General features: G+C 44.7%; 1 protein-coding gene across 1 annotated transcript; it reads left to right on the top strand.

Annotated features, from left to right (window-relative positions):
• The first annotated feature begins 34,589 nt into the window (after nt 1–34,589).
• Nucleotides 34,590–107,886, top strand: LOC147722706 (uncharacterized). Its single transcript, XM_086967361.1, has 3 exons — nt 34,590–34,761; nt 104,860–104,919; nt 107,171–107,886. The coding sequence occupies exons 1-3, from the start codon at nt 34,590–34,592 to the stop codon at nt 107,884–107,886; spliced, it is 948 nt and encodes a 315-aa protein (XP_086823487.1).
• Nucleotides 107,887–144,179: the final 36,293 nt, after the last annotated feature.

Raw genomic sequence — 144,179 nt, 5'->3', positions numbered from 1 at the left:
ATAATTCAAGTTTTCGTGCCAGGTACTTGGGCGTATTGTAGTTGAGGGCTTTGTGCATCAGGATTGCAATCTTTAGCTGGATTCGTGCTTTAAAGGGTAGCCAGTTGAGAGATTTAAGGACTGGGGATATGTGTTCATTTCGTTTGGAGCCTGAAATCAATCTTGCTGCAGAATTTAACGAGGCTCTGAGTGGAGCCAGGGCAAATTTAGGAAGGCCATAGAGAGTTGCACTGCCATAGTCTAACCTTGGTAAGACAAGAGCTTGTACAACCTGCTTGAAATCCTTTTGTGGCAAGAAGGGTTTGACCATCTGAGAGTCCTCGTCAAATTGTTCGCTCCCTTACAAACGTTGCAGATATGAATATTCATATTCAGGTGTTTGTTAACTGTGACTTCGAGCGATTTGGCTGAGTCTATGATAATCGGAGTGCAGTTGAGAGCCGTGAGGTGAGGCATCCTAGATCAGTCTTGGGGGTGTGGTTCGGCGGAGAAATGAGCAAGAATTCCATTTTAGAAGCGTTGAGCAGGAGATAGTTCTCCGTTAATCAATTTTGAGTCGACATGAGAATAGAATTCAGCGCAATGATGACGCAATGATGACGCAGGGATGACATTTCCAAATGGAGTTGTGTATCATCAGCATACATGTGGAAGTGAATATTCATTGAGTTAAGTAATTAGTGAGATGTTCCAGGAAAAGGTTGAAGAGGATAGGTGAAAGGGCGGATCCTTGGGGGACCCCCATAAGTAATGGGGAGGGCTGAGAGAGAGAGTGGTTTGTCTAGAATCTTTGAGATCTGTGGAGAAGGAAGGATGAGAACCAGAGAAGCACCTGATCCGAGAAACCCATTCTGTTTTGTAAGATGGATAGGAGGATGTCATATTGACAGTATCGAATGCAGAGGAAAGGTCAAGGAAGATCAGGAGGCAGGATTCGTTTTTGTCAAGCACTTTCAGAATGTCATAAAAAATGTGTACAAGGGTTAATTCAGTGCTATGAACCCTCCGGAAACCTGACTGATGATGGTCTAAGAATTGGCATTTCTCAATGTGAGCCCAGAGCTGGGATTGGACACATTTTTCAAGAAGTTTCGCAAGGGTGGAGATGTTGGAGATAGGTCGGAATTTATTGAGATCCGATTTGTCAGCGTTGTTTTTTTTAGAATAGGTGAGACCTGGGCTGCTTTTAGGCAGTCGGGGATCAAGCCTTGGGATAAGGAGGTGTTTACAATCCTAGTCCAGGTGGAGATGAGAGCGCTCTTGATTTCCTTGAAGATGGCCGGAGGCAGCGGGTCCCCGAAGTGGTTAGACGGGTTGATAGATTAGAAAATTATTTCATTGTCTTTTTCACAAGAGGCATTATTCTTAGTATCGACGATGGTCGGGATACGCTATTCAAGGAAGTCGGAGGGCGAGAAAGCTAATGAAGGGGGCAATAGGGCCTTCTTAGAGGCAAGGTCAATTGAGATAAGTCGCGATTTCTCCAAGAAGAAAGCGTCAAATTCATCACAAGAGGGTAGGTTGCCATTCGAATCAGAAAGGCTTAGAGCAGTAACAGATTGCTGTTTGACTAGTTCAAAGAGTTTCTTGGGGCGATTTGCCTCTTGGTCTAGTTGTAATCTGAAGTAGTCAACCTTAGCTTTTTTGATCTGTTTGTTATAAAGGCCTCTGACATCTCTCAGATGTCTTAATTGATCAGAGGAAGGATTAGAACACCAGGATTTATCAGCTGCTCTAAGGTTGTGACGTTCAGAGTTTACGTTTACGTTGTACCAAAGTTTGGAAATTTTTGATGAGGTATTTTTAAGCCTGAGTGGGGCAATGTCGTCCATGATCTTGGCGATGCTCGAATTGTTGTGGTCTGTAACAGATTGAACCTCAACCAGATGAGCTTGGGTGGAAAGGACGGATTTGCAATGAGTAGCTAGTTTGTCGTGGTTAACTGATCTGAACTCTCGTTTCAGAATCTTTGATCTATCAGGGAGAGCCTTCCTCAATAACAACTCCCTGTTAATATAGAAAAGGATGCTGTGATGGTCAGACCATTCACAAGGAGTTATGGAATTGGAGTTCTGGACTTTTTGGTTCCGTCCAGAGGTGTCAGGGATAACACCCGAAGACCCCGTAGTTCTACTTGTCTCGGTGCACAAATAAACAGAAACACGGGCTTCTCGATGGTGGCGTCAAAGACCAAAGGTTTATTACTGCAGGGACACAGAAGTCACAGAAACTACACACGGGCAGTAACCAGGAGCCTGTTCGATTTGTACAAGAAGGGTTGCTCCTTATATACTAAATATTGGCCTTCAGGCAAATTCTTTACATGCTGGTACATTCCCAAACCTTTGTGTCCTAAACAATAAATATTTGGCGTTGCACAGGAATCGTCGATAATATCTGGTGTCAAACATTACGAAGAGGGGTTCCCACTATTCCATCACAATCCTGTGTCAACATTTCATTCAAGAGCCGGACCGCCTCATCGTAAATTTCGTTACCTCCCCCTAATAAAGGTCCAGAAAGAAAGAAACAGGGCCAGGTGTAGGAGATAGAAAAGCAGGATAAGAGATGTTTGTGGGTTGTAAATGGGCAAGGCTACCAGCTTCGGCCGCCTAATCATGATCAGGCCAACGAACACGAGAACCAGTATAGCAGGACTGGCCTTAGGCAGAGGAGGCAGCCTTTGTCGAGTCACGTAGCCACAGCGTGTTCTGATCTAAGGTGCACGTGTCACTAGAGAGGTGAATCTCCGGCTAAGCTTACGTGTCTTTAATCGAAATGAAGAAATCAGAGGACATTGCGTGTCCATTGTCTATGTGAGGGCAAGAAACACAAAATGGCTGCCATGATCTAAGATGGATGCCATGGGTAGATCAGAAATGTGTTTGTAACGGGAGTACTCTTGCTCGTAGCACAGCGAAAACACCAGGATATTCTAAATGGACCATTTGCGGTTCACTGATACCAAAATTATGTATTTACGACAATGTTGAAAACACGGGTTCAAATCGTCACGGAACCTCAGACCCTCCTTTTGCCCTTACATAGGCAATTACTCAGTCTATGTCAGAATCTAGTTCTATGCTCATCAGGTCAGTGACATGCTGTTGTATCATCATCCTTTCTCGCGCCTTTTCTCCAAACGCAGGTGGTTTTCTAAAGCAGGTTGCAGCACAAAGACTACACAGAGCGGGACCACACTGATAATCAGGCAACATGAGAACAGGAATACTAGGATGACACCAATGACCATCAGAACCTTCCATCCCCACGCTGATATCAGAGTCCAAAACCACTCCATGAAGGACCAGTTTCCCTTGTCTACATGAATAGAGTCGGAAATCTTGTGTAGCTTAGAGATCGCCTCATAAACGGTTGGACATTATTGGGAATAAAGACACAGCAGCTCGATTGGATCATTCTGCATACCCCACCTCGATCTGCAAGTATTACATCAAGAACCATACGGTTCTGCAACGTCATGAGTCGATCCGCCTGAAGCTCAGCTGTCAAGTTGCTAAGGGCACCAGCAGTTTCGGTAATAGTAGATTCAACTACCCGTGTTAGTTGACGTATGTTTCTACTATTGGCCATAGGCCCCCAGAACGGAAGGAAACCTTTGAAGAAGTCTCCAGCTTCCTGACCAGCGGTATCTTCCTTGCTGAAAACACCTCTTGCTACTCTGATCTTGTGATAATCAGACGAAGCAGTGTATGTTGGAGGCAACAATCGAGCAATGTAACATGAGCCTGAAAAGTCAGCAGGCAACCACGTATATGCTCTGTCTTGACAGATGAAGTAGGTACCCCTAGCAGTAAGGAAGGCAGGGGAAGAGTTAGACGGAAACACATAGGTCTCAATGCATTCACTCCTCCCCAGCTGAGCTCTCGGATTCCTCCCATTTCCTTGCAAACAGACCTGACCTCGGTGAGGCACGACCCAGATTGGAGTTGAGCTTTTACGCTTGCTTTCTCCCAAACTAAGGCGATACTCTGAAGAGTTCCAACTCAAATATACCCGTAATTCATCTCTAGGGTAAGATGGAGTATTATTGACGTCTCTAATCATGTCAATAATTCCCTGAACTAAAGCTTTGTTGACAGAGTTATATTTAGTGGAACGTGGTGGACGTGGAGGATAGGTTTCGAGGGCATAAGCAAAAATGGTCTGAAGGGCCTGGAACGATCCATTATAGCTAAAAGGCAAAACCAGGTAGGGAATGCCTTTATCCATAGTGTGGGGTATCAAGCCACACACCCAGCAGTCTGTAGTGTTAACTACCAGTTGGTGTTGGTGCAAGAGCTGTACAAAAGTGTTATTAATGAATTCTGAACGTCAAGCTTGTTCGTGTTCAGGAAACGAGTGAAAAGAGTGCATAGAAGAAACAGTAGAAGTAGCAGGATCAAGGGGAGGTACTGTAGCTACTGGCATAAAAATCAAATTTACACCAAAGACGATTCCACCCACCAATGTTATCAGAACAATTAAAAATGTAATAGCACATTGCATTAAAAAGCATTTGCTGTGGAGAATTCTGTACAGTCTGTTTCTGCGAACATAAATCACATTTTCTCGTTGCAGCTCAGGAAGCTCCATCTTCTACAATCCGCTCGCGACCACTGATGATGTGTACGTAGATGAAAATGCCTCTATCAGCCCTGGGAGTTCCCAGAACTAACAGAAAGATCGACCTTGTGTCTGACCCCCGCAAATTCAACTAGGCACACAGCCACGACCCTACGGCTACCCAGACGGCAAGGCAATTTTAAACAATAGAAACAATAGCAAACTTCCTGGCTGAGGGCAAAAGTGTCAAAATTCAAATATTACAATAGGCAGTTTCCTGTTTTATTTGTCCATATTGCGAGACCGTAAATTGTATCTCAGTTTTGCAGGAGCTGTTTGATCTGGAAACAATGTCTCATCAGCAGAGGTTACAATGTTCAAGTTCGCAGAAGGCAAAGTTTCTGCTGATGTAGAGGGCAGGTGTTCAGAAGTCAAAGAAGTAGTTTCAGGAGGAGAGCTTGATGTGTCAGTTATCAATTCGGCATCGCTGAAAGGGGTAAACCTGGGCGTTCGTTCACACTCAGAGGCACCAATTCCCTTCTTCACCCAGTTGTCATAAGGAAGCGGCAAGGGCACACGTTTGACGTGTGTCGTGTGGATCCAGTTCTTGCGTCCAGCCACTCGGATAGCAGTTCTTGTTGCTAGTAGTACTTGATAGGGGCCAACAAATCTGGGTTGAAGGTTCTTCGTCCTTGCAAAGTTCCGTACCACGACGTGGTCGCCAGGTTTCAGCTGATGGCCTGGACTCTCCGGTGGCTTTGGCAATGCGTCGAAAACCTGTTGGTGAATAAGACTCAATTTAGCAGTCAAGTCATAAAGGTAATCAATCAACATTGGATATTCCAGAGAACAGAATTCTTTCGGCCTTGGCACTCCCCAAATATTCGCGGGACGACCAAAGACTATTTCGTAGGGACTAAGCCCTACTCTAGAATGTACAGTCGCTCTTGTTGATAACAAAGCCAAGGGTAGCGCGTCTGGCCAGGACAAACCCGTGGATGCCTGTATTTTAGCAAGTTTCAGCTTGAGGGTGCCATTGTAACCCTCAACTAAACCAGCAGACTGGGGATGGTTTGCACTGTGGAATTTTTGCTTGATCCCTAAACCGGCACACACACTCTGCATAACTTTCCCTACAAACTCACTTCCGTTATCTGACCATACAATCCGTGGCATTCCATACCTAGGGAAGTATTCCTTAAGAAGGATTTTGGCAGTTGATAGGGCAGTGTTGTCCTTTAGTGGATATGCTTCGATCCATCTGGAGAAAGCACAAACTACCACCAGGACGTATTTTAGGTTGTTGCAACGATCCATGTGAATGAAATCTAACTGAATCACTTCAAAGGGACAAGAGGGAGGAGCGAAGTGACCAGTAGGAGTTGGGACTCCCTTGCCAGGATTATGCATCAGGCATACCATACAATTTTTCACCACTCTCTCTGCACACTTACTAATCCCATCATTCTTCCAAACTGGAGCCAACATCTTGCAAATTCCTTTAAAACTAATGTGTGCTACTCCATGTGCCATTGTTACCACTGCAAGCACGTACGCATCAGGCAACATCCAACGCTGTTGCTCCGACAAATCAATCCAACATCCACTCGAGTCTAGTTTATGCGTACTCTCTTTCCATGCACGCTTTTCCTCCTTGGTTGCCTCTTTTTGAATCTCTTTCACACTTTCCACTGTATCCTCGCACATTCCAGACTCGGAAATCCATCTTGCAGACGTTGCAACATACATCCTACTCATCATATTTCTAGCTGTCTGTTTAGCGGTTTCATCAGCAAAAGCATTCCCACGACCAACATCATCCGTGATTGCTTTATGAGCACTGCATTTCACAATCGCAACTTCAGTCGGCAAGGTTAGAGATTCCAACAAGTCGTTAACTAGCTGACCATGTTGAATCTTAGTCCCATGGGACGTAATGAAACCTCTTTCTCTCCAGAAACGGCCGAACGCGTACTGACTATCTGTGAACACATTCACTCTCTTTCCCTTAGCTAAAACACATGCTCTCGTTAGAGCAATTAATTCTGCAGCTTGGGCAGAATTCTGACTCACTCTTGCAGTCTCCACAATCGTACTCAAAGTCGTTACTGCATAGGCAGCAGTCACATCACCATTCTCCAATTTAAAGCACGATCCATCAACATACAACGTGCCATCTGGATCTGACAATGGAGTGTCTTTCAAATCAATTCGTCCTTTAGTCTCTTCCTCGGTTCTGAAACAACAATCATGGGGTTCAGAATCACTCGACTCTTGATTAGTCGGCAACAATGTTGCTGGATTCAATACATTGCATCTTTTGATTAGAATATGACTCGCTAATAATGTCAGCTCATAACCTGATAATCTAGCACTAGTAAGGTGTTGCGTCTTGGTTCGGTTCATGAGTGTGTCCACAGCATGAGGAACCATGACCACTAGCATGTTGTTCATCACCAAACCAGCAGATTGTCGAATGGAAGCTGCAGCTGCCGCTGGCAATGCTCTAGCTACCGGATCTAATGTTGATGAAAAATACGCACAAGGGCGTTGTTTATCACCAAATTTCTGTGTCAGAACACTCAACGCACAACCTTCTCTCTCGTGAACATAGAGCGTGAATGGTTTACTGTAATCTGGTGTACCCAACACAGGAGCTGAACACAGTGCATTTAGTAACTCAGAAAAACTCTCCTGACATTCAGCAGACCATGGCACCAGACTCGGAACACCTTTCCCTGTCAAAGCTACCAATGGTTTTGCTAAAAGAGAAAAATTTGGGATCCACTGCCTACAGTATGAGGTAATACCTAAAAAGGCACGTACTTCTCTCTGTGTGCGGGGAACACTCATCTGCGTAATTGCTTTTATTCTCTCTGGGGTCAACTTCCTTCCCTCTTTTGACAAGAGATGACCTAGGTAGGTCACTTCTTGGCAGCAGTATTGCATTTTTGAAGGTGACACCTTATGATTCAAATTAGACAAATGATGCAATAACGGAATTGTAGCTGCTTTGCAAGTTTCCTTGTCATCGGCAGCCACTAGAAGATCATCTACATACTGCACTAAGGCAGAACCAGGAGGAAGTACAAAGGAATCTAACTGACTTTTTAATGCCTGACTGTAAATGGACGGACTCTCACAATAGCCTTGTGGAGCACGTTTAAACCTGAAGCTTCGACCTCCTAGAGAGAAGCCGAAAATATCCCTGCTTTCCTCGGCTATTGGAATGCTGAAAAAGGCATTCTTCAAGTCGATAACTGAAAACCATGTGGCTGTAGCAGGAATCAACGTTAACAATGCAGTGATGTCTGGAACCACAGGAAACTGCGGAACCACAATCCTATTAACCTCTCTTAGATCGATAACAAACCTATACACTGGAGGCTTTGAGGGATCAGTACGTTTCAGAATAGGTAATACAGGACTGTTACAGACATTGCCTCTAGTTTCTTCAACTACACCTTTCTTAATCAAGTCTTGCACAATCAATAAAAGCGCACGTTCACCTTCACTAGAGATCTTGTATTGTGGAATTCGTGGAAATTTAACATTAGCTTTCAAAGTGACTACATATGGTGGTATTTCCAAAAGGCCTACATCGTTAGGACCAGTCGCCCAAAGAGTATCAGGGAGTGAACGCAGCTCTGGCGGGAGTGCATCCATTGACAAGTACATCGGGGAGGTGATTCTTTTACCCAATGTAAGCTGTACTCCTGACGGAGAACAGTACAATGTCGCATATAGGCGTTTTAACAAGTCTAAACCAAGCAGATTTTCATTACAACCTGTCGTCAAAATCAAGGGTGCTTTCAATTGACACGGTCCGACAGAGATAGGCAAAGGACCAGATACTGGATTGTATACAGGGGCGCCTGAAAAACCTACAGAAACATTTGTTAAGCCGGACAAAGGTGCGCCAGGGAGTTTCGCATGAATGATAGAACTTTTTGCAGCACCAGTATCCAACAGAAACGGTTCGACTACACCTGATGTTGCTACTGCGACATAAGGCCCACTCTGATCCACTGGAACTGATACTACTCCCTCTCTCTGTCCATGGCTGTCCTAGTACTCAGTTTGCTGAAATCCCTCATCTACTTCACAATAGTCCTCAACATGATACTGTTGGGATCTATTTTGCTGGGCAGACTGTCCATTTCCTTGATCAAAGTGATTAGAAGGGCGATCATTCGTTTGTGGAGGCATAGCACCTCTTCCTCGACCTCTAGAATTTTGCATAGAACCACCACGACCTCTCTGAGCTGCTGCAGCATTATTTTGCGCTAAGATCGGACACTCATTTTTATAATGACCCTCTTTCTTACAGTAGGCACACTGGTTCCAATGATATTGTGGTCTTGGAGAACTATAATCTGTCCTTTTATACGACCCTTGCTGTGTATTGGTTTGATTCATGCGAGGCGGATATGCCTGTTGCAAAAGAACTTTAGTTTTTAAATCTTTCGTTTTCTTATCTGATTTCTCCTTCTCCTCTTTATCCCTATTTTCATAATACTGGGCAGTTGCAAGTATTTGCGCAGTTGTGGAGACAGCCCACGCACTCTCGGAATCTTTCAATTTATTGCAAAGCTCTGGTAGCAGATTGTGTACAAATTTATCGACAAACAATCTCTGTCCTCCCTCCGTGCTCATATCCTGACCACTTTGATCCACAAAAGTCTCTTCGAACCTCGTGAAAAAGTCGGAGACACTTTCGTCTTTCTTCTGCCTGCATGCGGACAACTGGTCCCAGTTAACACGCAATGCTGGCATCAGAGTCTTCATTAAGTCAATTATCCTACCTGGAAGATTAGCAATTAGAGTTTCGGGTTTGGAACCACCTATTTGCTGACCATCCGCTGCTATGATAGCTGCCCAATCACCACCTAGGGCAACTGGATGATTCTCTTTACGAATTTTGGCCCAAATTGGTTGCGGAACTACATTCCCAAATAACATGTCAATGTCCGCTAGATTCATCACACAAGCCTCAACTGTCTGTGCTAATTCTTCATAGTATCCAGCAGGATTCTTACGCGGATCCGGCAATGCCTCTTTCACCGCTAACACTTCAGCTCGCTTCCATGGAATATGTATCCACACTCTCTGGAATTGCGCCGGAGCGGCAGCAATACCATTCACTGCATCAGCTTGCACAGCTTCACGCCAAATTGGTGGAACCTCCCTCATTGGATATTGGCGATTCTGCTTCGTACTATGTTTTTCTAAATCTCTCGGTGAACGAAGAGACGGATCATTCCTATAGCTTAAAATCAGTTCCATCGCTTCCTTTATATTTTGACCAATTATTGTACCTGCAGCAAACTCTTTCTGAACATTAATTAATTCTTCTAAGTTCGATTCAGAATCATCTTCTTCTAACTCATCACGCAACAGGGAGCACATCTCGTCGAAAACATATCGTTGCGTTGGTTCATTCCACTGCATAAAGGTATCTAATACATCTCTCGTACTATATCTCCTACTCTTCGAAATCCATCTGAGAGCCGTGGAATCTAAAATTCCTCGTTCCTCAGTGCTTGGAAGCTGACTACGTCTCTGTACAGACTCAGAGGCAGGAGTCTTAATTAAAGTTTTATAGAAAGGAGACAGAATATTAGAGACAGAATCAGTGATTCTCAGACGAACAGAAAGCAGAGTCATAATACTAGCAGATGTAGAAAACACAGTCGCAGTTGGAACAGATAGAATAGGAACAGTAGGAGTAGCTTGTGAAACAGTAGGTATAAGCGATACAGGTATAGGCAAAGAAGCCGGCACCCCAGGAAGAGGGGGTGCCGAAGGAACATTCACATTGACCACAGGTGATACAGGAACTTGGTTCAGGGGACCAGGAGCAAGAATACCAGGTTGTCCAGCAACCGGCAATTGAGCATTCGGTAAAGGAGGAACCATAGCACCCTGTGCATACGGTGGGGGTGACTGTAACAAATAAGACAGCAAAGGATCATTCTCGGAGTCCTCTACCGCCTTAGTTGTACTCGATGGCAAGGCAGGGTAGCACTTGTCGATCGCTAAATTACGCTCTCTAGTAGCCACCTCCATTGCCTTCTCAGACTCGTTGATTTGTAGCTGCTTAGCAGCCTGTTCTAAAGTCAACTCCTGCTCTTTCTGTTCTTTCTTCAATCTTCTAATTTCTCTCTGTTTAGATTCCTTTCGCCAGTAACGAAAAGAATCAAACATTGCCGGCCGGGCTTTTTTCTTAAACAATTTCACTTCTAAATTATCAAGGACTTCAGGTTCAAAACTACCATGCAGTGGCCAACTAAGGACACCGTCTTTTTCTGTATAACGAACCCACACCTCATTATAAGATATAGGACCCACACCATGTTTACAATAAAGATCATATAAAGGAGTTCCGATCGGAGGAACCAGACTTGAGTCCTCCAACCGGGAATCACTGTTGCAACCAAAACACGACAACATACAACTTTTCCGACTTACCATTTTGTAATCCGAAACACAAAATGAACAAAAACACAAAACAGAAACGTGCACTCGAACCAAGAACTTAGGCCTACCAAAAACGAACTAATGTATCGATACCCAAACTAAACCAATAGATTACCTTAACCAGTACAACTAGTGATAATCTTTACGAAACCAAACCAAACCAAGAACTAAAAGGATTTTAACAACCCTTACGAAGCAACCAACTAGCAACCACTAAATATTTAACTGAGGCACTGAAGACGTCACCAAGGAGAAACCCGTCTTGTCTCGCCGTACTAAGGACTGCACCTCGGGTCCAAGACAGGGCGACGGTCAAGGCAACAGACCACTGCAGCCGTCCTGAACGGGAACCCTCGTGGAAGAGAACGTCGGGCCACTTTTGCGATATGCCGGGATCGATGAAGTGAGGCGCCTCCCTCGGGAATCTTCACACGAAGCTTCTCGAACTCTTCAGGCTTTTGGACCGGTACCGAATGACGTCGCCCCACGTTGGGCGCCAATTGGAGTTCTGGACTTTTTGGTTCCGTCCAGAGGTGTCAGGGATAACACCCGAAGACCCCGGAGTTCTACCTGTCTCGGTGCACAAATAAACAGAAACACGGGCTTCTCGATGGTGGCGTCAAAGACCAAAGGTTTATTACTGCAGGGACACAGAAGTCACAGAAACTACACACGGGCAGTAACCAGGAGCCTGTTCGATTTGTACAAGAAGGGTTGCTCCTTATATACTAAATATTGGCCTTCAGGCAAATTCTTTACATGCTGGTACATTCCCAAACCTTTGTGTCCTAAACAATAAATATTTGGCGTTGCACAGGAATCGTCGATAATATCTGGTGTCAAACATTACGAAGAGGGGTTCCCACTATTCCATCACAATCCCGTGTCAACATTTCATTCAAGAGCCAGACCGCCTCATCGTAAATTTCGTTACCTCCCCCTAATAAAGGTCCAGAAAGAAAGAAACAGGGCCAGGTGTAGGAGATAGAAAAGCAGGATAAGAGATGTTTGTGGGTTGTAAATGGGTAAGGCTACCAGCTTCGGCCGCCTAATCATGATCAGGCCAACGAACACGAGAACCAGTATAGCAGGACTGGCCTTAGGCAGAGGAGGCAGCCTTTGTCGAGTCACGTAGCCACAGCATGTTCTGATCTAAGGTGCATGTGTCACTAGAGAGGTGAATCTCCGGCTAAGCTTACGTGTCTTTAATCGAAATGAAGAAATCAGAGGACATTGCGTGTCCATTGTCTATGTGAGGGCAAGAAACACAAAATGGCTGCCATGATCTAAGATGGATGCCATGGGTAGATCAGAAATGTGTTTGTAACGGGAGTACTCTTGCTCGTAGCACAGCGAAAACACCAGGATATGCTAAATGGACCATTTGCGGTTCACTGATACCAAAATTATGTATTTACGACAATGTTGAAAACACGGGTTCAAATCGTCACGGAACCTTAGAATCTAAGGAGATGGTCTGATCATTGGAGATGATAAGGTCAAGGATTTCCCCTTTCGTGTGGGTTGGTTGGCCACAATGCTGTGATAAATCGTTATCATGTAGAAATGATTTGAGGCAGGATACCGCTGGGTCATTGTGATGGGAGCAGTGCAGGTTGAAGTCCCCTAGGAAGATTTGTGATACTGCAGAGTCGACATTTCTAGAGATGATATCCATTAAGTGCTCAATGAAAGGGAGATTATCTCCAGGTGGGTGGTAAAAGGTGCGCTCTATAAATGTCCTTGATTGATTGATTGATAAAAGGTGTGAAGTTTACAGATTGGTAGGTTCTTACTTGAGATGTTGAGACAGAGATAATTGCAGGAGGAGGGGGAAGAGGACTCCACCTGAGCGATCGAGAGAGTATTCCAATAAATGCAGGCTAGAACACCACCCAGTTTCAGAATTCTGTCAAGCCTGACTATATCATGAGTGGGAGGTACTAGGAGGTCTAAAATAGGAGTAGAAGCGGGATTTATCCATGTGTACCATCAATTGATCCAATTACATTCAGCATCTTCACCAGCCTATAAAAAGCATCATTTAAGCCAGTGAGTTCACCAGGGCTAGGAAACCTGATGTACGAGTCAAGGAAATGCAACATCCCCTCCAAGACATCACGAAGCACATGGCTGAACATAGTTTGTGACATCCCATCAGCAGTAGCCACAGTGTATGGGAAGGTACCGGTGGCAAAGAAGTGCAGGGCAGCTATCACCTTCACCTTTAGGGTCAGAGCTGTAGTGTATGTCCGGCCAGGTAGCAGATGTGGCGCCAACTGCTCCGCCAACTCCTCAATCAGTGGCTTTGTGAAGCAGTATCATCGGATAAAATCGCGTTCCACCATGCTTTCAAGGTCTGGGATCGGTTTTAGGCATGGGCGGAAAATCCGTTCCGCTCGCGGATTTTGCGGATTTTCGGGAAATCCGCAATCCGCGAGATTTGCGAATTTCCTGCAAAATCCGCAAATCCGCGAGCAGCGGATTTTGCTCGCACTGCTCGCACTGTTCGCGTGAGTTCGCGCCCCGCGAATAAGTGCGAAATTGCAGAAATACGATCTAAGCAAAACTGAAAGTAACTACTTACCAGGTTCAAAAGTTCAGGCACATCATTAGTAGCCATTTCCTGTAGTGCTTCCTGAGGGGCCCCTCCAGAGTTCAGTTGCCAGTTGAAACTATTATGTGACCCTGCTCTGAACCTCAGAATAGTTACACATATGCCACAAAGGTCATGAATTACAGCTAAGGGAGACAAGCAGGAGCCAGGCTGGAAGTTAAAATCCATTAATCAGCCCCTAATTCATTATTGTCAGTTGGGGCAGGGCAGGTGTTGTAACTAATTTTGCAACAATGAAAGCACTTAGCAAGTGCAAAAGATCACTAATCAGGGCGCACTAAGGAAGCAGGTGCCAGCGAAAAAAATATTCTGTGACACATTAATCAGCCCCAAATTAATTCAGGTCACTTGAGGCAGGGAAGGTGTGCTTTGCTTTGCCGAAAATAATGTACACTGGACAACCAGAGGGTGTGGTGATGAAACAGAGGGTGGCATGGGTGGGCCAGAGGGTGGCATGAGTAGTCAGAGAGTGGCAGTGGTGACAGAGAGTGGCAGTGATGAAGAAGAGTGTCCCAAACAGGTTGGACACGTAGAAACAACAAGTTCGCAAAACTTGCGACCCGACAGGTAAGTTCGCAAATTGCGAAATTGTAAAAACCCTCGCGAACTGGCAGAAACACGGGCGAACACAAAAAAAAAAAAAATCCGCAAATTCGCGGGAATTCGCGGATTTTGCGGATTGCGAGTTCGCAAATCCGCAAATTCGCGGATTGCCAATCCGCAAAATCCGCTCATGCCTTTTATGGACAGTTGGTGCCTTGCAGTACAGAGATGGACAAAGTAAGATTATACATTCCTCCACCCATGTGGCACTGTCCTTGCAAAATATCACATGATACATCATAGCAATACACTATGAACTGAGGTGTGTGCTGTTGGGTATAGACACATATGTCTCCTTCATGCCCATCATCTAACATATCAATGAGACATGTGTACAGAATTTCCACATGGGCACTGAAAATACATGAGTATCATGTACACCCCATAACAAATCAATTAGACATGTGTACAGAATTTCCATGGAGTGCAATGGTAAATCTTTGGGCTGTGGCACAGTACCTATGTACTGCTGTCACGTACAAAACACAAAACACAGTGACAAGTGAGGACTGATGTTTCACAGGCATTACAACTCTATGACAGGAAGATTTCCATGGTCCCTGTGTTGCCACATGGGCACTGAAATTACATGACAAATCATGTACACCCCACAACAAATCATGAGTCCCACAGGAAGTGGCCCCTGTGGTCTCTGCAGGCCAGACATGGACGTCTCTGGGACAAACACACACACACCATCAGTGTTGAGGCACAAAGAGCATGGTGGAGACTGACTCCCATTGGGCAAATGAAACCAGATTTCCATGGTCCCTGTGTTGCCACATGGGCACTGAAATACATGACAAATCATGTACACCCCACAACAAATCATGAGTCCCACAGGAAGTGGCCCCTGTGGTCTCTGCAGGCCAGACATGGACGTCTCTGGGACAAACACACACACCATCAGTGTTGAGGCACAAAGAGCATGGTGGAGACTGACTCCCATTGGGCAAATGAAACCAGAGACATCTAAGACACAACATGCACACAGACTGTGGGTGTACATCATAATTGTGGCTATAGGTCTGTAACGGGGACGGGCCGCCTCCCCCTCGACATCAGAACTCTACAAGCCCCCGTGTGGGTGATTCATCATATAACCCCCCCCCCTCTTGTCTTCGCAGCCTCAGTCCTGGACTTGTGCCGAAGAACAGTATGACTATCGGGAAGAAGAGGACGAAGACTGCTGGCCCTTTAAGAGGCCGCTTGTGAGTGAATGGGAGGAGCCAAGACCAAGAACAAGTACGACCGGTGAGAGCACTCAGGTGTGCTTGTTCACCAGAGGATCAGAAGGCGAGTGCAGAGGAGAGGAGTCGAGCGAGGAGAAAGAAGCAGGAGAAGAGAGGAGAGGAGCCGGTGTTGTATCTACGGAGATGGAGGGGGAGAGAAGAGACTCGTCAGCGGCGCGGGAGCCAGGAGGCCAACGGCAACACGAGCCGCCCAGCCGCACGCCTGGAGGTGTGTGGCTATCAGAGGTACGAAATCGTATAGCGGGTTGGGTTGGGAAGAGGGGCGGGTCAGTGCCGTGACCGCATACCCTCATATTGTTCCCCGGTTTACGCTTCCAGCACTCCCCCGTCCTCACACTTCGCTGAAGATATTCACCGCTGGTGTTCCCTCACTCCCTTTTCCTGCTTACAAGTGTTCTATTTGACCTTGGGACTGATACCGTCCTCTATTGTCTTTCTCCCTAATTGGGGCGTTACCATCACCACGGAGACGGAAGACGCCGATCCCCGGAGGAGCCTCAGCCGCAACCGGAGGGAGGAAAAAGGCGCAAGGAGAAAAAGACGCAAGGAGAGAAGCAGATCACCCAGGAGGACCCATTTAAGAAAGACCTGTACCGACTATCTGTTTCAACAAATAAAACTAGCCCGAACTAAAACTCGTCTCTTCCCCATTACTCCCAAACCCGCCACATTGGTGGAGAATGCGGGCAGCCCTTCCATCAGTCTAACAAGGATCGATGCCGTGGTACAACAGCTCGTGAAGGGGCAAGAACGTTTGGAATGGGTGATGGAACAACAGATCAGGTCCGCCGAAGCGGACAGCGAGATAATGAAGGCCGCCATGACCGCCAGAGCAAGTGAACCTCCCCCGAAAAGCTGGACGGGAACAGGCGGTGGCGAAGAAAGTATCAACCCGGGGAGGACCCGGACTCCTTCATGTTAAATTTCGAAAGAGCAGCCAGGGCATGTGGATGGCCAGTGGCGAAATGGCCCTTCTTCCTCACGCCCCTGTTAGTAGGCGAGGCACAAGCAGCCTACCAGGTTGCTAACCCAACGGGGGACACCCCATGTGCTGAAGTGAAAAAGATAATTCTGGATCATCTAGGCCTGGATCCCGAGGCCTATCGGTTACGGTTCAGGAAGAAGAGAGGAGCCCAGGGGGAAAACCCTAAGACACTGTTTGTGCGACTAAAGATGGCGGTCGACAAATGGCTCACCCCGAACGTGAGCAGTAAGGAAGAAATAATGGACCGAGTGTATTTAGAACAGTTCCTAGAGGCCCTGCCCTTCGCCACCCAGCGATGGCTTTGCCAACATCACAACCAGACCACGGCTCAGGCAGTAGAAATGGCGACCACTTTCTCCCGGGCTCAACCGCAACCCACTACATGGGAGACGGAGAAAACCACTAGATTGACCACCAGGATGGAAAAGAAACCACAGAAAATCCCTGAACCCCCACGGCCGAAACCCTGGAGACCTGAACCTCCAACGCCAGGCGGTCCCCAGTGTTTCGAGTGCGGAAACTGGGGACATATAGCCCGTCTTTGTCCCCGAAGGAAGAACATAGAAGAACCTATGGAGGTGGGATACCTCCCAAAGACAGTCCTGTACTCTGCAGAGATGGGAAACACGTTTCGAGTGAGTGTAGGGGTAAACGGGTCTCACATAAAAGCTCTACTAGACTCTGGCTGTAGACAGTCTGTAGTACAAACTCAACATATCAGGCCTAACCAATATGTCCCTCATGAAAGGGTTAACATACGATGTGTCCACGGGGACGTAAAGCCGTATCCTGTAGCCAACATAACCATAGCACCACAACAGGGGAACCCATACACAATAAGAGTAGGGGTGCTGTCCTCCCTCCCCGAGGATCTCATAATAGGGACCGACAACCCTGCTTTTTTATGCATGTTCCAAAACAGGCTCATCCAGGTCCTGGGGAAAACGACAAAGATAGAAGACAATACCCAACCCCTTCCGGCCTTCGTTACCCCAGAACCCTGGGTACTAGACAGAAGCTTCCGGTTCGCCCAAATAAATGATGCCACCCTGTATAATGACTGGGAGAGTTCACACCAAAACCAAGGACAGGTCCCACCTAGATTCCCCCGTTTTTTTAAATCAAAAACAAACTCTTATACAGGCAAGGACAGAGGGACGACCCTGAACAGCTCTTGGTTCCCCTGTCATTCAGGAAACAAGTGTTGTTCTTTTTTCATGCACATCTGGTTGCGGGACACACCGGAGCCGAGAAAACTACTCAAAACATACTCCGGCACTTCTACTGGCCTGGTATCTACAAAGACACCATGGCCTTTTGCCAGGAGTGTGAAGTCTACCAGCGTAAGAATATGACAAAACCCCCGGCCGTTCCTCTACAGCCCCTTCCGATCATAGGGACCCAATTCGAGAGGGTGGGTATGAACCTCATTGGGCCCCTACCAAAAACCAGTAGAGGACATCAACACATATTAGTGATTGTCGACTACTCAACAAGATTTCCAGAAGCTTTTCCCCTAACTACTACTACCACCAAACAAGTCGCTGACAAGATGCTGGAGCTGTTCTCACGTGTGGGGTTCCTGAAAGAAATCCTGATGGATCAAGGGACCCCATTTGTATCCCGGTTAATGAAAGAAGTGTGCCAGTTGTTAAACATCCAGCAAATCAGAACTGCGGTATATCACCCACAAACGGACAGGCTTGTGGAGCGATACAACAGAACATTGAAAACCACCCTCCGGAAGATGTTAGAAGTAAATGGCACCGAATGGAACCAGATACTGCCTTTGGCATTGTACGTAATCAGAAGCCAAAGACAGAGCAGCCTTGGGTTCTCCTCCTTTGAACTCCTATATGGGAGACAACCCCACTCCCTACTATACATGACAAAAGAAGCATGGGAACAAGAGATACCTGAAGAGACCATGAAGACCTTGGAGTATGCAAAGAACCTGAGATCTAAGTTAGGAAAATTACGCGACCTCGCCTAAACTAACCTGGAAAGAAGCCAAACAAAGCAAAAATCCAACTATGACAAAGGGAAGAAGTGGAGAGGACTGGAGAAAGATGATTGGGCGTTAGTACTCCTGCCTTCCTCCACCCAGAAGTTTAAGGCCGAGTGGGGGGCCCCTATCAAGTAGTGTCTACCATTGGCAATACAAGCTACAAGTTAAGAATGGGTCCCCGGAAAACCCAGATTTATCACATTAACATGCTGAAGAAGGGGCTAGGACCCCCTCCTAAAGGAGTACCCCTTACAACGCTGGAGACGTCAGAGTCATTGTCTACAAGAGACCAATTGGTCATCAATGAGGACCTACGGGAAGAACAGAGACAAGAACTACAGGCCACCCTCCAAAACCAGACGGCTGGAATGCCAGAAACCGGTCCTCTGAAGCTTGTTTCCGGTCCAGGGAAGGCATGGCTTGGCAGTTCGGGCTGGACTGTTCCCATGAGGCACAGGGTCAAACTGATTTGCATATGGCCATGTCTGAACTGGGGTGGTGTGGAGTGCAAAAACACAATGGATTTAGGACCAGATCTCTGTACTGGGGTGAATGTATGACAGTGTTCTGCATTCTGTCCATCAACTGTGGTTTTTGCATTTGTCACTCCGAGTCGGATGGGTATGCTCAGACGTGAGTCCCATGCTCTCCATACCACTGGATTCAAGCAAGCCGGGCTGAAGATAGCTGGAATGCCAGAAACCGGTACTCAGAAGCTTGTTTACGGTCCAGGGAAGGCATGGCTTGGGAGTTCAGGCTGGACTGTTCCCATAAGGCATAGGGTCAGACTGATTTGCATGTGACCATGTCTGAACTGGGGTGGTGTGGAGTGCAACAAAACAATGGATTAGGCCCAGATCTCTGTACTGGGGTGAATGTATGACATTGTTCTGCATTCTGTCCATCAGCTGTGGTTTTTGCATTTGTCACCCTCCAAAACCATTCATCTGTATTTTCTGACCAGCCGGGAAAAACTTCCCTGGCGGAGCATCACATAGAGACGCCTCCGGGGAAGATAATTAAGATAAGGCCCTACCGTATACCAGAGTCCCGTCGACGAGACATCAGAAAGGAGGTACAAGACAAACAACAACTCGGTGCGAACCAGCCTTCCAAGAGCAATTGGTCGAGTCCCATCGTGATGATCACCAAGCCGGATGGATCACGAAGATTCTGTATGGACTTTCATGCCCTGAATGAGATCTCGTCCTTCGACGCCTACCCAATTCCCCGAATAGACGAACTAATCGAAAAATTCGGGGAGGCCAAGTATATTTCCACGCTCGACCTAACCGAGGGGTACTGGCAAGTACCCCTAAGAGAAGAAGACCGCCAGAAGAATGCCTTTTCCACAGCCAAAGGACATTATGAGTTCACTGTTCTACCGTTCGGACTTCACGGAGTCTCGGCCACATTTCAAAGACTGAGGAACACCGTACTGAAGGACATAACCCCCTTTACTTCTGCTTATTTGGATGACATTGTGGTCTTTAGTCCCAATTGAGAAAACCCTTTTAAGACTTCTAGACCATGTATTTCAAACCCTGGAAGAAGCAGGCTTGAGGGTAAACGCCAAGAAGTCCCGATTGGCATATCAAAAGGTGAAGTACTTAGGGTACGTCCTGGTGCACGGTCTCATCGAACCCCAGATAGAAAAGGTGAGGGCCATAGCGGACACCCCACTCCCCAGTACTAAGCGAGAGATGTGTGCTTTTTTGGGCCTCATCGGATACTACAGACGGTTTATACCTCAGTTTGCCCAGCTGGCTGCCCCTCTCACAGATACCCTGAAACAGCAGGTCAAGCAGGCAGTATTAGCAGCCCCCACAATAGAAAAGCAGGATGCCTTCCATACCTTGAAACGCCTGATCTCAACAACCCCTGTCCTGTCTTCACCAGACTTCACCCATCCCTTCTCCCTACATACGGATGCATCAGATTATGGGATGGGGCAGTATTGTCACAAATGGGGGAGGACGGGCTGGACCATCCCATCCTATACATTAGCCGGAAACTGTTTCCATGAGAGCTCAAGTACCCCACAGTCGAAAAAGAATGTCTGGCTATAAAGTGGGCAGTGGAAAAACTGGCATACTACTTAGAGGGCCACCGGTTTACCCTTTACACTGATCACGCCCCTCTGCTATGGAAGGCCAGGAACAAAACCAACAATGCACGTGTAATGCGGTGGTTCTTGTCGCTACAGCCGTATGCCTTCTCAGTATGTCATACGACGGGTGTTGACAATACAGGGGCGGACTACCTGTCGAGGCATCCCCTTCCCGAATGGAAGAGTCCAGGGGGGATGGTGTGTAACGGGGATGGGCCACCTCCCCCTCGACATCAGAACTCTATACCCCTGTGTGGGGATTCATCATATGACCCCCCCTCTTGTCTTCGCAGCCTCAGCCCTGGACTTGTGCCGAAGAACAGTATGACTATCGGGAAGAAGAGGACCAAGACTGCGGGCCCTTTAAGTGGCCGCTTCTGAGTGAATGGGAGGAGCCAAGACCAAGAACAAGTACGACCGGTGAGAGCACTCAGGTGTGCTTGTTCACCCGGAGGAGCAGAAGGCGAGTGCAGAGGAGAGGAGTCGAGCGAGGAGAAAGAAGCAGGAGAAGAGAGGAGAGGAGCCGGCGTTACATCTACGGAGACGGAGGGGGAGAGAAGAGACCCGTCAGCGGCGCAGGAGCCAGGAGGCCAACGGCAACACGATCCGCCCAGCCGCACGCCTGGAGGTGTGTGGCTATCAGAGGTACGAAATCATATAGCGGGTTGGGTTGGGAAGAGGGGCGGGTCAGTGCTGTGACCGCATACCCTCATATTGTTCCCCGGTTTACCGTTCCAGCACTCCCCCGTCCTCACACTTCACTGTAGATATTAACAGCTGGTGTTCCCTCACTCCCTTTTCCTGATTACAAGTGTTCTGTTTGAACTTGGGACTGATACCATCCTCTCTTGTCTTTCTCCCTATTTGGGGCGATACCATCACAACGGAGATGGAGACGCCGATCCCCGGAGGAGCCGCAGCGCAACCGGAGGGAGGAAGAAGGCGCAAGGAGAAAAAGACGCGAGGAGAGAAGCTGATCACCCAGGAGGACCCATTTATGAAAGACCTGTACCGACTATCTGTTTCAACAAATAAAAGCAGCCCGAACTAAAACTCCTCTCTTGCCCATTACTCCTAAACCTGCTACAGGGTCGTTCTGTGACGTGCATACCATTCCACCATGGACTCAGGGTGTATGTGACAGGTCATACACATATCCAAACTGCTACTGTGTCCATGAATCATGCCCATAACTGAACAGTTGCACATTACATTGGTGAGGAAAACAACACAAAAAGGATTCTGTCCCCATGAACCCGTGCACAGCCTGGGAGTGGCTGCACCAAAGTGCCACACAAGAAATCAAATGTTGCCCCCCCATACACACACAGGTAATGCAGCCTTTCATGCCATGGGATGAAGTGTGGCATATGCTGTGGTATTGTATGTGTGCCCTGGCAAGTAATTCTGTGTGGAAAAGTGGGGAAGTGTGGCTCACTGGTTAGAGCGGCAGACTCTGAAGCAGAGATCAGGCCTGGGACTGAGGTAATATAAATTTTATGGTCATGTTGTGTTCCCTAGCGAGTACCCCACCGACTCCATGTACGAGTTAAAAGTGCATGTAACTTCCCTCCTGTGCCAGCTATGAAGACGCAAATACATTTGCGTCCAACGTTAACTTGTCCTCTTTCAGACCCACCCTGAATGGGTTTGAGGGTCCGTTCCTAAGTATGCTATGCCAACGTCTTTTTGAAGTATATTCCTACGTTTTTCAGCCTGGATGAAAGTAGGCCCTGAATCTCTGTGCCACCGAGCCTCTTTTCTGGCTTCTGACCGCGAGGGCCCCTGCCCAAGCAGCCCCCGTACCCGTGAACTCTGACTTACTTCTAGCGCGGCCCTCCGTGCTCAGCTCAGCCTGCTGCCTGCCAAGATTGACTATAACCTTCGAGTTATCTGTTTTCCTCCCCGAAGATACATTCCAGCCTGCTAGTTTCAGTAAACATCCTTCCTCAGCTACAGGGCTAAAGGGCCGACCTGTCTTTATGCAAGTAATTCATAGCCTCTGTTGCCATGCTTCCATGGAAGGCCCCATGCCCCCACGCTTCTCATACAGACACTCAGGCGCTTATACACGCACTCACAGCAAGTATAGAATAGCTTCTGCTCTAGAGACCTTTCTGCCCAGATAGCTTAGTTCCTAAACATCAGATATCAGATATGATAGAAGCACAAGTTGATCTGACATGCCAGACTTCTGTCTCTTTCCGTCAGTGTAAATGTCAAGTCCCCTGCACCCCGTCTATCACACGTCATGCAGCTGCGCGCGCATCCAAGCTTCCGATTTCTGCTGACATTGCAACATTCTGTTAGCACCACCCCTTGGTGCCACCCATTTGCGTCACCTATCAGTGACGTTTCTAGCACACACTCATAGTTTACGCCTAGTTTACGCCTCTTGATGATGTACTAGTACCACGTGTATACTGTTATCTTGTTTTCTCTCAGCTGTTACGCCTCTTACATTGAACATTATGATGTAAATCAAGTATATAAGCTATGTATTGTCAATAAACGGCAGCGCGCTCATCTATCCCTTCTGACACCCTGTGTGGTGGTCAGAACATGATATCCTGATTCCTTTATGAGGAATAAAACCCTTAGAAACTCTTACACCACGGACTCTGTTTTCCTTCATTCTGATTGAGTTATTATTAATTAAGTACTTACCTGCATAGAAATTAAGAGAGTAAATTAATTATTTACATCATTTTGGCGCCCGAATAGGGACCCCTCCCCCACCTCACGCGCCGGAAGGTGCGTTGCAATCCGTGTCCCCTGCCATCAGTTAGACGGACTACACGTGTACTGGCAGGACTTCCTGCATCCCCCTCTGACACACGGAGGTGACGAAGACTGCAATCAGTGCCCAGACGAGGCGGTGAGGAGTGCGGAGGATCCCGACCAGAGCCCAGCCGAAAGAAGCAAGGTCCGAGGTGTGAAGAGGCCCACCAGGTTTCCGAAGTTTTCCGAAGTTTTCCGAAGTTTTCCGAAGTTTTCCGAAGTTCTCCGAAGTTTTCCGAAGTTCCGAGCCGAGTCCAGTCGAGTTTTCCGAGGCCTTCTGTTTTCCGTGCTTCCCGGTGAGTACCATTGCGGGGTCGTATCTAGACGGGTTTGGGTACGCAAGTCCGGTCTGCACTGTTTTTAGGCAGTGTATCTGTACTGTTTAGCAGTATATAAAGTATTCCGAATTTCTGCACTGTTACAGCAGTGTATCTGTATCGTTGAGCGGTACATTCAGAGTAGGGGGAAGTTAGTTATGTCTTTACGTTTTCATGTAATTAATGTCGTGGTATGAATGTGATTGTTTTTGTGCATTATTGTGTTTTCTTGTATAAATAGTTACAGTCGACATTAAGTACCAAGGATCAAGCATTACAGTATCAAGTAGGCACAATGCCGTTTTTCAACAAGTTAAGGCAGATAGGGACTAGGAAAGGGATATTAGAGGAAGAGATTCCAATCCCCCCTAGGGACACTCCAGGTAATTTTATGTACAATAAACATGGCATAGACGCCATCCTGTATCTAGAGTTATGGACCGATTATACCAAGCACCTAGAGGAAAGATACCGATGGCCAGTTAACGGAACATGGGATGCCGAGTGCATCATAAAGGTAGAAGAAATATTACGGAAAAAGAAAGCCAGACAATCTCAGAAAGACGCCATAGAATTTTGGCGTAAGGAATCACGTAAGCGTGCTGAAAGAGCACTCCGTAGAGAAGACAGACTTCAAGAATCAGAAAAGGCCCAAGAAAACGTATTAGTTACTGAGGGAATTCGAGTAAAATTAGAACAAATAGATCGCACCCAAACGAGCCAAGTAAATAACATGTATCTTTTGGCCGAAGGTACCCCTGACGCCATCTCAGAAATACCGAAAAATTTGCCGTCACCATTGGTTCCAACTAAAGTAATGCACAAGACTACTAAAGACATATTCCTAAATTCCTATCTAGATGATGTAGCACCAGCCTACACCAATCTGCCTGTTCGCGCCCTGCCTGCAGACAGGGACGGGGGTGGTACTCCACCCCCAGGTCACGTTCCGCCGGTACCACAACAGACTTCTCCTGTTCCGCCAGCCCCGCCACTTCCCCTACTCAAAACTGACCTACCGAAACCACGTTTGCCTGATCCACCTAAACAACAAGTTCACGTTCAGATACAGACTCCGCGGAGAGATAATGCCCAAGCATCCGCCTCAGGAGGTACGACAGCGGGTCTACAGACCCCGCCACCGACACACAGATTGCATTTAAAGGACACACAGAATCCTTTCCAGTCTCCCCACAGTCTCCTCCAGGTGCTTTCCAGTCTCCCCACTACACATCCCGGCTTGAGGCATTGAAAGATAGGATGTCATTCTGCAGATATGATCCAGTACCCGGAACAGACGATCTAATGGTATTAGCATCACTGCGCTTAAGATCAGCCACCGACAGCTTGTTATGCTGTGTGGGAATGCAGGAAGCCCTCGACAGACTATACAAATTCATACAGACAGGGAAAGACCCCGACAGTGTCCAAGCTGCCATGTATAAACAGAAAGTAGACATTCAAAAACAGATATTACGATTCTTCATTAATTGTGTAATAAGAGAACGAGACAGGCCTGGAACAGATCAGAGTGAATTAGACGTATTGAACAAGTGGGGCCAAAATATAGCCGAAGCAAAACATGACAAGGGGACTTGCATAGCCGCCATGTCCCTGAAAATTAGAAAGGCAGTATTAACTGCGCATCAAGAAGCAACTGATAAAACTTCCTCCGAGGAAGAAAATGAAGATGAGACATCAGGAAAGTCTACAGACATTATAGCGTATGTAGGTAGGGGAAACTACCTTAGGAAAGGTGTCCGTCCGGAGAGCAAGAGAGTTTTCTTCTCTGCCTTGACGAATCCGAATTCTGCTGAGCATCAGTTCCAGGAGACTGATAAAAGGCTTCGAGATCGAGTTGGGTACCATGTACTCAATTCCATGGATGAACAAGAACTAGCCCGATCAGCTGTATCGTGGGCCGAGAATGCCGACATATATAATGATGATACCATAGCACAGACATTTTTTAACCTCTCCCCCGACGAACAGAAAATAGCAGGTGTATACATGATTCAGCACCTTCTCATAAAATACAGAAAACATTATTCCGATCCAGGTCCCTTACACGAGACACTGGAGGCACTACTGATGGATAGATGGAGAGGCTTAAGTACCAAATTAGTTCAAATAATTCTAGAACAACGGCGCAGATATGATACCTTTGTAAGCTCTGAATATGTTCCCGCCCCACCTCCAGAGAGGAAAATGTACCATATGCAGTGCGGGGGTGGTATTGAAAGTCAGAACCCCTTACGAGAAGTACACCCTGTTATGGGTGAGGACAAGGTTTTGAGGCGCGTGTACGTACACACGCCTCTGACTAAATTAGAACTGTTAGAAATGAAGAAATTAGTACCGTGCCATGATAAAGACCCTGCAGGTTTTCATAGAGAGCTCAAAGATATGTTACTGATGGGAGATTACACGTATGATGATATCATGAAAATGTTAAAAGTATTACTGCCTACGGGGATATTCGAGAAACTGAAAGAAAAGGAATGGGAGGTGGGAGACACAAAGATTGCCTGAGCAGAAATAGAAGACGAAGAGAAAAAACGGATTCCAGGGTTAGGCCTTGGGGACAAAACTAAAGCATTACCAGGTTTGATAGTACAGGTCCTGCCCAGATTATTGACAACTAGAAAAGAAGATTGGGACGCAATCTCGTCCTGTAAACAGAAACAAGATGAAGATACTAGCGACTTTTATTCAAGATTCGAGAAATGTTTTATTATCAATAGTGGCCTCCAGCCAAGTAGCGAGTCGTACCCGCATCTTTTTGTATCAAAGTTAGTCGAGAATTCCCTACCGTTAGTTAAAAATAGAGTGTATAAGGTCGAGAGTACATGGCAAGCAAATACGCCATCCCAGATGTTACAAATGTTACAATATCACCAGAACAGAATTAGGGAAGAACAAGATCAGGAACAGAAACGTATGAAAGACACGAAAATGAAAATGTTAGTAGCTCAGACGGTCCCATCCGACAGTCACAGAAAAGGTACGACCCAGACAAGTCACACTGCAGCTCCTGTTAAAGGGACATGCAATTATTGCAAACAGCCAGGTCACTACGTACACGAATGTGCAGTTCTGAAACATAACATAGCGACAGGTAAAACTAAAGAAAGACCGCATCCGCCTAGACAAGACCATAACCAGCATCAGTCTACACAGAATACACAGCCGATGCATGCATCTGCACAGACAGCACAGACCGTAGCAGTACCACAGCCACAGCCCATTGCTGCAACTCAGCAAGTCTCACAACAGATGTACCAGTATGCCCAGTCTGCTTACCCCGAATATTCCCGATATACATGAAACAGCCTAGAGAGGGAAGGTGGCTTGCCTCTTATCGAGATTCCTGTAGATCAAGAAGGTCCTTATGTACACAGTCAAGTATTGGGGAAAGACAGAAAGTTTTTAATTGACACAGGGGCAAGTCGCACTACAATAAGTCATGACGAAGTTCCAGGGGCACCCCTCTCAGGCTCACAAAATGTTTCCCTCGGTTTTTCAGGACAGCCTATTGTAAATGAAGTATCAGAACCAGTTCCCCTGGCTGTGGGTCCATTATCACGCGTTACAGACCTGTTACTAACAAAATCATGTCCGGAAAATCTGTTAGGAATTAAAACACTGAAGGCTCTAGGAGCTATAATATGCTGCTCCCCGGAGGGGGTTAGACTCTTTCTGCGGGATTTCAAGGGTCATTACGTTCTTCGTGAGTTTGACGTCAGATTGAAAAATGTACCTGATTACTTGTGGGCAAAAGGCCCAACTGATGTAGGATGTATGCACATTACACCATACCGCGTTACACTCAAGGCAGGTGTTGTATTACCCAGAATCAGACAATACAAGTTACCACCCGATGCTGTAGTGGCTTTACTGAAAATAATTGAAGAGCTCATTGCCCAAGGAGTGGTCGTCGAAACCGACTCCAATACCTGTAATTCACCCATCATTCCGATTCTTAAACGTACTGATCCCAATGCACCGCCAGTATATCGGCTGGTGATTGATCTTCGAGAATTGAATAAATGCATTATCCCACAGTATCCTGTGGTTCCCGATATATCATCTCTCTTGACTGCTATTGATTCAGAAGCAACGTTCTTCACTGTAATTGATCTCAAGAACGCCTTCTTCAGCGTGCCTATTGATCCAGAGAGCCAATATCTCTTCGGATTCTGTTTAAATGGACGCAGTTTCAAATTTTCGCGCGCACCTCAAGGATTCACAGAAAGCCCCAGCATCTATAGTCAAGCACTGAAGAGACAACTAGATTGTATTCAAATGCCAGTTAACACCGCTTTACTACAATACGTCGATGATCTGCTGATCACCGCACGAAGTGAGCCCGAATGTGAAAAAGCATCACTGACAGTTTTACATTTCCTGGCCGACAAGGGACACAAGGTGTCTCCTTCGAAGCTACAATTCTGTGTTCAGCAAGTTGTGTACTTGGGTCACTTGCTGTCCAAAGTGGGGAGACAGCTCACTCCCGATCGCATTCAGTTAATTGTGAACATGCCGCAACCCAAGACACAAAAGGAAGTGCGGGCCTTCATAGGCCTCACCTCGTACTGCAGACAATGGATTCCCCAGTACGCATTTCTAGCTAAACCACTCATCCAGTTAACGACACAGGAGGCAGCGACTTCGACTGTCCTCCCTTGGACTCAGGAACATACACAAGCTTTTGAAGAATTAAAGAAAGTTTTATGTCAAGCACCAGTTTTAGCGACACCATGTTACAGCAAACCGTTTACACTTTTTGTTACAGAACGTGATGGCACAGCGCTGTCTGTCCTCACTCAAGACCAAGCAGGTTCACATAAGCCTTGTGCTTATTTTTCTAGTACATTGGATTCAGTAGCTCAAGCACTCCCTGCGTGCTTAAAGTCAGTAGCAGCAACAGCGTTAGCAATAAGACAAAGTGATTCAATTGTTTTAGGTCATCAGTTAACAGTTCAAGTACCACATTCTGTAGAGGTTTTGTTAAACAGAACCCAGACTCAACACTTAACTATAGCACGACTGACAGGTTATGAATTAACACTATTCCAGCCACACATAGAAATCAGACGTTGCAGCATCCTGAACCCAGCAACACTGTTACCTACAGTTATGACAGATCCAGCTCCGCATGATTGTATAGAAATAATTAATGCAGTAACTAAGCCTAGACGAGACTTAACAGATGTCCCATTGACAAATCCAGACCTGACACTTTATGTGGATGGTTCATGCATGAGAACAAGTACAGGAGAATTAGTGGCCGCGTATGCCGTGACCACTGAAACTGAAATTAAAGAAACATATCGTATTGACACACTGTCTGCTCAAGCAGCAGAGCTCATCGCTCTGACCCGAGCCTGTATTCTAGCCAAAAACAGAAATGTTAACATATACACAGATTCCCGCTATGCCTTCGGAGTTGTACACGACTTCGGAGTCCTCTGGCAAGAACGAGGTTTTCTGACTTCCCATGGGACCAAGATACAGCATGGCCCCCTCATTCAAGCACTGTTAGAAGCAATACATTTGCCCTCGGGCATATCAGTCATGAAGTGTAAGGCACATACTAAAGTCACAGATTCTGTTTCCCAGGGTAACGACCTGGCAGACCAGACAGCAAAACATACAGCATTGACTCACACCCAGACTACTGATGTGACAAAGACAATAGTACAGACACAGTGTATGGCAGTTAGAGATCCCGCCCTAGACGTAATTGACATCCAGACACATGCTACTCCAGAGGAGATAAAGAAATGGACTGAACTAGGAGGGATTCAGACAGATCAAGGTTGGGTGACGAAGGGAAAATCTATATGGTTTCTCCCCGACTCAATGGTTCAGGTCATGATAAATACAGCACATAGCCCGGCCCATCTTGGAGAAAAAGCCATGTTAGACAGTTTACAGAATCTCTGGTACAACAAACACTTACGAGCAGCAGCAAAACAGAAAGTGCGTACTTGCATGATCTGTTGTCAGTTCAATCCAGGTAAAAGCGTCCCTGTTGAGCAAGGTGGATTCCATCCTCCCGATCACCCTTTTGAAGTCCTCCAGATGGATTATATCCAGATGAATAGCTGTAGAGGATTTAAGTATGTCCTTGTAATTGTTTGTGCTCTGTCCCGTTGGACCGAAGCATACCCAGTCCCAGACTACACTGCTCCGACCACAGCCAGACAGTTGGTTCGTGAATTCTTCCCACGATACGGTTTGCCCCGTGTCGTATATTCAGATAACGGACAGCCGTTCTCGTCCGAGTTGATGAGACAAGTTTCCCTCTTGCTAGGATATCAGTGGAGGTTCCACTGTGTCCGACATCCCGAAGCAGCTGGCCTTGTAGAAAGGCATAATCAGACACTAAAAATCCGTCTTGCCAAGATCTGTCAGGAAAAAGGGGTCGACTGGATAGTCGCCCTGCCCGTGGCACTATTCTACATGAGAATGGTCGCCCATTCAAGATCAGGGCTATCCCCGTACGAAGTGGTCTTTGGCAGACCACCGAATATGTGGGGGACGCCCATTCCGAAAAAGATCACTGATGTTGATTGTAACATGTTGACAGATTACCTTGCCTCCTTGATGTCTGCACTCCAATCATGTTGTTCACAGGTTGCCGCAGCGTTCCCTGACAATACCGATGTGAAGGCGCATGAGGTCCGTCCAGGGGACCTGGTACTCGTCCGGAATTTCGACCGGAAAAGTCCGCTGGAGCCCCGCTGGAAGTCTCCAAAGACCGTTCTGCTTACCACCAGGACCGCTGTGAAAATCGAGGGGAGAAAGGGGTGGGTCCACACGAGTCACATCAAACTATGCAATGAACTAAAAAACGGACTGAAACAGGACTCTGACTCGTCCACCCCCACCAAAGACTGTGTTGAAGCACAAGACGTTACCGTTCCTAAAAGAGAAAAGACTCCCCAAGAACTCTACCGAATGAAACTCCGATCTAGCAAGTCAGACAGTTTAATTGTTTAAGTCCTCCCCTAGGTGAATCGGTTAAATAAGTTTCTGACATGTATCCCCTAGATCGAGATAGAGAGAGAGAGAGAAAAGAAAAGAAACATACATACTGTAAATCACTGCGTAGTCACTGTATAGTGACGTTGTTAATAATGTTTTTTCTAAGTATTCTAATTATTATTGCCAGCATTCTGCTACCTATATACTGGCCTATTTTCAGGCGTGAACAATCTGCTTACAATGTCTCTGCTGAACACACTTTTAGTGAACTTCCTGCACATGAACTCTCTTACAGACTTGCGCTGCGCAACAATACATTCATTAGTATGTTACACCATTCCCATCAGACAAGTAATGCCACAGACTGCTGGATATGTGGCCGACTCCCTCCCTACCAGAATTACAAGGGAGCTCTGCCCCTCTTTCCGTACCCATTCACTCACAATGGCTCCTGTGGAGCATGGTTTAAAATAATTAATTCCTTAGATCCTGATACTGCTGTTTTCGATGGGGGCTGGGTTTGGGGAAACTTGAACTTAGTCCTGCTCAACGTCTGTTACCCTGATAAAGAGGGACTTCCCACTCGAATAGGAACTGATCTAGAAAACGAAGTATATGGATTAGGTAATTACACAATTAGCCTTATGATCCTCACTGTTGAATCTGAAGCTGCTCCAGTTTTGCCCCATATGTTAGTATTACCAGTCACAGGTGAATTATGTGTTAGCAAGAAAGGTTCAGTACACGTAGGTCATAGTAAATGCACTACTGTGGTCGAGTTCAGTGACCATGGTAAATCGTCCTTTAAAGCTACCAGTCATTCTTACTTTGTTTGTGGTCATACCGCATACATTAGCCTACCTCCAGATTGGGATGGTACCTGTTACATTGCATTCCTTCTGCCACCTGTTTTCCTAGCTCCCCCTGATTACCATAGAAATACGAATCTAGCACCGAATAGACCCAAAAGAGATATTCCCCTTGTCGACTACACAGAAACGGCATGGGAACAGTACACTGATTTCAATAAAGGATTCTTTTTCTTCCTAGGACCTGTCCAAAACAGTAAATTAATACGCAGATTAACGAGAACACTTGAAGCAGTAGTGAACGAAACTGCCTCCGCTCTAGGTAACTTAACAGAGGAGCAGTCTGCTATACGGACTGTTGTCCTTCAAAATCGTCTTGTGATTGACGTCATCTTGGCAGATAGAGGTGGAGCCTGTAAGGTCATCGGGTCAAGTTGCTGTGTTTTCATTCCACAAAATGCACCATCTGTTTATCTAGCTATCACCCGTTTACATAAAATTGCAAATCAGATACATCAGAATCCAGGCACCTGGACTTGGTCCGGTTGGTTCTGGACTACGTTAACAGCTTGGGGATGGAAGATCTTATCCTTCCTAGGCATTGGCCTTGTTATAGTATTCAGTTGTTGCCTGTGCCTGCAGTGTGGGCCAGCGATATGTGGACTGTGTGCCACATCCTGCATTGAGCATTCCAGTTGCCTCTCAAACAGTCAAAGAAAGAAAGACGAACATATAATGTTACAAGAACAAACCGATCGATTTATGAGGATCGATATATCATGAAGGGTCCGTAGGGAACAAGGAGGGAATGAGGTAATATAAATTTTATGGTCATGTTGTGTTCCCTAGCGAGTACCCCACCGACTCCATGTACGAGTTAAAAGTGCATGTAACTTCCCTCCTGTGCCAGCTATGAAGACGCAAATACATTTGCGTCCAACGTTAACTTGTCCTCTTTCAGACCCACCCTGAATGGGTTTGAGGGTCCGTTCCTAAGTATGCTATGCCAACGTCTTTTTGAAGTATATTCCTACGTTTTTCAGCCTGGATGAAAGTAGGCCCTGAATCTCTGTGCCACCGAGCCTCTTTTCTGGCTTCTGACCGCGAGGGCCCCTGCCCAAGCAGCCCCCGTACCCGTGAACTCTGACTTACTTCTAGCGCGGCCCTCCGTGCTCAGCTCAGCCTGCTGCCTGCCAAGATTGACTATAACCTTCGAGTTATCTGTTTTCCTCCCCGAAGATACATTCCAGCCTGCTAGTTTCAGTAAACATCCTTCCTCAGCTACAGGGCTAAAGGGCCGACCTGTCTTTATGCAAGTAATTCATAGCCTCTGTTGCCATGCTTCCATGGAAGGCCCCATGCCCCCACGCTTCTCATACAGACACTCAGGCGCTTATACACGCACTCACAGCAAGTATAGAATAGCTTCTGCTCTAGAGACCTTTCTGCCCAGATAGCTTAGTTCCTAAACATCAGATATCAGATATGATAGAAGCACAAGTTGATCTGACATGCCAGACTTCTGTCTCTTTCCGTCAGTGTAAATGTCAAGTCCCCTGCACCCCGTCTATCACACGTCATGCAGCTGCGCGCGCATCCAAGCTTCCGATTTCTGCTGACATTGCAACATTCTGTTAGCACCACCCCTTGGTGCCACCCATTTGCGTCACCTATCAGTGACGTTTCTAGCACACACTCCTAGTTTACGCCTAGTTTACGCCTCTTGATGATGTACTAGTACCACGTGTATACTGTTATCTTGTTTTCTCTCAGCTGTTACGCCTCTTACATTGAACATTATGATGTAAATCAAGTATATAAGCTATGTATTGTCAATAAACGGCAGCGCGCTCATCTATCCCTTCTGACACCCTGTGTGGTGGTCAGAACATGATATCCTGATTCCTTTATGAGGAATAAAACCCTTAGAAACTCTTACACCACGGACTCTGTTTTCCTTCATTCTGATTGAGTTATTATTAATTAAGTACTTACCTGCATAGAAATTAAGAGAGTAAATTAATTATTTACATCAGGACCAGGGTGCAAGTCCCGACGCGGCAGGGTCTTGGGCTTAATGTCCGCGGACTCGATATTTCTCGCCTCTGCGACTACTCTAATCATGGGTCCGATGCTGCAACTCTGGGCAATAGCTTGCTTAATCTCCACAACGGCCCCAACAACACTGGGATGCCTGGCTTCACCTTGGGGGAGCCCAGGAGGGCCATCTCACAGGGAGAGCCAGGAAGGGGTCCACAGCGTTATAAAGCGCCGGGACACCCCGTTGCTGGGGCAGCTGTGCGCTTTACAAGTATACTACATTTACATTTACATACTACATTTACATTTACATCTGCAAGTCCCACCAATGTCATCCGACACGGGTGACTTTTATGCAGACACCTCGTACATGCATGGACCGAGTCATGCGCGTGCCTTGGCCATTGACTGCAAGACGCGTATGCATTGAAGTCACCTGCGTCAGTTCACATTAAAGTCAATGGCCAAGGCGTGCGCATGGCTCGGTCCATGCATGTTCGACGCCTATGCAATGTGACCCGAGGCAGGTGACTTCCGCAATGACGCGTCGTGCAGTTCTGGACCGAGCTGGCACACAGCTTGGCCATTGACTGCAATCTGAACCGACGCGGGTGACTTTTATGCAGACACGTCGACCAAGTTGTGCGCAAGCCTTGGCCATTGAATCGTATGGAGAAAGGCACATGTGGATTTTCAAAATACGCGTTGTACAGTCAGTTTACCCAGCCGTGCACAATCATTGGCATCGGACTGCGATGGAGACGGACGCAAATCCAAAATTTGTACTAGTCGTGCACTGGAAATTCAGTTGGATGCTTACAGCAATGTTGCAATCCTAGGGTGTCATGAAGGTAAAATTTTGAACGATGTGGAAGACGTGTACGAGTCTTACATTTCCTTGGATTGGAAAGATTCATAGAATGCAACCATGTTGGACCTATCAGTAAGGAGACATGGCACAGAATCTGCCTCTGCAGCACTGATTTAAGGCTGGCAGGCCCCCAGAGAGCTCACTTTCTTGCACTACATGCTACAGGACCACATCTCTGCTACCACTGCTGCTGTCCGTGCATCCTCTGGCTACTGCAATGGCGCGTACTCTGGAGAGGGCTCCAGCCTTCACAGAGGAGAAGAACCAGGCGCTGCTGGACAGGGTCCTCCCACAGTAATGCAAGCTGTATGGGAAACCAGGGGAGCAGGTGAGTGTGCAGTTCACTGCCTACCAATTATGCAAGTTGTATGACCAGCAGTAGTATAATTGTGCACAGCGGTGAGAAGCATATGCACTGAGTACTTTCAGCACCCAAAGTGTAGGTACATGTGATGAACAGGTGTCCTACTGCAAACGTGCAGTAGTGCTAGATTTTGATTCCCAGGCAATGTTACCATGTCAGACCTGCAGCACAAATGCCCTTGTCCATGGGTGCACTACCTGTGTACCGATATTAGCTTTGTTATTACTTCATGTATTTTCAACTGTGTGCAGCCCAATTATGTGCCATGTGTGGTAATGTCCTCTTCACTTTGTTATCCTCACAGGTTGATGCCCACCAGAAGCAGGAGATCTGGCTGACCATTTCCCGTGCAGTAAGATCAGTGGGGGTCTACAAGCGCCGGATCTGCACCTGCCAGAAGAGGCGGCAGGACCTTCGGGGCTGGACCCGGAGGATCGCAAGGGTCCAGCTGAAGCTGTCCCCCCTCCTCGCCGAAGGGGTGGACACCAGGCCCTGACCCCCTCATGCTCTTGATTCTGGCAGTGGTCTTCCCCGACCTGGATGGGCAACTGAAGGCCAGACAGCAGCAAGGAGGGGGTGAGTCCATGCCCAATTTGTGAACTATTTCTGACATGCTATTTGCAGTCTTTTAGCCTGGTCATACTTCTACATTACGTTGGTCTTGTAGTCCTGGACTTATGTCCCTCAACTGTGTAAGTCACACTCCTCATCTGATCCACAGTTGTGGCCCCTATAGTCTGGGACTTTTTTCACTTGGGCACTGTGTCCCTGCAGTCAACTATGCTTAAGGTCCTGGACAGCATATGTTACTGGGACTCTGATGTGTGCCTCGTGGGTGGATCAATTGTTTGCACAATGCTTGATCTCTGACATGTGTTCTGTGTGGGCCTTTCATGTGTGTTTCAATTGTTGGTCTGACTCACCACATGTGTCTGGGGTATTTAAAATACACCCATGCAGCAGGTGAGTCCATTTAGTGGTCACAGGAGTATGTATATCAAGTGTGTCACACCTGACCAGACACCTGGCTACTGTCGAGGCCTTTACACTGTTTCAGGTTTACCTGGGCAGTCATGCCCACTCCAGGGCATTGGGAGACTCTGTACTCACACTCCCATGTATCAACCTACTGATTGTGCTTAGTGAAATTTGCCATCAGGTGTCTGACTCTATGTTATTGAGGTGTGGCTTCCTTTTTGTGACAACTGTTGTGTCCATAATTTTAGTGTCAGCAGGACATTTGAGATGTGACTATGGGGACGATATCTGTGCACCATATAGGTGTGTGATAACTTGACTGTGCACAATGCTGTATGCAACAGTGAATTTCAGGCAGCTGTGTTTCATTCGCAGCAGACTGTGAGGTGCTTATGTTCATCTAGTTGTATTTGCAGTCACTCATATATCTGATTTTTGTGATTTGGGTTCATTATAGTCCAGATTATGTTTTTGGCAGGGGACGGACAAGTGCCCTTTTCAGCTGCAGAGTTTGCTTTGGCCATGACCTATGATTGTGACACAGTGCAGACTGTTGTTGTCCGGATGCCCTGCCCCTCCGACATGCGGCAGTGATGACTGACTTACCATGCATGTCTGTGCCACGGTACTGAACTTGCTAAGAGGGACCCTGCATTGGAGTCAAAGGTGCTCCATGCACCCCATTGTGTCATTGAATATCAGGACGTGATGGCATCATTGTGTGGGGTGCTGCTAGGCACCATTAGCTTATGAACTGAGACTCTGGGCATCCCTTCATCCTGACACCTGTACTGAGTGAGTGGCATGAGATGTGATGTGTGTGTATAGTAACAAACTTCTACATGTTCACTTGCATATCCAACAACTGTGTAGGTGGTGCATGTGGGATTAGCAGCCAACATGCAACAGACATATGGGTGGAGGTTGAGGACCACAACAGCTCTAGAGGATGACTCCCTTGTGGAGGGGGATGTGTCAGCAGCCAGTAAACCCCAGCTACTGAGGCTGTTCCCGCCACCAATACCACCATCCTCCCATCAGCGCCCATCCCAGAGGTCTGTGGCGGCTCTCATGATCGGGAGCATGTCTCTTTCATGCCAGGCACCGCACCCCCTGCCCCTGTGTCCCCTGCTGCCCTGAGTATGGATGTCGACTTGCTTAAACAGATCCATGTAGGGAAGACATCAATGCTGAGTGTCCTCCATGCAGACACCAGTCTGTTGACACAACTTGTGTCGTTCATGGAGGGCATCTCATCGGGCATGTCTGTCCTAGAGAGGACCAATCAGTCCATGGCCATCTCCCTGACAACAGCAGTGTCCCTCCTCCAACAGTCCTTCACCCCTCCTGCCTCTGCCCTGTCCACAATTCCAAGCACCCTACCTGTCCCAAGCACACACACACCAGCACAGTCACCCAAACACACAGACACGGGCAGCACACAAACACCCACAACAAAGTCCAAATGTGCATGCAAGCAAAGTCAGGGGACTGATACCACACTCACAGGGGATGGTTTGCAAACACACACACAGGCATCCACAACCACGCTGCAGTCCTCTGATCCCTCTCCTTCCAAGATCTCTTCCTTTGCCACACCTGCAACCCCATCTCCAAAAAAGCTCTTCCTTTGTGACCTTTGCCTCTTCCCCACCGATCCAGCAGATCCAGGGTACAGGTGGGAGAGGAAGTCCCCACACACAGAAGGGAGTGCCCCTCATACCCGAACACCCTCCAGGCAGAGGCAGACTGAGGCCCCGACCCGCAAGTCCCCCGTACCCAGAAGAGCAAGACCCCACCACCACCCCACAGCTCCACTGCACAGTCTCATTCCTCCATCCCCCAGGTCAGCATTCCACAGGTTCCCCCACCACACCCTGCCCCAGGTTCCCCCACTCACAGATACATCATCCCGAAAATGCTCAGGCCCTCCCCCCTACCACTTGTTCTTCCACCACCACCACCCCCGGTCAGCCTGTTTGTGCAACTGGTGTGGGGACCATGGCCCCCTTTTATCCTGCCAAACTCACCTGAACCCCTTCCGCTCCTTTGGAGTTAGGCACTGCAGTGAAGTCCACGTCCACGCAGTCTGACTTGGGCACTGCAGTTGGGACCGAATCTACTACATCTGACCTGCCCACTGCAATTTTTACGGCACCCACCCCATCAGACTTGTGCCCCACATTTATGACGAGAGAACATGACTGACACCTCTACTGCAGTTGCCAGTGACTCTCCTGCACCCACTCCCTCTTCACTGCCTCCTTCTGCTGAGCCCTGATCCTGTCCCTGCTGTGCCTGGCATGCCCCCATGTATGCCCCTCAGAGTGGATGCCCGCTGTCGGTCACAGTGCAGGCAAGCAACGGGTGACAGGTGTCACTCACACCTAATTTGGACATTCTATATGGACTGGACATGGCCTTTATTTCATTTTGGACTTTCTGTTTCAGTTTTTAATTTGCTGAATATAGCCTTTGTTGTTATCCTTGTGATTTTGATCTTGCTGTACATTATGTAGATGATGTTTGCCTTGACCTTGGTGTTATGATGCTGTTTTCCCAATGTTTAATACTTCAGTGTTGATGTGATGTACTCCATGTGGCCCATTAGATATGTATCCTGTTCTGTTTGGTATCCATATCATCCTTTGCAGCTAACTGGGTGTATCATGATTAAGTAATTTTGCACAGTGTTGTCAACATTTCATTTGCATGGTCACATCTGTGGTTTGCACCCATGCACATATGATGGGCTTCCCATTGTCCAAGTTGTCTATTTCCCTGACTGTGGGCCCATCTACACTGGACATGCAGGTGTGGGCATCATTGGTGTAGGAGTCAACTGTGTCCTCTGTCCAACTAGCTAGACATATGTATTGAGTATGAGCAGATGACTTAAGGGACACTACTGTACCAAGGCTGATGTGACTAGTACCTACATTGGGTGGTAAATGATGGTTGACTGAACAAGTGTTGTGCTGAACAAGTGTTGTGCTGACATGACTGTGACATGCTGGAACTGTGTTTTGCACTGCTGTGCTTCCACAGGTCTTGAGTCCCCTCAAGTTAATGTGTTGTTCCGTGACATTGTCTGGGCCCATTGTATGTGTTGTGTGGGCATGTCTGTGGGTGTTCCCATCCCTTCTTCTACACAGGCTGTGTTCCCTTAATATGTTTGTGTTGGTGATGCTTGCTGAGTTGTCCTGTGTTCATCACACATCTTTTTCCGTGGCTTCCAGATATGTGGGTGCATGAGACACTACTGTTCATTTGTGTGTCATCATTATGATTTGTCTGTTCTGAGTGGTGATGATGTAGTTAGACGCAGATGGTACACAGTCAGGGCTCCCCAGGGCACTTGTTTGTTTGCAATATCATGTATATGTCCAAAGGTGGTACCTTTCAGTGATTAGGACAATTGTATGTGTGTGTGACTGCTCCCACTCATCAGGTTCAGAGGTGCAATGTTGGCAGGTTTCAGCATGTGTGCCTCATGGTTCTCCTTGGCTTCTGCATTGTCCTGGGACTGTGTCAGGGATTCTAAAGGTTACTGGAGATTTGACGTCATGGCCATGTACCACATACTGTGCAGTATGTCTGTCAAATCAAATCAAAATTTACTTTATTCGGTTTTCATCATATACAAAACCATAAAAGTACAGTTCTAAAAATTTTCCGCATCTCAATGGTTAAAAAAGTTCCATATCATTAAAACATTTATATAATAAAATTCATTTGAGTATATTTACAGCTCATAATATACAGATATTCAGTATTTATAAAAAGGGATGGTATAAAAAGGACGTAATTGTGCAGTTACGTAGAGATACTAAAGATCCTTGTCAGAGGAGTAATGGTCTACTCTAGATTTGACCTATGCCGGGCGATAAGCTTTAGAAATTTAATTTGACTTTCGTTAACCATTCCTCTTCCAGAAACTGTAAGGAGAGCAGTGCGGGACGACATCTTCTAATACCCATAAATTTTAATACCGGGATATGCCAGGTTTTCCTAGGTTCATTATAGAACTTACAGAAAAAAGTTGTGTGAATGGTGGCCTGAGTAGAGAGATCGTCACATGGACAAGGGGGTAAGGCTGTTGCCCAGTTATTTCTTTTTGGGAAAGTGACTAATCGATGGAAAGAGTCTAGCCTAAACCGAATCAACAGAAATCCCTCATAGCTGGTAATGTTAAGAGTTAGGTAGGGTTGGATGGACAGAGTGGTCTGTATAGACAAAATGTGTTTGGCAGATGGTTTACTGGTCTCTTAGGCCAGTCACAATTCATCTAAGTGTATTAGACACTGTGTCTGAAATGCTTTTCTAGATCTTTCTAGGATTAAGGTGGGTGAATGAAAATATTTTTCCAAGCCTAGATCGTACAAGAAGCTTTTTATGTAACGTATCCACCCAATCTTATGTGCATTATCCAAAGAAATACAATCCAGAATGAACCCTTGGGAAAAAGTAGTTTTGTTTGATGTCCATATGCGGTGCCACAAAAGAAGTGGTTGTATTTTGATAATATCAGTCAAATAAGAAAGACCCAGTTCCAAGTGGCACGAAAAGGTTGCAATGCTCTGAGGAACTGCAAGAAGATACCTCAAAAAACAGTTTTGGACCTTTTGTAGAACATTTGAGTTTTCGTAGCCCTACACACCAGCCCCATAGGACGCTGCAGTTAAACATTTGACCTTATAAATCTCTATTAGTTCAACGGGGGGCCTTCTTCCTAACCTTCGTGAAAAATACACCAAAGCAATGGTAGCTCTCATAAAGAAAAGTTTCCTAGACTCGATGGCTGGTTTCCAGGTAAGTTTGTGGTCGATAGTTATCCCTAGAAATGGGTATGTGCTGGTGCTCTCGAGTTTTACATTGTTTAAAAAGATAGCCTTGTTTTTTTTCATTCTGGATCCCGAAGACATCACAAAAGTTTTTTTAATGTTGATGATTAGGTCCAGATTGGCCATAAAAGTATTATATCTATCGAGAGCTCGCTGTAATGCTACGGGGGTACAGGGCAATATCACTGCGTCGTCGGCGTAGAGTAGGGCCGGAATTGGGCGACTGTTTATAGTGGGAAGGTCTTGGGCCCCTTTAACCATATCCCGCTCCAGTCCATTGGTATAAAGTGTAAAGAGAAAGGGGGCCAGGTCAAAGCCCTGCCTCACCCCTCTCTTCACACCGAACGACGCTGTTAGCTCCCCCTTAACACCATACCTCACTCTAGCTGACGCATCTGTGAATAACTCATGCAGGAAGTTTACAAGCATCGGCTCTACCCCAATTTCCAGTAAGACTGACCAGAGTTTTGTGTGACTGACGCAATCAAAGGCAGCCAACAAGTCGACATACGCCATGTAGAGGACCCCACCTTTCGCACTAACATACTTGCCCAATAGGGGTTGTTCGATGGTTCCTAGCCCTTCTCGTAACCTGAATTGTAGGTCAGATAGAATCCTGTTGTTGTCCGCCCACTGCTGGAGGCGTTCAAGGATGACTCAGCCCGCCATTTTCACTAGGGAATCCAGCAGTGAGATTGGACGGTAGCAGGACGTTAGTTGACGGTCTCCCTTTTTAAAGATGGGAACTAGGATGGATTTTGACCATGACTCCACAAGGCCTACCGCGCAAGATGCCTGCAAGACCTTGGTTAGAATCGGAGTCCACAAGTCGGGATTTGATTTAAAAAAGTCAATTGGGAGCCCGTCAGGACCTCGGGCCTTCCCATTTTTGCTGGCCTTTAGTGCAAAATCTACTTCATTGTGGGTTATATCAAGGAGTCTAGGATATGGAGTTGACTGTTGTTCAGGGAGGGTTTTTTCCTGATAGTTTACTAGTTTGTTTCCCTTCGAAAATATCTTAGCGAAGTGCTCCACCCAATTCCTTTCGTCTATGGCCAAGTCAATTTTAGGGGAGTCTCTCCAATCTGAAGGGAGATTTTATAACGGCCCAAAAAGCGGAGCGTTTTTTTGGGTACAGCTTTTGTGAAGTTGATCCCAAAGTTCCTGTTTCAGTTCTGCTTTTCTGGCTTTTCTGGCTAGATTATACTCCCTTCTGAGAATTACAATTTCTTGGGGGACCCGTTCCGTTTTTTGTAAGGCAGTTTTCAGATTGGAATGCGCTATTGTACACCTACTGTTAAACTAGCCTTTCTTTTTGGGTTTAGTGTTTTTCAGTTTAATAAAAAGTGCTTCATTTATTACTTTTGTGACCACCATAAAGTTAGTTAATACTGCCTCATCGGAAGAGGCCATATCAAGACACTTTAGAATAGCCAAATGCGCTGTTTTTACTACATTCGTGGTTATAGCTGCCGGGTCGACTTCCGCCCATTTGAGTGAGAACCCATTTAATCTGTCTAATGTCAGACTGTTTTGGGTCAGAGTCCTTTCTATGCTACGGCCATCTGCCTTCTGAGACAGTGATAGTGTGATACTGATTGAGTAATGGTCACTTATTGCGTTAACGTGAGTCGTGAAGTTTATGACACGTTTTTACGCTTTACAGGAAATTAGAATAAAATCTATTGTGCTTGATCTCCCTTTACCATTACAGGTTGCAATAGGAGCAGTTGACAGGTTTAAAATCTTGTTGGCCAAACCAAGGTCTAAACCAAACAAAATGTCATTTAGAGCATTCCCTATTGTTGAGTAAGAAAAGTGGGTTATCGGGATCTCGTTCTCATCGGTTATGCCGCAAATGTTCTGGTCACTGAACTTACACATACGCTGGTTAAAATCACCTCCCCAAATAGTTATTACCTCTTTCATTGTTTTGTTTACTATAATCTGTAGTAAAAGATGGATCTGTGGTATTACTATCAATAGTTCTCCCTGGGGCAGGTAATTATAAAAATGAACTAAAAGGAAGTGGTCCATTTTATTCAGGCAGAGAACTAATACTTTAAAATTAACTTCAAGTTTTACTGCAATTATTCCTACTGCTTCTACCAAGTTGGAAACGTAAATAGACAAACCTCCTTTAGCTCTACCGGAGGGTGATGGTTGTGCAGGAGATAAGTATGTTTTGTAACCCTCTATATGGATCACGGTAGTGGCCCACGTCTCCTGAAAACAGAGAATATACATTTTTTGGGTAAAACTAAGCCAAATATCTTAGTTTGCCTTTGATCGCTGACCGGCAATATTCCAATAGAGTATTGTGATCGAGAGCTTGTCATTGGCTATTTCAAGGGCATTGGTCTGAATGGTAGTATCTGGGCAGGCATTGTCAGTGGAGTTTTCCCCAATGTCGTGGGTCTTTCCTAAATCTGTCCCAAGTTCTGATGTCAAGTTTTCTTGGGAGCTGATGGACGAGTATGTGTCGGGTTCATTTAGGTTTATATCTGAGAGTTGTTCAGAGAAAGGGTTAGGAAATTTGCTAGACTTTTTTCCCCAGCTCGGGGGGGCTTGGTTCCTTTTAGGGCCCGAAGTAAAAGGAGCCAGTCAATCATGTTCTTCCAGGCCCAAAAACAGATCAAATCTGTTTTGTATTGGGATATCATATGGACGAAGCTAGGTTGATAAATTCCTATCCGTCCCGAAGCTCTTTGGAACCCTTTTGGTGGGGGATAGAAAAAGCCTAATGGAAGAATGTTTATTTCACCCCTTGCTATCTCATGACTCCCACTCTGTTGCAGTACTCTATTTACCTAAAGGTCAAAACAATTGATTCTCCCACGAAGAATTCCCCACGAGAACCCACACTCTTGACCCTTCTAGCCATTTGAAATTCTCTAAACAAATGTTCTGTTAGACCCGTTTTCTTGCCCAGCCAGTATGGGGATTTGTTTCTCAGTGTCTCCCACTCTTCTACTGCCGAGGTTTCCTTTTTTGTAACATTAGCCAACATTATAACAAGCGGTGTGGCAGCTGGAGGGAGGTCTAGATGGTCATCGGGAGCCAAGGTTGCCCTTTCAGAGTTAATCGTATCAGGGTTTGTGGTGGGTTGGAGACGTGGATCTCGGGGAGTGGAGTCTAGAGGATCAATTTCGCCCTTCTTGGTGCCAGAGCCTCCCCTTGTGACTGTGGGTTTTAATGGGGAAGGGTTACCAGAATTAAGTTAGTGTTATTTCCTTTTTTGGCCTATTGAACACGTAAAAGTGGAGGGCATTGATGTAGTGTGGATCCTATCCCTAAGATTTAGAGGCACTTTGTTGTTAGGATCAAGGGGTCCGGATTTCAAGGTCGAGCCAGAGTTAGGAGAACCTTCTCCGGATGCAGATGGTCGAGAGTTTATGCACAGTTGTTTATTAACACTAACTAAATGTTCTTTGATGGAAGTTAATCTTAGGTCCATTTGGTCTGACCTAACTCTGAGATAAAGATCCAACGTCTCTGTGTGTCAGAGGTTTTCCTGGGCCTTGTTCTATCTTTGGTTAGGGATTATTTGGGACCTCGTTTTTTCTTTCCGGTATGCGGAATATTTGCTTTGGGTGGTGTGGTTTCCAAGCAAATTCTAGGATCTTTGTGTTTCAAATTACTATGGACAAGAAGATTTTTGACAGACGAGGGGGACCTATGCTTCTGTTGGGGGGTTGCGATGCTAAGTGTGGGTCATTCGAAGCAATATCGTCAACGGTATATTGAATACACCCATTTAAAGGATTCTTTTTCATTTTTCATTGACGTGAAGAATCTTAAGCCTCCAGTTGTGCCAGTTCATCGTTGGATAAGGACGAGCCTGCATCAAGAAATTCAACTACTGAGCTGATTTGTTTATCTAACGCTCCCATAGCTCCGGTAAGATAGCTCAATAAGGTTTGCTGGGGCTCAGTATGGGCTCTTTTTCCTGTGTTGAGCTTTGGGCTAAGTAGTTTCCTTTTACCCATACTGACTACGACTAGCACAATTAAGTTATATGAAAGAAAGAAAACAGATTAAAATAAATGACAATCAAGATCAAGATTTCTAGAATATGCCAACAGGTAAAGTTCAGTACACCTCGCTGCTCTTATTGGGTTTCCTGGATAAAGTCGAATGGGGGACAGATTTTACTTTCAATGGGCACTCTTTAGACTTGGTAAATCTAAGGTGGAGCACTTGGAGGTTATAGTCAAATAAAGTTAGTTAGTTGATGAAGTTCACTTAAGGTCTTCTGCACTTTGTTGTCTTAACGGGTTCACGTGATTGAGGGACCAAGAGAAAGGGCCCAGCCCAGCCTCATCCAGGCACAAATGGGCCTGCCGTTGGCCCGGGCTTTGCCCGGGCGAGCCCGCGCACGTCACGCGCCGCGGGGGCACCCGTGTGGTTTTATGTGCTGGCGCTGGCTCTGATTCTCACGGCCCCTCTCGCGAGACCGCACTACCTCCTGGGGGGTATAGTGCCCCGGCAGTAGTGGTCCGCGAGAGCAGCGAGCTTGATCAAGGTAATTGCAGGAAAAGTGCCCGGTCTCCTCGGTCAGGCAGGACAGGAAAGTGGAGCTGACAACAACAAAGTCACTCCCCAGGTTAAGAAGCGCGAAGTATGTCTGTCATTCACCGTGGTTGTAGACTGTCCTTGTGTGATGAGTCTGTGCAACTTAGATCCTCCCAACATTACTGTGTTTATCATGGGTGCCTGTGCAATGTTACCAGTCCTTGTGGGGTTCACTGATGCACATCAATGCAGTTCAGGGTGTGTGGTGTTGAGGGTGGACAGGTGTGAATTTTTGCATGGCTGGGCCCCTACCTCCCTTTTGCCCTGGTTGACGGGCCATGCTGAGTGATTTGTGTTTGTGTAGGTGTGATGTACGTTTGTGACACAGGACACATGTTTGTGTTTCCCAGTTTGCACGTCATCTCCCTTTGGCATCACAGTGGACGGTTGTTATTGCAATCCCCCTCAGTTGTTATTGCAATCCTAGCGCTGGGACGCCCCCGGGCAGCCATCCGCTTTAGAAATCCCCTTTTCATTTCATACATGCTTGTGTCACCCCAACTTATGGTTCCTGGGGGTGGGGCTGTTGTGGATCTGTCTCATGCTGTTTCAGATACTGTTCCTTCCAGCTTGTGTCACATGTGTCTGTTGGGATACCTCTCATCTTACAATGCCTGATTGCCCACAAACGGGTGCACAATTGATGGCTTGCGTGATGGGCAACCCACCCCTATGGGTGGGGTGGCAGTAGTGGTTTGCAACAGGCCCCAACGGGTGGGGTGGCAGTAGTGGTTTGTAACATGCCCCTATGGTGGGTTGGGTGGTAGTAGTGGTTTGCCACATGCCCCTATTGGTGGGGTGGCAGTAGTGATGGGCAACATACCCCTATGTGTGTGAGTGGCAGTGGTGATGGCCATGCAACCCCTATGTAGGCCTGTTGCAACTGGACAGTGTCTGGACACCCTAGGTGTGTGTGATATTGGGCGGGTACGTGTTGTTTGTTTGTGTGGTGGGTGTCCGACTTAACGTCTACGTCGTCTGCGTCTGTTCCTGATCCGGTCATAGATGTACAGGACTGGTATGACCTGCTCGATGGGATTCATGATGCGTTCGTCTCGTACCCATTGCTGGCTGGTCTGTCTCATAGCCGTGTATTGTGTTCTGGTGCAAATCGTTCATGATAAGCAGCTTTACCAGATGCTGTGACGTGCTGTATGTGGCGACCCTTCCGGCGCGTAGAAAGTACGCATCGTACTTGACCAGCCGGAAATTGCAGTGTTTATGGTGCCATGAGACGTAAATTGTGTTTATGGGTCAGACTTGTACAGAAAATTTGGATGGAGTCACAGCGTACATGTCGGTCACAAATTTGGCACTTTTCCACATCGTACTTCCTCGCCCGGACAGTCCCGCTCCTGGTACGATTCGGCCGTAAGGTGAGGCTACGGACAGCTCTTGAAGAGCTGTCCTACCTAGATCGGAATAGACCCCTTTGTGTTATAATTTATGGAGTAAGCAAAAGGGTAAAACAACCTGCTCCGTGTATTCTCGAACGGCACACTATTAAGAAAAGGGTGGATAAAGTCATATAAAGTTGATTACAGCGTTTGATACCAGTCCCAGTTTGAAAGTTCAAAAGCATGTCGAATTTGCAAAATACCCCTTGGAAGTTGGATAGAATGAAACAGTTTCAAATTAGCATTAGAAAAAAACAGATCCTTGGGATATGTTAAATCATTTCGTACGTAATTTGGTTGCAAATGCACTTGAATATAATGTTTTGCCGAGCACCAGTGATTGCATATAGAGGCTACTGATTAAAGTTGAAATTTCTGCTTTCCACTGGTGAAGCATTTATTCAATATATATAACAAGTCCAGCTAACGTACGAATAACGTGTGGCTTCAGTGGTTGATAGAGGTAAAAAAGCTACCTTCTGCGGAACTCCATTGCCCTGTATTAAATTTGAAATGAGCATTCATTGCCTTGTAAAATATGTTCATATTGCTCAACTGTTTCAGACTGAAAGACACCTTTGCTAGACAGTGATTTCATCTGCAGAATAGAAGGGTATTAATTGTAAATCGTTTTTATTCAGCGTTACAAGGGTTACTTGATTAAGTGCTCTCAGCTTTCCATATTCTCCCCCTTCATATTTTTCGTTTAAAGCATATCTTAAATGATAAGCTGCACGTCAAAGCTGCAGCTGTAGAAGTGTATTTCCACTGTAAAAAGCAAGACTAATCCAGAGGGTCAGCATTTTTACTGAATAATCTCGTATTTTCAGAACAGCCCTATTACTTCCCAGTCTTCTATTTTCAGTGGTCAGTGAATTTCTATTGGGTGTCCTTAGAAGCTTTTCGGATGTAACAGTCCTTCTTATTCTGCTGCAGGATCTTTCTCCTGTAAATGTGCATTTGCATAAAAACATGAACAGCTCTTTTTAGGACTGCAGACGATTATCAGGTGCCATTATGGAAGCTCTGCTGACAAAGGGAAGACCTATCTTGACTGACCTTGATGAACCATTTGAGGTCAAACTGTCACTTACTCCTATGATTTTCTATTGTGTCAGGCATGTAAAGCCTCTGCCCACTGGTGTTATAAATGACCTCTGATGTATAACCTCCATTTAGTATAATGTTTAATATAGAATAACAACGATTTGCTTGCATATATTGTTAGCAGGCCTGAGAGCCCAACTATGTTCTATCTATATGCCATATATGTGGTACACAGACAAAATATCGAGTTTTAAATTTTGATATACAATTATATCGAAGTTTAAATATCGATGGTACATAATATAGAAGGTAAGTAATATCGACAGTCTTAATATCGATATTAGTATGATATTAGTAATTTCGAAGTTTTAAATATCGATGTCAATAATATCGAAAGAAATAATTTCGATGTTACTAATATCGATTTTTAAATACATTTTGTGTATATTATATTGTATTTATTATGTTTTATTATTTATTTTTAATGTAATTTAATTAAATATTGTCTTTTAGTACTGTAGCGGGTTTTGGGTTTATAGGGGAATAGGGTGGGAAGTAATTTAATTATGTTAAATTAATTATTAATTAGTAGGAATTATTAATTGAGAATTAATTTTTAATTAATTTTAATTAATTGATTAATTGATAAATATGTTCTGTAGCGGGTTATGGGTTTATAGGGGAATAGGGTGGGAAGTAATTTAATTATGTTAAACTAATTATGAATTAGTAGGAATTATTAATTAATTAATTGAGAATTATTTGTAAATAATTTTAATTAATTGATTAATTGATAATTATGTTCTTTAGCGGGTTATGGGCTTATAGGGAAATAGGGTTGGAAGTAATGTAATAATGTTTAAATAATTATTAATTAGTAGGAATCATACGTTAATTAAAAATAATTGGTAATTATATTTAATTATTTTGGTAATTATTTTTAATTAATTGATAAATATGTTCTGTAGCGGGTTATGGGTTTATAGGGGAAAAGGGGAAAAGGGTGGGAAGTAATTTAATTATGTAGAATTAATTATTAATTAGTAGGAAGCATACATTTATTTTTATTAATTGGTAAATACATTTAATTGATTGGTTATTAATTTTAAATAATTAATTAATTAATAGATGTAATTTATAAGTATGTAATTTAAACCCCTACGCTATCCAACACTTTCCCTACTGTTGCACTCTCTGGAGTTGGAATAGTAATTGTTACCCCTACGCTATCCAACACTTTCCCTACTGTTGCACTCTCTGGAGTGGGAATAGTAATTCTTACCCCTATGCTATCCAACACTTTCCCTACTGTTGCACTCTCTGGAGTTGGAATAGTAATTGTTACCCCTACGCTATCCAACACTTTCCCTACTGTTGCACTCTCTGGAGTGGGAATAGTATTTGTTATCCCTACGCTATCCAACACTTTCCCTACTGTTGCACTCTCTGGAATTGGAATAGTAATTGTTACCCCTGCGCTATCCAACACTTTCCCTGCTGTTGCACTCTCTGGAGTTAGAATAGCAATTTTTAATCCTACGCTATCCAACACTTTCCCTACTGTTGCACTCTCTGGAGTTGGAATAGTAATGGTTACCCCTACGCTATCCAACACTTTCCCTACTGTTGCATTCTCTGGAGTGGAAATAGTATTTTTTACCCCTACGCTATCCAACACTTTCCCTACTGTTGCACTCTCTGGAGTTGGAATAGTAATTGTTACCCCTACGCTATCCAACACTTTCCCTACTGTTGGACTCTCTGGAGTTGGAATAGTAATTTTTAAACCTACGCTATCCAACACTTTCCCTACTGTTGCACTCTCTGGAGTTGGAATAGTAATTTTTAATCCCACGCTATCCAACACTTTCCCTACTGTTGCACTCTCTGGAGTTGGAATAGTAATTGTTACCCTGACGCTATCCAACACTTTCCCTACTGTTGCACTCTCTGGAGTTGGAATAGTAATTTTTAATCCTACGCTATCCAACACTTTCCCTACTGTTGCACTCTCTGGAGTTGGAATAGTAATTGTTACCCTGACGCTATCCAACACTTTCCCTACTGTTGCACTCTCTGGAGTTGGAATAGTAATTTTTAATCCTACGCTATCCAACACTTTCCCTACTGTTGCACTCTCTGGAGTTGGAATAGTAATTGTTACCCTGACGCTATCCAACACTTTCCCTACTGTTGCACTCTCTGGAGTTGGAATAGTAAATTTTACCCCTACGCTATCCAAAACTTTCCCTACTGTTGCACTCTCTGGAGTAGGAATAGTAATAGTTACCCCTACGCTATACAACACTTTCCCTACTGTTGCACTCTCTGGAGTGGGAATAGTAATTGTTACTGCTACGCTATCCAACACTTTCCCTACTGTTGCACTCTCTGGAGTGGGAATAGTAATTGTTACTGCTACGCTATCCAACACTTTCCCTACTGTCGCACTCTCTGGAGTGGGAATAGTAATTTTTACTCATACGCTATCTAAAATGTATTTAGCTTTTTTATTAGTATTATGTTGTTATTAATTGTTATTTATGTGAATATTTTATGTAAATAAATGTATTAGTAATTTATTACATTTTTATTTGTTTTTAAGTTATGACAATAATTAATTTAGAGTTATTCTTAATGAAAAATATATTATGTATTATATATTTATTAACATTAATTTGTATTACTTTATGTATCAATTTTAAATATTATAGTACATTTTTAATGTTTATTGCATTTATAAGTATTATTTTGTTAATATTACATTTTTATTATATTTAAAAAAAACGATATTTTACAAAAAACGATATTTTTGTCATTCTATATTTTATTTTTGATATTTTTGTACTTACCTTGTTAGGGATAGGATTCCTATATTTTTGACTTCGATATTTTTGTTCCGATATTTTTGTATATCGATATTTTTGTTTTCTATATTTTGTCAGACATTCCATATATGTATATCAATAATGGCGTTATGTACCTTTACTATCGTAAAACCAATTAAATAATCCCAGTTTGAAAGTATATTTCCTATATATTTGCACAAGGTAGCCTTCACGTATCATGATCTCATGCACGCCTTTCCCATGCATTCCAGCTTGACTGTTTTGAAGAGAGGTTTCTTCAAACTAGGTAGTAAACTCTCCAAGGGCAAGATGTGTGTTGAGCAAGGTGGTGGAGCTGCCTAGGTCTCTTCTGTCATGGCACAGTGAAACAGATTGGAGGAACACTGATACCAAAGTACTGGATGGTTGCAGCTTGATCCACTATTTCAAGGACTCTGGATTGGTTAGTAGGAGAGTTCTGTAACAAGGTAGATTACTTCAATACACAGGATTCAGCTAGGTAGGAATGGGTTATTTATTGGAAGCACCTCATCCATCAGGAACCAGAAGCATCTGACCCGCTGGCTCATGAACTGCCTTCTGCATCCTTTGTTCTACGTTATTTGTGGTCTTACATCACATTATGCATCTAGATACCACACTTCTCCATCCTATAACAACACTTGGACAACAACTGTACAAAAACGTATTATATTTAGAGAAAAATAATTGCCTACAGACATACATAAAGTTTAAATATGGTAAACCGAAATTTCTCTGTAAAATCTTCAGACATAGTCTCTGAGATACATCAGACCTTTACACTTGCGAGAACCTTTTCTTCAGATCAAAGCCCCTTCTTCAGGGAGATTATTCCTACACATAATGACACTCTCTTCTCAAACTTCTTCACTATCTTCTAACAAATGTTTCTTATTAGAAACAACTCTAGACTTTATAACTACTACACAATTCTAGTTCCACCTTCTTTGATCTCATTTTTTGACAGCATTGTTGAAGCACTTAATCAATCTTTTTGGCTCAGTAAACTTCAACCAAGACATACATCCTACCGTGGCATTTGTCCTCACCCAATCTCCTACTTTGACTGCACGTTTCTTACACATTTTCCACGCACAAATTCCATTATATTTGACTCCTTTGTCCCAATTCATCAAACCTGGACATAAGAGAGTGTTGGGAGCCCTTCCTTTGAGCAATTCAAATTTAGTCTTTCCTGTGGAAGTTAGTGGTGTCATGCGATGTGCTGTTATATTTTCTTGCAATTCAAATTTCCAATTAAATGAATTTACTCTTGGTAATTGTATGTTCTCATTAATTATTTTGTTGACCCTTTCCACTGCTCCTTTGGTTTCTAGGGAGTATAATGAGCACTTTTTATGAACAACCCCACAAGATTTAAAAAATAATCATCCATACTTTTTGAGCAAAACTGCAGGACATTTTATGAGAGATTTGACACTGGAAAGCTTTCTCTCTTAAATCTCTCCCCCAGTAACTTAACAACACTGGACAATGTTACCTCTTGCACACATGTGACTTCTTCTCACCTGGAGTACAAATCCATCATTACCAACAAATAAGGTGTGCCTTGATCACCTCCTAATGGGCCCACAATAGCGATAGTAACCTCCTGCCAGGGGTGATTCTGTAATTTGCAACACACCATTCGCATCTGGCAATGCACTAGGCACATGCATCATTGTAGGAATTTGCATTTCCTAAATTGCGAAAATTAAGGAATCGCAATTTAGGAATTGCAAAATCCTATGCATCAAGAAATTCTAAAAATTTTTAGGATTTCTTAATTTTCGGAATTTGTGATTCCTTAATTGCAAATCGCAATTAAGGAATGGCATTACATTGATTCCTATGGGCCTAGAGGCCCATAGGGATCAATGCCGTTTTGCATTTCTATTTTTTGGAATTCGCAATTTGTTGATGCATTGCAAGGGTGCAGAGGGGGGGTCCAAAAGACCCCCCCTGCACCCCTGAAATGTATTTTAAAGTGCATGTTCCACACACACATGTCCTAAGGACATGTGTGTCTGTAACATGACACTTTCCAAAATGCATTTTTGTGCTTTTTTAAAGAATTTCGCAAATTAACACGAGGGTCAACCTCGTGTTAATTTGCACTTCCTATTTCAAAATTCGCATTTTTTAAAAAATTGATGCATTGCATTTGATTGATTGATGCTTTATTTCGATATGCACATATCATAAAAGCAGTACAAAAAGATAAAAACAACATGTCGAAATAAGTCAGACTGTACAAATGGAATGATAGTTAAAACACGGTATGTCAGCATAAATTAGATAAAAAGGAATTAAATTGTTAAGGACAGTCTTCTAAGTCTTATCAACCAAGCCCATTTTAAAAATTTTGCAACAGCACAAACAATAGGAGGGGCTGTGTTAGTTAAAAGGATCCGGAGGGCAACAGAGTGCTGACGAGTCCCCAGTTCTCTGCAAATGGGGGCAAGCCAACGTGATCTGGGGCGCCCATAGTCCGGGCATTCGAAAAGAAAGTGTGGCACCGTCTCTGATTTGTCCGGACAAGAGGCACAAAAGCGTGAGGTGGGCTGGGCTTTATTCCACCTTGAACAGAGATCCGCCAAGGGCAAGGTTCCTAGCCGAAATTTAATGAACAAGGACCTATCCAAAGCAACTGTTATAATATCCATATATGGCTCATACAGGACAACGTCTTTGAACAACAGGAAAGCTGCGGTGGTTTTGCAATGCTGCTGGCTACTAGAGCGCTTCACGTCAACCCACTCCCAGAAAAGTTTTTTTAGAATCTTCTTTGGTGGAGCGGAGTGACTATGCCAGCAGGAGGCCAAACCCAATTCCCCTAAAAGATGTTTTATGTCCTTCAGCCATTTGATGCTACTCCAACCATCAGCATGCATTACTTCTGCCAGCCCATTGGCATACGAATGTAGCTCCGGGACCCTCCACAAGCGTGCCCAGAGCAGAAGGGGACGAAGCCGAGCCTGGTCCCTTATGGCTTTACAGCCAGTATCCAAGAGCATTGGGATGGTCGGGCTGCTCGATGGAATAGCAAGAAGGTCCTTGATAAATTTATTTTCGGCCTTACTCAGTGAGTCGACTTTGCCCAAGCCCCACAGTTCCGATCCATAAAGAGAAGCAGGGACTGCACGAGCTTTGTAAATCTCCAGTATGGGTGCAACACAATGTTTTGAGGAGTTATTGTACTCTTTAAGAAGGGCGCCCCCCACCCTTTTGTGGGCCAGAGTCATTTTATCGATGTGGGCAGTCCAGCTCATTGCATCATTAAGACGGATCCCCAGATAATCAAATTCCGCCACTCTTTCTAGAGGTATGGAGTTCAGAATTGGGGGGGGACCAAGTTTGCGGGGTGGGTGCATGACTAGGTACTTGGTCTTGTCTATGTTAATGACGAGGCCTTTAGTGGTACAGAAATCCTGGAAGCGGTTCAGCAAAGACTGTAAACCTTGGGGGGTTTTGGAGATGAGGAGGGTGTCGTCGGCGAACAACAGAGTTGGAATTTTTACTCCACCCAAACTTGGAGCGTCTGATGGTTCGCCCATTAGATGATCTACCACCCCGTTAATATAGAGGGAGAATAAGGTAGGGGCCAAAACACAGCCCTGTCTTACTCCCCTCTCGACCCTGATTTTATCGGTCTTTTCCCCATTCAGACCCCATCTAACCTGGGCATAGGTGTTGGTGTGCAGGTTAATGAGGAGGTTCAATAGGTACGGGGGCATCCCTAAACCATGAAGCACCCTCCAAAGTTCCTCCCTTGGTACCAGGTCAAAGGCAGTCTTAAGGTCAATAAAGGCCAAATAAAGACTGCCTTTGCCCAGCACCACCACCTTCCAGTGTAACAACAGAAGCCTAAAGGCCTGTTCAATAGTTCCTGTACCTGAACGGAACCCAGCCTGCATGTCGGACAGAATGTGATTGTCGTCCACCCATTGAGTAATTCTCCCCAAGATGGTTTTCCCGGCCAATTTCTGGCTGGAGTCTATTAGGCTTATAGGCCTATAGTTCCCGGGTAATTCCCGACTGCCCTTTTTAAAAATGGGGACCACCTCCGCACCTCTCCAGGAGTCCGGCACAAGCCCTCCCCCCATGATTGCATTGAGGAGTGCAGAGATTAGAGCCCCCCATTCTTCCGGGTAAGCACGGAGGATGTCCCCCGGTAGGCCATCCGGACCAGCTGCTTTCAAGGGGACCAAAGTTTTGATCTGCTTTGTTACATCAAGGGGGGAAAACAGATCCAGGTCGCGGTCTAAAGTAAAGGCTGGGATTTTAAAGGGATCATTAAGGGGGCCTTCAACAGGAGAGTAAAGATTTTGGAAATGGGAAAACCAAGTCAGGGCAGTGATCGCACAGGTCCTCCGGGAATCGTCGGGACGATTCCTTTTGCCCACCATATCCCAAAAACCTTTAGCATCTTTCCCTCGACTGGCAGCCAGGAGGACCTGCCAGAAGTTGTCCTCCCATTCCCTCCTAGCATTTTTCTGGCAGAGTGTGTAGTGTCTCCTGGCCTCCCTAGTCCTATGCGGCAATTTGGACTTGACTGCCTCGATGAGAAGTGATTTCGCCTCCCTACACTTTTGGTTGTACCAGCCCTGACCCGGTCGTAGGCTGGGTTTCCTTCCGCTCGGGTGGGCTGGGACTACAAAGAGGTCGCCAATGGCCTGGATTATGACACAAAACCTAGGTGCCACCTCCATCAGCCCTTCCTCTTGACAGTCAAGATTGGCCAGGGCTGAAACCAGAAGCTGCCTAATCACAGAGGTTTTCTCCTCCGAAAGAGCCAGCTTTGCCCACTTTAACCTTCGCCCACAGTTAGTGACCACTGACAGGTCTGGAGCAGAGTTGCAGGGAGAACCACTCATGGTGCTGTTAACGCACCTGTGGGAGAGGGTGAGGGACAGGAGATTGTGGTCACTCTCCACAGAAGGTATAACTACCATGTCCTCCACCATGCCCCACAGGTGTATGTCAAGGAGGAAATAATCAATCCGTGACGTGTGTCCTGGCCTGTTATAGGTGTGCGCCCCTACTTTGTCGGACCTGGTTCTACCATTGGCAGCTCTAAGCCCAAACTCCATAACTAGGGAGTTGATCTGGAGGGCCACTTCTGTCCACTTTTTAACAGGGCCAAGCTCGAGGTGAGGAATCCCCCACCCATTATCAAGATCCTCTTGATCTGCTAGGATGTCCAGATCCAGAGGCTCGAAAGTGCAATTCAGATCACCTGCCAACAGTGTACAAGACCTGTATGGGGATGAGCGGAGTTGCGCTTCCAAGCAAGCTATAACTGGGGATTCTCTTCCCCCCTTAGTGCCACGGGCATAAATGTTAAAAATGTTTAGAGTGACTCTGCCCTGGGGATTTCTAAGCACAATATTTAGGAGGTCAGGGCAGTTAGTGTCCTTCTCCTCCACCCTACAGTTAAGTTCAGTGGATACCCAGATTAACAAACCGCCAGAGGGACGGCCCCTACCAGTTGCACTTTCTGCTGCCGGCAAAAAGTGGGTGGAATAACCCGCCTTGTGAAGGGGCACCCGACTCCAGGTTTCCTGGAACAGGCAAATGGAGTATTGCTCCACAAGCTCGCTCCAATCCGGTAACGCCAACTTCCTTTCGAGGCCCGCAACATTCCAGCTGAAAACCCTAATCTGGGGGTCCGTTACAGCTGCAATGCTACAATCCTCAACAGGGGGTGACAAGTCCGCAGAACCCACATCAAGGGGACCAGGGGGAGAATTATGGGAAGCCCCAGACTCCCCCTTCCTCTCTACAGACCCGGCCGTAGCCAGAGTCTGCAGTGGGGAGGAGGAGCCTTTGGATCTGTGGTATGGTGTTGACCCAGCGACAAGGCCTGGGGCCACAACATCCTCCCCTGGAATATAACTGAGTCAACAACTCCCAGATCCCCAGTTTGATATCACTGGAGCTGGGCATAGCTGCTGAGAAAGCACTCCCGGGGTCAAAGGGCCGTGGGCAGTATTTTCCATCAGAAATTGGCCCCCTGGGCTGCCCATGAAGGAGGATTGTCCAAGGTAGATGGAGGGGGTGGTCATAATAGACCGTGGGTAAAAAAATGTCAAATCGACTATGTCGATACCCGAACCAGCCGTGGATTGACCTTGGGAGCATATAAATTGGGCAACCCTAGCATCTTGGAAATTTATAACCACACAATCCCCTTCAAGCGATTTTTTCCCATGTCCAATCCAACCCACCCTGCGTACACCAAGAATAATTCCATCCACTCCCGCAGGCAAGGGCCTGTTGGTTTTCAGCCAGTGGATGATCTTATTCTTTAGTGCCTGATGATTTTCCCGCTGGGTACTCCCAAGAGGGGGGACTTTCGTAAGGATGACAACATACGGGTGGCACTCAGGGGGGAGGTTAACTGGGGGGCACTTACGTCTACTGTTCTGGGGAGGACCCAAAGGGAGCCGATTTGTAGGTGGGACGGGAATGGATGCAACCTTAGGAGTTGATGCGACACCACTAGTTGCATCAGATATGACAACCCCAGGTTGCGAAGTAGGGCCCGTCCCTCCCTTCTTGTGTTGCCTTGGGGCCTGGGTAGCCACCGCCGGTATTGCTGCTGGGGGAAGGGTAGCATGCACGTGGGCAACACAAGTTGGAGCCTTCGGCTTTATCTGTCTAAGACTGACCTTTGGAGCAGGCAAGATCGTATTCCCAGGTGCAGGGTGCTTGGGCGGCTGCATCAGTTGGTCTCCCAGGGGGGGTATCACTGGGACCTCTACCCTATTGGACTCATCTAACCTATCGGGCCTATCCTTACTGGACTTTGGCTGGTGCTTGAGAAGGTTCTTTAGGACAAAGAAATTGTCCCTAGTAGCCTGCTCAAAGCAGTCAAGCCTTTCCCCCAACCTCTTGATCTGGTCTATAAGTGGTAACACAAGAGACTTGACCATCTTCTCAAACGCCTCCATAGAGTGACCCACATTGTCCTGAACAGGCGTTAGTGGGGCCAACAAGGAAGGTGGTACTGTATCAATGACAGCCGGAGCGCAAATGGCTGTCCCTGTGGATACCGGTCCTGCGTTGCTCTGAGGGGGAGGACCCCTCAGGGGCGGGTACCTGGGATGGTTAGTGGTCTTAGATGGGCAACCCTTTCTAGTGTAATTTGCCCTTTTCCCCTTCCTTTTGATAGGCTCCTGGATGGGTTGCTTTTTAGTCGGAGCCTGTGAGACGGGAGCAGGAACCTCAGGGCAGTGTAGGGACTGTATGCCGGGTGAGCCTACTAAAGAGAGCTCATTGCAGGGATCCACAAGCACAGTACAGGGACTGGTACTGTGGACACCAATCAGTGAGCTCTCGAACCCCTCCAAACCACCCATTGGAGGTGCAATAACGGAATCCCCAGGTAAGTCCCCAAGCAAAGGTGCAGGGGGAGTAGGATTTAGAGGGGACAACACTATTGCTGGCGATGGACTTTTAGCAAGAGGGAAGTCAAGTGAAAGGCGCCGTTCGGATATGGCAAGTTCATTGTCTATGACAGCCGCCACCCTTGTCAGGAATTTGTCCATAGAGCCAAACATAGCACCCCCGGGGGCACTCTCCCCGCAACCCCTCAAGGCCTTACCGGAGCGTGTAGACATGCTGAGAAGCGGTACCACAGGTTGAAACCGGTACGGTAGATGAAAGTGGGGTGGCCCTGCACTGCCTCCTCCTGCCTCGGACGGCCACAGACGGCCCGCCCTCTGCCCGGGCTCCGCCCGGCGCTGCCCGCGCGCGTCCCGCGACGCGGATGGAGAGCCTGTCCTTTGTAGCGCCTCCGGGCGCGAAGGCAGCGGGAAACCGGAAGTGCGCGCTGAGCCCGCTGGGAGCTGTAGTCTCCAGCCGCACTGGTGGAGTGATGGCGGCGAGACTTACAGCCTTCCCCACCCAGGGACTGGCGCTGTGTGCAGGCGTGTGCTGGCGTGCAGGTAAGGGTCTCCTGACTCCTGGCTTGTCCCCCGCTCCACCGAGGGAGAGCCTGTCCTTTGTAGCGCCTCCGGGCGCGAAGGCAGCGGGAAACCGGAAGTGCGCGCTGAGCCCGCTGGGAGCTGTAGTCTCCAGCCGCACTGGTGGAGTGATGGCGGCGAGACTTACAGCGTTCCCCACCCAGGGACTGGCGCTGTGTGCAGGCGTGTGCTGGCGTGCAGGTAAGGGTCTCCTGACTCCTGGCTTGTCCCCCGCTCCACCGAGGGAGAGCCTGTCCTTTGTAGCGCCTCCGGGCGCGAAGGCAGCGGGAAACCGGAAGTGCGCGCTGAGCCCGCTGGGAGCTGTAGTCTCCAGCCGCACTGGTGGAGTGATGGCGGCGAGACTTACAGCGTTCCCCACCCAGGGACTGGCGCTGTGTGCAGGCGTGTGCTGGCGTGCAGGTAAGGGTCTCCTGACTCCTGGCTTGTCCCCCGCTCCACCGAGGGAGAGCCTGTCCTTTGTAGCGCCTCCGGGCGCGAAGGCAGCGGGAAACCGGAAGTGCGCGCTGAGCCCGCTGGGAGCTGTAGTCTCCAGCCGCACTGGTGGAGTGATGGCGGCGAGACTTACAGCGTTCCCCACCCAGGGACTGGCGCTGTGTGCAGGCGTGTGCTGGCGTGCAGGTAAGGGTCTCCTGACTCCTGGCTTGTCCCCCGCTCCACCGAGGGAGAGCCTGTCCTTTGTAGCGCCTCCGGGCGCGAAGGCAGCGGGAAACCGGAAGTGCGCGCTGAGCCCGCTGGGAGCTGTAGTCTCCAGCCGCACTGGTGGAGTGATGGCGGCGAGACTTACAGCGTTCCCCACCCAGGGACTGGCGCTGTGTGCAGGCGTGTGCTGGCGTGCAGGTAAGGGTCTCCTGACTCCTGGCTTGCATTTAAGGAATCGCACAAATGCGATTCCTTAAATGCATTCACATTTTTAGGAAATGCAAAAAAAAGCGAATTTTGAAAAATGTTTCATGCATTCCAAAAATGTATTTAGGAAGCACAAACGGCCGAATATACCGAGTCGCACCGTTTGCACTTCCTAAATAGGTTGATGCATGTGCCTAATAGACTTTGCCACTAAACCTACCTTCTACAAAATCTCTTACTTCACGTTCAACACCAAAATCCATCCTGGCCACCAAAAATGTGTCCTCAATCTTTCATTAGCTTTAAATATACGTAAATGGCCTTGATGTGCTTCTGGTACTAATCTGTTTCTCAGATTGAAGGGGGAATTGAGCTCATTCCCCTCAACAACAAACCACTCTCCACCAATATATCATCTTTCATGGCGAACCAGACTTGGACAATCCCCCTCACGTGACCAGTCTGAATTGCTTGTACTTTTCAACGAACTTTTCACTATCTTTATTCAGTTCCTACTTCCAAACATCTTCTGTCAAATCACCAAACATTACATTGCACACATGGATATCCTCCTCCAACCGTTCCTGCACTAGCTCTTCAAGATATTTCTAGGACACCAACCTGCATAAACAATATGCAAAAAAGATTGTTTACCCCAGGCACATGCTCAATTTCAAATTCAAAATCCTGTCCAGCTACAACCCACCTTCTGATTTTAGATGATACTGAAAGAGCGCGCAGGTCACCCGACGCCTTACTTTACCAAATTGTACGCACCTGGGCCCATAACGTGTTTATCACTATACTCTTGTGAATCGGTATGTAACTGTTACCACGCATCTTTTACCACGAAATACTGTTACAACGAAACTATTACAACGCAGGACCCTTTACAACGAATACCTTTACAACGCATTACACTACAACGCAGATACTATTACAACGCATACCATTACAACGTAAGTATAGGTAAGTTTATCTTTTTTTTAAAACATTTATTAGGGGTATTGGGTTTGGGTTATGGGGTACAGGGGTATTTTTAGGTTTCAGGGCTGGGTTTGGCTTTCGGGGCACAGGGGTATTTTTAGGTTTCAGGGTTGGGTTTGGGTTTTGGGGTACAGGGGTATTTTTAGGTTTCAGGGCTGGGTTTGGGTTTTGGGGTATAGGGGTATTTTTTGGTTTCAGGGTTGGGTTTGGGTTTTGGGGTACAGGGGTATTTTTAGGTTTCAGGGTTGAGTTTGGGTTTTGGGGTACAGGGGTATTTTTAGGTTTCAGGGTTGTGTTTGGGTTTTGGGGTACAGGGGTATTTTTAGGTTTCAGTGTTGGGTTTGGGTTTTGGGGTACAGGGGTATTTTTAGGTTTCAGGGCTGGGTTTGGGGTTTGGGTACAGGGGTATTTTTAGGTTTCAGGGCTGGGTTTGGGTTTTGGGGTACAGGGGTATTTTTAGGTTTCAGGGTTGGGTTTGGGTTTTGGGGTACAGGGGTGTTTTTAGGTTTCAGGGCTGGGTTTGGGTTTTGGGGTACAGGGGTATTTTTAGGTTTCAGGGTTGGGTTTGGGTTTTGGGGTACAGGGGTATTTTTAGGTTTCAGGGCTGGGTTTTGGTTTCGGGGTACAGGGGTATTTTTAGGTTTCAGGGCTGGGTTTGGGTTTTCGGGTACAGGGGTATTTTTAGGTTTCAGGGCTGGGATTGGGTTTTAGGGTACAGGGGTATTTTTAGGTTTCAGGGTTGGGATTGGGTTTTGGGGTACAGGGGTATTTTTAGGGTTCAGGGCTGGGATTGGGTTTTGGGGTATAGGTGTATTTTTAACATATATTTACAAATTCTTAAATTAAAAATAATATAATTAAATAAAATATTTAAATAATTTTTAGTTACATTATTTTAAAATATTATATACTTACCTATACTTACGTTGTAATGGTATGCGTTGTAAAAGTATCTGCGTTGTAGTGTAATGCATTGTAAAGGCATTTGGTGTAAAGGGTCCTGCGTTGTAAAAATTGCGTGGTAATGGTTTGCGTGGTAAAAGTATGCGTGCTAACGTCATACATCCTTGTGAATCGGGTGAGCTTACACATCACTATCAGTAATTCATGTGTTTCATTTACTATTATTTCCCTTTGTACCTGACTTACCAATCCTTGTCACAGGTACCTAAGTTCCTGATGAATCAGGAGCTAGCAGGGGTAGGAGATAAGATTAATCCAAAAATACTTTGTACATTTGAATAACACTTTATACCTTCTGTAATAACCACAGACACCTGAAGGGTTTTCAAGAGTTTATATAGTAAACAGTCATATTCCGTATGCCATAAGAATAAAGTTTATACAGATTAGAATATCAATAACTAGAATCAGGACTATAATATAACTATGAATGAGAGTGAACACCATTGAGTGCGAGCAAAACTACAGGGAAAGGGTAACAAGGAACATGCTACTCAGCTTACAGGCTTATACTGAGGCAGGTAAAATGAGACTTTATTCTATCTACTGATTTAAAGCAATAGTTTCTAAAGGAAGGTGAGACTAAATCACACTGATTTAGTAAACCGTTCATTAATATCCTACAGGTAAGGGGAAGAATGGAACATAACTAATAAAAACAGTTTGCAGGTAAAATCCTTTTGGAAGAGACAGGGCAAATAACATAGGCAATGATGCTTTATTCAGAAAGAGAAAAAAAGGAAAAAGTAAAGATAGACGGACACCCACAGATAGATATTTTCCTAGGACTGGAATGAGGACTAACCCTGGCCACGGGTCAGTTGGGAAAAGGCGAGGACAAGGACCCTCTAGGACTTAGGATGCCAGTAGGCGAGCAGGTACAGCTCATGGACAGTCAGGACAGGATACCCCTCAAGATTTAGATCAGGACTGGGCTCATCATAAGGTACGACCAACACCTGCAGCTTCGGATGCAATGCCTGCGCTACGCCCTCTCTGCACGGAATCTGCCAATAACCCCGATTGGGTTCTCGAATCTCCCAGCAAAGTGCTTCGCCAGCACTTAAATTTATTCCACCCCTTGGAGTTTGCGGAAATTACGGACAGAGTGCTCCGCAGCTCTCTGTATCAATCACATATAGAGTTCTTAGGGCCGGTGACAGGTCAGCTCCTCGGACAAGTCGAACAATTTCTCTATCTGAACCTAGGCTAGTTATACTGTTTTCGGGTCAGTGGACGAACCCACCCCTTACATTCCAGTTCCCATGGCATACGTGTAAAGAGAACAATAGGGCACACAGTGGACCATCAATTTTGTAACACTGTTAGGTGTAATACAGTTTCTTCTCGCTGGGTCAGAGTGCAGGTTCCCAGGAGCATCTCAGCTTCGGCAGCCAGCTGGTTGAGTTCCACTGCTGCAAGACTAGGTTCTCTTGTCACGTGCTCGGTTCCATTCAGACTTCCAAGATGGAGAGGCTCCCCACTCCCAGGCCCGCAAATACGCGGTACATGAAAAGTAAGCGAAAACAAATTAGAAACACAGAAAAATGATTACACTGTTTACCGTGATTAGCTACACTGCACCCCCTTACTTTATAATATCTATAGCGTTAGAGGTTAAGCAGAAATAGACAGCTGAGCAAAAGCAGCGGCAACAAGCAAGATGCATGTTAAAAACAAAGCGGTCATATTTGCAATAATGCACATGTGCGAAAAAATCCCTCCAGAACTACTGAAATCCGCATAGCAGCAACCAGTCAGTGTGCAAGCTTTGTTAGGATTAGAAAACACATAAGCAAGCGTCTCTGGGACACCCGCGTGTAGTGTGAAAGTGCGATATTAATACACAAAACAAGTTTGTTACTATTTTAAAGGTTAAGCGAGGGGTTTGAATCCAAGCAAGTCACATACCGTGCGAATCCTTGCTCCATGAATACAACATCCAAACCTTTCTTCTCAAATATTTGCTTAAACGGTTTATGATCAGTCCATACTTTCAAGTTCGTACCCCCACACAAAATTCTGAAATTAGTTCAGTGCTAAGAAAATTTCCAGGGATTCCCTCTTGCCTACAGAATAGGTAATTTCAGCTCTACGTAGACACCTTGAGGCATAGGCAATCAACCACTCCTTATCTGCTTCAAAATTGCACTTAGTACTTTGGAACTCGCATCTGTGACAATAATAGGTTCTTCTCCTGGAATAAAGGCTTGAAAATTAGGAGCCATTTTTAAACCAATTTTCAAACTAACCAGCTCCTGTTAGCACTCAGAACCCCACACAAATTCTTTATTTTTTCTAAGAAGATTTCTGACACATTTCTATGAATTTGTAATAGTACTCCACCATGCCAAGAAAAGAAACAGCTTCTTCTTATGAAGATGGTTCTTTCAGACCCACAATGATGTCCACCGACTCCCTTTTAGGTTCTACGCATCTTCCATAGATCAAATGCCCTAGATTTCTTACCTCACACACTGAAAACTTGCATTTTTCCCTTTTCAAAGCCAAGCCATCCTCAAAAAGTATTTTCAATACCACCCTTACTCTGAAGTTGTGTCCACTAAAACTATCCTCATAGATTAGGACATTGTCTTGGTAACATTTCACTTATTTTACTCCTATCAACACTGATGCCATTACTCTCTGAAACATAGAGGCAGCGGATACAAGTCCAAACTGCATGCATGCTGCTTGCATGCTTTTCTCGAGGAATTCAACCTTGTTTTTCTGTTGTGAACTACACCAACATGGCTGCACGCACAACACAATATGTGTTATTTCTACAGGTGATCTGCCTTGACCTCCTGAAAGACTCAGGGCCCGATTCATAGAACTTACTTAAGACAAAATCCTAAACTTACTACAATTTTGGTATTCAAAGAAGGCACTTACTCATTTTGGTATTCACAGAAGGCACTCACTCATTTCGGTATTCACAGAAGTTAGGAGTCCTAACTTTAAGACTCCTAAATGCCTTCTGGGAATACCGAAAGTCTTAAAGTTTGGATTTTTCTCAGTTTAGGAGTATATATCTAAATATAGTTGTTCATACCCATGACTGAGTTGGTTCAGGTACCTATTTTCCTCTGGATTAAAGGGGCCCTTTTAAAGTGCAGTAGTGCAGTGTTAGTTGCAGAATGACCTGTGTGAGGGCCGCTGATTTAGAATGTGTGAAGTTTGTCGACTCACACTGAACATGGTGAGACAGCTCTGTAGATTCATAAACACAAGGTGTTGCAGAATAATCTGAGACCACAATCACATATGCAGATAGATAGCTTACTGTTTTATCATGTTTTAAATGTAATCAAGTAGTTATAAACATGGGAATAGGCAGTTGTAGTCGCCACCTAAATTCAAGATGTTTGCATGCTACTATGATTCTTGCAGGGAAGCAATTCCATTTCTTCGCTATGTAAGCAGATGAGTTTCTCCTGTCTTCTCGTTATTGAAGGCAGGGACAGATAGAAGCTAGCCTAGATCAAAGAGCTCTGGATAAGGATGTAGTTTTGGAGCTTTTTTTTAACACAAGCAAGAACTTGGACTGTAATTGGTACTTGGAGTGCTCCTTGCTGCTTTTAAAATTATTCATTTAGCCTCGGAGTTGATATGTCAAGTCACAGGGATTCAGTCCAGGTAATAAAGTACAGGTAAAATGCAGGACATTATATGAAGGTTAATGCAAGAAGTTGTTCACAGCTACCTTCTGCATCTCTACTGCTTCTCAGACACTTTTGGGATTTTCTCAATTACACATTGTTGCATAATCTAGATGAGAGATCACTAAATCGATGCAGGCTTGTAAATCTTGGTGTGATCCTAGGTAAGGGAAGACTCAATATCGACATCTTATCATGGAAATGAATCTCTTATTAACCCCTTTTCTGCTAGGTCTCCCCCGTGCTAACCTTTTTTTTTTACTATTTGGGGTTGTTCACCCTTAGGCCCGATAACTTTTTATTCACATAATGCATCTATGCCAAATGTATGCCTTTTTTCCCAACATCGTTGGGATTCTAAAGGTACCCAGGATTTGTGGATTACCCTGGAGGAAACCAAATAATTAGCCAAAATTCAGCAATAAGAAAAACAATTGCTGCAGAAGAAAGCTTGTTTTTATGTCTGTAAATGGTATCAATGAGCGGGTTACGGTGCTAAAATCACCATCTTCTCAGCTTTCATTAACAGGCAGACTTTTGTCAGAGAACCACATTTTTCAACACAGTTTTGGCATTTTACTGAGTCAGAACATGTTTCTTATTTTTTGTTCTTTCAACCTCCTTCCAGTTAGAAGTAGAAATGGTGTGAAACCAATGGTGGATCCTGGAAAGCTATGTGTTTAGGAAAAGTAGACAAACTTTTAAATTCAGCAAGGGTCATCTGTGCAGATCCTTCAAGGTTTTCTTCTAGAAAGTAACAGTTGAAATGAAGAAAATGATGAAATTAAGTTGAAAAAAAGCCATTTGTGTCTAGGTAGTCACCTGTAACTTCTTATAACTATGACAGATTTTTTAAAGCACTGTAATGTTATGCCCATGTGACCATTTTGGTTGTAGGGATATATACAGCAATTTATTTGGTGAAATATAAAGAATGAAAAATAGGTATCAAGGAAACCCATGTATTTAAAAAATGGGAACAAGATATGGAGTTTAGAAGCAGTGGTTATATGCACATCTCTGAACTTGTGGGTACCTGTATTAGCATGTGAAGTTAGAGGGCATTTTTGGAAGTGACTTCTTTTTACATGCTGTCTTACATTTGGAAGGCACAAATGCAGAGAAAGACAATTGGTAATAACACTTGTCTCCTATTCTGTGTTTCTCTAAGTCTCCCGATAAAGATGGTACCTTATTTGTGTGGGTATGCCTAATGCCCAGGAGAGGCAACATCCCAAAACGCAGCATGCACACAGCATATTTCTCCTCTGAAAACTGATCCATTCGTTTTAAATGTCCATAGCTGTGCATTTTGGACCCTGGCTCAGCTGGTACCTAGAGAAACCTAGCAAACCTGCAAAGTTTTTAAACTAGACACCCCGGGGAATCCATGATGGTGTGATGTGTGTGGCTCTCACCAAGGCCTGTTACCCAGAATCCCTTGCAAACTTTAAAACTTGTCAAATAAAACACATTTTGCTCACATTTTGTGATGTCAAGTTCTGTAATCTGAGAGGAGCCACAAACATCCAGTCACCCACTGTTTCTTCAAGTCTTTCAATAAAAATGGTACCTCACATATGTGGGTAGGTGTAATGCCAGTGACAGGAAATGCCCTAAAATGCAATGTGGACACGTCAAATTTTTCCTTTTTTTAAAAAAATCTTTTTATTGACAATTTTTTTTACATAAAAAAAAATACATTCCCTCCCTCCCTACCCCCCCTTTCCCTGACCAAGAACACGTCAAAAAGAAAAATAAATAGCATATTATATACATACAGCAGAAATTAATCCTGGATGATATGCTTTGCCATAAGTGTACAGACAAAATAAAGATGAAGATAATACTATATACATAAAATACCATCATGAGTGTCTCTGGATCCACGATAACTTTGGTGACCAAATCCACATGCCCATTAATCTTTTCTTATCCCCTTTGTTTTTATAAATTGCAACTTCCAGGCTACAAGTGGCTAATAGTCTAGCTCTCCATTGTTGAAATGCCGGTGGATCAGGAACTAGCCATGCTGAGGCAATAGTGAGTCGAAGTATAGCCATGGTCACGAATATGAAGCCCTGAGTGTTTGTCTGCAATTCATGATTTGCTACCCCCAGCAAGATTTCCTCCGTTGAGATTTCAATTCTTGTTTGACAAAGCTCTGATAGAAATTCAGAGATGTCATTAATCAGCTTAGTCAACGTATTACATGTGGCAAATATATGTATAATATCGGCCCCGTATAGTGCACAACGAGGACATGTTGTTCCCTTCCCTGTTCCCCATTTAGCAGTTTTCTTAGGGATGTAATATAGGAAGAAGAAAGTTTTATAAAATTGCGCCTGTAGCTTTATTGACATTAGTGAATGTAGTGTAAACTCATATGCTATGCGAGGGATATTGGAATGTACTCCTAGTTGTTCCTGCCACATTACGCAATGTTTGTCCATATCATCTGGGGCCATTATTAAGTTCAATGTTTCATAGATTTCCCAAATCCTGGGAGTTGTTTTTTGACATAAATTATCAATCAATTGATTGTTCCGGACGTTCTCCCGCCCACCAGTTTTCTTCGTTAGGAAATCTCTAACCTGCAAGAACTTAAAGAAATCCCTATGGCTAATATTATATTCCTCAAGCAGATCCTCAAATATCTTAAGACATCCTTTTTTATAGAAGCAACCCAATTGCACCATCCCTGCCGATATCCATCTATTTATGCAAATGTCATGAAATATTAGAGGCAGATCATTATTACTATTCGTTGGTGTGTAAAATGAGAATCGCCCAAGCCCCAACATTTTACGAATACTGCTCCATGCTTTATAAGCCCCTAAGATAGTCTTAAACTTGATTTTCTTAAAATAGTTGTCATTAGTATGTCGCCAGAAGCAACCAGCACAATCTTCTCCTAATAGGAGTTCCTGAGGGGTCGGGATCTCCTGATTGATACTATCTATCGAGATCAAATTGGCGCAGTATTTTAAGACAGTGGCCCAGTAATACAACTTAAAATTTGGTAGGGATAAACCTCCCTTTTCCTTCGGTAATACCAATCGTTTAAGAGCCCGTCTAGGTTTTTTATATCCCCAAATAAAATTTGAAAGCATAGAATCGATACTACTAAAGATTTTGGGGGAAAATTCAAGGCAGATGGTCCTAAAGAAATATAAAAATCGGGGAAAAAAAAGCATCTTAATCAAGTTACAGCAGCCCCCTATAGTTAGATGTAAATTATCCAGTCGGACCATCTCCTTCTTGGTTCTAGAGATCAATGGTTTTAGGTTAATATCAACAATGTTTTCAATTTTGGCAGTTATTGTAACCCCTAGATATACGGCCTCCTCAGTTACTCTTGCATCCCCCATCACAATCTTGTTATTTAAAACAATCTGGGTTTTATTAGCATTCAGTTTATATCCAGATACTAATCCGAATAAGTGTGCTTCCTCTTCTATCACCGGCATGGCTATATTGGGGTCTGAAGTGACAAGCGCGATATTGTCGGCGTATGCCAAGGTTTTGGTATTGTGACTACGTATTTGAATTGGTGAAATATTTATACAATTGTCCAGCCACCGGATAAATGGATCGATATAAATTGCAAATAAGAGGGGTGAGCAGGGGCATCCCTGCCTGGTTCCTCTTGTGATTGCAAAGTTTTCTGACAGGAGCCCATTAACTAATACTCTAGCACTTGGTTTATTATATAGGCCTTGTGTGGCCACAATACATTTGTCGTTGATTAAACTATAAGACATTGCCGCCCATAAAAATCTCCAGGAGACCCCATCAAACGCTTTCTCTGCGTCAAGTATAAGTGCCATAGGGTCTCATGTGGACTCTGTATAGTCAAACAGTGAGATCACCCGTTGAACATGGTCAGTTGTTGACCTTCCTGCTATAAATCCATGTTGGTGTTTGGATACTATTTTATTTATTATTGGTGCCAATCTGGCCGCCAGGAGTTTCGAGTAGATTTTTGAGTCCCCATTTATTATAGTAATTGGTCTATATGAACCTAAATCAAGCGGATTTTTTATTTTTTTTCAAGAAGACCACAATCTTAGCTTCTGACCAGGATGAGGGGGGGTGTACCTCCCTGAAATATGTGGATGAACAAAGTCATCAGAATTATAAAACTCAGTTGGTATCCCATCCAGTCCTGTCGCTTTTCCGCTTTTTAATGTTTTTAAAGATAGTAGGATCTCATCCAACTTGTCCTGGTCATTCTTCTCAAATCTAGTTCCTCGATTTACATCTAAATAAAGATCTGGACCCCCCAATCCACTTATCGGTTCTGTATAGAGAGCTTGATAAAATCTCTGGAATGCGGCCTTTACTTTCTCTGGATCTGATTGTATACCTAATCTCGGGTCTTGGATTTCTCTAATAGTGCTTGCTGGTGCCTCTTCTCTAACACGCATCGCTAGCTGATGCCCAACCAGTTCGCTCAGCTCATATATCTTTTCCTTATTTACTAATGCTTTAGTGATGGCCTTTTCTACTATTATTTCTGTGATAAGGTTTTTTGCAATGGCTACCTGAGATAATGCACTGTCTAACTCCTGGCCTTGTTGAGCTGCAGCAATCAGATCTTCTTCTGTTTTGCCCAAGTTATACTGTAGTGCAGCTAAGTGAGATTTCCCTTCCTTGTTAGACCTGGGAGAGAATTGTAGGATCTCTCCTCTTATGTCCGCATTAAGGGCATCCCATAGATTACTATAGATGTACTTCCCATATTATCTGCAATAAAGCCCGGAATCTACCCCTTCATGTGTTCGCAGTATTTTTCATTCATTAATAGGGCCCTTTCGAACGTCCAGCTCTTAGTTGGATGATTATTCGGAGTATATGACAGTTTTAAAGTTAATGGGTTATGATCTGATAGTAGGCATGGTAATTTATCTATCGTACACATACTTTTCAGTGAGTTTGATATAAGCATGTAGTCAAGTCTTGCATGTCGCGAATGTGGATATGAGTAGAATGTGAAACCAGGATCTCCCCAATGATTATGTTGCCACCCATCTATAAGGCTATGTACCAAACATAAGTCTTTTAGAGCCCGAAAGACTCTAGGTTTCCTGCCATGATATTTAAATTCTGGACCAATAGTCCAGTCCCTGGGGAGATGTAGGTTAAAATCCCCACACACTACAAGAGGAAGAGGCCAATGAGCGAGCTCATTGGAGATCTTTATTAGCAAATCTGGTTCATCACAAACACTCCCATATATAGTGCAAATTGTTATTTTATTTCACCCCTTATTGTACTTGTATTGGTCGATTGCCCATCTCCCGAGTTTATCGCACAGTACTCTGTCAAATTGGAGCCCCCCACCTTTTGCTAAGATTGCCACCCCCTTAGTTCGGACTCCCTGTGTAGAAGCTGTGATAAGGTTATATCCCAGCAATTTCAATAAGTAGTGCTGAGAACCTTCAATATGAGTTTCTTGTAAGCAGGCAATATTAGCCTCCATTAGTTGTAGTCCTACTGCCACCTTCTGTCTTTTTTTAATATCGTTGTGTCCGCAGATATTTAAAGAAACAATTTTTAACTTAGCCATATTAATATTAAAATTATAGCCATCAGCCTGGTGTCATACCCATGTCTTTGTTTCCTAATCATTACACAATTGTCTGTGACTACAGTGATATAGTTTTTTTAACCTTCATGTGATTGACGTTCCTTGGTCCTACACTCCCACCCCCTACTTCCATGTACCCACCATCCCCGTCCCTTACCATTCCTTTAGGCATCCTACGTCAAATTTTTCCATTGACCCTTTTTTCCATTGTGTCTAGCTGTGGATTTTAGGGCCTAGCTCAGCCAGCATTTAGGGAAACAGAGTAAAACTGTTCATTTTCTAAAACTAAACACCAAGGGGAATACCATATGGGTTGACTTGTGTGGCTCTTAAAGCATTTTTCTACCTAGAATCCCTTGCAAACCTCAAAGTTGTCTAAAAAAACACATGTTCCACACACTTCTGCAATGAGAAGTTCTGGAATCTGTGGTGAGCCACTGACTGCCACCCCCAGCATTTTCGCAAGTTTCCAGATAAATATCCCACAGGTCTTACTATAAAAATGTTACCTCACTTGTGTGGGTAGGCCAAGTGCCAGTGACAGGAAATGCCTCAAAACGCAACATGGACATATCACATTTGTCCACTGGAAATTTACCCTTTTTTTAGAATGTGCATAGCTGTGGATGTTTGGCCCTAGCTCAGCCAGCACCTAGAGAAACCTATGAATCACTGACAAAATAACGACCTAGAAAATATTGACCTACAGAAATATCGATGCTGAAATATCGAAGGCAAGAATATTGACATCCCATCTACAACATGGTAAGTACAAAAATATCAAAATAAAAATAAAGATGTTAAAAATATTGATGTTAAATATATCGATGTTAAAAAACATTGTTTTTTTATCTAAAAATATTAATGTAAAATAAATCAAATAACACTAATAAATAAAATAAACATAGTTAAAAATATCTAATAATGTTTAAAATTAATAAATAATACATATATAATAATAATACATTAAAATATACAGACAATATATAATATATACTTACTTAACAATACGTTTTAATAATTATTTTAATAATTTATAAATTAATAACAAATATTATAAATTTCAAATACATTTACAAACATAAAATAAAAACATAAATAAAAAGTAAATTATTCTGTTTAATAATAAAAACATTTAAACAATTAAATATACTTTTAATATTTTTAAAATTAATGATATACTACATTATCTAAAATTATACAAAAATATTAAATAGCTAAATAAATAAAAATACTATTAAAAATCCATAAATAAAAAACATACAGTAATAAAAATGTTGTATAGCATAGAACTTAAAATTCCATTCCCAATCCAGAGAGCGCAACAGTAGATACACCATTGGATAGCATAGAGACACGGTACACTGGATTTGTTAGACCCAGTGTTATTTCAACAATGCTGTAGCCAGACCGGGCTACCCACTCACATAGAATCTTGATTTAAGCCTTTTCAACCCAAACTCTTGAATTCTAAAAGTACTGTGGATTACTTGTGTTGTTATTGGTCTTGTGGTAACTCTATAATAAATATACTTATTTTTGATATAAAAACCTTGTGGGGTGTCCATTTGTAGTGTTGTCACTGGGTTACTGTGTGTGGTCACAAATGCTTAACTTACAACGCCTCCGAGATAAAGCCTTGCTGCTCATGCCAAGCTACCAAGGGGATGAGCAAGGGTTATTTTAGGAGTGCAATCTCCTTATCCTGACTAGATTAGAGGGTCCCTATTTGTCACAAGTACCTATATATGCCAACTAGAGACCCCCAAGTCTAAACACTCACCAACACACTTTTCATGGCAGTGCAACACCATGAAAGGTGTGGTGGGGAGGAAACAAAGTGGGCCCTACAGGGTCCTCTTGTTCCTCTACAGCATGAGGTAAATGCAGGGAGCACATATTGTGCCCTCCTGTGTGCATGCACTCCAGTACTTGCACGTTATGGCTTCTCATTGGAAATGCTGAACCCTGGATTGCCCCTAACTTGGTACAGCCTGTTTTGCCTGCCGTCAGTGGTGTTTCAGAATTTAGAGTTAATGCAGACAACTTTTTCTCTATCAATTTCTTCCAGCTGGTTATTGATGATGAGTTTTGGGTTGATATTGTTGAGCAGACTATCTTGAATGCAGAAAAGTTTTTTAGGGACAGCAGTGCCACACCTCAAGACCCACTCCAGAGATACCCAGTGGACTCCCACAAATGTCCATGCGGTTAAGCAGTTCTGGGGTTTAGCTTTCCTGGAGGGATTGATAAGGAACTCATCACTGTCTTTATATTGGTCTACTGGTCACTTGATGGCAACTGATATATTTCCAGCAATTAGACCAGGAATACATTTATTTAAATGTTGGGGAACAAGGATTGCTGTCCAAATATGTTGCTACAGGTTTTGGCTATTGTCCGCCCCCCCTTGGCCAGATAAGCTATTTTTTAGGCCGATCTGCCCCAAAGGTTTTAGTGTGTGTGTAAACTAGTTTGATTGGCGGTCTGCGTGTACGGATGTATGATGTTACTCCGCATACTATTACTCCGCATACCGTTACAACGCGACTTTTACAACGCATACCATTACAACGCATAGCGCTTTGAGGTGCTGGATAGTGGTAAGTATAATTTACTATTCTAACTCCAGTCCCCGTGGACCCTAGGGAAGGTGTTGGATAGTAAATTATACTTATTCCCTATCCTAGAGCGCCCCCCAGCGCAATGCGTTGTAATGGTATGCGGAGTAAAAGTCGCGTTGTAATGGTAGTGCGGAGTAAAAGATGCGTTGTAACGGGTGTATACCGCGTGGACTGGCGTTTGGCTGGTTGTGTGCATACAGGCATTCGACTAGTGGTGTGTATGGACTGGCGTTTTGCTGATTGTCTATTTGTACTGGGGATTTTCCTGGAGGTGTGTTTGGACTGGCTTCTGGCTGGCGAGGTGTGGTATTTGGCCGGAGTACGGGTCTCTCCCCTGTAAGTTGTCTATTACTTGCCGTTTCTTTGTGCCCCCCTTTGTGGCAGATCAGACGTTTGTGATGCTGATATGCCCCCAAGGGAAGACTTCACAATGTTAACTGTTTTATTTCTTGTAATCATTTGCAACCTTAAAGTTTTATTTCTGCTTTTTATTGTAGTGAAAAGCTTTTGATTGTTTGATGCTGACTAAAGCTTGCCGTTTTGCCACTGGAGGATCTGAAAGTTGTCTATTTGATGTGTTTGGTTAGGAGAATTTCATTACGTATTTACTTCAAATGAATATAATTTCCCTGCTTGAATATTTCTTTATAGGTTGTAATAATTGTAGCATATTTAACCTACGATTCATTTTTCTAATTCACGTTTGGATTTGAGCGAGGTCTATATTGTGCTATCTTGTATTAATTTTTGTTTTGCCTTTCTTTTGTGAAAACACTGGTGCTTGTTGTTTCTGTGCAGAGTATTTGCTGTTCATCCTCATCCTAGCTGTCTGTGGCAAGTGAGAGGTATCTTTGTAGAACATCACGTTCATTGTTTGGATTGTATTGATAGTTTTATTAGGATCATTACATGTCAATAGTTATATTTAGTCATTGAAAAAGCTGAGTTTGTTGAGTTCTGATTTGACATTGTGTATTTTAGTGCTGTCTTGTTTGCTGTCTTTAATAAGTAACCATTGTACTAGCAAGCAAGTTGACTTCCGAGTAGGTTGTAGGTATGTTTTTTAAATCTGCCTCTGAACATGGCTCTTAGACTTACTCGGTATCTGTAAGGCAGAGGATGAAGTGGAAGATTCTGCAGTGAATTCACTGTAGGAGGGGAATTATCTGATGATGAATCCACTATTAGTGCTGATGAAGTGCCTCTTTTACAGGAGGACAATTATATACTGGTAGAACAGCAAGCTTGGCTGCAGCAGGAACTGGAAAGCTTACCATTGGAAATGCTGAACCCTGGATTGCCCCTAACATGGTACAACCTGTTTTGCCTGCTTTAGTGGTGTTTCAGAGTTTTAGGTCGATACAGAGAACTTTTTGTCTATCAATTTCTTCCAGCTGGTTATTGATGATGGGTTTTGGAATGATATTGTTGAGCAGACTATCTTGAATGCAGAACAGTTTTTTAGGGACAACAGTGCCACACTTAAGACCTATTCCAGAGATTCCCAGTGGAATCGCACAAATGTCCATGAGATTAAGCAGTTCTGGGGTTTAGAGGTCTATATTGGTCTACAGGGTGCAGTTAATGAAAATTTAGGCTGTGGTTTCAGGAATATCCTGCCAATACAAAACACACCTATATAAGAGCAAGGAAATTGTTATTTACAAAACTGATTAAATGCACTCCAGTTCGGCTTAGGAGTAAGTCAAGCACCACACATGGCAGGCATTGTACTGCAACACACTCCCATAGATTATATATCTGTCTATCTGTCTATTTTTCTATCTATCTACCTATCTACCTATCTATTTACCTCCAGTGTTGCTTAAAAGTGAAATACCTTGAAAAAACAAGAGGCATTTGGCAATGGTTCATTTAAATAAACAATGTGGCCAGGAGCACAGTCACACGCATAGGGTATGAGGACTGTCTCAATTTATAATCGGTCTAAGGCAGACTTTTATACACTTCATTGAATGTAATGAAAAGGAAAGCAGTGATCCTTATTTGGTAAGGAATATGTACTTCTGTCTTTGGAACCATAAATGAAGGTATTTAAAGAGTAATCCATGTAGACCTCCACCTTGCATGCACACAAGGTGGCCAGTGGGTAATGTGTTCAAATGTCCAGCATGGGGAGTGTAAAATCAATGCCTGCACTGTGTGTGCTGTGTCTTGATTGGCTAAGTGTGCTTAACTTTATGTGGCATCTGACTTTATGGTGTTTTGGGAACGAATGTGACCTCAGGCCATTTCTGCTTTATGGGGGCCAATCTCCATGGACAATTGAGGTATCACAGCACCTATTGGTGGGATTGGTCTGGGATTTCCTATACACACATTTGCCTGCTGGCTATGTGCCACCCTACCTGTCAATCAGTCACCTCTGGCCTGGATTCCAGAGCCTGCAAAACTATGTATTTCTGAGTTAGGTCAACGTGAAGTTCACATCAGGAGACTACGTCACTAAAGATGCAATTTCAATTTTTTAAGTGAATTTATCATTATTAATATTGACATCGACTTTTTCAATATTAACACCAGCGTGCCCAGGAATGCAGGTGCGTTTTCGATCCCGGAGGGATAGGAAAGTCAAAAAAACACAGGGAAGAAAGGTTAAAGTTTTTCCTTCACCCCTGTTTTCCTCTGCAGTGCATTCCTCCTGCGGGAGTGCAGGTGGTACTGCATTTGCACAGCAAGAATGCACCCACGAGACACCAGGTATTTTTTTTTGTGGAGAGGTGTGGCTCCATGGGCAAGGGTCGCTCCTCATTATTGGGGAAATATTTCAGCCATTTTCTGCCAAAGTGGGCAGATCAGCCATATTTTTAGGCCAATCTGCCCCCAAGGTGATCAGAAAACAACTAGATACCAGGGATTATTTTATTTACATGTTGTGAAGTGGACCCTTGGGCAAGGCTAATCCCCATTTTGGGGGAAATATTCTGGCCATTCTCTGCCCTCCGGGGGAAGTTTGTCCCTTGTTTTATGCCGATTTGCCCCAAGGGAGGCAGAATACTACTAGACACCAGGAATACATTTATTTAAATGTTGGGGAGCAAGGATTGCTATCCAAATATGCTGCTACAGGTTTTGGCTATTGTCCGCCCCCCTCCCCCCCTTGGCCAGATAAGCCATTTTTTAGGCCGATCGGCCCCAAGGGACACCAGGGAATAGGTTTTAGTGTGTGTGTAAACTAGTTTGATTGGCGGACTGCGTGTACAGGTGTTTGGCTGGTTGTGTGCATACAGGCATTCGACTAGTGGTGTGTATGGACTGGCGTTTTGCTGATTGTGTATTTGTACTGGGGATTTTCCTGGAGGTGTGTTTGGACTGGCTTCTGGCTGGCGAGGTGTGCTATTTGGCCGGAGTACGGGTCTCTCCCCTGTAAGTTGTCTATTACTTGTCATTGCTTTGTGCCCCCCTTTGTGGCAGATCAGACGTTTGTGATGCTGATCTGCCCCCAAGGGAAGACTTTGTATGTTTTTTTTAGATGTTAACTGTTTTATTTCTTGTAATCATTTGCAACCTTAAAGTTTTATTTCTGCTTTTTATTGTAGTGAAAAGCTTTTGATTGTTTGATGCTGACTAAAGCTTGCCGTTTTGCCACTGGAGGATCTGAAAGTTGTCTATTTGATGTGTTTGGTTAGGAGAATTTCATTACGTATTTACTTCAAATCAATATAATTTCCCTGCTTGAATATTTCTTTATAGGTTGTAATAATTGTAGCATATTTAACCTATGATTTATTTTTCTAATTCACGTTTGGAGTTGAGGGAGGTCTATTTTGTGCTATCTTGTATTATTTTTTTGTTTTGCCTTACTTTTGGGAAAACACTGGTGCTTGTTGTTTCTGTGCAGAGTATTTGCTGTTCATCCTCATCCTAGCTGTCTGTGGCAAGTGAGAGGTGTCTTTGTAGAACATCACGTTCATTGTGTGGATTGTATTGATAGTTTTATTAGGATCATTGCATGTCAATAGTTATATTTAATCATTGAAAAAGCTGAGTTTGTTGAGTTCTGATTTGACATTGTGTATTTTAGTGCTGTCTTGTTTGCTGTCTTTAATAAGTAACCATTGTGCTTGCACGCAAGTTGACTGCCCAGTAGGTTGTAGGCATGTTTTTTAAATCTGCCTCTGAACATGGCTCTTAGACTTACTCGGTATCTGTAAGGCAGAGGATGAAGTGGAAGATTCTGCAGTGAATTCACTGTAGGAGGGGAATCATTTGATGATGAATCCACTATTAGTGCTGATGAAGTGCCTCTTTTAGAGGAGGACAATTATATACTGGTAGAACAGCAAGCTTGGCTGCAGCCAGGAACTGGAAAGCTTACCATTGGAAATGCTGAACCCTGGATTGCCCCTAACATAGTACAACCTGTTTTGCCTGCCTTTAGTGGTGTTACAGAGTTTAGAGTCGATACAGAAATCTTTTTGTCTATCAATTTCTACCAGCTGGTTATTGATGATGGGTTTTGGGATGATATTGTTGAGCAGACTATCTTGAATGCAGAACAGTTTTTTAGGGACAACAGTGCCACACTTAAGACCCACTCCAGAGATTCCCAGTGGAATCCCACAAATGTCCATGATATTAAGCAGTTCTGGGGTTTAGAAGTCTATATTGGTCTACTGGTCACTTGATGGCAACTGATATATTTCCAGCAACTAAGAGTAGAGATTGATATTTGCTTCTGCAGTGGACGCTGCAGATTGTGGATAATTCTACAGCATCACCACAAGATCTCCCTGATTGTGACCATCTCTTCAAGATTCTGCCTGTCCTTGATCATTTAGTAGATTGTTTCTCAGAGATCTATGCTGCAGGGAAAGATATATTTGTTGTATGGGTGTCTCTGGTCTTGTTCAAGGACCATTTGTTTTTCAGTCAAGACATTCCCAGCAAGAGAGCACGCTATGGTATTACACTGTATATGCTGTATGAAAGTGCCATTGGATATGTGAATAATTTCAGGGTGTACACTCATAGGTAATCTTCAATTCAACCCTCTGGTTGCACTTCCATTTTTGGAGTCAGTGAGAAAATTGTGTGCGAACTTGCCCGAGCACTTCTTCACAAAGGTCACTATATATAACTGGATAATTTTTAAACAGCTGTGCAATTATTTAAAGAATATTTCAGAGTGACCACTGTGGCATGTGGCAAAATCCACTCTAACCATTAAGGTTACCCTATAGAGCTTTTATGTAAAAACCTTGAAAGGGGACGGAGCAGTGCATTGCATAGTAATAAAATTCTGGCTGTAATATTTTTAGACAGAAAAAAAGGTCCACATGATAAACCATGTTTGCCTCAAAAATGCAGTTGCAACAATAAATGAATCTTAACCACACATTTATTTATCACGCAAGCTTTTACAATTTTCTTTGCTGCAAAAGCATAATTAGTAAATGTATAAGCGTATTAAACATCACACTTCAGGCCCCCCTCCCTGAGTCCTAAAACCCAGCTCCATCCCTGCAATCTACCCTCTAGCCCTTAAAACAACCCCAACCCCCATTATCCCTAACTCCCAGTCCCCCGCCCAAATCTACCCCGACCCCAGCCCACACAGCCTGAGCCCTAAAATTGCCCCAGTCCTAAAAACTACCCTTTCCACCAAGTTCTAGAACATTGCCCCAGTGCTCAAAACTACCCAACCCCAGCCCCCAACGAGCCCTGAAACTCAGCTCCCAGCCCTAAGAACTACCCCAGTCCCCTACCCTGTGCCCAGAAACCAACCTTCACCTCTGAAAACTGTCCCTTAACTCCCCGCCCTGAGTCTTAAAACTCAGTCCCTAGCCTTAAAAACTGCCCGAGAGCTTAACACCGGCCCCCAGCTCTAAGAACGACTCCCAAAAACCTAGCCCCACTTACCAGACCGTATCCCGGAGCTTCCTCTCTCCCAATCCTTCTTGTTCCTCTCCCTGCCCATACACAAATTCAGACTGCACACTGCCTTAACCACAGGTTGAAGTGGTAAGGCTTATGTGGGGTTCAGGCAAGAGTTTTCACACTTATGTGGAAATGGCACATGTGGCTCAGCCCGCATTGTCAAGGCCCTTTCCCACTTTCAACTATTCCTAATTTAAGGATTGTGCATGTTACTCTTTGGGGGTCAGATTGCAGAAGTGTGCAAACCAGTGTGCATTCTAGACTATAACAAGAACATGCAAGGTTTAGATAGAGTAGATCAAAAGGTGGAGCCTTACAATGCTGCTTGAAAGACATATATCTGGTACAAGCAGTTGGCAGTTCATCTATTTCATTTAGCATCCTTCAATGCTTACCTTGTTTTCAAAGATCATTCTCCAGAATCCAAGATGACTTTTGTGCAGGTTCAGTAGTCTGTAATAGGCAGCCTTGTTGCAGTTGAGCAGGCAAGTGTTTCTTGAGTCGGAGTAGTGGAGGATGTGGCTTGATTGAAAGATCTGTATCAACAAAGAGACAGAGGGGTGACCAGGAGCAGGATATGGTCCAGTGTCTGTGCTCCTACAGTTGATTGTTACTTCAAAACTGGGAAGACACTGTTCTAGGTAGGGGTGCAGTATGATACCCACTCACTTCAAAGGGTATAGAGAGTGTAGGAAGAGGTGTCGAAGGTCTCGAATCCCCTCGTGAGAGGGAAGAGCACATCTTGCCTCTTGTTGCCCTCACACACCCCAAAGGATGTCATGCTTCATCATTGGGTGTTTTCTACTTGTCGGGTCAGCGCTGCAATGCCCTATGGGTCCCCCGAAGGGTCAATTTAGCGGAGATCTTTTGCAAATGCCATATGATGCGTGCGAGGAGTGAGTCCTATGTGAGGGGTGGATCAGTGCGTGCAAGGTTAAAACTGGCTAAGGGTTACCATAGGTCTATGTTTAATATGACGGTACCCATGTCAGAATAAAAAAAAACGAAGGTTAACAGTTAACCCAATCGACGCAAAGTGCCTGGGTAACTAAAGGGTCGACAAGTTTCGCACCCATGCAGTCATGATGATCCTTGGCATTTCATCGAGGATCAGAAGATGGAGTGTAAAATAAATAGTGCACGTGAATAATAGTTTGAAAGGGTAAAGAACCCTCTATGAAATCAGGACAGGCCAAAGCTATAAAGCCTACAGATTGGCTGCAACTAAATAGTTGGAAATTTCCTGATGTGGCCTAGGAGACAAAAGAAACAGCAATACATACATCAGGCAACTAGAAAGAGGCGTTCAGAACTCCCTCAATAGTGTTCATCAAGCTGGTGCATATATTAGTGCTTTAAAAACAACGAGAGACTGACTGAGTGATGTATCATTGGGGGCAGATCCCCAACATGGTAGCTCACAGGGAGTGTGCAAACTGGCCGACAGAAGGATACATCAGAAAAGCTGGGGATCACATCTGTGGCCCCGTTTGAAACCCCAGAGTCACCAGTGTTGGTGAGTGTGCCATGTTAGAAATTGCCCAGCAGCAAAGGCCAATGTCATACAGATGATGCAGTGGAGAGAAGACAAGCGCACTGTGTTGTACAGTCGCAGAGATAACGTGCTATTAGCAACGTTTATCTCTAAAGCGTTATAATATCCGGCGTTAGTGACGAAATGCGTGAATATCGCTGGTAATCCAGCGATATTCACACATTATCGCTAATGAGGACTTAGCCATAATATCCCACTCCCATTGGATATAATGGCTAAGAACTGGTCTAAGCAGTCTTTAGTTTATGGAGATATTCGCGCTTAGCGCGAATATTTCCATCACTACGCCTGCCTTGCTAATAGGCGATAGCGATGTTAGCGACGGCTTTCAGTTGCTAACAGGTTGGGTACGCCCACTTTGCATGTTATTAGCGATAAATGTCGCTGACTTGCAAAGCGGGCCCCAAACCGCTCGCTATCGCCTACAAGCTGTCGCTAACTGCTGTTAGTGACAGCTTGCTTATAGGGCGATAGAATAATCGCCGCTTGGCGGCAGAAAACAGCCGCTAAAGCGGCGATAATAACATATTACCCGCCTTGGTAATATACCCCTGAGTTTCTTTACTGCTCTTGTTACATTAAATTCAGCAAATCTGGGCCTTAATTCCTAACAAGTTGTGTCATGCACAGCCCTGAAATCAAAGTTTTGAAAAACACCTAAGGTCCCAATGCTAAAAAGAAATGTGACTGATTGAATGGTAATTGCTTGGGTACGTGGTCAAAAGTCACAAAGCAGTTAGGGTAAGATCTAATTTAAAAATGAGCATGATATGTAAATACAGTTGCACACCTAATAGCAGCTTTGTTTCGCAAAAATTAACTGATGAATGAATCAGGAATAGCGGAGCAGTCAATTTGCACATGAGATTTGTTTATGTGGAAATTCCACCAGAATGTCTAAATTTGGATCTGGGAAAGTTTTATGCACTTTCCTGCAATGAGCTACTTATAAAAATTAGTGAACTCACACAAACTAATAATATTATGGTTATTCATGAAATACACATGTAAACGTATACCTGTCATATGAAAGAATAAGAGCGTTTCAGGAGAGTGATAGTAAGGAAACATCTCCATAGTGCATTTAGGCATAGTGGAAAGTCTTTCTCCTCAGGGAACATTTTAAATGTGCAAGTGCGAAATTGCATACATGTTGGCAGATTCAAATACAGGAATACTTATGCAGGTCATATCCTGACAAGTTTCAACCATCTTTGTGTTTCATGAGTATTTCAGGATCATTGTGAATTAAAATAATGTCACAAATATCCTTCAAATTTAACAGAAACCGTGTGGAAGGATGGTTCTGACTTCCTCTTTCAAACAATTGTGAACCAGACATTCTATTGCTTGCCATTTTAATGAATTACCTATTAAAGCAGTTTGTAAAAAGTGTTTTCTATACATAATAAAAAACAATTGTGCCGAAAAATAAAAATTACACAGAAAATATGGCCCCATGCAGCACGCATACATTATGTAGAATAAAGAACACAGGGCATTTATTAGCCAGGAAACATTCTTCAAGCAAAACAAATATTGTTTCCTTTTTATAAGAAGAAATTGAATGCCCCGAAAGCACATTGCTCCTTGCCATGTTACACGTATTTTGCAAATCAAAATTGTTAATAGCATCAAATCCAATAAACTTCAGGGCATACCAACATGTAGAGTTATAACATATATCGTTCGAATCATAGCGAAAGAGGATTTGAGGAAATGGGCCTCGTGTCAAATCTAGTTTATGTTAGATTTTGAGTTGAGATAGGTTTTTTATAAATTACTACGTACGTCCACGAGGCTTGCATTCGAAAATTAAAAAGAATATACATTTGATCAAGAAGAAGCCTTGCCTGAAGCTAAAAAGAATTAGAATTTGTATCTGTGACACTCAAACTCTTCCATTACTAATCTTAAAAAGCTCGATATATTCCAATTTATCCCTAAAGATAACTGAATGCATGCTCATGAATTTATAAGATTTAAAATATGTATCTTAGTTCAGTTTTCAAGCTTCATGTATATTTCAACAAAAAAGATTGTTAGAAAGCAGTTAGATCGATGTATTAAAGGCTTACCATGCAATTACCCTCAGAAAGTTTCACACATGCAAAAGTTTGATTAGTCTGTGTTCTACAATCTATTTGTTCGAGTAATATATGCAAGTACGGTGATTAATGCATGTATTAACCAAAACAATAATGTTGTTCAACTATTTGTTCAATGACATAAAAAAGCATAATGTACACAGCCCATTATTAAATGTGACTCCAGGGGGAAACACCTAGGTATGTATCATATAAAGCAGGCACTACGAGAACTAAGGGGCATATTATCAAGGGGGTTTATCTCCGCTTTTTTGGCTTTAAAAGCCAAGAAAGCGGAGATAAAATATCTCCCTATTACCTAGCTGTCGCTAACACCAGTTAGCGACAGCTAGTAGGAGATAGGGACCATCTTGGGCCCCGCTTTGCATGTCAGTGAAATTTATCACTAATGACATGCAAAGTGGGCGTGCCAAGAGGTTAGCGACTATTTACATCGCTATCTCCTATTACCAACTTTTGGAGATATTCGCGCTAAGCGCGATTATCTCCAAAAGCTAACACCTGCCCCTGAGCAGTTCTTAGCCATGTTATCCAATGGTAGGTGGATAACATGGCTAAGAGCATTAGCTCAGTAATGCATGAATATCGCTGACTTTTGAGCGATATTCATGCATTTCGGCAGATTTTTATCGCTTAGGAGATAAACCTTGATAATAGCAAGGTTCCTAAGCGATAAAAATCGCCGTAGCTCGGCGATAAAAATATTGCCGCTAAGCCAACATAGGGATAATTATCGCTAGTTGTTGGTAATATGCCCCTAAGTTAAGACTCAGGGCCTAATTTATTAGGTTTTGCCCTAGAACAGTGCAACCGGCCTTCCTGCTGTGGTTCCCTTCGGCAAAAGGAAAGGAGGGCAGGCACATGCCGTATCTATATTTCTGTCCTTTTCCCCTGCGCCGGTGCACAACCGGCTGCCAGACACCAATGCAGGCACCCTTGCACCATGGTGCAACGGTGCCTGCATTGATGGGATGATTATTTTTGAACAGGAAGGGAAACCTTTCTGTACAAAAATAATCACAAGAGGCTTTTTCCTCTTTCCCTGTGTGCTGCAGAATGCAGCATACATAGTTAAAGGAAAAACAAGGAGAAATATGGGGAGGCATAAGTTGTTGGCGCTGCCTCAGATTTAAGATTTCTCGTAAATCTGGGGCTGTGTCAAAATGCCATGGAAGTTTCTGGATACGCCCCCAGCAACACCCATTTCACGCCCCTTTAACGCAGAACACTGCGTCAAAGGGACTGATACTTATTAGGCAGCATTAAGCCAAAAAAAGTAGCTTAGTGCTGCCTGATAAGTATCACACAGGCTTCTGCGCCAGGGAACGTCACAAAAAGTAACGTTCTGGAGGCACAAGGAGTCTCGTAAATGAGGCCCCCAGTTTCTGCCACAATGTTTCGCTGACGGGTGTCTTAAGGAGTTGAAGAGCTGGAGCAGCGCCTTTTACCACCTTAGACAATGGCAAGCGGTTGTAAGTTTCCAGAAACCTATAGGGCATATGATGCTTTAGGGTGGAAATATAGCAGTATTTGCTGTATTGTATTATTATTGCATTTATATAGCACTTACTATCCCTGAAGCGGCATTAAAGTGTGTAAAACTCCCCACAGGATGGGGTTATCAGATGGGCATAAGGCAGATAAGTAGATATGTTGGTTATCCACTGCAGACCATCCCTTCACTGTGATCACGGAATTGAGAAGCGCAGCAGGTGAATCCATAGCAGGCGCAGTCGCCTTAGAACAATGCTTCACACCCATTTCCAGGATCTTTATGCAAGCCGAGAAACCCTCACAGTCGAAATAGAGCGGCCATCATTTCTGATACCCCTGTTAAGAGGGTTTCGCTCTTAGAGTCCATGGACCGGATTGAGCTGCTCACCGCAGAGGAAATCAAAAGTGCAATCCACCCATGCTGTTGGGAAAAGCCCAGGGCCCCAACATGTTCCCACTAGAAGTGAAAACCCCTGTTATTAACACACCTGATGGTGCTATATGAAGCAGTGCTCCTCAGCGTCTCTGTCCTCAGAACCTGAGGGGGACAACTGTCACATTCATCTTGAAGCCATATAGATCACCCGAGGACTGTGGGTCCTTCGGGCCTTAACACCTATCAACCTAGAAGTGAAGATTATGGCTAAGGCCTTGGTCAGCTGGTTGGCGGTGAAAAGCCGCTCAATATTACATGCAGAGCAGAAGGGCTACCTGTCACTGCCCTGGCCCAGTGTGAAGAGTTGAGGGGTAGAGGGGACACAGAGCAGGCCTTCTATACGGTGCATTGGCCCTATCTTTTCGCAGTCCTTCATGCGGTGCACCATGGTGCAAAAACGGCACAGATGCGTGACGCATCTGTGCCGGAAAGGTGCCGCCACCCATGGTGCGCCGCATTTACAATGTGGCGCACCATGGTGCAAAAACGGCACAGATGCGTGACGCATATGTGCCGGAAAGGTGGCGCATTGCTGGAGTTGCGTCGCAAGCGCAACGCAGCTCCAGCAATGCTCGGGGGTAACCCATCTTCACAATGCTTCCTCAAGACCTACGCCTGCTTCAAGCAGGTGCAGGGTTTTGACGCAGCATTGGCCTGAAAGTGACTGAGTGAAATCTCATAGCCACTTTCAGGAGGCGTTCCTGCGCAGGAACGCCTCCTTATGGCGCAGGGCTTTACAGCGTGACGCATCTCCTAGATGCGTCACGTTGTAAATAGGGTGCATTGTTTGCGCTGTCGTTGCGTCAAATTAAGTGACGCAATTGCGGCGCAAGGGCATCATAAATCTGCCCCATAGTTTCCAGGGGTATTATGGCCTCCAGTAAGGCCTCCCTTAAGGTTCCTGAGTCAGTAGTTACAAGTGAATGGTAATATTTGATGTGCAATGCCTTGCACTCCAACTCTTGCCTGCACTCAACTCTTGCCTGGTGAGGCCGAACTCCAGCTCTAACAATGACTAAGTTGAAGAATCACATGTAGGCTTTACACTGAATTTTGTCTAGTGCAGTTATCCAGTGTAAATGTGATGGGCATAAGAAACATTTCATTTTCATTTCATGAAGCTTTATTCGGTGCATTAAAAGAACAATGACCATAAAAGCACATAAGCAAAATGTTTACACAATTATACAGGTAACAAATTTAAAAAATCATGCTGTTCCTAAGCTGCATTGACTTACATTAAAACATGGCAATATAAAAACATTTGTCCGGAGAGTTCAATTCATAAATCAATTTCATGGCATCCTCCACATTAAAAATAGCATATTTTTTAAAAATTGGTTTTAAATAAACAATCCTCAGATTCATAAAAAGAGTACAAATTAGCATAAAGTGCAGGGTGCTCTGTTTCGAGTGACCATCACATGGGCATGGTCCAACTGGATGCTTTTTTAATTCTGGGAAAGCCACCAACCCATGAGCCAACCCAAGTCTAAGTCTAGTCAGAACAAACCTATGAGTTGGTTTAGTTACCAGGCTCAAGTACAATTGGAAGCCCTCACTTTGCACATATTTGTAATGCAGAATAACTGAAGTGAGGCGTCCACTTAATGCTGCACGCTTTTGGGCTCTATTCGTCATGAAGATTTGTTTCATGTCCAACTTGGAATAGTTTCCAACAGAACCCGGATCTGCCACTATATTGAGTCCGTATATATTTGAAAAACTGTCCGCAATATATTTGAGCCATGGTATCTTCAGAAAACTATCCAGTTTAAGACAATCCTCAATAACAGACTGGTTATAGGCTCTCTCTTCCTTAATCCAGATTGCACGCCATACCATTAATGGCCTGAGCAAAATCAGGTCACTTAAGTGGGCAGTCCCAACTTCCCTATGGATCAAATCAGTGGAGGCTGATGTAGGGACACAAAGCAATTTTTCAACAAAACAATTTTCCTCCCTTTGCAAAGATTCAGTGTTAGTATAGCCCCACAACCCAGCCCCATATAGTGCGACGGAAACACTCCTCGCATTATATATTTGGATCATGTCACTGATTCTTCTGTCGCTGATCTTAGTAGCAAATTTAAAAATACCATAGGCACTTTTCTTCATTTTGGACCTAACATTCATTAGATCATGAGACCAACTGCCATCGTGGGAGAAAAGGACGCCCAGATAACAGAATTTGTCCACATCCTGAACTTTCACCCCATAAATGAAAAAGGCATGATTTTTCTTAACTCTAGCACCACAAACCATAGTATGAGTTTTACTCTTATTAATGACTAGCCTCCGTTTGCTGATAAAATCTGAAAACTGGTCCATCAGCCGCTGCAGACCTATTGGGGTTGGGGACAGGAGCACAGCATCGTCTGCATAAAGCAGAACTGGGACACCTGTATCGCCAATATGGGGAACGTCTGCTTTGACTGTTTTCAGGACCATATCGATCGCATTAATAAACAGAGTAAACAAAAAAGGGGCTAGGACACAGCCCTGTCTTATCCCGCGTTTTACTTCAAAATTTGGGGTACACTCCCCTCCCACCCCAAAACGCTCACAGGTTTGCATTCTATCATATAATCTTGCTAGGAAGAAAATGATAGCTTCAGGTGCGCCGTGTTCCAGCAGGACTGGCCATAAGATGGAATGGTCCACAAGATCAAATGCACTGCTTAGATCGGCAAAGCAAAGATATAAAGTGCCTGGCTTGGCATTGGTGTACTTTCCGATAATTAGATCTAAGTTCAGGCATTGATCAAGTGTTCCTCGCCCCTTCCTGAAACCATATTGAGAGTTTGCCAAGATCTCATTTTCTTCCGGCCACTCTTCCAGCCTAAACAACAGCACCCTACTCATAATTTTTACTGAGGAGTCAAGCAAACTGATCGGGCGTTAATTACTAGAAGCTGCCTTTTCCCCTTTCTTATATATAGGGACAATGATAGAATCACCCCATGTGGATGGAATCTGGGTTGTTACGGCTGCATTCAGTGCCAGTGTAAGTATAGGTCCCCATAACCGTGGGACTGTCTTATAGACGTCGATGGGTACCCCATCTGGACCCTGCGCTTTTCCCCCCTTGCTGGAGTTGATGCTGTTTTAAACTTCTGAGAGGGTAATGTCAGGAGGGACTATAGGCCAAATTCTTGGTTCAATATTAGTAAAATCTGATCCTTGAAATATGGTCGAAAAATGGGAGATCCAGGCCTCGCTACCAACATTTGATACAAGGTGTGGTACTTTATCAGCCCTAAGAAAATGAGAATTTACTGTAGTCCAGAACAGGCAGTTATCTGAGGTTTCTGCCGCCCGCTTTAGGTTATCCAACGCTTCTTGGTGTAACTCCTTCTTTCTTCTAGACAATGCCAATTTATATTCAGATCTCAGATGAACAACCAGAGTTTTGTCCCTTGGTCTAACTCCTAGGGCCTGTCTCAGTCGGGTTAAGATAGCCGTTTATGCATGATCAAACCAACCCTTTCTCGGAGAGAACTTGACATTCCTGCTATTAGTAAAAACATCCTCAATAATTTTATTAATTTTAATAAAGTTGTCCATATTAACATCGGATGTACTACCCATATTCAGAATGCCTTAAATTTCAACCAAGGATTTGGATATGATCTTGCTCATGACGATTGCCGAATTTCCCCTTTCCATCTTAACCCTGTTCCATTTCGCCTGTGCAGCTCAATGTTACACAAACGTCTGGTCACCAGCTGTCTACTACACTTCCATAACTCAGTTTCCATAACGATACGGTTGTGATCACTGAGTGTGGGGTCCTGGATTATTGAGGTTGAAAAATTTGACACAATAAAAGATGATGCCATAACATGATCAATGTGGGAGTTAAAATTCCTTCCCGTATAATTGGGAATAATTTTGCCATCCGCATCCTTGCCAGGTGGCAATAGCTCTAAATCGTATGTTGCCATGAAAATATTAATAGCGTCACCATAGGCATTATGCGGAAAATGAGAAATATTATTATCACTTTGATCTAACACTCCACAAGCCCTAGAGAGTGACAGGGGACAAATGGAAAGATTAAAATCGCCAAACCAGATGATATGAAAAGAACATTTTGCTTCAGATACAAGCTTCACTAGTGCTTTTTCTAGCTCCTCTATAACTAGATGCCGGGTATTATTAAAAATGTTATTATAAAAATGTATTAACACCACCTCGTGACCATCTTTTTCCTTAACCCACAAAATGTGTGTGTTCCTACCGTTATATGTTTAACAACTGTAAACGATAGGTGCACGGACAACAAAAGAAGCAAACCACCCTTTGCTCTTCTGTGTCTAGATTCTGAAGCTTCCAAGCTATAACAAACAAAGCCTTCAACGTTAGGTTTACTGGTGCACCATGTTTCCTGCAAACAGAGGATATCGTAGGACCTAACCAGGTCCACCCAACCACGATTGTTTGCCTTGGATGCCCAGCCTGCTATATTCCAGCTCACCATGGTTGTCCTCCCCCCAATACAATTTTTGGAGATACTGGTCTGATTCCCATATGCCAGATCAACAGTCTGTTCCGGCCCTACTTCAACTGAATCTGCAGTACCTTTACTGACCCCACTGTCTATTGAAGTGGCTGCAACGCTATCATTGTCTGTTTGCCTAGTGCAAGTATCTATCATAGGGGATGTATCCCTCTCGACATCAGGTACTAACCTTGGCCAAGTGTTGGAAAAAACAATCTGGGCCTTAATCATTATTGGCTCAGTATCAGTATTGCCCCAATATGACTTCGTATTTAGCGTATCCCCTTGTGTGTTCAAATTAAACCCATTAAACTTTGGCTGTTAATCATTCAGGTCCAAAGAGCTTAATGCTTGAAATCTATTGTGTGTTGGGACCTCAAAGGTCGAATGGAAAATGGGGGAAAAGGGTCTACCTCTGTTAATAAGCTAGGGCGCTTTATTCAGGTGATTATAAAAGTATCCCAGAGGGTGTACATGCACTTTGTCTTCATCTGGGGTTAGAGAGGCAGCTCTAAGTTAGACGGTTGCAACATGTTGTGGGTGTCTACATTTTACTACGACACAATCGCCCTTATGGATTTTCCTTGAATTGCCAATCGAATATACTCTTCTACAACTTAGTATTTGGTCGGAATAATTAAGAGGAAACCCACACTGTCTGTGTAACCATGAAATGGGTTTGTTTTTTAGAAACATTTCAAATTATTGCCTTGGCTGGTGGACTAATTTGCAAAGGGAAAATATGAATGCAGATGCTACTTTTTTAAGATACTATAGATGTGTGATTACCTTTCAATTTTCAGAGTACCAAACTCCAAGATAATTAAATTTAATGAGTTGTGAATCTTCATAAGTGCCTCTCTATTAAAGGGTTTTTAGTAGAAAGGATGATAGGCGCACTGCTGTGTAATGTAAATATAAATGTATCCCAAAGGTCAGAAGGTGCTGCTAGGAGAGGGGATGAGCCCTATAACCACTCGATGTTGTGTGGGGACAGGCCCTCACATCTACTGAATTATATCTAAACCTAGGCACACTTCAAAGTAAATCAACAGAATGTATATTCACCACAAAGTTAACAAGTCTTTGAAACAAAACTCCATAAACATGTAGGTAAGATGTTGCTTAGTCTTTAATTCGGGTTTCATTAAGCCAAAACAGAAACCAGACGACACGTTTTTTCGTGGCATGTGGAAATAGTTCAGCGACTTCTTCAGGGCTGCATGATGAACAAAAGGTATTTGTAATCGCGCTGCCGGTGATAATTCCAACCCGGCTGGGCTAATCACTGAGTATGGTTAGACGCGTGCCTAGGCTTGGATATAAATCTTCATAAGTGTTTTCATTTATGTTTGTAGTTACCAAATATAATGTTTTTTGTCTTCCCAGCATCACAGTAAGATTGTTATGAATGCTATGTAGGTTCAGCTGATCAAGTGCTTTCTGTAATCTATTTATGGTGTGATTCAGGATGATCAAATCTCCTGCGTATTGTAGTACTGGAAGTCTTTATGACCAGATCTGTGGCTGTACTCTTTTAGCTTCAGGTATGGCTGGCCTAAGTCTGCTGTAAATTAATTGAACAGAATCGGTGGTAACACACACCCCTGTTTCAGGTCATGGTTTGTCAGTTTTTCTGGTGGGACTTTGTATCCATTATAAAGACTAATGGGTTGTATGAAAGACGCATTCATAGCCGACCCACGGGTGCCTCTAAAACGTAATCCCAACCACAAATGCTGCTTAACCACACATTCCTTTACCCCAAATGCCTTTATGATGCATTCCTTTACCATGCATAACTTTATAATGCAATTTTGCTGTAAAGGTGTGATTGGTAAAGGGAAATGCATGGTAAAGCTCACCAATACCCCGACCCCTCCTCCCCACCCTAAGCCCTAAAAACCTACCCCCCCAACCTCACCCACCAGTGCTGAGGCCTAAAACCTACCCCATCCTGCCTTTAAAACTACCCCTTCTCCTCCCCCACCCTGATGCCTAAAACCCTGCCCCCTACAAAAAAACTACCCCAACCCCAGCCCACTGCCCTAAAACATACACCTGCAACACACTTACAGCTACCCTTCCCCCTTCTCCTAACCTGAGGCCTAAAACCCTGCCCCCTTTAAAAAAGAAGTACCCGAACACCCCCATCCAGAGCTCTAAATCAGAAACCCACCCTTAAAAACATCCCCCCAAACTCAGCCCCAGCCCTTAAAATGACCCCTCCCCCAACCTAAACCCTTAAACCCTGTCCCATTTTGAAACAACCGCCCTGGCCCCCTCTTCCAAAAACTACTCTCCCAAACCCAGCCGCACTTGCCTGTCTGGAGCTTCCTGTTCTGACTCTTCCTCTCCCCGCCCATTCTTATCTGCTTATCCGTGCATATGCTTGATTAAGGCAGATGCGTGTTTCAGGCAAGAGTGGTTATGCTTGGGGGGAAACTGCATGTGTGGCTCAGTCCATGATGTAAAGGCTGTTTCTGCTTAATACGGATGTGTGTGTTTGAATGAAGGGAGATAATTGCCTTCAGTAGGGAGGAGGAAATTCCTTGTCATGCTTGTATTGACCATAATAATCTATTAAGCAAGCGAAGAATGAGGGACTGAAAGATTGCATGGTTTGGTGGACCAAACAGGATAAAGCAAATATGTTATATTTGGTTGATGATTTTGACCTGAAGCCGGTTTGGCTATAGGGAATTAGATTTTCCTCTACTGACCATGACTCAATTTCCTGCAATAAAAGTTTGGCTAATGCTTTTGTTGCTACATCCAACAACGCAATTTATCGATAATTCAATGTGTCTGTGTTCAGTCCCATTTTATGGAGGCATTAAAGTGCTTTAGGGTGGGTTGAACCAGTGGCGGCTCCTCGAGGGAGTGTTGCGGGACAGTGGGGTGGGGGAGGGGCAGAGTGGGGGGTAGTAAACCCTGGCACATGGGCGAACTCGGTTAATTAAATAAATAAATAAATAAAACAAAGTACATTGGCCCTTATTTATGAAGAGCTTGCGCCGTCAATGCGTCAAAAATAATGACGCATCGTCGGCGCAACGCATACGCCATATTAATGAAGTGACGCATCTCCGACGATGCGTCACTTTCAGCCCACTGCGCGGGAAAAACCACTGCGTGAAAATGCCCTGCAACATATAAGTATTAATGTATGCAAGGTGGGCGTTACTCGGGGAAAAAACATGCGCAAAAGTGACGCATCCACATTTATGACTTTTCCCGCTTTTGACGCATCCGTAGCAGAAATGGCGCAGCGTTGCGGTTGCGTCAGATTTGCTGCGCCTACAAAACGGACGTGCAGGAAATGACACATCAGCACATAGCAAGAGGAGAGGCCAGAGTGGACATTGCTGCAACCATCCCCACACCATGGAGGTTGTAATGCTGCGAGTAGCATTTCAAAATCGATTTTGTCCACACTAAGTGTGGGAGGGTATACTCAGACGTGAGTCCCTGGCTCATTGCAACATCAGGATTCAAGCAAGCCGGGCCGACGACGGCTGAAATGCCAGAAACCGGTCCCCGGAAGCTTGTTTCCTTCCCAGTATAAGAATTGGCTTGGTAGTTTGGTTTGCCCTGTTCCCATCATGCACTGGGACAGGAACAGACTAATTTGCATGTAGCCAGGTTCTGAGCTGGGATGGTGCAGTGAGCTAAAAAACGGTGATGGATCAAGCCCTGATCTCTTGACTGGGTAGGAGTATTCTGCATCATTCAGAAACTCTGTCCATCACCACCCCCTTTTCAAAAATCGATTTTGTCCACATTAAGTGTGGGAGGGTATACTCAGACGTGAGTCCCTTGCTCATTGCACCATCAGGATTCAAGCAAGCCGTGCCAACGATGGCTGAAATGCCAGAAACCGGTCCCCGGAAGCTTGTTTCCTTCCCAGTATAAGAATTGGCTTGGTAGTTTGGTTTGCCCTGTTCCCATCATGTACTGGGAAAGGAACAGACTAATTTGCATGTAGCCAGGTTCTGAGCTGGGATGGTGCAGTGAGCTTAAAAACGGCGATGGATCAAGCCCTGATCTCTTGACTGGGTAGGAGTATTCTGCATCATTCAGAAACTCTGTCCATCACCACCCCCTTTTCCAAAATCGATTTTGTCCACACTAAGTGTGGGAGGGTATACTCAGACGTGAGTCCCTTGCTCATTGTACCATCAGGATTGAAGCAAGCCGGGCCGACGACGGCTTAAATGCCAGAAACCGGTCCCCGGAAGCTTGTTTCCTTCCCAGTATAAGAATTGGCTTGGTAGTTTGGTTTGCCCTGTTCCCATCATGCACTGGGACAGGAACAGACTAATTTGCATGTAGCCAGGTTCTGAGCTGGGATGGTGCAGTGAGCTAAACAACGGTGATGGATCAAGCCCTGATCTCTTGACTGGGTAAGAGTTTTCTGCATCATTCAGAAACTCTGTCCATCACCACCCCCTTTTCCAAAATCGATTTTGTCCACACTAAGTGTGGGAGAGTATACTCAGACGTGAGTCCCTTGCTCATTGCACCATCAGGATTCAAGCAAGCCGGGCTGACGACGGCTGAAATGCCAGAAACCGGTCCCCAGAAGCTTGTTTCCTTCCCAGTATAAGAATTGGCTTGGTAGTTTGGTTTGCCCTGTTCCCATCATGCACTGGGACAGGAACAGACTAATTTGCATGTAGCCAGGTTCTGAGCTGGGATGGTGCAGTGAGCTAAAAAACGGTGATGGATCAAGCCCTGATCTCTTGACTGGGTAGGAGTATTCTGCATCATTCAGAAACTCTGTCCATCACCACCCCCTTTTCCAAAATCGATTTTGTCCACACTAAGTGTGGGAGGGTATACTCAGACGTGAGTCCCTTGCTCATTGCACCATCAGGATTCAAGCAAGCCGGGCCGAGGACGGCTGAAATGCCAGAAACCGGTCCCAGGAAGCTTGTTTCCTTCCCAGTATCAGAATTGGCTTGGTAGTTTGGTTTGCCCTGTTCCCATCATGCACTGGGACAGGAACAGACTAATTTGCATGTAGCCAGGTTCTGAGCTGGGATGGTGCAGTGAGCTAAAAAATGGTGATGGATCAAGCCCTGATCTCTTGACTGGGTAGGAGTATTCTGCATCATTCAGAAACTCAGTCCATCACCACCCCCTTTTCCAAAATCGATTTTGTCCACACTAAGTGTGGGAGGGTATACTCAGACGTGAGTCCCTTGCTCATTGCACCATCAGGATTCAAGCAAGCCGGGCCGATGACGGCTGAAATGCCAGAAACCGGTCCCCGGAAGCTTGATTCCTTCCCAGTATAAGAATTGGCTTGGTAGTTTGGTTTGCCCTGTTCCCATCATGCACTGGGACAGGAACAGACTAATTTGCATGTAGCCAGGTTCTGAGCTGGGATGGTGCAGTGAGCTAAAAAACGGTGATGGATCAAGCCCTGATCTGTTGACTGGGTAGGAGTATTCTGCATCATTCAGAAACTCTGTCCATCACCACCCCCTTTTCCAAAATCGATTTTGTCCACACTAAGTGTGGGAGGGTATACTCAGATGTGAGTCCCTTGCTCATTGCACCATCAGGATTCAAGCAAGCCGGGCCGACGACGGCTAAAATGCCAGAAACTGGTCCCCGGAAGCTTGTTTCCTTCCCAGTGTAAGAATTGGCTTGGTAGTTTGGTTTGCCCTGTTCCCATCATGCACTGGGACAGGAACAGACTAATTTGCATGTAGCCAGGTTCTGAGCTGGGATGGTGCAGTGAGCTAAAAAAAAGGGGATTGAATCAAGCCTTGATCTCTTGACTGGGTAGGAGTATTCTGCATCATTCAGAAACTCTGTCCATCACCACCCCCTTTTCCAAAATCGATTTTGTCCACACTAAGTGTGGGAGGGTATACTCAGACGTGAGTCCCTTGCTCATTGCACCATCAGGATTCAAGCAAGCCGGGCCAACGATGGCTGAAATGCCAGAAACCGGTCCCCGGAAGCTTGTTTCCTTCCAAGTATAAGAATTGGCTTGGTAGTTTGGTTTGTCCTGTTCCCATCATGCACTGGGACAGGAACAGACTAATTTGCATGTAGCCAGGTTCTGAGCTGGGATGGTGCAGTGAGCTAAAAAACGGTGATGGATCAAGCCCTGATCTCTTGACTGGGTAGGAGTATTCTGCATCATTCAGAAACTCTGTCCATCACCACCCCCTTTTCCAAAATCGATTTTGTCCACACTAAGTGTGGGAGGGTATACTCAGACGTGAGTCCCTTGCTCATTGCACCATCAGGATTCAAGCAAGCCGGGCCAACGACGGCTGAAATGCCAGAAACCGGTCCCCGGAAGCTTGTTTCCTTCCCAGTATAAGAATTGGCTTGGTAGTTTGGTTTGCCCTGTTCCCCTCATGCACTGGGACAGCGACAGACTAATTTGCATGTAGCCAGGTTCTGAGCTGGGATGGTGCAGTGAGCTAAAAAACGGTGATGGATCAAGCCCTGATCTCTTGACTGGGTAGGAGTATTCTGCATCATTCAGAAACTCTGTCCATCACCACCCCCTTTTCCAAAATCGATGCTGCGAGTAGCTGCCAGACGGAGACGACTAGCACCAGGAATCCCACCACACCCCCGCCCCACAAAATCCACCCCCCCCCCCCCCAAGGCAACGCCGGAGAAAGGAGCGGTTATTCCGTCAAAGGAGCATCCTGAGAGGCCTCAGGGATGAGGAGGTCATAAGTCTATTTCGCCTCAAGAAGCAGACCATAGAACATCTACTGCGACTCATTGGAACAAGGCTAGAGGTAGCAACCAGCAGGCCTACCAACATACCACCAGAGGCAATGCTCCTGGCTGTGTTGCATATGCTAGCGTCGGGCTCCTTCCAGACAACAGTTGCCAAAGTGGCAGGAATATCCCAGCCAGCTTTCTCATCATTCCTACCAACTGTCCTGGATGCCATCATCCATCTGACACCCCACTACCTCCGTTTCCCCAACAATCCACAACAGCATATGGAGATCAAGCAAGGATTCTATGACATTGCAGGCTTACCCCATGTGCTGCGTGCCATTGACTGTACACATGTGCAATTAGTACCTCCGACAGCAACTGCACATTTGTACATAAATCGCCAACATACATATTCAATCAATGTACAGGCCATTGTGGATCACCGTGGACTATTTACAAATGTGCTGGCAAAATACCCTGGCAGTGTACATGATGCCTTCATATTCTGGAACTGCATCATAAATGACCGCTTCAAGAATGGCCAGTATGGCAATGGCCTACTTGTAGGTAAGCAAAAGAGTATGATACAATGCACCATCCATGCTACCATACTGGTAATATTGCTTCAATGAAGTTTCAATGAGGTCATGGGTGGAATAATGTTGTACTAGCATATACATATACATTAATAGAAGGGGCACAATTAATGAAGGTCATGCGCTGCCGGTGCGTAACTTCAAAAATGGGGAAAAGTCACGCACCAGAGGCGCAAGTCCTTCATAAATGAGGCCCAAGGTCATATAGAGGCATATAGGGAGTCAATGCATGTCCTTCCAAATATGTGTCCATTTTCCAGCATAACTATGTGCCAAAGGTGTCTTGCATGTGAGTCACTTGGTGTGTTCTCTGCAACATCCATGCCCAATGGACACTGCCAAATGAAATATTGCCCACAACATATGGCCTGTAGTTTACCAGAACCATTTCAAACATTTCATTGTACCTTCTCATTTATTCCATTACAGCTGACCAGGGATATGGCATCCAGCCGTTGGTGATGACACCTTATGGAAACCCACAGTCGCCACAGGAAGTAGCGTACAACCAAGCACATTGCAGGACAAGGAACATTGTCGAAAGAACATTTGGTCTGCTCAAGGCCAGGTTTCGGCGCCTGGACAAGTCTGGTGGACGTATGCTGTATTCACCACAGACAGTGTGCAAAATAATTTTGGCTTGTGCAATACTGCACAACATATGTGTGCTCACAAAAGTCCCCTGGGATGATGAACCTGATTTATATCCACAAATGCCGGAGAATGACCAGGAGGATGGCCATGCTCCTGTGAACCAAAGCACAGCAGCAGGCATCCGCAGACGTGCCGACATAGTGCATAATTTTTTTTAAGAATGTGAAAAATAACATCCTCATTATGCATCTTGATTTTTGTTTGCGCCAATAAAAATACATCATACAACCTTTTCTACCTTGTGCATGATTATTTTACCAAAATGTACACTGCAAGTTGCATGACAATCTCATATGTGGAGTATATACATGACATTTACTCTCATGTCTGGAGGCTGACATCAGACATACATCAGGCCACACATCCATTTACATTGTACTGCCTTGCAATTTCACCTGCAATGACCACACTCACCAGTGTCTGGCCAACACAGGTACCCTGGCACCATAGTGCATGTGTGTCTGTGTGCAGGGTATGAATGCACATGTGTATGAAGGCGACCCTTCCTGTACAAAAATATTCCTCCATGCAACACAGCATACATAGTGCAGGTAGGCAGGCCGGCCATTGTGCGTCAGCGCACATGAAAAGCACAGGAATCTCCCGTATGTCATAGACACACCACCTTCCCGCCCTATTTGCTTGCTGTAGGGAAGTGCCGCAGGAATGCATGCTGTAATATTCAACGCAAAAACATCATAAATTAGGTTCTAAATTCACAATTGTCAAAAAGCAACATTTACCATCCAGATTTTGTGGTGCAGAAAATGAAAAAAGCACAGGTGAAGATGAGCCCACATTATGAAATCACACAGCAGTAAAAATTATAAAAAAGTACTTGTATGTTGCAAAGTCATGTTGAAAGTAAATAAATAATAGGACAAACATTACATTCATTAATGTTACACAGTGGATGTGAGGCAAAATATGACCATCCATGAAAAAGTAGCCCTCAGTGTTCACACAAGTTTGCATAATAGAACAAATGTGGCAGGCACATAAATTAAGTTGGTGTACCATACTTCATAATCTTATCCATGCATTCATGACTCTACACACAAAAGTGACGTTGGGTCTGCCTACGTCAGTATGTGACCCATGCATTCCTGACTCTACACACAAAAGTGACGTTGGGTCTGCCTACGTCAGTATGTGACCCATGCATTCATGACTCTACACACAAAAGTGACGTTGGGTCTGCCTACGTCAGTATGTGACCCATGCATTCCTGACTCCACGCACAAAAGTGACGTTAGGTCTGCCTACGTCACAATCTGACCCATGCATTCCTGACTCCACGCACAAAAGTGACGATAGGTCTGCCAATGTCAGAATCTGACCCATGCATTCCTGACTCCACGCACAAAAGTGACGTTATCTGATCTTATCTTATGTTAGGTGAAATTTATAGAGCGCACTGACACCATAGGCTTCCTGGCGCTATAAGACAGAGTGAGTGAGGAAGGAAGCATGAGTGGCCGAAATTTAGCCCAAGGAAGGGAAAAGGTGGGTTTTAAGCGATTTCCAGAAGTTCAGAAGGGAAGGGGAGGATTTGATGGAGAGAGGAAGGAGATCCCAAAGCCCAGGAGCCAGATGAGAAAAACGGCGACCGCCAAATTTCTTGGTTTTAGTATTGGGAGTGACTACCAGATGACGGTGGGCTGATCGGAGGGTTTGTGTTGGGCCGTGAGGGCAGATAAGAGATTTCAGAAACGCGGGGCGGGAGCAGTGGAGGGCTTAGAATGTGATACAGGCCACCTTAAAAGATGCCCTCTGGTCTATTGGGAGCCAGTGCAGACTTTGGAGTACAGGTTTGGCCAAATGCCATCTGGGGGTGTTGTGAATTAGACGGGCCGCTTGGTTCTGGACAACTTGGAGGCGGTGTGCCAGGGATTGTGGGAGACTGTAGTAGATGGACTTAGAGAAGTCCAGGCGGGAGAGCACGAGTGAGATGACCACTTGGGGAAAGTGCGGTGGGAGGGAGTAAGTGACGGACTTTACCGATCTTCCAGAGCTGGTACATACAGGAAGAAACTACCGCACCCACTTGTGCCCTGAGGGAGAGTTCAGTGTCAATGATCACTCCCAGACTCTTTACTGATTTTACCGGGGATGGGGGGGAACCTAGCTCTGAGGGCCAGAACTGAGGGTCCCAGTGGGCATGACTGAGTCCAGGGAGGAGGAGCTCGGTTTTCCCGGGGTCAAGCTTCAATTGGTTCTGGTTCATCCATAATTGGATGTGGATCATGACAGCGTGGAACGCGTTAATGGCATGAGGTGAATTGAGCGGGAGGATGATCTGTAAGTCGTCAGCGTAGTAATAGACAATAATGTCCCATTTCTGAAGAGAATGGATCAGCGGCCGGAGGTATAGATTGAACAGGAGTGGTGAAAGGGAGGAGCCCTGTGGGACTCCACAGGACTTGGGGGTTTTTGTTGCACTATAGGGTCCTAGGCGGAACGCTTGAGTTCTTACAGTTAGGAAGGAGTTGACCCACTCAAGAGCGGTGCCCTGGATGCCTGCCTGTTTGACAAGGTGGAGAAGGATGTTATGGTCCACCGTGTCGAACGCGGACAACAGGTCCAGGAGTAAGAGGGCTTGGGGGGACCCCGCGTCCGCGTTGCTCCTGAGTGTGTCCAAGACTAGCAAGATAACTGCCTCTGTTGAGTGTGCAGGTCTGAAGCCGGCTTGTTTGGGCTCGAGCTGACAGGAGGATTCAATGTAGTTTGACAGACATCGGGTGACATGGGCCTCCATTAATTTTGAGAAATACGGGAGGAGGGAGATGGGAGACGTTAGGTCTGCATAAGTCAGAATCTGCCCCATGCTTTGCTGACTCTAGGCACAAAAGTGACGTTACACAAGGCCCAAAAGTGACTTTGGTCAACATATGTCATAGTCTGACTCAGCTGAATATACAAACAATAAAAATTTACACGCAAACATTTTGTGTTCCTGTTGAGACACTTTCATGTAAGCGTAAACACGCATCTTTTGCCCAGCATCAAAAATACAGCAGTAAATATATGCAACAACATTGTCAGATAAAAACAGCAATGCGCCATTAATGAAGATTGTGGCGCATGCCAATAATGTCGCATCTACTAAAACTGGTCGCACCTTGAGGGGAAAATATGTCATCAGTCAGCCATGCATCAAAATTAGGATGCGACATAAGAATGATTTGGTCGCATGACAATAATGACGCTTCCACGATAACTGGTCGCACCGTAAGGGGAAATATTTTATCAGTGTACCATGCTTCAAATCAACGATGCAACATAATTAGATTTTATTCGCATGCCAATAATTACGCTTCTACTACAACTGGTCGCACCTTCAGGGGAAAATATGTCATCAGTCAGCCATGCTTCAAATTAACGATGCGACATAATAATGATTTGGTCGCATGACAATAATGACGCATCGACGATAACTGGTCGCACCGTAAGGGGAAATATGTAAGCAGTGTACCATGCTACAAATCAACGATGCAACATAATTAGGTTTTATTCGCATGCCAATAATTACGCATCTACTACAACTGGTCGCACTTTGATGGGAAAATATGTCATCAGTCAGCCATGCTTCAAATTCACGATGCAACATAATAATGATTTGGTCGCATGACAACAATGACGCTTCGACCAAAACTGGTCGCACCGTAAGGGGAAATATTTTATCAGTGTACCATGCTTCAAATCAACGATGCCACATAATTAGGTTTTATTCGCATGCCAATAATGACGCTTCTACTACAACTGGTCGCACCTTTAGGGGAAAATATGTCATCAGTCAGCCATGCTTCAAATTAACGATGCGACATAATAATGATTTGGTCGCATGACAATAATGACGCATCTACTACAACTGGTCGCACTTTGATGGGAAAATATGTCATCAGTCAGCCATGCTTCAAATTCACGATGCAACATAATAATGATTTGGTCGCATGACAACAATGACGCTTCGACGATAACTGGTCGCACCGTAAGGGAAAATATGTAAGCAGTGTACCATGCTTTAAATCAACGATGCGACATAATTAGGTTTTATTCGCATGCCAATAATGACGCATCGTCGGAAACGAGTCGCATCGCAACAGGAAATGATGTAACCAGCCTGCCCTGCTCACAAACAGGAAGTTATATCATACTTTCACTTTCTATTTCACTCCATTTGTAGTCTCTGAGAGGTGTAGGAGTGCGTTTGCCAAATGATTGAGAGTTGTGTCCTGTCCTGCAGTTGTTTAACAGTGTGTGCCTTGCTTACTGTGTCCAAATAGTCTCTGTACTGTAGTGTATTGTCTACCTGTGTGTTGTGTGTAAAGGGGTGTCTGTCTTTTTAGGGGTTATAATAGTTATTAATAGGGAGATTAGTGTTCTGTTTAGGGGTTTTCATAGTTAGTAATAGGGGGATTAGTGTTCTGTTTAGTGGATTTAATACTTAGTAATAGGGGTATTTGTGTTCTGTTTTAAGGTACATATAGTAATAGGGGGATTCCTGTGAAAGCAACATTTTTTTGTAGCATTCACACAGTGTGGCTTGTGCTTTGTCACAATGCCACCCAGGTCTAGGACCCTTACTGAGCAGGAGTATGGGGGGCTACTGTGGCTGATAGTCCACTACCTCCCAAATATGATTGGGAGTGGAGGCAGGGTACTGCTGGGTTACCCAACCCAAGAAAGGAAGCTGAGGTGGGAGAGGGTGCGGTACCAGATGTTGCGAATCTTTGGAGTGGACAGGACCCTGAGACAGTACAAGCATCGGTGGGCTGATCTCATCAACCGTGAGCAGGATCTCCTGGACCACCTTGGAATTGAGGTCGATGGAACAATTGGTAAGTCAAATTACATTTAATTCATGTATTAACAGCTGTATTCTAAGGTTAAGCTATTCCATTGTGAAACTACAGGGGCCTCACTGATGATCCCCTTGCGCCGCTGTAACATCAGATATAGGGCCATATCTATCAACAAACCCTTTCGCAAATCAAAAATTGCTATTTTTAAGGAATTGCTATTTATGAATTGCAAAATGGTATGTATGAAGAAAATCCGCTATTTTGTAGGAATTCCTTAATCTTCCGTATTTGCGACTTTGCATTTTTCAAATTTGCAATTAAGGGATAATTCCCAATGCATTCCCATGGCCCAGGAGGCCCATAGGAATTATTTGAAATAAATACTCTAATTGCAAATCAGCTATTTGCTAATCGCTATTTGTGAATTATTACAAGGGTGCAGGGGTGTCTCAAAGACACCCTGCTGCACCCCTCAAAAGTATATGTGTGTGCATATGGTGCACATGCATGCCCTATGGGCATGTGTGTGCATCACCTGCCACCTTCCAAAATGCTAAATTGTGCATTTTTGGAAATAAATGCAAGTTACCATCAACTACACGTTGGTGTTAATTTGCTAAATCTCAAACATAATTTGCTACACAAAAATGCTACATACATAGCATTTAAGGAATTGCAAAATTGCAATTCCCTAAATGCTATGGCAAAATAAGGATTCGCAAAGCTTTGCTATTCCTTAATTGGCAAATGTTTCATACATCCTAAGATATGGAAACAGGCCGTTTGCAATTCGCCAATGCCAAAATTCTGCGATTTTCAGACTTAGCAATTCACAAAAGGCTTGATACATATGGCCCCTACTGACGTTCTGGTAACGCACAAGCCAGAGTGATCTTCATCATGCTGGACTATGCCGCTCATTGAGGCATAATCCTGCATGATAAATGTCCGCCCTTTCAATGCATTGTTCTGTGTCAAAGGGGCGTGCAATGGGTGTTGTTTGGCATGTCTACACCAACATCCATGGCCTTTTGTCACTGCTCCAGGGGCCTTTGTAATGAAGGCCTTGTGCCACCGCAGCATCACTCATTAACATGTGGTAAAGTGACGCTCTGGCAGCGCAAGGCCTATGAAAAGAAGGCCAGAGATGTACGAGTCTGAGGCAGCGCAAAAAGCACATGCCTGCCCTGGGGAGGTGTAAGTGAGGTGCAACGGGGAGTGAAGTTTTCATGTATCCATGTATGTCATATTTCCCTGTGTGCAGCTGCATTGTGCAGCACACAATGAACAATGTCTATGCAGTTTCTGACCATTGATGTACAGGAAGGTATCCCATACGGTACAAAAAACTTCTTCCAAGCAACACAGCCACCCTTGCATCATGGTGCAAAAGGTATTGTCCTACTGCATGACAGCACTTTGTGGACAAGGCCAGGGAAAGGCACAAATATGCTACCTTAAGGGAACAACATGTTCCATCCTGGTATATCATATGTATGCATGATGGATTCTTGATACAATATTTCACGCAGTGACAATATCCTATTAACAATGGGCCTAAACATCCTAAGTATTGCATAACATCAACAGCAACTTGGATGCAAACTTCATGCTCCCCCCTCCATCACACATTGTAGGCCCTGTACATACAGTAATAATCTACAGGGACATCACCTCAGAGGAGCATATGTCTGCCAGCATCACAAGTAACCTTGTAGTGGTTCTAAATCTCTCCACACACGTGTTTGTATGTGTATTTCACTATACACAATGTGCTACATTACCATCTGTCTGCAGCGAAGATGCACAAGTGTCAACTGAGTGCAAACCATGCAATGCCTTCACTCCTTCATCATGACTTTGTGCAGGAAGTATCACATTTAATTACTTGGATTCTACACAATGACTGGATGTACAGTATGTTATGTTATGTTATGTTATGTTATAACAATTTATTATGCGCACAGCGACTCCAGCGAAGGAGCATCCCGGCGCAGTAACTACTTGTGATGTTAAATGCAGTGCAGAATGGAAAACAACATGATAATAACAATACACTTATGCAACAATGTGCATACATGATGGCATACCATGGGCGGAGTAAGGTTTGTTAGCATACCCAAACATAGGATACATCATACAGCTGGGATTACGCCCGGTCACATGTTTGTTGTGCTGAAACAACAACATCAAGCAAAATTTTAGGCCACTATTGTGCTTAGTCATGTGGGAAACAGGCACACATCTACAAGGCCTGGAAAACTGTATGTAATGTTAATACCATGTACACGTTTACATGGTGTACTTGCACACAGATCAATGTGTATGTGTGTAATTGCATGTTGCTTGCAGTTGTTGTCACAATGCACATATCAAAGAAGCTGACACACTGAAACATCTAAGGGTGCCAGTACATCTGTGAATGATGAATAAGCAAATGATAAGCCATGTGTGTATTAGGGAGGACATCATTCTCTAAAAGGCCCCGTAAATTCAACAATTGTTTGAATACATATGGCGGATATTTGATTTATTTTGTGTGTGACGCATTAATCTGCTGGCACGTCTATGAATACTCAGATATTCACATTCACCATTGTACCAAAGTCCCCCATAAAAGCACAATCACATACATCTACACAATGCAAACATATTTTCAATATGGGACAAGTGTGCATGTATTTGGCAAATGCCAGCTCAATGTGACACCACAAACAAGGGATCACATGTGGGTTATACATGCAGTGGAAGAGTGTGCTTCACATGTGAAGCACTTAGCCAGAGACTGTTGTATGAATCAGGTTGCCTCATGGGACGCAACGTAAGCCAATGTTGAAGATACCACTGACTCTCATGTAATCTCTGTACTGTGTTGAAATATGCAACATACGCTGAGAATCTGGTCTATTGTCTTTCCCTTGTAGGTGGTCCACCACCATACACAAGGGATGAGGTGGAGTCCTTCAAGAATCCTAAGGCCACTGGTGCGTGTGAAATCATTACTATCTTTGTCTGTATGCTTACAATGTCTCCTCATGCATGCCATGTATGCAGACAGTCCAAAAGCATCATTCTTGCATGCAGCATGTTTACACATCACATGTGCATGGAAGTGTCAAGGACTCAATGGCACTTTGTGAAAATCCATAAACTCAAAGATAAGGGTCACATTTATGAGGTGTTACAGTGTGCAAGGGACACAGTAACACTTCTTGTGCTGCTGTAAGTATCTATCACATAAAATGAGACCACAATCAAACAATACATCTATACCTCCATAGAGCACCATACTCAGGTGTGAGGGTCTCAAGGCACTGAAGGGAGGGGGTGTGCTGCTACTGATGAAATAGGCAGGTCTTCAGTTCTTTAATGAAGGTAAGATGGTCCTGGTCAGTTGTAGTTGTGTGCCAAGGGAGTTTCATGTCTTGGTGGCCAGGTAGGAGGATGATCTACCTCCAGTGGTGGATCAGTCAATCCTTGGGATGGTGGCTAGTGGGAGGCTGGTGGAGCGGAGGTGGCCGGTAGGATCTGAGACGAGAGGCGGTTGAGGAGTCATTGTGGGCCCATGTCATGTGTCTGTGTGTGTGTGTGGGTGAGGAGCCTGAACATGATCCTTGTGTTGACGGTGACCCAGTGTTGGTCAATATGGCCTGTAGAAATGCTGCTGTGGTGAGGGCTGTCGAGGATGAGTTGTGCCGATGCATTTACTATGGGTAGTAGTTCCAAGTGAAGTCTGGCAGTGGTTCCTGTGTATAGGGCATTCCCGTTGTACAGTTAGCTGTTGATGAGGGCCTGGGTGACCGTCTCACACGTTCCGGTGGTGATCCACCAGAATATTTATCGGAGCATGTGCAGGGTGTAGAATCATAAGGATGAGATGACGTCCACTTGTTTGTTCGTTGTGAGTGAGTAGACCTGGAAGAAGCCCAAGTGGGGTTTATGCTCCGTGGGTGTTGTTGCAGTGACCATTGTTGTGGACCAATAGGCGTCGTCCCTGGCGGATGTTGATTTGCCAAGGATGATAACCTCTGTATTGTGTGTCTACAGTATCTGCTGACTGAGCTTCTTCCATTCTGAGGCGTCTATCTTTCCTTCATGGAGGTTGTTTTTGGTTGGGGCTGGGTCTTCGGTGAGGGACAGTACCAGATGGGTGTCATTGGCATAGGATATTATGTTGTGGTGGTGTGTGCATGCAATGGTGGCAAGTGTGCTCATGGAGATGTCAAAGAGTGTTGTGCTGAGCAAGGAGCCTTGGGGTACGTGACAGTCAGTGTATTTATACCATGGCTACATGACACATGCTAATTGTAGTACAACATAGATATACCTCCTACATGTAGGATTTCCTTGTGCCCCACGTGTGTCAGTACTTGCCATTGTTAGAGGGATGCAACAGTGCTGCAAGTCCATCATTAATTAGCACAACATTCATGCAGTTACCTATGCAACTAAAAGGGTCACCGGCAGAATTCCCTATTGACATCAGTAGTTAATATGCAATGATGTACATGTGTTTAAATGGCCATTGCATCATTTATCATGCATAGTCAATCCACATACCAGGCCTTAATGCTGGCCATGATATGACGTCCCCTGTCAAGATGCGTCTACCATGAAAGTGTTGTGCAGTGTGTGTTGCGTTGTTTGAAAACGCAGCACGTATTTACTCCCAAGCAGCATCCATGTACAAGAGTTAAATGATAGGAGGCGGTGCCCAAATCAATTGCAGTGCACACCTGTATTTTTCCTTACAACACAATCCTAATTTGCCAATGTTTCGTTTCCATGGTGCATTTGACATGTGTGTTGCCTTGTACAGCATACAGGGATGATGGTCCATATACCTTGCTATGTATCTGCGTATGAAGTGTCAAATTACAATGTCTATACAAACCTTGCCTGCACACAGATGCACTGGCATCATGTTGAGAAGGGGCCTGCATATGTGAATGGCGAGCATTGGGTTCATGGCCAGGACAAATGCATTGGAATGCACCATCTCATATGTATTGAGGCCTTACATGTCATCTACATTATTTATCATGTTAGGTATTACTGAACATCACTTAGCATCCCTGTGTATGACCATCGATGATGATGCCACCATGCTTTGAAATTGATGCCCTGTTAACGATAGGCCCTTGACAAAATGTTCCGAAGATTGCATTAATGTGCATGTGTACAGGTGTCAATGTGTAAGTGCAGACTGATGTGGATGTCATTGCTCCATTACAGAAAACATGTCACAAGATGAGGAGAGGCAGTATCGCATCCGTCTAGAAATATACCGCCACATACGGAATGTTGGTCGTTCATTCAGGCAGATGGGACGCCGACATGAACACTCACGTGCTGCTGGAGCCTGGACATCACCAACTCCCACTCCCCCATGCAACATGCGGAGCAGGAAGCAAAAGCCAAAAACCTCACTCATGGACTCCGGACCAGCAACTGGATCATGTCAAGATCAAGATCCCCAAATGGACACTGAATCTCCAACACAGAGTGGACCCTCTGGCATACAGACATCAGCACCATCAACATCTGGTTTGGTTGCACCCCCAGCTAGTCTTGGTTCAGGATCTTCAAGTTATTCCACTTCTGGACATCCCTCGGCTCTGACCCCTGTGACAACCACTGCTCCAACATCTGGACCCACCACTGCACAGGCCCTTGCAACGAAGACAGGTGGAGCTGCAGTAGCGCCACCTGAACTGGCTTGTGTGCAAGTCGGACGTACAGCAACAGGGCATGCAGCAGCTCCCCCAGAGATCGACGGTGTGCTCCTGATGGCCAAAATTTGCAATATTGAGGGCAAAATGGACAATATTGAAAAGGCCCAAAAGGAACTGACTTTGAAGGTTGCGGGCATGCAACTGCAGCTGGCCACCCTGTTGTCCATGGTTGCCGACATGAAGGCCACCATTCAACAAATGGACGAGCAGGAATGAACACAGAGTGAACAACGCCATCACTACTGTGGTCGTTGCCATTGACATGGAATGTCACATGTCAAGTTACAGACCTTGTTATTGTTTACATTTTTAATAGTTAGATAGTTTTTAGGATAGTTTTAGTACTAAGGAATAGTGTTAGGATAAGTGTTAAGTTATTAGGAGTGGGTGGGGGGTTGATGTATAGTGTATGTTAAATGTATTTTAAGATGTATAAAAAATATATATATATATCATTGTTTAGTTAGGTAGGTTAATTAGTATGTGTTTAGATTAAGTGTATTTATGCCTGATGTGTGATTGTTGAATAGGGGGTGGGGGGTTCATCTGTGTGTTGTGTAGTATGTGTGAGGTAGGTATAGGAACAGTTAGACAAGATAAGTGTAGATGTTAATGCCTTAGATTAGCTTAGTGTAGGATTTTAATTCAAATTTTAATAAGTGTAGTGTAGTTTAGCATAGCTTTTTATTTGTGTGAACAATTTTCATAAATAAAATATGTTTTTCAATTACAATAATTTGGAATTGTAGGCATATGAAGTTGTGAAATCAGCTCAGGGTGAGCCTTACACTTGCTGGCCAAGGAATGTCAACAATGATCTCATATCTGAGATTACCGTTACATGTTAGGTATTGTAAGCCAAATCTTCATTACACTATCACTAATTCATACAGGCCAATACTCACCCTTTAGGGACTTTAGGTATTGCGTCTCAGGTGAGCCCATGTGATCAACAATCATGTGTAAAGATTGTGGGACCTCTTTCATGACGTTTTGCCGTAGTGAAGCACAGCAGGCCTTCCTGTTGCGCTACCCTTTTGCAGGATGAAGGGCAGGACCGTGCCGTATCTGCAAGATACTGCGCAGTCCTGTTGTTCTCACCAGCACTGTTGCACAATGTCCTGTTCAGAGCTAACGCAGTCACCTTTGCACAATGGGGCAAGTGTGTCTGCCTTGCGGGGAACATCAGACTTGTACAGGAACGGACACCTCTCAGTTAATCAATCATCACAACGGCCTCTTCCTCTTACTATATGTACTGCATTGTGAGAAAAAAGGAAGACAAGGAGAATTCATCATATTTGTCAACATTGAGCCTTCCTCACGCCTGCCCTGGGTCTGTGTAATTTCTGGACAGTGCCTCATATTTCATGTTCCTATTACATCTGGGGCAGTGTCAAAAGCCAATGGATGTTGCTGGGAAGGCACCCAGCAACACCCATTGCACGTGCCTGTAACGCAGATCAATGCGTTCAAGGGTCGGATTTGTTGCATGCAGCATTATCCCATGACTATGTGCCTTGGTGATGGATGATGACTATTAGGCAAGGTTAGGCATCACACAACGTCACAAAAAGTAAGGGTCAGATGGCACAAGGGCCGTCATTAATTGGGCCACCTGGTATTAAGACTGTAGCTCAATGTTTGCAGTGTTGTCCCAATGCTGAGGGCCAGTATGACCCACGTCTTTCCTGCAAGTGGAAAAGAAAGCTGGTTCACAGGCTGGCTATGTAGATGCAGGGAAATGTGACCATGGCTAGGTCTGTATTGCAGAGGTATATCTTGTGGGTCTAGAAGCAGATTCATTGGTAGAGGTTTGCTGGCCCAGGGTTGTGGCTGACTGTGTAGGCGTTTGTGAGCTCCTTGAGTGTCAGTATATCTGTATGGGTGTGGATGCAGTAGAGCTCCTGTATGTGCTTGCGGAAGTGGTATTATCATGGGAGCCACAGGGAACGTCTACCTACGGTTGTCTGGTCATTCATCATTTTTGTCCTTATGGAATTTTTGATACTGATATTGAGGGCTTTCACATTGAAAAGGCTGATGATGATGGATGTGTGGCAGATCTAATCAATGCATTAGTTGGCAATAATTTTGATGCTCTTGCAGAGTTTGCAGAGGGTGAAGAAGTATGGTGAGGATACTGCTATTATCCGTAATGACAGGGTGAGGGATGTGTTCTGTACAATGTATAGTTTGTGTGGCACATATGAGTGCTGAACTGTTTATCCAGCCCAGGGGCCCCCAGGTATAGTCCCATGTGGTAGTGGTTGTTGTGAGGATGATGACTTGTTTTGACAACAAATGGAGAGTTGTCCAGCTGAGGCACATACTTGTTGGCACATCTTGCATCCATTGTGGTTAGTTGTGTCCTGTGATGTTGGGTACCTTGGTGAGGGAGAGGCAGAGCTGGGAGTATTAGGCGTAGGGTACTATGCAGAGTCCATGTTCACTGATGTTTTCAGCAAGTGGGGCCATGTAGACATAGTAGACAAAGGTACTGAGGAACAGTACCTGAGGAACTCAACATCAGTACTCTGTGTGTTGTGCTGTGAAATGTATTAGGCTGAATCATCTGCTCCGGTCTACAAAGGAGAAGACAATCCAGTGTGGTGTATTACCTTGCCTCATGCCATAGTGGAGTCTGGCTGCTAGTGTGTTGTGGAACATTGTTTCTTGAAATGATGCGATGTATAGTGTATATGGAGTGGCAGTGTGACCGACTTTGAGGATTATGTGGATGCTGCTGTGGCATGTAGGAGGGACCTTTTGATGCTGTTGTTTGTCATGGAGCAGGATTGGGGATGTTGTATGTGCCTATGAACATCACTGGGTGCATGATGACCCTCTGGTTTATGACTTTGACTGCAAATGTGTGTGGAAAGATGTGCCTGTGGGTCTTGACGTCTGTTTGGTCAGCACAGGTGTAACTGCTAATGTAATTTAGATCTCACCATTTGCAATTACTGTGGAGGTGCATGTTCCAATGGTGGAGGCCATGTACTGTCACTGTTCGTGTGCACTGGGGGATGCAGCCCTGTGGAAGATGTGCTGTGTGCAGGGGTGTGTGGGTGCTCCTTAAAGTATGTCCATCACGGTGTTTGTGGTGTGAAACATGTAGACATGTGGCCACCAGAGGATGGTGTGTAGTGTGGCTTACTTGGGCTCAGGTGTTGTGTGGTATGCCTTGCTTATGTTCATCTAAGTTGACATTCACTTTGCTGATCTAGTGGTAGGAGACTGTACCAAGTGTCTAGAAAAATCCTGTGAAGTGAGTGAGGGCTGAGCTGGGTCATATTGTTTAATTTGGTATGGAGTTGATGCTTGCCATGGATTGGCATGATGTGTAGAGGATTGTGCCCTTGATGATTTTGCATTTGTGTGGATCAGATGAGTTTGACATTTTTGCTGTGTAATTCCTGGGGTTTGGTTGACCCTCAAAGCTAAATCCAGCAGCCTGCACATGAGCATTGTTTGTTGTATGTCCGTGGATACACAGGTTACATTGGTGGTGTGTTGTATGTTGTGCTTCAAGGAAGTGTGCAGGCATGTATGTGCATATGTAGTACCACATCTGTAATTCGTAATGATCTGAGTTACTATGGCACATGGTGGATGGAGGGGTGTGTATCAGTGCTGAGGCAAGGGGCTCTGTGTTGATCTTGCACCAGTGTCTGCACAGGGACTGTGCCCTTGACATGTGTATGGTGTGTTTTCTGAATGATGAGAGGATGCATTGGGGCTTGGATCAAGGAGGATGTGAGGGATGGCCAAGGACAATGTAGTTACCTTGGATGACAATGTGTGCCCGGGTGTGTCCCACCTTGTGAGTTGTGTTGATGACAACCTGGGTATATCTGATGTCGGGGATGTTGTCTAGGAGTACGGTGAGGTTGAATTGGCAGAGTATGTCAATGAGTCATACTGGTGTCTGAGCTGTACATAGTCCACATATTGTAGGTTGTTGTGCGGTCTGTGATCTGCATTGTAGTTGGCAAATGTTGTGGCACATCAAGGATGTCTGTATGCAAGGGTACAACATGGAGTTGTCCTGTAGTTGACATTGATACAGGAGTGGACATGTTCAGGACTGTGCAATCACTTGATCATAATGGCATTAGTCTGTTGGAGGCAGTTCCTGAAGATGATGGCAAGGCATCCCTCCATGGTGTTTGTGGCCGTATTTCTGCATGATCTTGTACAAGTTGTGGATTGCATATGCAATGCCAGTTGCAGATGTGACCCAGGCAACGTAACTAGTGCCAGAGGCTGTAGTTGGCCTCACACATTTATATGCCATATCTGTGCACAGGACATGTGTGTAGGAGGATGAGGATGCAGCTCAGGCACCACTGTGCATTGGCATACAGCTGGCTGTTCATAGCTGTAAATGTCTGCAGACGGGGTAAGGTGCTTCAGCAGTGTCAACATGAGACTGTTGCTTGTTATTTGCACAGTGTCCTGAGCTGACAGTTGTATTATCTCACAAGGTTGCATACATGGAGTGCTGCATTTGTAGTGGGGGTGGTTTTAACGGCCAGGCTAACTTGAGCTGGTCTTGCGCATGTTGTGTATGTTCACTGATGTGCTTGAACTCTGCACAACAATGGTGCCTATATACATAATCCACCATTCAGCTGGGGTCATGTGTAGGGTGAGGAGCACATTTTGTCCGTCAGTGTGTCAACATACATCTGGCACACTGAGCCTCATCAATGACAGCCTTGAATCACTTTTGAAAAGTGAAAATCATTACGCTTCGGTGCCACAAGGCATTAAGGCATGAGGGCCACAGTCTTTGCAGCAGCACTGAAGTGTTTGTAGGACTTCATACATGAGACACCATTTCAGTGTTGAATGATGTTGTTGCAATCACTGGTGTGATGCATGTCCCTATTCCTATGCTTAAGTTAATAGAATTGTCTGCTACTTATCTTACCTTAGGATGTTCCTTTGATGGATGCCACGTGCTGATGTTTTCCATTTATACATACATGTGGTATGTCAGATATTTCATCATCACATACATACACCTTGGACTGACCCACATTTATGGTAGCGTGCAAGCAGATCTGATTTTACCAGTCACCTCCTCCTTGTACAAACTTATAGTGTTAGTCATTCAAACTTATGACTTCATTCGTTATGTTGCACATTAGCAATGCTGTAGTACACACGTTACTAGTCACTTTATGAACGTTGCCAGTTGGACATTGCATGTTGTGGTTGCAAATTAATGTAAGTGACACAACTTAGCAAGTAGCAAGGTATGACAGGACTCTAATAATCAAGGGACACATACAGTAGGGTTGAGGATGTACATGCACAGTCCATACATCAACATGACATTTGTGACATGCATGAGTGAGTAGGTTTTTATTGTGTGATAAGGGAGTGTTAACATCATACGTTCACCTCATGGAGGGAGGCCACAGAAAATGTATTGTACTTCCATTGCCAAGCAGGAATTACTGGGGTACAATGTCAGTAGTATGAGCACCAGACAGTGTATATTTAGTGTCCTGGTACAATATGTGATGCTAACGCATAGTTTTGCGGAGGACTGGGCAATCTTCTGAATCTTCTTCATAAGATGTGTGTGTTGTCACAGCTGATGGTGTAATCAGTAGTGCAGTCAATATAGGAGGCATAGACACATCAGGGACTGCAGATGTTGACGGGATTGTACCTGCAGGTAATCAAAAGAAGAGTGACCATAAAGATAAAGTATATAAAGGAGGTGGGTGTCGCACGTGAAGTCTGAGGCCAGTTGTAAGTGGTCCGATGGTAAGACCAAATTTCAAGAAAAAATACACTGTTTTTTCAGGAAACCCTCACTCACCCTAGTGGTGACATGCTTCATCATCGGGTCCACCGGGAGAGATCGAATACCTCCCCGGTGTGCTGCGACGCCAGGAGACTGCGGAGCAGGTTTTTGTGCTACACCCAGCTCCCCCTGTGTGCCCCTGCTGCCGCTGCTGAGTACACACTGGCAGGTGTGCAGCACCACCATATTAGTGTCCCATTAGTGGCCTCAGTGCAACTATTTCTCACCCTGTTTGCACACCATTTTGGTTTCAGTGCCACTGTTCCACCACCCCATGCACACTTGCTGCTCCCGCCTACCAGCTGCTCCTCCCTCCCACATCCCCATATGTGCCAAACTTTGCTCGACTGTACTCCTTGCGCACCAGAGGCACACCTTAAACAAGCCAGTCTGCAGCCATCTGCGCCTGGACCATGCCCAGCGCCAGGACCCCTTGTGGCCACTAACGCCACTACACCAGACTCCAGTACTACACTGTACCCTCCATACACTCAATGCCGGCCAATACAACACTTGCTTCCAGGCCACCACAATAACATACACACAGGACCCTTCTCCTGCCGCACATGCAGCTTCACATGCAACTGAGCCCCCAAACCCCCATGGAGTGGACCCAGCCACCTCCGATGCATTATCCACATCACCCACTCCACACGAACACAGCCCATGTGGCTCTGGGATCTGCTTGACACCTCCGCCCCAGATGTGTGATTATTAAACGTGACCTGGTGGAACTACTCCTCTGCGACCAACATCACCATAGACATCCCAGACAGCTACAAGTTCAACCGCAGGGATTGCGCTGACTGATTTGGTGGATGAATCACCATCGACCACAAGTCCACCCTCAAGGTCCGCACCCATGCAGGCAACACCATCAACACCGCCAACCACCTGCACATAAACATCCACACCGACACCCAACACCACCCTCAGAGGACCCTTGTGTACAGCACACCGACCCTGTGCTCAGTTCTGCTGCTCCATCAATGACCTCGCCAGCAGCCACGCACTCGCCTCCACGCACTACATCATCCTGTGGGACCTGACCTTACACCTCAAGGACAACAACGACAACAACTCTACCATATTGATCAACGACCTCACCAGACCCGGCTGCAGACAACTAAGGACCAAACCCACGCCGCCAGCCACAAGCTGGACCCCGTCTTCTCAACAGGCACCAACGTCACCTCCAACCACACCACTGAACTGCACTCGACGGACCACCGCAGCATCAATTTGACCTTCAATTAATCAACTACACACCACCGCACACAACTGCTGCCTCACCAATGCTGGGTAAAAGTAAACATAGACCAGCTGGTCACACCCCTCAGCCAGAGCCCAAACTACAACCCCACCAACCCAGTCGCCAGTGCCCAAAAACTCGGACAGTGTATGTAGGACTGCACCAACACCTTTGCCCCACTCACGTTACCCTCCAACAGCCACGCCTGCAACAGAGCCACCCGGTTCACCGACTACCTCCAGACCTACCAACGCGCATGCCGGAAGATGGAGTGAACATGGCTCCACGGACACACACTGCACAACCACACAGTCCACAAGGACGCCACGTGTAAACATCACCACCTCAACAGATTGGCAAAGAGCTCCTCCTTCCGAGCCTGTCTGGATACCAATGCACACAACAGCAATGAGGTCTTCATCATTGTTATTGAACAGGGAAACCCATGCGCAAACGTTATCAACATCTCACCCTCACAAGAAGTGTGCGACTCACTGTCCATCTTCTCACAGTGCACGTTTGGTGACATCGACGACAGCTTCAACACCACAACCACCCCAACTATGCCAGACTCCACCTCCCTGGCGAGGACCACCAGCGCCAACCGCAGCACCTCCTGGTACTACGTTCAACAAGGACGCAACACACAAGGTCATGAACTCCATACACTCTGGATCATCAGCAGTACCATCACCACACCACTTATTGTATGAAGCAGAGGAAGCAATCATACCACAACTACACAAGTTCATCTACATCTTCTTCAATACAGCAACATTCCATGAAATATGGAAGCACGCCACAAGCAATGCCCTCCTCAAGAGGCACAAGACACACCCCAAGGCCCTCGAGGACTCACGGCCCATCTCCCTGCTCACGTTCCCAACGAAGGTCATCTAGGTAATCATCAACATGCAATTGGGCCACGAGCTGGTAGACCCCAACATGTTTGACCCATCCCAGTCCGGATTCATACGTACATACAGCAGCAAGACAGTCCACATGTCCGGCACAGACAACATCATGCGCCAACTAGCCAGCACCAAGACAGCAGTCCTCTTCCTCCTGGACCGGTCAACCGCCTTTGACACGGTATGCCATCACACTCTGAAGACACACCTCCGAGAATCATGATTCCAATTGAAAGCCCTAGACTGGACCACGTCCTTACTCTCCGGCAGAACCCAAAGCGTCCATAGTGTCCGAAACCCATCCATCAAATGGGGCGCCATCAACATCATCTGCGGCGTACCCCAGGGGTCATCCCTCAGCCCAACACTGTTCAACATGTACATGTCCCCCTCGCACACGTGACTGCCATCACAACCTCTACATCATCTCCTTCACCAACAACACCGAGCTCATCCTCTCCCTCACCAGGGACCCACACACACCCTGAACAAACATCCACAAGGGAATGAAGTCCCTCACCAACTGGATGAGGAGCAGCAGTCTGAAAATGTTCTTGGACATGACACAGGTCCTCATCCTCGGACCCACACCCTGAGCCTCGGACAACTCCTGGTGGGCAACCACACTGGGAACAGCAACAACACCCACTGACCATACACGCAACTTACAATACATCTAATACTCCTCCCTCTCCATGTCTGAGCAGGTCGACGCCATCTCCTCCTCCTGCTACAACTGCCTCCGCATGCTATGCAGGATCTACAAGTGGATCCCCACCCCAGACAAAAATAACTGTGACACAGGCCCTGAGCACCAGCAGACTGGACTACCGCAACACACTGTACACAGGATTCCCAGACAAACACCTACAACTACTGCAACGCATCCAATACACTTACGGCTCATTGATTGTCAACGTCCCCCACCGCAGCAACATCATCCCCCAAATGTGAGACCTACACTGGCTCCCCATCAGCAAGTGGATCAGCTTCAAGCTCCAGACCCAGACTTACAATGCACTCCAGTAGGCCAGACCAGCCTACCTGTACAGCAGACTCAGCTTCTACACCCCCACACGCCAGGTCCGCTCCACCAGCCTCCCCCTCACCACTGTCCACCGCATCCTATGACCAACCTCCAGCAGCAGATCCTTGTCCTACCACGCCGCCAAGACCTTGCACACCCTCCCGGCCCACCTACGGCAGACCCAGGACCTACTCGCATTCAGAAGACTCAGCAAGACCTGTCTCTTTGAGCGGTAGCGGCAGCCCCTTCCCATCAGAGTGGGAGATCCAACAGGTATTTTTACATGCTGAAGGAGTTGTTCCAAGGACACGGACTTCTGTATTCTCTGATTTTGTTTTCATGCAGCTGTGGTTCATGCAGACTGCGACGTAATGCATTCCTCAATGTATTTCAAGTGTTTGGTTGGTGTAGTCTTAGGTGTGAGAGAGTATGAGCTGTCTGTCATCAGCAATGGATACAATGTTGAGGCTGTGTTTGGTTTCAAATGGCGCTGAGGCAGCCCTGTGTATGTTGACAAGGGTCAGACACATAGATGGTCCCTCTTGCATTCAGCATTGGAATTGCGTGATTTTAAAGATGAAGGTTGTCAGTCTGATCCTTGGACCTCTTGCTGGGATGAATGACCCAGTTAAGCGTTGTTCCTTGGAATCCTGCTTCATGTAGTGTAGCAAATCTGTGTAATGTTAGTCTGTGTCGGAGCACACTCACGGCTCTTGGTCCCGGAGGGTGCAGATGTCACCTGTGGCTGTGAATAGGGTGATCTTGGTTCTGTTGTTGATGTGATGAGGACAGGGCTGTAGTGATCCCACAGGTGGCTGTATCTCATGTTGGCAGGGGGTGCATTGAGCTGTGACTGGTGTCCCGGTGGGTATGGTAGTATGGCTGTTGTGTTGGGAGAGGTTTGCGTGGGGCTGCCTGTGGCATCTCATGTGTACGGCAAAGTTGTTGTAGTGACATTTTTTACTTTATGATGAACTTTGTTGGACACTTATCACAGGGCTGTAGTGCCAGGGTGATGTCTGTAGCTTTGCAGCATAGGTTGTTTTATTCATGCAGGACCTTGACGAGTTTGCAGGACTTTCCATTATCTTAGACTATTTTTTTGTGGTAGTCCCTCATTGCGTCCATGTGTGTGTTTTACATTTCAGGTGTCTTGGTGTTTATACAGTTCTTACCAAGGTATCTGCTGGTGCCTCTTGCTTCTTAGAGATCAGTGCTCTACCATGCGGTGTCCCTGTAGTGCTGTTTGTTAGGCTTGCAGAGGGTGGAGGTCTGGTATGCGCAGTTGTGTATCCAGGTGTGACTTTCACTTGCAGAAACGCTGGCGTTGGCTGTGTTTGAGACCAGGGTGGGGGTTGAGGTTTGTCAGCAGTGTAGGCATGTGAAATGTCCGCGGGTCATGTTTGCAAAGGCCTATTGTCATTCTCCAATTTTTTCCATGTATGAGTGCATGGAGGCTGGCTGAGCTACATCAGTGAGTGACTGTATATCAGTTGCTGCTGGAAACGATTGCATTTGAGACACAGATGTGCGCATTCAGACTTGCCATAGGTGTGCCTTCAGCACACCATGTACATGCGTCTGCTGTGCGCTTGCACAGCGGCTGACATTGAGTAGGGTAATTGTGAGGTACAATATTCAGTGATGACGGAACACATGAAGACAGGGGTAGGGGCCTTAGCGGTAGTTCGTAGACCATCTGTGGATTGTGGGCTCAGATGAGAGCACTTAACTGACTTATTATGGAGACACAAGGGATGATTGACTGATGTGATCATGCTATGTGTCATCATGGCATGGGAGGGTGGGTAGGGGACATCTAAGATGAGGTGGGTCATGTGCATATTGGCAAGATGACTCAGGTGCCACCCATGATGACCAGAGCAGTAATACCCACTTCCATGTTTGGTATGCAGGCTGCATTTCAGCCTCCATGGCAAACATGGCCGACACTCCAGAATGTGGCTGCATGACTTATCCCATTTCCTAGAACCAGTCACACCAGCACTTCACAGCGTTGTGATTGACTCAGAGTAGTAAGCCTGGCTGCCTAATTCCTTTTACGTGACACAAAGGCAGGGTTGCATAGGCTCCAGAGAAATGGGACACAGCTTTGAGGTCAGACTTCCCTCAATGTGTGCCTGATTCACAGAATGAACTTAAGACTCAATCCTAAACTTACTACTATTTTGGTGTTGACAGAATGCACTTACTACTTTTGGCATTCACAGAATGAACTTAGTACTTTTGGTATTCACAGAAGTTAGGATTTTGCCTTAAGTCTGTCTTAAGTCTGTCTTCAGTGAAACTTAAGACAAAATCCTAACTTCTGTGAATACCAAAAGTAGTAAGTTCATTCTGTGAATGCAAAAATTAGAAAGTGCATTCTGTGAATACCAATATAGTAGTAAGTTTTGGATTGAGTCTTAAGTTCATTCTGTGAATCGGCCACTATATGTTTTGCAGCACCCACTCACACACACATCCCTGCATCCATAAGACATTCATTGTTCTTTCCTGCATTTGTTAACTCACAGCTGCCCCCCCCCCAATTGCCAATGTTTGCCACTGTGCCCCCATGCAGAGCAGGTTTACCACTCTTGTGCCAAAAGGCACATACATATTACCAAAACATGCCATGTCATCACATCTCATTGAATTAATTGTTAATACTAGGCATGTTGCAACTGTAGAGTAGGTGTTGCACAGCGGAGACTTTAATTAGACTGTTCAAAGTTCAGTGAGTACATGGACAAACTATCCTTGTCACCACACACCCAGACCTGAAGCATTAAATTCCTTTATGAACAACCACGACACACACAATTGAGTCAGATTAGTGAGTAATGCACACACCATTTTTCATTGCCAAAACAAATATACACAGCATTTGTTAATATTCTCAACATTTCACCCCCTATTTCTCACAATGTACATCTATACAAATATTAGTTCAGACATATGTCACCCCATGACACAACCAAATGTTATTATTTGACACATAAATACACAACATTTTAGATATTTTTCTGATTTGTCACAATTTATTTGTTTTTCATGCTGACACACATTACCACATGAAGTACTTACATCACAACATAATTGTGGTCACAATGAGGTATTTTGAGATGATATTTTGGTACACATGCATTGCATTGTTGACATTGTGCAGCATACATTGTAATGGTCATCGCAAAAGACTACGACAACCATAGTCTACGCTGTTTGCATTTGACTGGCTCAGGTCCACACTGTGAACCAAGGTTTATTCCTCTTGGACACTGCAACAATACAATGTCAGCCACCTCCTCACCTTCAACTCTGTACGCCACCTCACCTGCCAGGACGTAACTCTGCTACAGACAGCACCATCACTGTCATTGACAACTTCTGTGTCACCTGCATGTGGCAGCACGACAACCATGGAAGAGGCATTGTTAACCCATACACTGGTACACTCAGAATGAGCAGGCACTCTAATGTGCCATGGTTGACCATGTACTACGACAACTACATTATCGTGACCAGGCCCATGGCCATACTCAGCAGCACACTCATGTGCAGGAAACACAGGCCATGTGCTCCATTCTCCAACACCATTGTTGACCTCATTGCACCCCAGTGTGTGACATCCACAGACAGCATCCCTCTCGATGACCTACAGTTCCACCTCAGCAGGTTAAGTTACCTGACCAACAACACCTCCAGGGTAACTTCACTGACATCAGACACAAGCGTCAAGGGACCTCAACATACCACTGAACAGGACACGGTTAAGTACCTGTACTACGGCTGCAGGTACTTCTGATTCAGGTCTGACTTCATACTCTCCTGGCACTACCATCATTGAATGCATGTCATATGTGACTTGACCAGCAATCACCACCGCCATCCTTGCACCCTCTTGCAGCTGGAGCAAGGGCAGTGCATGACATCTCATCCACTCCTTGTGCAAAGACAGTCCACCAATGCTTAAATACTTGTGACACTACAGCACACAAATAGCACTGTTAGGATCTCTAATGACACCATCATTTCTGCACCCCTCATGAATGTACTTGCATCCCTACTTTCCCCCTGCCTCATGGCAGCCATGTATGTGGGCAGTGCCATTGGCATCGTCTGCCACTATGCATTGGTGGAGTTGCGGCATGGTTGTGCATACACTGACATTATGATTTGTAATGGATCAGTCATTGCTTGAATCATGGAGCAATGTCCAGTGGGTACTGTACATCCATGCTATTGCAAGGAGGGACATGGTGAGAAGTGTTGCCTCACTGTCTTCTTGCAGCAACAATTTTCATGGTTGTGCCATAGGAAGGCACACAATATTGTTGTTGTTGCACATTTGTAGAGTGTATCTTTGTCACAGGGCAACCCTGTAACCTTGTTTGCAGCGCTGTCCAGTACTAGTCCCATGCATATATGTTGTGCCACGAATTGTCACCTTCCTTAGGGACATGTATGTTGTGGCTTTACATTCCGGGAGCTATTGTGCATTTGCATGAGTTTGCTTGTTTCTCTCATGTCTGTGACAGCCTTGCTAATCTTGCAAGGTGCAGTTAGTCAACTTGTTAGCAATATTTGGATACGTAACGCCTACTTTGCATGTCATTGCCATAGTTTTGTTGGGACATGCAATGCCATTGACATAGAAGTTGCTTTCACTCCTGAGCATTTGCTCTCACCTGTATGCTACAGCTTGCTAATGTGATTAAACATTCTTGGCACTTAAGCTACACAAACAGTGCTGCAGACTCACTGATGGTCCATTTGTATAATTAACTATGGTGCATATTTGCTGGATGTTTAGCAGCTGGACTGCGCCCCTTGCAATATAGGTGTGCTGCAGTGCATGCATAGGTACAGACCATGAATGGAGGCCTTCCGTGAGATGGTGCGCATTCCTGCAAACTATTGATGTTGGATGTTCTTTCACTGCAAGAACACCATTGGTACACTTATGTTTTTCCCATGGTCGTGACAACATAGATGTGCTGTATTCACTGTATGTCACTACATGTTGTTATTCATGTTATATACGTCATTCATCCAGACGTAGCTGGTCAGTGCTTAAGTCATGCATTCATGTGAGGAGCATCATTCAAGTACAACATACCTTGGTGCAGGCCTCTCCCGGTGGCACTGCCTCACCCCTATACCTACCATGATGCAGGTGTGAGGTATTGACACAATTGCCAGATGCTAATGTATTTCCAAAATTTGGATGGATTGCACAGCACCACTACTGATATTTTTGTTTGGATGTGCAGACCCACCATACATCCGTTATGCATGATGCTTGTGTAATGTGGCACAGGGCTTCGCATGCTGAGTAACATTCCTGAGTACTTTCCCTTACATATGCAGATGATGTGGCTGAAACCATCATTCACAAAGTAGTACAATGACAGATTTTGGGCCTGCATGGGGTGACTATCAGTAGGGTCTCTTTATTGGTGTCACCTGTCCTCCACAACGACATAGGTGCACAATGCTTGGCATGCGCCGACCCAGGCAAACTTGCACGATGTTGCAGGGGGTCCAGCAGTGCAGGGGATCAGTGTTTGTGTGCATGGAAGGGACACATTCCTGCATGATGCAGTCATCAAAAGATTTTTTCCGCTTTCTATGTGTCCACTTTAATGCAACAGCTATATGTTGGGTATATCAGAGAGGGAACAGTTCGTATTTATTCAGGTTGTGCATGCCTTACACAGACCCTGAGGATGCATATCTTTGTGGCGCAGCATAATAGTTACAGTTTGACTTTGCTATTGGACATTGTCAATTGGACATGGATGTTTCTGGGTACACCCCCAGCAACAGCCCTGGAATTGCGCTTTCTCACACTTTAATGTGGGAATGATGCAATGACACGATATGTTGTACTATGTTACATGGCTGTCTGTGGCCTATTATTGTGGGTGTGGCACATTGTGCCACCACTGAGACCGTGAACAGGATAAACCTGCTCTAGTGTGCACTGTACCTATTGAACTAAATGTTCACAATTTTATAAATATTCAAAATTCTCAAACAAAATCTTAATTCCACACAATAATTATGTTACATATCAGTGTTTACTTATTTCATCATTTCACATGTACCTTCCTAATTCATATACAAATTCATGAATCATTTATATGTTATTTCATCACATATGATCACTATCCAACTTTTTGACAAATACCATACTTAATTCAGTACATAAACATGTTCATTTTTCTACATTGATTCCATTCCATAATTACTACTGAACCATATTTAATCTCTGGCGCAATGCATTTCGGAATGTTGTTCCTTCCTCAGGGGCAGTGTACTGAAAATAAATCATTTTTCAATTACTCTACATGTATACAATCCTAACTGATTGCAATCAACTGTTATATTCATATGGGGGCTACCACATCAATCGTTTTAGTTCTTAATTTATCGTACAATACAAAAATATACATTACTTTCTCATAACGTTTCCTATATTTTATCATACACCTGGAATTACCTATATTTATTCCAACAATGCTTAGATCTTGGGTGTATACTGGAAACTGACATCCATAAAACAGCATTAATGTCCCATCATGTGTTCTAAATACTTATTTTAAATTCCGAGTACAGTCCACATGTTACACATCTCAATGGCTATCTGTAGTCTTGCCGGTGGTACTAAACTCTGCTATGTTTCATGGAAAGTGCCATGATAGACACTGCATTTACGTACCTTCATGTGCCAACTGTACCTATCTCTATACATGAAGTTCAACTATTGCCAATATCAGTAATGGTCTATTTATTTTATCTGTCAACGTTGCTCCTAATCTACATTGAAAGAGCCTACCTCTGCCACTACACAACTACAATACTCAGGAACTCACCGCCGCTTTAATCAACCGGAATCTCCTCCGAGAGAATCTATGCAAACAGGATGGTCAGGACGCTAAATCTTTAATATCTACAACTAAATATATAGTCGCCATTAGTCATATTACTGATTATATAATTACTCTTAGCGTGTTGTTTTAAACTCCGCACTCACCCGTAGTTAATGTAAAAGGAGACACTTTGTCTGGCTGTTCAACTACTCCGAATTTCAAACTACTTTTCTATGTAGTCCGCTGCTAAAATAAACAATGGACCACTTATTGTACCTGAACAATATTAAGTAGCAACCTTACAAAAAATGATGATTCTCTCTCGACTTACTTCTAAAATACTGGACCCTTGTCAATCTGCGTGTGTTCTTGATCTCAGACTGATCCCGATATACAGCTAAGTTTCCGTTTACGCTGCCACTATAAATAATAAACAAGAACCGTTTGTAGCTTCTGCCTATCTCCAAATCATAACTCCTAGTCTCTTGTCAGATCGTGTATTCTCGCACTTACTTGAAAGTATTACACAACTTTTCTTCAGCATTTACAGTTCCAACTGTTGTCTGCTGCCTACGCTCCGCTTTGCCTGGTATTCAATCCAAACGCCAAAATCTCCATTACGGCCAATTAGTTTACGTGCCGCATCACGTGACGAAAGAATGCTGGGATTTGTAGTTTATCAGTGTAAATTACACTTGAGGCAGTTATCTAGCCCTGATAATGCCCGTTATTCATTTCCTTATCTTTCTCATGCTAATCCTCCCTTCCAGTACCTACAGTGTGCTGAAATAGAGCTCAATCCTTAATCATGTGTGTAATCGTCTCTATCCTGATGTTTAATTATATGATGCATACATACATAACCCTAAATGTTGATACATTCCTCTAAAGACAAAATAACATGTCCTATGGTTGAAAGCCTGTAAATTCCTGAAACACTGTTCCATTCATACTATAAGGTGCATTTGATCAATACATATTCATGGTCACTCGTTCCAAAGCTGAGGTATTGTGCTATAAACAATAGTATTAGTTAGAAAGAAATGTATCGTGATTCCGTTTATATCAAGTCCAACATGATTAGAGTAATTAAACAGTCTTTGACATAATAACCTCATTTCAATTTCGGATCCCACGTCTCCTACATTCGGAACCTGTTTTCTCATACCGTCATTTTGCCTATTATTCTCATTGTATAACATGCAACTCATCAAACACTATAGGTTTTTGATGTGTGTTCAATTACAAAAAACAACTCATATCAATTTGATCATTTAAACCCTTCGGCTGCATGGTTTGCAAGAATTCAATCCAGAACTAAGCATGGGCGGAAAATCCGTTACGCTCGCGGATTTTGCGGATTTTCGGTAAATTCGAATTTACCGAAAATCCGAAAATTCGCACGCAGCGGATTTTTTTTTCTTGGTGATACAATTTTGCGGCGTGCGGTGTAAGTTCGCAATTGCGAACATGTAGGTGCGGTGGGCAGCAACAATCTCGCACTCGCGAAATTATAAAAATTGCAATTCTGCACAAGAAATCTACTAGCAAGCAGCATAGACCTTCTGAAAATGATGATTTTTATCAGAATAACTCCTCAGGTTGACATTTGCCTGCACTTTTTTGGATTTGAGGCCTTTTGATTTTCTTTGGATAACTTTTGGATTAGAAATCAACTTTCTCATATAAGTTTGGTGGGGCATTACAGTTGCTGTAATGCTGTTCTGCAGAAAAACGAGTTTTGCAAAAGTGAAAGCAGGTTCAAAAGTTCAAACTCATCATTAGTAACCGTTCCCTGTAGTGCTTCCTGACAAGGGCCCCTCCAGAGTTCAGTTGCTAGTTGAAACAATTGTATGACACGGCTCTGACCCTCACAGCAGGCTCATAGAATAGCTACAAGTAGGCCACAAAGGTCCTGGGAAAAAAAATTGCACTGCAACAGAAAGCAAATTACAGATAAGGAAGCAGGTGCCGGACTGGAATTTTAAAACAGTGACACATTAATAAATCAACCCCAAATTAATTCATGTCAGTTGAAGCAGGCAGGTGTGCTTGCTTTTCCCCCCATAATCTACAGTGATGATGAACCAGAGGGTGGCATTGATGTACCAGAGGGTGTCATGGGTGAAACAGAGGGTGGCAGGGGTGAAACAGAGGCTGCTGGGAACCTGTGATGATGAACCAGACGTAGAAACAACATAATCGTGACCGTTGCAAGCCGACATGTAAGTTCGCAATTGCGAACTGGTACAAAACCCTCGCGAACTGTCAGAAATCCTTGCAAACTGGCAGAAATCCTTGCAAACACAAAAAAATCTGCAAATTCGCGAAAATTTGCGGATTTTGCGGATTGCGAGTTCGCAAATTCGCAAAATTCACGAACGCCAGATTCGCAAAATTCGCCCATGCTTATCCAGAACACTTCTCTTTGTAAAAGTCTCTGACTATTGTCAATCCCCTGAACTTTCATAACCACTTCAACTATTTGTACCCGTAGTTGTGCTATGGTGTGTTTTTCTTCTGTCCAGTGTGTAGCTACCCCTGATGTTGTGTTCTTAAGTCTTATGGTGCTTTTATGTTCTGTTAACCTCAATTTGAGTTTTCCTATATACGCCTTTCCGCATGGACATTTTAGTCAATAAACAATGTTCGATGTATTGCAGTTTGACGTATGCCTCAATTTAATTTTAGCTCCTGTTATAGGGTGTGTGAGGATTTTCCCAATAATGATGTTGTTACAGTGTATACAATTAAAACACTTCTGGGTACCTTTGTACTCTATGTTTTTGACTTTACTTGCTCCTGTCTGAATGAGTTGTTGGAGGTTCCTTGCCCTCGTGTATGCAAAGGTCGCGGTTGGCTGAAAATCCCATTAAACTCAGGTTCATTGACCAAAAGCTCGCATCTATTCTTGATGATTTTCTTGATCTGCACTGATTTATTGGAAAATTTAGAGACAAAAGTTAGGGTGTTAGATTGTCTTCTCACTTTTTTTATGAAGAGTTCTTCCCTATCTTTCATTTGGATTCTGAGCATGTTCTTCTGCAGTGTTGTTTCTGGATAGCCTCTGTTCACAAACCTCTCTTTAAATTCTGTGATTTTCTGTTCTGCAACTTCAGGATCCGAACATATTCTTTTTATCTTTGTAAACTGTGAGTAGGGAAGATTTTCCACAAGGCTCCTAGGATGAAAACTGGAGTGCATCAGCGTGCTATTCCTGTCAGTTGGTTTTGTGAAAATTTCTGTGCTTATTTTATTTTGCTGTTTCTTTATCAAAACATCCAAATAGTTGACTTTATCTCGACTGACTGAGTAGGTAAACTTAATTCTTGGTTCTCTGTTGTTAAGTTCCTCAATTAGTTGTTCAAGTGTTTCTTGTGAGCGGGTCCAAATCAAAAAAATATCGTCGATGTATTGACAATATTGCGCTATTCCTTCGGTCCATTCCTTGTGTGATAAAATGTGGTCATACTCAAACTTCGCCATGTAAATATTCGCATAGGCAGGTGCCCCCGAAAAACCCATTGAAGTTCCTGTGAGTTGCCCAAAAAAATTGTCCTTCCACTGAAAATAGCTGTTGTGCAGACAAAAGAATAGTAACTGTAAAAGAAAAATGTTGTGATCATGTGTTAAGCCCATCTTCAGTAGTGCCCATTCCACCGCTTCCATCCCTTGTTCATGTGATATAGAGGTATACAAGGCTGTACCGTCTATAGTGCATAGTAGCCAAGTGTCTTGAACCAAAAATTCAATAGTGCGCAGTTTAGTGAGGAAGTCTGTCGTGTCCTTCACATATGTACACCAGCTCTGTACAAATTTTTGAAGGAAATAATCCAAGTATTTCCCCAAAGGTTCAAAAATTGAGTTGCAAGCTGACACTATTGGCCTAAATGGTGGGTCTGTGGGGTTCTTGTGTATCTTTGGAGTCATGTAAATCCATAGCCTTCTTGGATTGTGTGAATTTAAAGAATTTTTCAGATTTGTATCAATAGTTCCTTCCCCTTCTGCATGATTCAAAATTTCTTGAAGCATAGATTGCAACTGCTGTGTAGGATCGCCTTCGAGTAATATGTATGTGTCAGTATTCAATACATGTTCATTCACTTTTCTCTCGTAATACTTGGTATCCATTGCTACCCATGCCCCTCCTTTGTCAGCAGGTTTCAACGTTAAATCCTTATTGTTAGCAATGTCTTGTATCAATTGAATCTCATATTTCGTCAAATTTGGTGTTTTTCTTTTTTTATAATCTAATTTTGCACAGTCGTGCTTAAACAAGTTCTCAAACATATCCAATGTTTTATGTGAGCTGGGTGCCAAAAATGTACTCTTGGGTTTTAGCCTTTCAAACACTTCATTGCGTTCTTCTCTCACTTCTTGCACTATATTAGTGAAATAGTGTTTTAACCTTAATTTCCGCATGAATCTAAACACCGCTGTGTCTGTGTCTAGCTTCGTTGTACTGGCAGTAGGTACAAATGTTCTCCCTTTGTTAAGAACTGCCAATTCTTGAGAAGATAATGGCACAGACAAAATGTTGATGATTAAACTAGATTCTTGCCGCTTCTTAGTTGTTTTCCTGCCTTGTCCTCTCCTGGTTTTGGGGGCACTGGACCTGTTGTTCTTGGCGGGCTCAGTGTTACTCTTGGGGGACTCGAGGGAGGTTGTCCTCGATCTGTGGCCTGTAACAAAAAAGAGGAAGTCGTGGCTGTTATCTCGCTTAGACTTTGATGTGAAGCCATTACTTCTTTCCCTACATTTGATTTAGCTGATTGTCCAGTGACTTTTGTAGCTGGTGGTCTATTCATAGATGCATCCTGGTCCGTGGCTATACTTTCCTCTGATGACGATGTAGTTTTCTTGTTCTGAGTGAATCGTTTTCTGGCGTAAATTTCAGCCCAGGTATACACCTCGTTGAGCTTATAATCTACCGTATCTCTCCGATACTTCCTGATTTTTCCCTCTTGAAGCTCTTTACTATATTTGTCCAATCTCACATTCAGCTCTTCTAGTGTCGTACTCCAGATTGAGGTTTCTAGTTGTCGTTCCAGATCTTTCTTAATGTTAAAGATTTCCTCTTCTAATTCACGTATGGTTTTTGATAACTCTTCAATTATCAATAAAATTAAGTCGAGGGAGCACTTGTATAGAATATCAAACCATCTGTTCATAAATTTTGCGTTTAGATGGAATCAAAATAACATGGGGCGTATTGCTAGTCTTAATCCCCTAGGTATACGCTGTGCTCTGTGATATTGTAATAGTGTTGAGGCATGTAACCTTTGATTTACCTGCCTCCTTGTGAGATATACTAACTGTTTCAATTGTTGCATTGTGGACCCCCCATGTGAATCAACTAATTTAACTTCATCTATTAATGCATAGATGTCCGTTGCTTGTGCGTCAGTGTATCCATGTGTTTCTGCCCTGTTGTCCGTAATATTTGTTATGGATTCGAAAGTAGCCATCTCTACAACTTATTCTTCCGGTGCAGCCTCTGGTGCCAATGACTGAACTCAAGATAAATACACACAACTGGGTGAGAGGCGCACTCAACTCAATTTAATCGCTTTCTGTTTACTCTACCCATCTTTAAACAAGGGTGCTACACTATAGTAATGTGTTGGCTTCACACTATACTACTATTGAGACCGTGAACAGGATAAACCTGCTCTAGTGTGCACTGTACCTATTGAACTAAACGTTCACAATTTTATAAATATTCAAAATTCTCAAACAAAATCTTAATTCCACACAATAATTATGTTACATATCAGTGTTCACATTGTGCCACCACTACATGATCAAAATAACATCCTGCCAGCACAGTGGTGGCAGTCCAGGTTATACAAGTGTTAAACTCGGTCTGTTGCAGGATGTTGTCTGATTGGTATTTCATGAGGGTAGTTGTATATTTGCACCTGCGTGTGGCACTTGTCAGGTGTAGCAGTGGGCTGGGACTTCACTTTGGAAATATGTTATTACTTTGACAGGGGTAGGTGTTAACCAAATGTGACATGTGCATGTCCCTGGTACAATACTTTTTGAAGACCCTTCACAGTTCATGACATTGCATGACTTCTCTTTCCACAACATGTCAGTAATTGAGCCAGCCACCTTAGTTTATGCACTGCACAACATTACCTTCTTTGCACATTTGCCCTTGTATGGACTTACCCTGTGTGTCTTGCGGTTCTTCATGCTCTGCACTGTCCTGCCCTGGAATTCCAACCACCAACTCATCTGGGATGACCGCCGCAGCCCGCTCCTCAAGGTCATCCAGCTCTTCCTGTTGTGATGGGCTGCTTCCTCCTGTCACCGTTGCTTCTTTGTGGTTTTTTGCCATTTTTTCTTTTGTCCTGCGCTTTATGTCATTCCACCGTTTCTTAAGGTCAATGACTGTCCTCTTAGATTGGGCCACAGAGTTGACCTTTGTCAATATGGACTGCCAAATGGCCTCTCTTTTTGATAATGGCAACTTGGAACTTGCAAAAAGCTGGTGCTGGTGGTCTGTCACCTCATTTATGAGTATGTCGTTCTCCTAAGCACTGAAATTTATTTTCCTTTTCCTCTTTCCATGTGTTTCTCCCTGTGTTTCAGGCTGGGCATCCTGGCTGCCATGTGGAAGGTTCCCTTGACTGCTGCTGTGTCCTTCAGGCTCCATGGTAGCAATTTTTTCCATTTGCAGGAGAATTAGGAGATGGATGCATCTATTTTTGGCATTTTCCGGATTCTGACGCAACGTGAAAGTGGCGCAGCGACGCGTACCCTTGCGTCAGTACCGCGATTGTGACTTACGGCACTTTTCCAGCACTTGCGTGACTTTCCGGTGCGTCAGGACGGCAGCATCTGCGTCACTTTTTTCCGACTTTCGGCATCACTTGCGGCATGATGCGCCATTGCATTAATCTGATGCATCCGCGTCGCAAAATTCTGACGCAGCGCGTCGTACGGAATTGTGACGCATCCCTGCGCTGCGCAAGGATGCGTCACTTTTCATAAATGAGGGCCACTGTGCGAACTGCAACGCCAAAGGACAGGGAGAGATTACACGGAAGGGGAATTTGTGATTTATGTGAGTGGGATGAGTAGATAGTTACAAAACGGTCAGGTAATGCAGAAATGGTTACTTAAAAGGAGAGTATATGATTAGTGAGGAAAGCTATAGTCAGTTTAGCGAAGTATGGTATAGAGTAAGGCCTCAGGCATGTAATAGAGTAGGGTGCCCCCTCATAAGTGTTATGGGGGACAGAGGAGGATGTAAATGGAAAGTATTACTCAAATAGAAAGGCAGGAGAGAGAATAATCTCTATCTATAGATCGGATTAATTGCAGGGTTTTTAGGTGTATTGAGGTAGAAGGAAATATGGGAAATGATAAAGAGTAACGAAGAATGGTTGGAAGTTGATTCCCCGTGGACAGGTGATATAGGTTTTTGCACCTTATGTTGTTGCGTTTAGCTGTTGATGGTGTTGATAAAGTACAGAACGGAATTAATGCAGTAACATACACCAAAATAAAATTACAATTAAAATATAACAAAACACAACATCTGTAGTACAATATCACAAAATCCCATTACAATAATGCAGCACAAAAACATACCAGCACCAAAAAACAATAGAATGCATCACCAAAACAACAAAATACCACACAACATATTTTCACAAATGTTTTTGTCACACGTTACCACCTTTAGATTCCTATTTTGATATTATGCATGACATCTCACCGAGGACAAGAAATAGTGCCAGTCAAAAATATTTTGTGACCTGCTATCCTTTCTTAAAAGGGTAGCCGATATTTGTTTGCGGATGTAACATACCAGTAAATTACCAAGTATGGTAAATTCTGACATTCAAAGTGAATTTCAGACCGTCATATCTACTGTAATTTAACATGTTCAGTGATTACTGAGACATGCATAATTTAGTGTTGCAAGCAGCAAAACATGATTATTTTCACTATTAATAAAGAAAACCTTGCAATAGGCGCTATTTATTCCACTAAAAAACTCAAACACATGTGGAGTCAGGTTTTATCAGGGTCTATAAATATGGTACGCTCTTCCGGGCCTATGGTATTGAGAGCTTTAAAGGCAAATGATTAGATATGTGATTGTTCTTTTAGATAAGAAACTACATGCATAAGGCCACACAGTTTGAAACAATATCTTTGTTAGTCTAAGAGAGAATGTCATTGGAGATTCCATTTTTTTTGCCTTTAGTCTTTACAGGAAAAATGTATAACCAACAAAGCACCACGTATTGTCTAATGAGTCACAATGGGACAGTAATCCCCTAGAAAGCTACACTAGTTGCGGTTTTACAGACTGTTTTACTGGTGACTGTTTCAGGTGCTCCCTTTTCCCAAATGGAGATTGTATGTCCCAAAAAATCCCCACTGGGAAAAAGAGAGTTGATATGCATCTACGCGTTGTTTCGCTCTACTGGGAGGGAAACTAATTATCTCAGTTACAGACTCTGTTGCACTCCTCGACATTAGAAAAAGGTTAGAGAGAATTAATAAATAGGCACTGTTAGACCTGTCATCCTTAGGGTGGTCTTCCCTCAAAAGATTTGCGTGCTTACCTACTCTTTTTGCTGTATCTTTTTGTTGGCCTTAGGACACGGAGCACTTTACCACTACTAACCGGTGCTAATATTCATGTGCTTCTCCCCAAAACATGATGACAGTGGTATATATGCAATTGACACATTTAATTTACTTGCAAGTCCCTTGTAACATGGTATACCATATAACCAGGGCCTGTGATCTAAATGCTACAAGTGGGTCAGCATCACTGATTTTCAGACCCAGACAAGTAGCCTTTCAAGCCTGTCACAGGCCTGTCATTGCAAGGTCTATGTGTGCAGTTAACTGCCACTTCTGCTTGGCATATAAAACCATTTGCCAAGCCTTAAAATCCCCTTGTATATAACACATAGGTCACCCCTACGGTAGGCCCTAGGTAGACCTAATCGCATGCGGGTGTATAAGCAAATGATAGGACATGTACTTTTAAGTTTCACATGTGCTGGTAGCGACAAACAAGCAAATTCATATTTCACTACTGTGAGGCATATTCCTCTCATAGGATAGCATTGGGAATTCCTTAATACACTGTAAAGCTGTAATTCCTGAATAGAAAGGAGTAGCTGCATCAAGTTTCTTATCTTTGAAATGGTAATGATAAATTTAGTTTACTGGTAAAGGTGGATTTAACATTGCTAATTTAGAAAGGCCACTTTTAGAAAGTGGACAGATCTCTGCTCTTGTTGCTCTGTTTGCCTTGCAGCCTGTCTCAAATACACGTCAGCTGTGGTTGACAGCTACACTTTGTGCATTCCCTCTAGACAGCGCAACGACAGGAAGAGTGTGTGTGAAAGAGAACTCATCTGCATTCATTTGCATTCTGATAATTCTTCTTGGGTAGGAAGAGGGGGAAAGCAGACACACCTGAATATGCAGTGTGCTGTTTCCCATACAAAGGGCTTATTATCCCCTACTGACTGTGGGACCCATCCTGGTAACAAGTTGGACACCCGGCAAGGGATGTTAGACCACTGCGAGCTGGTGTGTCTGCATGCAGAAACCTCAGCGCCTCTGGTCAGTGTCTGCCGGGAAGTCTCTGTCTCCTCTGACTATCTTAGCAAAATGTGATGTATATATACCCATAGGTCCCCCCAGGGGTCTTACCAGGCTATGTTACTGTGTCGGCCTAATGATGACATTATGCATGAGCCTTATACATAGATATTATACAGGAGATGTTCGTCCTGCTGTGCTTCCAAGAAACCTCAGACATAATGTATGAGATTGAAACTGGGGAAAACCAGCGTTTTGAATACAGTCTTGTATCTAGAGAAAACTGGGCCTATATTAGGGTACCTATATGGAATATAACACTAGTAGTGGCCCGCCTCCAGAGCCAAAACAGGGTTTATGGGCCTTTGAGTCCTTCCTTGTTATTCCCCCATTATCGATGAGTCTCACTTTGCTTTGATCTTCTTCTTCCTCATCGAAGTCTTTATGACAGTGTGTAGAGGCACCTTGGCACATATCTGAAATGAAGACCCCCTCAGGCCTCAACCCAATAAGCAAAATCCAATATTCCTAGATGCCCAGATAAGTCTCCCTGTAACAAGATGTTGACAGTAGAAGGTTTGAGTTAGAAGTCAATAGGTCCATCATTGGAGGCCTGAACCTGGCAGAGTGTTCCTTAACAAATGTGCTCTAATGAAAAACTACAGGAAAAGAATTACTCATGCAGCCATCCTAAACATTCTCCACCCACTTGATAAAGTGAAACAGGGGAGAAGTGACTTCCTCAAAAACAAATTCATGTTTAACGCTGACAGTGATGAGGACCTTGTGCCCACTATCTTTTGATTCATATGAATAAGAGCAACAAGATTGTCTCTTTTGATCAGCTGTGCCTCCTCTAATACAAACTGATTTAAAAAAAAACTAGAAATCTACTGGAATGAAGACAGCTCACACCAATAAAATGATTCTGAAATCTCATAAGGAACCAAAGACCTTGAGCTAACAGTTCTTTCAATAATGCTTCTCATCCCTATGTACTGAGGTTGTGGTCAGCCCCAGTAAAAGACTTTTGAAGCTCCATTTCAATAATTATTTCAGCAGGGGAAGGCCTGAAATCTCCTGGTTAGAGTTCATTGAAGCAGGGGAGTGTGAAACCAGAACAGAGAGACCCAATGTCTGTAGGTGTTGTATTGCTCATGGTATTGCAATTGGGAAAGTTGACGGGCCCCATAGGTCAGTGGCCATTGTCTTGTGGAAGCCAAATGGAATGGAAGAAGTGAATACATCTTGAGGACTAATCAAACAGCACTTAGGGAAACAGTAAGTGCTTTTTTCACTCCCATTTAAATCAATGCCTTCCGGCATGTTAATACTGGTGTTTATCATGGTGAATTGAGCAGATTTATAGTTAGGCCAGAAACCTTAATTGAAGTCCAAAGGTAGGGATATTCTAAGACAAAGCTGGATCTGATAAAATAGACCAAGTATGCGTTGACACTAATACATGTAGAGTTTAGGTTTCCTATCAGAGGTACAATATTTTTTGTAACCCTTGGCGAAGCACTACGCTACGCTCGCGGAGTGTTCGAAGTTTGCGCAACTTCGCACTACGCGAGCTGCACGTAGTACAGTGCGAACACGCGTAGTGCAGCGTAGCGTAGTGCAGCGGTCATTTTTTGCTTGTTCGTAGTCCTCAACGTCATGTTCGCGACCGCGGGTAAGCAAAATGACATCCCTGGAGATTCTCAAAGCGGGGAGGTCAGGTTTCTCATTGGTAGTGGTTGCGCATGCTCTCGACCGCTCTCAATGAGAAACTACCAGTTCGCGTTGAGAAAGCTGCCGCTCGAGTAATAATCTACTCGAGCAGCGGAACACTACAGCTCACACTGTGCAAGATGCCGTTTTCAATGATTGCCCAGTGCCGGATGCTTGTCCGCACTGTTCAATCATTAAAAACGCATCTTGCACAGTGCGAACATGCTACTACGCAGCTCGCGTATTTCTACGTGAAGTTCGCGTAGTGCGAAGTGCACTTCACGTAGCTTTGCGTAGCGCTACTTCTCGAACTACGCCCACCCCTAATTTTATGTAAACTCTCAAGGTACGAACTGAGGATCAAACATGAAAGCATTAGAATGGAAATGTCCATTTTGCATGGCAAACTGGTCAACATCTGGTGATGGGGAGGGACATTGATGTGAAGATTTGCAACCTGCCATTTAATAGATGACAGAAATTCCCTTTTAGAAGTTTTGTGAATGACTTTATGAAAATATTACCTGCTAACTGCCCTGTTCACTCCCCAAAGGTATAATAGCCTGAACATCTCTAGAAGGTTTGGTATATTCTGATACAGATCCATGTCCCAACATCCTAGTTTGATAGTGGAACAATAAATATCTTCTGGACCACGTTTGTTATTTTTTCTGTGGAGTTATTCACTTCAAAATCTTCTGATGCAAGATAGTAAGTTTAGATGGGTGTTCATGAACTGAATCATGAATCTATCAATGACCATATTCAGAATTCAGGCATCAAAAATGAGAAATTCCCAGATGGAATCTTGAAGGTGAGACTGGACTGACATTGGCAAACCTGGAATTGCAAAATCAGGAATAATGCTTACCTGATGTTTAGCAAATTGCATTTCGGTTGTTGAAAAGGAAATCCTGTTCCATTGTAACTCACAAATGCAAACCGTGTCCGCAATAGAGCCAGGGGGAGGAATGTAATTTATTGACATGTCACTTTTATTTCATAAAGGGGGCTTGGGATGAAAAGGCAAAATACATCTTTTATCGCCTTCTCAAATAGTTATCACCCAAAGAACCATCCACCCCCCAAAATAAAAAAAACAACAAATAGATATATGGGAAGAACTGCTTTCTGCTGGGAGTGGTGTGACACATGATAACAGCATTCAAATAATCATATGTCATGTCAAAATGTATACTTCAATAGTTATCTGTGAATGTTAAACTATTTGAATATTGAGTTAGACTCTCAATTGATAACAGAGGAGGAGTCTTTGAGTGCTTGGAGTGCTTCTGGATCTTGATCGGAGGTGGGCGTGGAGATGTAGCAGCCGGGGTACGGAGCTATCAGAGCTCCAATGACGTGAGGCAAGGGGTGGGGCAGGCTGCAGTTCCAGAGACGGCAGGATGGGTGGCTCTGAACCGAGAGGGAGCCTAAAAGAAGGCAGCCAAGCCTGGCCTAAACCTTGAACATGTTACCTCCCCCACTACAAGTGTGCCTACTCTCTGGTTTTAAAATATTAGCAGTCTAAGCCCTTGTTGCCACCACTGTAGCACCACAGCAATTCCGTTCCTCATTGCAGATTTCATTGCAATCTATTCGTATTCTTTAACTAGCCTGCCCCTCATTTTCATTGTTTGTGCCAGAAATCACCTGCTGCCTTTCTGCCCTATTTCTTGCTCTCAGTTATGCTCAATTATGGCAGAACACAGAAGGAGCTCAACTGATGTAACAGTAGAGCTCAAACCTGGTGGCTGGCCCCAGGAGAGGAGGAATTAAGAGCCCAAAAAGGCAAGGAGCAACTGGAGAGTTGAGCAATAGAGCACTTAAAGGACTTAAAGTCAGATGAGGGGCACCAAGGCACACTATGGCGTAGGCACGGGAAGAAGAATAGCGATTATTTGAGCCCAGGGCTAAAGTTATCCCTGGTAAGTGTGAGCCCGGCATTCCATGGAAGAGGTCCAGCTAGGTCTTGATGCAGCTTGGGGATGGCATTAGGGCTCCCGCTCAATTTATTCAGTACTAGCAGCCCGTCCCGACCTTGTCCGGGAGCAACAGGCTTCCCCGACTCCCGACTGCCCCGACATTTTCCAGCATTTCGTGCCCCCGCCCGCCCCGTCCCCCCGCCTGCCCCGACCCCCGCCTTCCCCGACATTGTCCCCCGGAGCCTTAAAAAGGCGACATATGATAGTCACAGCAGTGCATTATAATGTAAAACCGTCTCACTGTATTGCAGCTATTACTCAAGCCTTTGCCTGGAAATTACCATTTCCATGTGTTTAGAGTAGGGATAAACCGAACCAGATTTCCTGGCTTTCCTTTGGGCTGCTTGCTTTCCCCGTCCCCGCCCGCCCCGTCCCCCACCTGTCCCGACCCCCACCTGCACCGACATTGTCCCTCGGAGCCTTAAAAAGGCGACATATGATAGTCACAGCAGTGCGCTTCGGGCTGTTTGTTTTCCCCGTCCACATGAAAAGTACCACGAAAAGAGAGCACATTTAAACACTGCTCCGAGGTTGACGGATCACTTTCGCCTGTGGGGTGTCTTTGAGCGGGGTTTACCCTTGACGGAGCTCGGCGTGCCGAGCTTCTAGCATGGTAACATAATGCCTGTGTGCCAACCTAGTGTCCCTTAAAGCTGAATTGCTGAAACGCTGGCGCTCTGCAGTTCAACTTCCTGAGCTGTGTTTGAGGTAAACCTAATGAGCGTGATCGTGGTAGTTTGGAGGCTTACATCACCCCGTCCCCGCCTGCCCCGACCCCCGCTGCCTTACCTCAGCTGCCGCTCCTCAGTCCACCGCTCCTCGCCGCTCGTCAACGCTCCTCCCCCGTGCCATGTCCGCCACTCCTCCCCGTGCTCCTGACATCAGCACGCAGGTCGGGCCGGCGCTACTTCGAGGGGACAACTTTTTTTATAATGTAAATTTTTTAAATATAACGTATTTTTTAACTTTATATAGCCTATGTCCATCTGCACACCCTGAGGATTCCAACGATGTATCAGGTGTGTGGATTGGTTCCCGAGTTTACCCGCCTCAAAGCCTCAAAGTTCTTCTTTTATAATAGTAGTATAGATAATATAACTAGCATCTCTACTTGCAGCAACCAGAGTGCTAACTAGAGAGCTTTGGGTTATTTGGGTGCTCTGTTCTGTGGAGGGCATAGCCACGATTACAAGCTGAAAGCTACATGCTGCAAGATACCTTTGGGGATATTGTATCCTGCACTCTCTGGGCATTATATAACAGAAACAACAGAGAGAGAGCGCTAAAAGACTAAAGCAAACCTGCTAAGGAAAAAGTCCTTACACTGTTATGTTTTATATTGGTACCCTAATATATAGGCCTGGGTAACATCATACCCTTTTACCTACATCACCTTCCCTACACTACACAGTAACAAGCCTTTTAGGATTGATTCTTTACCTAGTTTTAGTCCTGGGCGCAGAAGAAGGGTTTCCCTGAGCAATGGTGTTATATGACTTCATCTCTAGACTGATACAGTATGAATGAATATTCATAAGGGTTCTTGGAACTAGGCACCATTTTAATAGTGATACAATGTGCACACACGCATGTAATGTAGGGGTACGGTTCGCTCACGTATGGCACGATTTCTACAGTGATACGATGCGCACACACGCACGTAATGTCAGGGTACTGTTCGCTCACGTATGGTACGATTACTATAGTGATATGATGCGCACACATGTACGTAATGTCGTGGTACGGTTCGCTCGCGTATGGCATGATTACTATAGTGATACAATGCGAACACACGCACGTAATGCTGGGGTATGGTGCGCTTCACACGGTGCGTTTCACACGCAGTTGTGAAAGCAGGGGTACAGTGCGTTTCACACACTCACGCATGGCACCATGACAATAGTGATAGGAGGTGCACACATGGCAGGGATGTAGGAGTACGGTTCAAACAAGGATGTCTATCAAGTTCTTTTCATTGCATATTTACTTGTGAAGGCCCTAGGTGTGGCAGGCAGTGATATAGCACAGGGCATCTGATCTTGTTGCACAATTGATGTGTACACATCACCTTTACACTTGTCACATGTGTACCATTATGCAGATGTTGGCATGAACATCAACACTGGGATGGCACAGTCATCATTACGGGCACCTGTCTCTCATAATTCCAGGGACCGGGGCACTTTGTCACTTGACATTTCATGCTCAGCATGACCCTATGTGACTATGTCCGGTGTGTGTCATGTCAAATCTTGAGCTTATTGTTTGTGTTACGTTAACTGCATCTGCTGTTGGTGCATGTAACATTGGTCTGTGTTGAGATTGGAAATGGTTTCACATGTACGCTCACCATGCCACATGTGCATTTCCATGGCTTTTGGGTCTGATGGCACCAGACAGCAATTTTCCCTAGGCACACATGTCTGCATCGTGACAAGGGCTGGTTTTTGGTCACATGCACACCTTTATCGCTATGTGTGTGATATGTACTTTTGCTATTCCATGTGACCTGTGCATGTGCCTTGCAGTCAGCTGTTTGGATGGGTTGACAACCTTCCACTGCAGGTTTGGTGACGTGTGTCACTCTAGTGATATCTTGGGTTGTTCACTCAGACCAGACCAGTTGCCTATTTCAGGGCATGTCATGTATATTGAGGCAAAAAACAGGTGTATCTGGGTTTTCGTAGGAGTGCCAGTGAGCTGCCATATGTGTCCTGGATGTATTGCACAAACCAGACTCCATAGTGACATGATGTGTAGTAGCTGTTTTGCATGTGCTATGTACCTTGCCATTGATGTTGTCTTATAGTTATTCTCCATTCTTCCCAAATATGTCCTGCAGGGCACCGCCTCTTCCAAGGATATTTCCAGACTTGGCTACCATGAGGAAACGTGTCTGCATCCGACGTTACCGATTCACTTAACAGTTGATTCAGGACTTGACGAACAGGCTGGAACCACATCTCCAACCGCAACACAGGTATCCTACTGTGATGAGTACAGGCCTCAGCAAGGCCTGCGAGTGCGAAAAGGGTTCGCCCTTCTGTACACAGAGTCCTCAGACTACATAAGAAATTGGCACGGAAACAGGAAAATACAAAGACATAGTTTAATAAACCATTGAAGGAGGTACTACAGCCCACACAACACTACAGTAAATAAATCGTAAATTATACGTTGTTATATAGCGCCTTTTCACCGTAAGGTCTCAAGGCGTTTGCTTTGGGAACCCGTCCTGGCTTTTCCCTGCGAGATAACCCCTACTGGGCATCTCCAAGGTGAAAGCCAGGCATCCCATTGCGGTGGGGCCGTAGTGGAGATTAAGCAAGCTATTGCCCAGAGTTGCAGAGTGTGAACCCATGATTTGAGTAGGCACCGAGGCGAGAATTATCGAGTCCGTGGACATTTTGAGCTCAAGACCCTGCCGCGTCGGGGATTGAACCCTGGTCCCGGGTCTGATCTCTGCATCCGGGTCTGCCTCCTCTAACCGGTGAGCCACACTTCTCCGCTGTACAAGGTAGCACAAAGAACTCAGACATGCAGTCCCCTTTTATACACAAAGAAGGGGCTCATAAGTGGGCTGGTACAGCTCAAAAACATGATTTACAACCATATATGGACATTTCTTAGACATGATCGATACATGGGTGGAGTTAATGGTTCTTGAAGCCCGCCGAATGCACATTCCAATCTCTGTTAAGCAAAAACAGATGTTACTCGTACTGGACATGCGCCAGCCAAGCTGGAACTATTTATAGCCTGTTGCTGGGCAAACTTCAGGGGTGACAATCAGCGAAGTAGGACTTGCCTCGTGGCGAGCGCATGGCGAAGTGTAGCATACAAGATGGACGCCCGAAAAACAAAATGGAGTCTGGCCGTATTTCGAATACGACCGGGAAAACTAGGACAAAGACATGATAACATGTCTTCAGCGAATGCGTAACATAATCGCTGTTTTATTTACAACAACTGCGCTGAGCCCCAAGATAAAGGTGATGGCAGCTCTCCATTTTTTTACGACAGGTACTTTCCAATTAACCATAGCTGATATAGGTGGAATGTCTCAAACAATGTTCAGCCATGTCTTGCGTGATGTGTTAGCAGCCATGTTGTAACATATAGATGAATTCATCAAATTTCCTACTCCTGAATAGTTGAGAGATGTCATGGATGAATTCTATGCCCTGGGTGAGATGCCACGTGTAATTGGGTCCATTGATGGGACAAATGTGGCTTTGGTGCCACCACAGGCTCAGGAACAGGTTTACCGCAACAGGAAACATTACCACTCAATAAATGCCCTGGTGGTGTGTCTTGCTAACATACTGATTTCCCATGTTTGTGCATGTTTTCCAGGATCGTGCCATGATGCATTCATCATGAGGCGTAGCAGGGTGCCTAGAATGATGCTGCAGCTGCGCAACGATCGGGCATGTCTTGTTAGTGGTTATACTCTGTGTGTCCTGTGTGTTTCAGTATCTTTTGCTCTGTCTGCATCTCATGAACCACTTATTTACATGATGTATATTTGCAGGTGACTCGGGATATCCCAACATGCCATGGCTGATGACACCTTTCCGGAACCCAAGAACAGCTGCAGATCGGCGGCACAATAGTGCACACAGGCAGACCAGGCTAGTGATAGAAACAACATTTGGCCTACTCACGAGCTGATCCCGGTGTCCCGAGAAGACCGGCGGATACCTCCCATATGCCCCGGCCAAGGTCTGTAATATCTTCATCGCGTGCTGCATGCTGCACAACATGGCAGTTGAGAAGGCAGTGCCACTCATCCTGGATCCTGAGGAGCAGGAACATCCACCCGTTGAGGATCAAGGGTTTCGTCATGATGCAAATGATGAGGAGGAGGAGGAGGATGATATCCGGAGTCAGCTCATACGCAACTTCTTCTCATAATGGTGAGTCACTGCGAATAAGTGTGCAAGCTTTTAGCATTGAGTGGCAGGTGTTGCAATGTGTGTCCCCAGCTGACCGTATGCAAAGTCACTTTGATGTGTGTTCTGATGTGTCACACAAGTGCTGATGTCATGCCACACTGAAATGCGCAATGACTTCGCTTTAAGTTTACAAGTATACTACATTGTTTGTGTTTTGTACCTGCCCATGTCTTTTGCAAAGATTTGTTATGGTGAGCCCTTGTGTGTCACTCATTGCCAGGTTGCTGTGCCTGTTGTCTGTTTGTGTCTTTTCAGTCCTCCTGCTATTCCTCATGATGATTTCACTGTGGGCCGAATCAGCGTTCCATGCACGGACATGTGTAAATGTCAGTTCGGGTAAGAGATCCAAACAGGCTTTTTAGGGTTGTTTCGGTTTGGGAATGTGTGGGAACTGTTTCTGTGCATGTTGAAGAACCATCCATACATGTCAAATCACCATGGATTAAGTTACATGTTGCACCACTCTCATGACAGGACAGTCGCCCTTCTTGACATTCATCCGTTGTGGAGTATTGACTCTGGTGAAAGCATCAATGTTTGACAACCTTGACCCAGACACATTGCGGATTCCATGTGTTGACATTGTGTGGGACATCACAACCACAGGCTCCATGGGGAATTGCAGCCTCACTGTGTACAGCAGGATGTGTTTGGCTCATCCACTTAATCTTGTGTGCCAGTACAGTTTGATTTGTAATCAACCATGTTGTGAAGGTGTGGGCCAGTGTATGTCCCACATGTTCTGTCAAGGGCTTGTGAGTCTGTTCGTTTGGATGCATAGTCCCTTGTGCCAGTATGTCATGTCACTGTCACGTTGCTTCCTCAGGGCTGGTGGGGAACACTGCTTTGCAAGCCTTCTCGGCCAGTTGATGTAAACTTTCTATTCCCATTATGCCAGGAACGTTGTGCTGATGACGTCACAACGTTGTGCTGTAGCTAATGTAAACGCTTCCGTTGCACCAGTCGGGTGACCTCAATCCCAGAATTCTCTTGCGGCTTGCTGCATATCCTGGTCACGGTTGAGTTGGTTTTGTGGCATTGCTCATCATTACTCTCTGTTGATTTCCGGACCAGCAGGTTGTTATGTTAGGCATTTCAAAGCCCAGTTGGACAAGACAATGGCTGTCTCTTGGGTGGCTTAATTGTGTTTACATAATTCCCTCCCTCGTCGGATGAGCTTCTGAAGGCTCTTGCGGGTGATGTATAATTTTCCTTCTTGACCCTCACTGATTGGCAGGGGTAACTACGGATTGTTGCCTTTGTGTGAGTACCACTGCAGCACAATAGTATTTTTTGACATTGGGGCATTATTCATAGACTGTGAGTACCTTCGTTACTGCATGCCTCTAAATGCATTGAAGAAGCCTGCACAGCGTTATATACCCTGCATTTTTGCAGAAAAACTCTGCTACCTTTTATGTATCCATGTTCCAACATCAGCTCTAGTATAATTTTCATTGCTGTGATGCCAAGTATGATACAGTGGCTGTTGGTTTCATTTACAGGTGTAACGGTTACAGTTTAGGTCATGAGGTATTCTGTGAATCAGTGGCAAGATGTGTTGAATGCTTATGCTTGTTTACCTTTGTTTCAGATCTCCCTCCCTGCTGTTCCCTTCCTTTCCTTCCCTCGCCTGATCACCCTTTTGAGTCAGTACTTTATACTCAGACCAAGGGGCTATTGGGAGGTGGACTACTATGATCATCGCACCTTTATGAGGATTCAAGGAACCAACTGTCCCAGGCAGTCGTGTGCACATTGTCTCACCAGCATTACAGGTAAACTCCTTGCATGACTGTTATTTTCTTCAGAGCAATGGGACTGGACATTTACATTGGCTTAAGCAGCATGGCCTCCACACAAACGTAATACATTTGTATATCAAATGTGTCCCACACAGTACAATGTGCATCATCGCTGTCACCACAGATCTCTTGTCAGTTTTCATGCATCATCTATGGCAAAATTGACAAAGATTGTGCATATGGGAGTATGTTTACTGTGGCAACATGCATCATAGCTAATGATCCATATTGTGCATGAAGTTCATGGTTGTGTATGTATTGTTGCAGCTTGATACACACAATGGGCAGCCCACACCTGCTGACGCTGTGTGTCCTGTGCGCAGCTTGGCCTTTTGGTGCCTGATCCTGTGCTCGCCATTTATGGTGATTGTTCTTCCATTTTAGTTCTGTGATCCATGAGTAACCAGACACTCCTTCCTTTCCATACACCGGTTACATTGTGCCTTCCAATCCTCCTTCTGTTTCTGTGCTAGTTTTTGCATGGTGTCTCACACCTTCCACCATCATGTGTTCAATCATTCCTGCTGCTGTCTCCCCTTGCTCACTTTGCCACTGGATTCAA

The sequence above is a fragment of the Lissotriton vulgaris genome, chromosome 4_1 (assembly GCF_964263255.1).
Source record: "Lissotriton vulgaris chromosome 4_1, aLisVul1.2, whole genome shotgun sequence".
Taxonomy (NCBI): Eukaryota; Metazoa; Chordata; class Amphibia; order Caudata; family Salamandridae; genus Lissotriton; species Lissotriton vulgaris.
Note: the sequence above shows the minus strand (reverse complement) of the source record. Positions and strands in the feature narration are given on the sequence as shown.

Excerpts from the sequence above, each read along its gene's own strand:
- LOC147722706 (XM_086967361.1), top strand. The coding sequence starts at position 34,590 with ATGCTACAGGACCACATCTCTGCTACCACTGCTGCTGTCCGTGCATCC. Across the intron at positions 34,762-104,859 it reads ATGGGAAACCAGGGGAGCAG|GTGGTCCACCACCATACACA; the intron begins GTGAGTGTGCAG and ends TTTCCCTTGTAG. Across the intron at positions 104,920-107,170 it reads CAAGAATCCTAAGGCCACTG|AAAACATGTCACAAGATGAG; the intron begins GTGCGTGTGAAA and ends GCTCCATTACAG.